Below are 121,896 nucleotides of genomic sequence, written 5' to 3'. Positions count from 1 at the left end.
GAATGGCTATATTTTTTTTTAAGCAGGTTCTTCCTTGTTGATCAACCGTTCAGAGATGAATAGTTTGAGCGTATCGATGCCGAATAAATTATTTCCACCATCTGACCTTGGCCACTTCAGGAGGTTATGGTCAGCGCAATTAAAAAACTATATCTCAAAAAAAAAAAAAAAAAGGAAAGGAAAGAAAGCTAGAGCATAGACATAAGGACAACACACATTTCATATTCACATAAAGTCTTTATTTATTTTTTTTAAGAATTATGTACAGGTTTATATTAAAATCCCAATACTAGAACACACAGAATGCCTTCCCAACAGGAGCCCATGTGAATAAGCTTACAAATGCAGGCCCATTACCCATTATTCTCTTAGCATGCGCTTCAAAACAGTGGACCAACAAGGTACGGGAAGAATTATAAAGGTCTTTAATACAGATTGAGTACAACGCCTTGCTCTCAGGCAATATCCTGATATTAACCCAGTTCAGTTCTGTTCATTACCCCAAAACCCTGTTTACACCAGGAAATCATTGTGGAGTCACTTTTGCTAAAACAATGATCAAATGAATAGTAGTGTATCTTATTTAAATGCTCTCATTGCTTTAATTAATTATCCGATCAAAAATCTCCAAGATTGTGGAATTAGTTTTAGGTTAGAATATTTGCACATTGAGGCCATCACCTTTTGTTTCTTCCAGTAAAATGCAGAAGACCAAAAACACCCGTCTTTCCGTCGGAAAAAAATGTAAATCAAAATTAATAGATTCAAATATTTGCCACAGGTTACACAACCCCGAAGTTACGCAACCCTTAGGACAGGCTTTATACACAAAAACATCAACATATAAGACCAAAATAGTCTGACAGTCTGAACCATTCGAGATCTTGAGATGTTCAATCAATAACACCCGATTCCACATTACAGAAAATGTTGAAAAGGACAAAAAAAAAAAAAATACAAATAAAAATAAAAAAAATAGATCAGGTCATTTAAAAATGAACGAGTAAAGACAAATGTATTTTGTTATAACATTTATATAAAATATAAATGATCTATTATATAGAATATAAATGTTATATTATACAGACTATCTGCAAATTAAGAGTCTTGTAGCTGACGCTCTTTGTATTACAGTTTGTGCAAGAGAGAGATACATGGTAGTAACTGGCAGAGCTCTAAAGGCTACAAAAGCTAGTGGAAAAGAGCATACTGCAACATGTTATTCATCCATTTATGTACAAAGTTGGAGGTAGAACTAATTGTTCTAAGTGCATCTACTATATTTCAAACACCATAATCAAAATCGACACCAAACCCTCAGGGTTTGCTATTAGATGTTAAGGAGCAACACTGAAAGACAGATCTGAAGCGGGAAACTCTTGACAACCACGTAAAGTAGTAAGGATACTTTTTTTTTGCCCTAGTTCTACTCGTGTGCAAAGGTTAGTGGGAAATTTAAATCTAATAAAGATCATTTAAGAATAACACAGAGCATGATATTAAATATTCCTGTTTAAATAATATACTGTGCTGTTATTCATTTGATATCTACTGTACAGCAAAAACTTATGAAGAATATGTGCTAGCTGTGACGGGGTTATGACACGAGGAAGCCTGTATCAATACATATATTCTCCTCAACATCAATACACTAGCATTGATGATGATGCCACAGTGTTAAAATGTTCTTTGCTATCTAAGATCAAAAAACACTGACAGAAAAAAAATTAAGAAATTATATCTTTAGAGGTAAAATGGCTTGTCTCTGGGGCAGTACTTATATAGGGTACCTTTTATGTACCTTACCCCCCAATAGATGTGTATTAGTACCTTATAGTACTAATATGTATATTTACGGTACTACTATGAACCTTTTAGGGGTAAACATGGTGTCCATCCCAGTGACAAGCTGTTTTACACCTAAAGGTACAATCTTAAATTACACAAAAATATTCCTACAAACTTATAGTTTAACTTGGGAACTGCGTTATAAAAATAACAGTGATTTAATCCTACAAAAGTAAAACTCTTGAAACAATACATGGATTTTAAAGACAAGAAAAGGTCAACAGCAAACTCAACAACACCATACCATACTGTAAGAACAAGCAGCCAATTCTCCACCTCTTCAACACAAATAACAATCCACATACTGAACGACCAAATGTGGGGGGTGTTTCTACTTGGCAAGTTGTACTTTTTCTTTCAGGTTTGTTATTAATAGCATAGTGACGTTTAGCCAGGCTTGACTCCTGCTTCCTCACTTCAAGGAAGATGCAAGAAACCCCGAAATGTGGCAGAAAATCCACCAAAACTAAAAGATCAAGTGTTACTGCGAATATCTGCAAGGCACTCATTTACAACTCTATCCGCTAATGTGAAGACACCCTGTTTTAGCAGCTCTCTGCGAGATTGAACATTTCTAGAACTTGTTTCCTCGACCGGACCGTGTGCATCTGCCCAACAACGAATTCATGGAACTAGTCAGTTAATATAATAAAACATTAAATACAGGAGTTAGGTAATAAATACATTTTATTTTATATAAATATGTGGGCCCTTATTTCCAAATTGTCTGGGAAACGTAGGAAAGATTGAATGTACAATAATGACAACACCTGTTTACATTCATAGAACAAGCTGCCCTATTAAAATAATGGCATGTTTAATTTGATAAACTGTAACATTGATACACTGGCAGCATCTATAGTGATGCGTTCTTTGATATGACTCGGCATGTGACCGTTAGCTTTGAACAGGGTGAGATTGCACGGTTTATACAAGGAGGACCCCTCAGAAGCGCCCCGACACATGATCGATGCAGGTAGTTCCTGGTCCCTTTTTCATTTGATAGGTATGTTTTAACAGAGCTAATTACTTGCTAAATCTGTGTTTAATATAAAATGTGATTTTAAGTCCCAACACCTCCCAAGTAATACAGAAAAACACGTGGGTTATAAGCGAGATCAGTAGTGAGTGGCAATGTTACCACCTGCCGCATTATTTGTTTACATTTGTTTAATACCCCAGCGCAGTAAAACCTGTCATGATCTTATCTAATATTTGATCGATTTTAAACTTGAAGTGTTTTTGCCTCTATGTACAACTATACAGACCGAGGCGATGCCACACTGTGCGTTCTCGATGAAGGGGAGAGTAGTCACCCGCGCTGTCCTCTCTCTCTCTCTCTCCTTCCTACAGTCTGTCCATACAGGTGGCTGTTCTGCTTCACTTGCGATCGTCGATGGTTTTAATGAATTCCACGGCAGCAGTGAACTGCATCCACCAGTAGCACTCCTCCCCGCTCAGTCTGCTGGCGTAGAAATTATTGATGTACTGAATGGTGGACAGAAGGCAGGGAGGGTTTGCCTGGAGGGAGGGAGAGAACGAGCGAGAGGGGGGAATTAATGTATGAGTTAACATCTGACCACCCACATTGTGCATGCTTACACATTCAAGCACATTTACAAGTAGAAAATCTGGTGTGGGTGTGTGCATAACTAATACAAATAGGTATGGGGTGAAAAAAAAAAAGGACACTGCACAAAATACCAAAACTTACATCAAGCAAACAAAAGAACTCTAACATTAGGATCTGTGCGTTAACTGTTTTCACCTTGAAGCAAACTAGCGATCAAAAGTTTGTAACTTTTTTTTTTTTTTAAGAAATAAATATCAGCAAGAATTATAAAATTGCTCAAGAGAGACAGTAAAGAGATATAATTTGTTTTTACATTTTTACTGTATGCTGTATTGATCAAATAAATGCAGCCTGGAGAACATAAAAAAAAACAAAAAAAAAAACTTTGGAGCAACCCCAAAACATTTGAGCAGTAAAGTATATAAAACTAGCCTTAAAGGATTAGTTCACTTCCAGAATAAAAATATCCTGATAATTTACTCTCGACATGTCATGTTCATGTCTGTCTTTCTTTAGTGTGTGTGTGTGTGTGTGTACTTCCAATGCAAAGACATTAAGGTTTTTGAGGAAAACATTCCAGGATTTTCTTTTTCTTGTGAAACTCTTATGAAACTGCGAGTTGCTTACATCTTTAAGCAGTTTAATAAATTCATTATGTGTTATGGATGTACTGTAGTTGTGATTACAGAACAAACTGAATTTATTTAATAAACGTATAAAGAGATATTTTTATTAAATACCAAAGAATATTTGATTACTTATAAGACAACAGAGCTTATGGGCCTTAGTGCCAGCCAACTATCAGAAATGATCATTGTACTGTACAGAATGCACAACACGCTTAACACAATTATGAACATTAACACTCTAAGGTTGTCTCTTAACTCACTTTAATCAGGACAAAGACGAGCACTGGGACAAAGTCATCAGCCCCGGGTACAGCGTCCTCATTGGCCAGGCTGAGCAGGTTCATAATTGTGGAGCACATGCGCAGGATACACTGTACTTTATCTCTTGGGGTCTTATAGGCGTTGATGGTCCTGATCTCAGCCTGTGCTGAGGGCCAAGGTGCCTCCTTCAAATAGACCTGCACAGATTCACACACACACACACACACACACAAAGATCTATAACTGCTATTTTTCCATCTCTGTTTCTTGCTATATTTTGAGACATTGTGCAAATGGTTACCTCTGGGATCTGCAGGGCTTTGTGATTGGCCGTCACCACTTTGGACAGACGCTGAATGTGCTCCAGGAATAGCCTTGAATAAAGGAGACATATCATTAACATACTATTTTCTTGTGCAAATAAACAAAAGCACAGCCATTTGAAATAGGAATGGGTGAGATCTTATTTGCAATATAACTGGTAAAAATTCTCCCCATGATAAAAATTAGTCTTCTCATGATAAAGCCTATTTCTTGAAATATTTCTGAGTGTGACCATGTGGAGAGGCATGGTAGAAAGCAGATGTGAAACTGATGAGGAGTTTCTCGCTAAACGAGGAGCTGCCTCAACAATCTGGGACTGGTTTAGTCAAGGTTGAACAGTGCAACAACAAAATTATTTATTACTGTGCAATGAATAAATGTACTACAGTAGCAAGTGTACGACACAGTTTTGCATGTTTCTGCGCCTGTTTAAAAACCTTTTGTCCAAAAGAGATTTATTGACCTACGTCAAATTCACTTCATAACATTGAGTCGAGTGTTTGAAACGTGGTTTCATATCACAGAATGAGGCAGAAATCGTAATATTTTATAGTATTCTATACAGTGATAAAGAATAAGTTGATTAGCACTGCATTATGAATATACTTTATTCTTATAAAAATACCCAAGATGGCTTGAAAAATAAAGATAATCCATATATTGTTTTCATGTCTGGTCAGTTAAAGTGATTCTGTCTTCTTTTTAATCAGCTATAGCGATAGCTGGATGTCATTTTTTATAGCTTGATGTCTTTGTTCCTGGAACACTGTAAGGTCTAATAACGTGATGCATGAGTTTCTGCACTGGGTGTAAAAAATAATACTTGTCTCTAAACAAACAAAAGTTTTTTTGAATATGAATATTAATTATTATCATTGATAATGTATTAATTGTAGGACTGCTCCGATCACGATTGGCCGATCGTTATGCGCATCTCATCAGTAAAGCCGGTCCTCTAATCAGCGGTAAATTCCATCAGGTGCGTGATTTCACACAGAGCAGCTGTTAACAGAGAAGATGTGCAAATAAACGCTGAAAATGAACATGGATTTGCTCGGCTTCTGAGTTAACAATGGCTCCATGTAGTAAGAGCTGCTCTATGTGAAATTGCGCACCTGATGGAATTTACCGCTGATTAGAGAACCGGCTTTACTGACGAGATGCGCATAACAATAACGATCGTGATCGGCGCACCCCTAGTTAATTGCAATAAATACAAGAAAATATTTTGATATAGTTTTAAGTCCATATTTAACCAGTGTAATGCAACAAAGACAGAAACCATTTGACTGACAAAATGTCAGACAGTCTAGTATAGAGGAGGTTGATTAATGCATCACATCTGGTTTAGACCCAATGTGAAAATGAACAGGAGTAAGGAAGAAGGTTTTATGAGTTTCCTTACTGATCTCTGTGGATATCCCCATCCTGATTGGGGTAGAATGCCAGTTTGAAGATGCGGTTCATGACGCTGCGTTCGATGGCCATCTGGGCATCCTGGAGCTGCTCTTCACTGGCGTACTGCCAGATGGCATCATGGGCCATGGCTCCATACAGGTAACGCAGGAAATCCTCCACGGCTGCTGTCTTATCATCAGATGCTGTGCAGCCCTGAAATGCTGCAGAACCACAGAGAGAGACTTAAAGGGTTAGTTCACCCAAAAATCTAAATTATGTCATTAATGACTCACCCTCATGTCGTTCCAAACCCGTAAGACCTCCGCTCATCTTCGGAACACAGTTTAAGATATTTTAGATTTAAACGAGTCAGTCTTTTTTTCGTTATCTGGCTCGGCTCGGTGTTCATCTTCAGTTCTCCCTTCACAGCAGTTCAGTCAGTGAACTGTTTGAGTAAATTAATTACTCCGGGATATTGGTTTGTTTTACTCAGAGAGAGTGTCAGCCACGGTAAAAAAGCTTAAGTAATATGTGGATTAATGCTTATTGGAGACGCGAGCCATTTCAAACAATTCAGTTCAATTTGGTGAACTTGTTCAAGAAGATCTGGTTACATCAAATGATTAATTCGTGAACCGGATATCATTACACTGCAGTGTTTTGAACTCGCTCACAACAGACACGGAAGAGAAGACAAAGCTGAATAAAGTCATAGTTTTTGCTATTTTTGGACCAAAATGTATCTTCGATGCTTCAAAAACTTCTAACTGACCCTGTGATGTCACATGGACTACTTTGATGATGCTTTTATTACCTTTCTGGACATGGACAGTATACCAAACACAGCTTCAATGGAGGGACTGAGAGCTCTCGGACTAAATCTAAAATATCTTGAACGGTGTTCTGAAGATAAACGGTCTCATGGGTTTGGAACGACATGAGGGTGAGTCATTAATGACATAATTTTAAATTTTGATTAACTAACTCTTTAAATGCAGGGATTTCATGGCATCATTTCATACAAGCACTCAAATTTAGTTTAATTAAATATACGCATGGTAATGTTATTTTGCACTAACAAAATACGTAATATTTTTGAACAGCTACAGCTAGTGTTTCTTTCATCAACAAAAATTATGACTAAATATCATCATCAACAAACCTTTATTATGTGATGAAAACAAGACAAGCAACGTAAATGCTGGTCATGTGATGAGTACTATAATTAAAATGCAATATTGTTGACGAATAAAAACAAGACTAAATGTAGAGTTATTTAGCAACGATTGCTAAATTGATCAAACGTGACAGTAAATCCATGTATAAAGTTAAAAAGATTTCTATTTCAGGTAAAACCTGTTAATTTGAACTTTTTTATTCATCATACAGACCTTTGATGAAGTCAAGCATCTTTGACTCCATGTGTTCCAGGAGCAGTCGGACACAGACGGTGGTAAAGTAGCGGTTGGCCACTTCTTTATCTCTTAACACTCTCTGCAGGAGTCTCTCCAGATGAGCCTGAGATGTCTGCAGGCCTTGCCTGCACCGCGTCAGATAGGCAATGTATGGAGCCCGTTTCCTAGTGCACAAAACCATCACAGCGCTCACGATGGAGTCATACCCAAAAATATGTCAGCACAATCTTTTAATAAATGGTGATTCATTGTTGTGTGTGAGAGAAGTGAATAAAAGAGAGAACCAATGTGACTAAGTTTGTCAGATATGAAGAGAGAGAGAGGAATAAGAGACTAATGTGTGTACCTGTAGTCCTCTGCCATGGCAGTGAGCAGTTTTCTGCAGGTGCGGGGGTCGAGGTGGCTGACGCAGCGCGTAGTCTCCTGGATCTGAGCCATCTGGTTCTTATCCTGCAGGTTAATGGCCTCCGCCAGCTGCACCTTCAGAAAGCACACGATCTCGTTGTCTGAGGAGAGAGAGGAGACAGGGGCCAGACCATAAATGCACAGCGTTTTGAACCTCAAAACCTATGGAACAACTACTTTCACCCCATGAGTACATATCTATGAAAACTTTAGTTCAGATGAAAGGTTCCCTTTAAACAGGACTAGTATAATAATAGGAATAATAATAAGAACAACAATAATAATTTATAAAATAATAATAGGAATAAATAATATTAGTGTTAATAATAATCATTACAATATTAAAATAGTATTCATTTATTATTGTCTTCATTATTATTATTATTATTATAAACTAAAAGAAACAACTTTGTAATAAGTAAAGCATAAGTCAAGAACAGATAATAGGAAATAACATGGATAATAAGTAACCATCGGGATCTGCATGGTCTGGGAGACCATTACGTGTTGTTGCTGGTGGAATGATGGGAAATACAACAGAATCTGCAGAGCACAGCGCCAGGCGTAGCTTTTTCTTAATATCACTGCAGAGATACAACAGACAGATTATGCACACATAAGGTCAAAATTCACTCATCATTCTGATTCTGTTAAATGTTCTTTGCCATTTGCTTCCTGAGATTTAGACTTTCAGAATGTACTGATTTTACTTTCAAGAGAAAAAAAGTTTGAGTTAGAGTTTGTTTGTCTAAGAGACCTGAAGGAGAATGTCTTGTCTTGAGGGGGTGCTGTCTGACTGGCAGAGTCTGGAAGGTCATCTGCAGAGATGTTCTGCAGAGCTTCATCTTTAGGGGAATCGTGCTCACTGTCTACCTCTCTACAAGGCTCTGTAAAAACAGTTACAAAACAGCAGATGACTATCAGTTTCATTAATCAATTTTGTCTAACGGATAAAAGTAGAAGCAACATAAGCAGTATTGGGAAAACAAAAAAAAAAAATGTAATCAAGCTACTCTTTATGTAGCTATAGGAAACTATTTCCTCACCCCATTGCTATTCTAAGCACAAGATGCTAACAAAAGCTATTATACACAAGTATTTAATAAATAAATAAAGATAATGATAAAAAAATTAATTGGACAATGAGGGGACACTATCTGAGAGGATAAGCTACAGTGTCTGTATCAGTCTAATATAAATTGTAAGAAGCATCAATACTTTTAATTATTTTCTCCACAATACTGAAGAAAGAGAGTGTGTACCAATTTCGTGTGTTTCTATGTCATAGTATGAATATTACAAACCTTGTCCAACATAAGTTCCAGCAAGTGCCCCATCACTGTGAGTGGGTCGTCTCTCCATGATGTACTTGTACTTGTCCATTATTGCCTCCGCTGACTGGGTCTTAGAGGTCTGCCTGAGCGCTGAAGGCTCATCTGGTATACCTGAGATGCACACACACATGATCAGCTTGGACGATGGCTGCAGTGAGTGTATGATAAGTGTTAAATGGAATCAGACCTTGTGGTACCCTCTCCACTCCTTGCTCGTCTTTTTCCGGCTTGTCCCGCTTTCGGAGCCCAGAGATCGGCACTGCAAAAAAATTAAAGATGCAGTTATTCTCACAAAAATTGCACAAAGCTGCAGCCGTGTTCCTACAAGAGGGCAAACCTCAAGACACGGACCCTCTCCAGTCCACTGCACCAAATGGACGAACAATCTTTGAATTTATTTGCTCCACACAGCCACTACAAAATATTCAGAAATGGGGAACTAAAACAAGAAGCATGTCACTACTAAGTGCAAACACACAGATGTGGGACTCTGTGCTGCAGAATGCCATATGTATGGGCAAAAAAAAAAAGGATGAGATTGTCTTTATATGACAAGTCTATGAAAATTGAGGTTCTGAAACCAAAATTTCAATAGTCAACTTCAATAGTTATATTATTTATTTTAGTTTTGACTTGACACCAACATTCTGTAGTTTTTGTATCCCTACAGCAAATTATACATCTTTTTCAAGTGGATCCTTTTATAGAGTTCAACCACTACAAAATAAATAATGAAAATCCAAGATGGCTGCATGAATGAAAAGATGACGCTTGACTGTGCTTCATCACAGCTCTAGCCGTCACACAGTGGCGAAGAGAAGTCTACAGGGACTAGCAAATATTCGGGCTGCTAGTGTACAGCACTGAACTGAGTGGGAGAGAGCTTGAAGAGTGGGTTACCTGGGAGTTCACCCTCTGCAGTCCAATAGAACACTGTGTGAGGAACACAGACAGCAACAGACAGGGTTGGGCTTCACACACAAACTTTCCGCCCAAGCCATGCTAAATGCTAATTGCTAGTTTGGCTGTCCAAATTAATACTTTTAGTCTGCAAGGATGCATTAAATTGATCATAAGTGACATTAAAAACATTTATAATGTTACAATAGAATTAATAAATGCTGCTCGATTTAACATTCATCAAAGTGAAAAATGTACACTTTATACACCAAACATGTAAACGTACATGGTAATTCCATACAAAACATCTTTACTGTAAAGTGATCAAACATTTCAAAGAAAAGAATAGTCAATAGAAAACCTTTGATTTTTAAAATGAATAATATTTGTCTTCTTAAACTTCTCACCTTTAGGAATGGCAGGAACAAAGCGCTTCTTCCACCAGGGTCTGTTCCTGTCAGACTTCTCATCATCACTATCCTTTCTGTCCTCAGACTGCACACATACAAAAACATGATTATTTAAAGTAGTTGTTCACTCAAAATTTTACATTGTCAATTACCTGACCTCAAGTAACTCAAACCCTGAATGAAGAAAAATTAAGTAAAATTTTAATTTAAATTTATGTAAGAAAGAAAGAAAAAGTGTAAATTGATCAAAAGTAACAGTAAAGAATGTATACGGTTACAAAATATGTCTAATTTAAAAATATGCTGTTCTTTTAATCTTCAAATTCATTTAAAAAATACAATCATGGTTTTCACAAAAATATTAAGTAGCACAAATGTTTTCAATATTGATAATAATACAAAATAATTCTTGAGTAGAAAATAAGCATATTAGAATGCTTTCTGAAGGACATTGTGGCACTGCAGACTGGAGTAATGATGCTGAAAATTCAGCTTTGCCATCATAGTAATATAATTTTAAAATTTAATAAAATAGAAACCAGTTATTTAAAATTGTAATATTGATGCAGTAGAGCAAGTATACATGAATAATACAGATTAGACTAAACTGATAATCCATCTTTCTCACATCTCCTTTGAGTGAATCCTTGCTGGGAGAGGAAGTGGGTCCTGTGGAATAAGCTCCAGCCGGGTCTCTCTCCTCCATCATGGTCCTGCGGTTCAGTCCGGGGTCACTGGTGGGTCTGCGGCCAGCAGACACCACATCTGTGCTGCGGCTCCTGACCAGCCTTTCAGGGAAAGAGTGCCTCTGTTTGGGATGCTCCAGGTCACTCTGCACCAGGTGGGGGGCGAAGAGGGGTGGACGAGGCTCCTGGTAGCCTGTTATGCTGGCCTCTGGAATGGGCGGGTCAGGGGGAGGGTGAGGGGGCCGGGGATAGTGCACCTTGGGTCGCACGATGGTGCCAGTGGATGAACCTGCAAAGACATTTGACCCAAATTTAGAGGGTCTTTGCTTTTGGATTTAAATCATGTCACTGGCTAAACTCTGTACCTGTGAGAAAACTGTTTTTGCAAATTGATATTTGCAGCATAACCTCCAGTTTTTGACAAACAAAACTAGAGCCAGGGTCGTGACATGACTTCTGTTTAACTGGCATTCATAAAAAAGGTTGCATGCGCACTGTCAACAGGAGTGTGTGTGTGTGTGTGCGCGAGAGAGCTTGAGAGCGCTGTCAGAGTCAGACAGACCTCAGGTGAAAGTAGGCCACCTATTCCAAGGGTACAGCATCTCTGCTGTGTGCGTTCTAATGCCAGCCCTGTGCCACCAGCTCAGTTGGGACAGGCCACTGAGCCAAAACGCCTGCAGTGAGGTCTAGCAACCTGTCATCCCCTCACCTTGCCCCACAAACACGTATTTCTCTCACAATATCTCTCCAACACACATTTATGCAATTTTCTATTGTAGATTTGTAGGCTTAAACAACCACAAATCCAATTTAGCCTTTAAACACCAACATAATAAAACCCTATATTCAACAAGAATGGGTCATAACAGAAAATAAATCTGGCAAGCGATTGCTTTATTTCACAGCGCACACACTGTTTAGTGGGCTTTTGTCATTAGGCATATTAATGGCACTTCTTTCTAGCTCTTACATGTGTAAGTACTGCATTCTACAGCAGTGCATGCTGGGAAGTGACATTACCTTCTCCAGAAGAGAGGGGATCGAACATGGCCAGCAGTGAATCTGTTTGAGAGGGTGCGCAGGATAGACTGTGAGCTCCTAGAGAGGTGGAAGAATGGAGGGGTGCATAAAGGGATAAAGTAAATGAGTGACAAAGGACATGTTCGTCCCACACCAGAAATCCTAAGAAACATATTCAACAACTGTAGAGGATAAAAATTAACAATGAAGGAAAAAAAAAAACATTATGTCTGAAGATAAAACGTTTGATGTAATCCTTTATAGTTTACAGAGTCTAACAAAACTCACAACAAATTTTTATTTAAACTTGAACCAAGATGCACCAAGTTATTATGTTGATATGTTTTGCTGGCTCTTTTCATCTTTAAACAACATATGTCAGCATTATGCTGTCTGCTACCCCTTTCCCATAAACTTGTGTACAACATTATTAGACACCCAATGTAAAAAATACAGAAGAGCCAGTTATTATATAAAATGTTATGGCCTTTGGTCAATAACATTAGCCATTTTTTGTTTTTGAAAGAAGTCTCTAATGCTCATAAAGGATGCATTTATTTGTTCAAAATATAGTACAGTAATATTAGAAATATATATATATATATATCAATATAAAATGTTCCCTAAGTTTTTATATACTTTTGATCGATTTAATGCATCCTTCCTGAATAAAAGTATTAACATCTTTCAAAAACCTACAGACCCCAAACTTTTTAAAGGTAGGTGTAAATATATTCAAAGTCTATATATATATATATAATAATGGTACTGATATATACTGACACATTGTAAATGTAGTCTGTATCAAATTTCACTGAAGTGGAATCATTTCCCAGCAAGGGAACCATGCTAACCAATTTGATGTCTGGACAGCCACAGTGAGGCTCTACTCTACTTATATGCTTACATCTTAAGGAGTAAAACTTTGTTAGTGCATCTCTGAGAATGAAGCAGTGTGTGTGTGTGTGTGTGTGTGTGTGTGTGTGCCCATTCAGTCACTTGATTATGTGTTAGTACCGTGAGCAGAGTCCTCTCCATCTGGGCTGGTCACGGAGTCTTTGCCTCCAAAATCTGAGCTGCACTCTGAGCGTAGGTCTTCGATCTTATTGGGGATGTCCTCTGATGTGGCACTGATGCCTGCACAAACAATATGTAACAAATCAGCAAAGCCTCCAATTATAAAGCACAGAAATAAATATATTGTGTATAGAGCTGTGAAGTAGTTTGGTTTGTCAAAGAGGAAACTTTGGCATGACGTACTACCTCTGATACAAAGGAAGAAATGAAAGAAACAAAAAAAATAAATAAAATAAAACACTTTGTTTTGCTGCCTTAGCAAAACAAGCGTACGGTTGACTGTGCATATGTCTCTCAGAGATCCAGAATAGTTCAGAGAATAAGCAAAAGTCTAGCGTGTAAGTGATGGAGTGGTTACACCTCATTTCAAGCTCTTCATGGAAGCGAGGAAACCATGCCAATGCTCCCTTGATCACACAAAGAGGGCAGGAGGATCCCCAGGGAGGTCAGAGTAGGTGAACGAGAGATGGAAACGCCAAGATTGAATGGTGAAGGAATGAAAAGGCGATGCATCTGCAAAAGTCCTCAGGTAAGACTCCCCACAAGTAGTCTTTTGGGAGTTTGCCGTTGTCTTACATGGCTATTCGTCTTCATCAGCATGTCAGGGAAGAAGAGTCGCTGAGTAAAGAACTCAGCGAGGCAGAGAATATGCATGTCACATTTGAATGTTAATGTTAAAACCTTTGGATTGTCGAATTCTGCAAGGTCATGTTTGCTCAATTGTGCAATTCCAGATTGACAGCGGTTGCTCATTTGAATGCATTTAGACGATTAGGCTTTTGTGTATGTGTACCTGAAACAACACTGAGTCCCGGGGTGCTGGGTCGGGAGCTGACCTCTCTGACCTCGGTGTCATCTGAAGTGCTACCCACACCTGAGCAGCTCTCCAGCTCCTGCAGTCGCTCTTCCTGCTTCAGGTCTGCAGCTTCTGCAACACAGATTCATTAACTGTAGAAAACAGTGTATCCACACACACATAAACACACCCAGGACATTGCCATAGAGGACTCTCATTTACATGCTCAATTGTACTAATGCAAGGTCTCAATTGTCTTTAAAGTCCACTTTTCCACTGCCTAGAACTGAAACAAACCCCAGCAAAGGAAAAAACAATCACTTATTCTCTCTTTCTAGTGTTTGGGATGCAAAACGGGCAGGGAGACAAGACCACACACAGACTGCCGTATGCCTGCTACTTGCACAGTCTGGTTTTACATTCTTTCTGATTCACAATTGCATGATTCAAAACATAATCAGCCCTGCTAATAGGAATATCATTAGAGTTGTCACAACCACCAAATTTCAGTAATGGACACCAATCTCATTTAACCTGTTAGCCAGCACCAGAACGCAGGCGTCCTGAATGCCCCTAAACTCACACGTGTCAGTGTTTACGAACAGATTAAATGAAACGGGACAAATTTTATCTTAAACTATATATCATTATAAATATCTAAGCCTCAATAGATCGCTGTTTTTCAATGGAAAGCTTATAAAGACTGTATTTGCTACATTTGTGTAAGCAGTAGGGATATGCCGGTATCAAACAGTTTATCAAACTGTTGCGGTTACCGTATTTTTCGGACTATAAGTCGCACTTTTTTCAAAGTTTGGCTGGTCCTGCGACTTATAGTCAGGTCCGACTTATTTATCAAAATTTTTTTGACATGAAGCTAGGGGTGTGCCGGTTTCAGAATTGGTGATGACGGTTATGACGTGAGTCAAATGTGACGGTTAAACGTCGGGGGGGGGGGGGGGGGGGGGGGGGTTGGCGGATAGCGTGTTTCATTTGGTTTCATATTGTCTCGCCACCATGCTAGTGGATCTGCCGTAGAGTCAATTGGTTGATCTTGGAGATAGCGGGTTAACTCCGTTTCAGCGCGCGCTCTGATCGGTAAAGGGGCAGAGATTTCAGACCTCCGTTTATTAAGGATATCTGTCACAAAACTCATCATCCGCGCCAAAGTTTTTTGAGCAAATTTCAAAGCCGCACCCGCCCGCCATCCGCTGATTGTTTTGCCGTCTATGCTTTGCTGATGCGAGCCGCAAAAAAAAAAAAAAAAAAGCCATTGTCTGTTCTGGAAAGGATGCAGCAAAAATATTTAATGCTAGAGTATGAGGCATAGGCCTACGCTGAGTTTCATTTACGATGAGATGTGCTCTAGTTCACAGTGCAGTGCAAGTGAACGCGGCGCGCTGGTGCTTCCATGTCACGGTTATCATTGTCTGCTATATTTGCTTTTTATTTATTAAAATACATGCAATTGGTTGATGAAACATCTATTAAAATTAAGATAAAATTTGTTCAAAACGAAATTCGTTTTTAAGAAAGGTTTTCTACAAAGCAAAATTTAATGAAGTGGTAAATATCATGTCTGACGATTTACAAAACTTCATTAAGTGGTAAAAACCATGTCTCCCGATATATTGCACATCTGATGATCCTATCTAAAAAATGAAAATAATTTTTGATAAAAAATGTTTGTAAAAAATATTTTAGTGACACGTTTTGGCGGTTATAAAGTTCTAATGACGGTGTTCAACTATAACCGCCGGTCTCACGGTTATATACTAACCGTCACACCCCTACATGAAGCGAGAGAAATGAAACAAGAGAAAACATTACCATCTACAGCTCACTCAGGACGGGTCTATGCTAAAACGGCAGTGTCCATCAACAGTCGTGGGAGGGGCCAGTACAAAGTGATGTCACTTTGCCAATAATCTGTGAACGGCTTGCTCTGAGAAAGTGATTATGATTCATGGGGATTTAAAAACAAGTGCTGGGTGGATTTTTATCTATTTTTATTTGTATCTATTTTTGTCCCATTTGATTTATTCACAAAGTTTGTAACAGAGTTACAGAGTTGTTACAAAGTTAGTTTGCAAAATCTGTTACAAAAATTGCTAAAAATAAAAATAAAAAAATTACGAGATATAATATATATCCTATGTATGGCGTGAAGTATGGTGGGGCAGTGGAGCATGTAAGTGACAACTGCGCCACACACCGGTCTTAAGTCCCACGGAGGAACTCCAGAAGTATCAGGTACTGTTCCAGTATCAAATCATTGAAGGTGCTTTTTAAATTAGTAAGGGTGCTATACACACACTGAACCATTCTTGAACGGGTTCAACTCTCACCTGAGTCACTTGGCAGAACCTCCACACTCCACGCCTCACTCGTTGTCTCCGAGATGGTTGAACCGTACGGGTCCAGAAGCACTGGCAGACACAGCATGCTGCCCAATGCGTTCTCTGCAGCAGCCCCTGAGGAGAACACACATTAGAAAGACATGCGTATGAGGCGTCAGTGATCTAAAGCAGTAGGTAGGCAGACTGCAACAGGAATGGCCAAAAGTTACTTGCAGCCTCCCTCCTCACACAAAGACCAAGAAACACGTACACAGTATCAACAGGGTTATGATTTTGAGATATGGATCAAGCCGAGCATCACTCATAACCTCATTATTCTCTCAACCAGCACCCCACACAACACCTCCTCTCTCTGCAACACTCTCAACAGGAACTAACGCCTAACAAGGCAGAAGAATGGAGATGGAGAGCAGGAAAGGGAGGGGGAGAATAAACAGCTAGCATGGCCGGGCGGAAACAGAGATCATGAGCACTCTGTATGAAGCTCTCCACAGGTCACGTCTTCCCACATACACACACATATGACGTGTACAAGGGCAGGTTTGGTGGGCCTGCAGGAGACCTTTCCCCGCTGGCCCTGTTTACAGTGAGTGAGGCAGGGGCTCTGGGCCGCTCGTCTTTAAGGTGCATGATTAAATGAGTGGCACTCGCAGTAGTGAAACAATTAGAATTTCTGCCTCATTATCATGGTAATCTTATCAGTGGGATAATGAGGTATTAATGGATATTTAATGTGTATCTCATAACCCAATCCCTCGGAGAAAACACATAAGGAAATCGCTGTAAATTCACTTAATGATGGAAAAGTCCCCCAACGCCATATTCCGAGGAATGAAAAATGAAGGATGCAAATGAGAAGGAACCAAGGTCAATAAGACTGAAGGGACTGTGAGAATGTCAGAGAGAGGCAGGCGAGAGAGAGAGAGAGAGAGAGAGAGAGAGAGAGAACATGGAAGACAGGGTGAAAAGAAGGGGTGGAGGGAGCCAGACTGATTGAAATACATGGAGAAGGATGGAATGTGAAGGGATGAAATGAGAAGCAGTTTTACGTTGTTCTGCACACTACTCTGTTCCTGTAGAGAAATTTTACACACACTGGATTCTTTTTAGTCAATAAGCCTAACCCTATAGTTTTGTCTCTATTCAAGAAAGCATGACTTGAAGACAATTGATTTAGTCAAGACTGAATTTTGGAAACTGGTTTCAGATTTTGTCTAAATGAGCATTATTGCAATTATACAATAGTAATCTAATTTGAAAGTTTAAAACAATTTATAGAAAATGGTTCCATTTTACCACAATAATAGCAATCATATACAGTTTAAAGTTTATCACTATTCAGTATTTGTAAATGGTATGTACATACATGTATGTATGTATGTATATATATATATATATATATATATATATATATATATATATATATATATATATATATATATATATATATATATATATATATATATATATATATATAGGTAATTAACAGGTAATAACTCGTTAATATTATGTAAATGTAACAATTTAAACAAAATGGCTAAAATGACAAATAATGTGTATATAAAAATATAATTATAGAATAGAATACCATTAACAGAATCCAGAGAAGTGCAACTTTTCAGCAAACCACAGGATGGCAGTAATGGATTAGCTAGCCACTATGCCAAAAGGAACATTTTTTCAGGGTGTAATTTGTTAAACTTATCAAATGTGTAATTTGCTCTTAAATCCAAAACAAAATGTTTGGAATCCAAGATCAAAATCAACTCAAACTAAAACTTACATTTCAATTGCAAAGAGAGAAAAACTTCAGTTTATGGCTATATGAACTTTATAAGAACTATAGGAAACTATCGCACTGTAAAGTACATCACTGTTACCTGCTATCTCCTGAAGTCGGTCCTCATCCATGTTGGGATCAAAGTCACTGCCCAGGACGTCAGTGCTCCAAGTCTCACTGACCGTCTCTGAAATGTCTCTGTCTTCTGTTAGTCCCATCATGTCCCGAATCTCGAACTTACGAAGCTTATCGTCCAAATTATCCTGTGTAGTGGCTACGTAAAGAACAAATCAAAGTAAGCTACACCACTTTAACAGAACATTTCTACAAGAAATCATATTTCATTTGTTGCTGGAGTCACCTTGTTCATGTTCCAGTAGCTGCAAGGCCTCTGCACCATTGCTACCAGACGGTCCTGGTCCTCCTTCTGACACAGACTCTACCTCCAAGTCCAAAGAAGAAACTGAATTGGAGCGGTTAGACGGCCCTGCAGACAGACCGCATTTATTAATATTAACTAATGTACTACTACTGTTCTTAGTTACGTTGTTGATGTGTTTAGCCAACAGAACAACTTACTGGAAGAACAGTCAACAAAACAAAACAGTTTCTATCCATGTCTGGGTGGGTTGTGTAAAAAAAAAAAAAAAAAAAAAAAAAAAAAAAAAAATTATATATATATATATATATATATATATATATATATATATATATATATATATATATATATATATATATATATATATATATATATATATATATATATATATACAATATAATAATAATAATAATAAAATATATAAAACATTTTGATAAAAAAAAATTGAGAATAAGAGAAATAAACTACCAATCTTTTACATCTCAATTCATTAAAAAGGTAATGGCAAATGGAAAATACAGGTCAGGTGGATATGAAACAGTTTATGTACAACGGAGTCATCTGCTGGTTGTCTGGTGAAACACACCCTCAGAAATGCCCTCCAGGTTGTCACTGCAAAGTGAGAAGCGCAGCGTTTTGTCAGGTTTGCCGTGCAGTTTGGTGTCATCAACAGGGGCGTCTCCTTGTCCACCATCTCCAAGATGCAGAGTCAGAACCTAAACACAAGTTAGTTACAGTAGGAAAAACATGAATTTGATCCCCTGCTGATTTTGTAAGTTTGAAGGGTCTGTCATTTTAATGCTATGTATGTTTTAACTTTTAATATTTTAAGAGACAAAATAGCAACCAAAAAAATCCAGAAAAAAAAACATTATATAAAGGTTAGAAATTGATTTGCATTTCAGTTAGTGAAATAAGTATTTGATCCCCTACCAACCAGCAAGAACTCTGGCTCCCACAGACTGGTTATGACACCAGACACCATTAAAATAAACCATAAAAATTTCTTTGTTAGTGGGTAAACTTACAAACTCAGCAGAGGATCAAATGAGTATTTCCCCACTGTAACTACTACAATTGTACCTTAACTGCATGACAAATTGACTAAAGATTCTGACCTCATTTTCAGACATCATCCCAGGTACGGTCTGCAGTGAGGTTCCCAGCGAGATGACTAGCACTTCTTCAGGTGTGACCTCCTGCAGAGACTCCAGAGAGCTGGCTTCAATCTCACCCTCCTGGGCCATGTTAGTTCGGCTTCGGCTGCGAGAGCCTGCTGGGTGAGGAAGAGTGGGAATGGAGACAAACTATTAGGGTTTGAGGAACAGCAAGGCTGCTAAGTGTGTTAGCAAAAGCCTGCATGAGCGGGACTAGCATTCACAAATGCTCAAAAACATATTTAAATGGAAACAATAGCATGAGAGTGAACACATTTTTAAAGGCAATATATATTTTACAGATAACACTTTAAAACAATGAACACATTTTGTTCCAGACTGCTTATGGACAAATTGGACTGCCACTTTTTATGACTGATGATACCTTTTTTGCAAGATTTGAATGTCTAATGTATTCTAATGCAGAAAACAGCTAGCGTGGAATATGGTGAAAAAGGTGCAGGCAAATCTTCCAAATTTATGACACTCAAATGTCTTGCTTGTCTGAGCAACTTCAACTACGTTTACATCCCCAGGGGCAAGAAATTCAGCCCAGATGTGCTACAGCGAGAAGCAAAATACAAAGCAGGGACACACACGGCAGACACAGCAAGCGCTGACAAAGCATGGGTGAAGCAGTGAGAGGCTGGACGGGGTATTTGTACATGTCGGTCACGGCAGTCTGTCAGGGTTACCCACCAAATGGGGTCACTAAGGGTATATGAGCGGACAGGGCAGTGGCAGAGGGCTCCCAACACGTTATGGCTGCCAACTGTTGTCCTGATGTTCATTGGCAGCAAGGCAAGAAAAAAGGTGGAAGAGACAGAAGGGGGAAGTCAGAGAGTTGGTGGATAAGATAAACCATGTGTAAAAGATCAGTAAATGAGTGTAAGAACAGACTTAGTTAATTCATAGAAGACCACAACTAGTGTTCATGTCTGGGTGAGTTGTAAAGAAGAGATATTAGCTCTGTTCTAGCAACCTTATGACTCTCTTTCCTTAAGCCTCCCGTGCTCATTACTGATTTCAATGTTATTTTGAACACATTAAATAGATATAATGGGTAAAATCATAAATTTAAAAAAAAATCATTCATAATACTGAATTACTTTGACGCAACCTTTTTAATACTAAATTAAATATTTATTTTGTTATATTATTTTAAAAATCGCCATTTCATAGACCTAGTTTTAAGATTGCAGTCTCTGTGAAAGATAAATGGAATGCCAGCTTAGATTGTTTTGGTGAATTCTAAAAACAAATATTATCATCATTATTATTATCATCCTCCTCCTATCTAATAATAACAAACAGTTGTAGTATTATCTTGTATATCTTATATACAAATAAGTATATAAGTACAAATAATAGTGGCAGTTTATTTATTTATGTTTTAATGCCATATCAGCAACCATGGCTATATTAATGGCAACATCAACAGTAACAGTAACATTTCAATACATTATTTTGCTTAGTAGTAGTAGTAGTATCTTATAACAATAATAATAGTAACAATAATAAATAATTGTCATCCATTCTTGAATAAAATATTATTATTATTACTACAATATCATCTATTTAAAAATCCCAAGTGTTCATCCTCAACCACACAATTATATGAACAGCCAGTAACTAACAACACAGATTTAAGTTTCACATCCGTAGAGCACAAAACGTACTTTCAATTTGAACATTACTGAAAGAAATGAAACTTGCAGTTCAATAAGTGAGTCAGATGTTGATCCAATGCCCTTCTTGACTGACTCATTGGGTTCATTCAGTGAATTCAATTTAATTATTTTTGAACAATTTCAAAGAACCAGAATAAAGAGTCAATTATTATTGTATCGGATTACACTGGACTGCACTTTCTGTAATCAGAGGGTTAGACTCGGCAGAATCGGCAGCAATCAACATGCAGTAAAGTTAATGTAGAAGGAATACCAATAGGGAGTCTGTTCTTCTTGTTGGCGGGTGTGGTAACTGGGGAGAGCTGGGGCGTGTTAGAGGGTGTGAGCTCCAGACTGTTGCTCTTTGTCGTGCGGGACTGAGGTACATGGGCTATTAGGGTTTCCAGAGCCAGGTGGTCTTCTTCTCTGAGCTGATCTCCTGCAGTGACACTACGCACAAAGTCCACCTGAAAAAAGAAATGAGGTTAAAGACATGTTTGTTTGGCACAAACACACTATCAAACAATCACTCCAAGTTGATATCCTGTAATAAATAAGGTTTGCAAAGATTGTACTATAAGCTTTCTTTATGTGTTCAGATAATTTCTTAACTCATTCTTAATCAAAGGTAATTAAAGCAGCTGGGCTCATTATTCAGCTATCATCATTAGTGAATTTGAAACCGTGAGTCTAATGCAATAACAACATAGAAGTCAGCTAATTGGCTCAGTAAATGACAGTGAGCTGATGAACATCTTGCTGCACATGCAGAGAAGAAAAAACAGAGAAACAGAGGTTTATTGGCTCTTGGCAGTGTTGGACAGAAAGAGTTAAAGCATTAGGACTGTAAAGGTATGCAGTATGACTGTTACTGCTATATTAGTGGGACGGGTTTAGGCATGTTCTGTTGAGGTTTGTAAGAGGGTGAGGTAGACAAGTCATTTTTCATTGATCTGAATCTTCGGTAAAAGCTGAGTTGCAAACTATAAACATATTCATAAAGACTTCACATTTCAGGAAGGAAAAGGATGTGAAACTGCAAAGAAATTTTTGTGATTTCACTGTGACCACGTAAACAGCCCAAACATTTGTACTTTTGATGACGTAATCATAAAAATCTGACGTAGTTTGATTTCCTTCCACACATCTCTTTCTTCACTGCATTACATACCAGAGCTAAAAGCTGATTATGAGTCATGTAAACCACCGTCCGTGTGAGGCCCTCTAGTAAATTCATTGACGACATAGGTGGAGTCTCGACAGCTCTTCCACCAATGACAACGTCCAAAAACGCAGAAACACACATCTAAAAAGACAGAAAAGCTGCAATGAGTTAATCCACAAAAAGAGTGTTGGAACATGTTATTGAACCATTTAACATTCCCTGGTCATGATTGCAATAGCATACTACTACCGTAAATACTATTTCTGTAATATGCACAATGTACTTATTAATATTCTGTATGTGTAGAATACCCAGATGACATTTCCTAAAATATTATTTAACTTTTAAAATAATGGAGTATGTGCAACAACAATTACATTTTGTGGTAAATTTGTATTGAGAATCGTAAAATTTCACTAAATTGAGATTTAGGAAACTGGCCAGTGTGCAATACGCCAATAGCCTATGTTTGTCATCATATGGCAACAAGATGAGGAAAACAAAATAGATGAGAAAGACGATCAGAAACAAAAGAGCCATTTAATTCTGGGTTTGTCTCTTACCTTATCAAACTTGGATAAACTGCTTTTACGTCGAGGATCTCCATCATCTGCATCAGACATTGCTAACTGCTGCAACAACTGCCCCACCTAAAACATCAAATTAGGTTTTATTTTTTAGATTATATTAATATTACACACAGACATAAACCACACTAAATATTTGTGTCAGAAAAAGTGTTGTATTGAATTATGACTGGATGTGTTTCTATAGTGTCGCCTGTGCGAGCCATATGAAAAAGCAAACAATCACAGTACAAATTATGAACAAATTATTATTATAATTAAGTGTTTTTATTGAATTAACATTTGACTCACTGAACTGCAAGTCATAACTTTCATCCATGTTTGATCCCAAAAACAATAAAAAAAATTAATAAATATAAATTTAAATATAAATATAAACCATATTATGGTTTGAAAGTATGTTATGGAAGTGGTTTTGGAACGTAAAAATTTAAATGAAAAAATTGCTTACTGGTTATTTATGCAAAAATTGTAGGCTTAGCTCAAGTTACAAAAAAATATTGTTTTGAACAATGTTTTTTAATGGTAAATATAAAAAAATACAAAATAAAATAATAATAATTATATTTTTTATATATATATATATATATATATATATATATATATATATATATATATACATACTCTCAGCATTTTAAATCTAGCCGACCTCCTTACAGTTGTCTGTAATATAATGGTAATGATTCAAACACTATTCTTCTCTACCTGCATGAGGTTGAAACGTGCCACCTCATTGATAGGTGCATCGGAGATGATCCCATACTGTTCAGGGTTAACGATGGCTGGACAGATGAAGCATGTGAGCAGCAAGTCGGTGCACATCGTCCTCACCTCCCCGACCTCTAACCTCTCCACACGTGCCAGCGTCTTATACATCTGAGAAACAATCCAGCGAAGGCTTTGTGGGAAGCAATAGGTGTTCTGTTTTAGGTAGTTGATAAAGGTATTGACCAGGGCCACCAGTTTGGCTTCGTTGGCCTCCACCGCTGCCTGAACTTTTCTCCGGTACTCATCTGTGCCTTTTTCCCCGAACAGGCGCTCCTGCTGGGCCGGGGTAAAGCGGTCTATCAGTTTGGCTGGATCCGTCTCTAGATGGTCCTCGTCCTCCACCAGCAACTGCATGATGGGCTCGTGGAGGGTTGCAGTGAGGAAAAGCTTAGCTGAATACAGGCCCTCTGAGAAGAGTTTGAAGAGGATGCTGAAGGCACACGTGCCTCGCCGTAACAGACGACGAGGGTTGTCACTTTCCTTTAGCTCAAATTCCACCAAATAACGTAGCACCTGGACAGAGTAGGACAGTACAAAAGAAAAGAGTTATAAGTTGTATAAATATATAATCATTAACATATCAAATAAAAAATAAATATTCATATATATTTAGTTATTAATTTGTAAATTTTATTTTATTATTATAATTATTACTATTATTATATAAAATATATTTAAAAAGTCTAATTAATAAAATATATATTAAATAAATACTATAATAATAATACAAAAAATATATACTATAATACATGTATATCCTATGTACCTGCAGCAGGTAGCATTCATCTTCTTGCATGATGCAGTTGCCATAGAGTGAGGTGAAGACTGTGTGTATGACCCCCTGTGTGTGTTCATGACTGAGCCTCTCTCCTGCCACCAGACAGGATGCCACCAATCGCGGGTTCTCCCTCAAGCGGCCCAGGAACTCCCCATAGATGCTCTCCTGAAAGCCAAGTGTCTTATAACCATCCACAAACTGTGTGTCCTCCAGAAACTTGGCATGCTGACAGCATTCTGCAGGAGAGGCCTCCGCACTGGAAAGGAAAGAGACGCATTTAGAGAAATGGACTTTAGAAAATCATGTAAATAAAACTCCTCACGCTGGAGATACAATGGAAATTCCTGATTTATGTGTGCACTTGGATGGGTTAGATGCAGAGCACAAATTCCAAGTATGGGACACCATAATTGGCCACACATCACATCCTTTCCTTTTTTTTTCAGAAAGAATGTGCAATTGTAATTCAGATAAAGAAATATCTCAATACTATTTGCTGGCTGGTTACTCCAACTAGTCAATACAAGTTTATAAAATCCACACTGAATATCAAAGTGACTGTCCTGTATGAACTTGAACATTGTTTCAAGAAGTTCCTAGCATCATGGACTACCAGAGGTTTAAGAATTTTTGTGCAATGAGCAATTTTTTACAACAAATAATAATAAATAAATAAAAAACAGAACTAGAACCAAACCATGTAAAAATCATTTAAATCAGTTTTTCTCCATCAGGTGAGGGCCTCAGGGCAACAAGAGGGCCTCAGCAAAATTATAAGGGGGCCTCAAGTTGATTTATAAGAAGTCTAAATAATACTTTTAAAAATCTTTACTCAGTAAATCCCGAATGACAGAAAAATTCATAAATTCATTGGTTAAAAAGAGTGGGAACCATGAAAACATCCAGCTCCTAAAACTTCTAAAAATTCTGACTAATAATTTACAGAAACTAGAAATGTATATGAAAAGTGTTCTGAACTATGGGGGGGGGGGGGGGTTAAAGGTTGGAAACCACTGCCATATTCCGCAATAGCTTAACCAGAAGTCTTAATTTACTCAGACTCGTGATGTTCCAAACCCATAAGACTTAATTTCTTTCATTCAACACCAAAATAGAACTTCCTCTCTCCTCCATATACTGAAAGTGAACAGGATTCCAGGATGTTATATGGGGAAAAAGTGAACATTCTTCAACATTTATTTTTCATGAACCACAGAGAAGGAAACTCATGACGGTTTGGAACAACATGAAGGTGAGTAAATGACGACAAAAACCTGGTGAGGATGAGGCGGTCGAGGTTGATCCGTTGCTGTTTGGCGATCCAGGCTGCGCGACAGAGCCTTTCTGCTGTCTTTAGGACCTCGTTGTTGAGCCGCTGGATCAGTTGTTTCTCTGATGCCACGTACAACCGTTCCTGCTTCAGGTGGTGGGCCAGAGTGTGAATGTCTGGCTTCACCATCGTTCAGATGAGCCACGGTGCTGAAGATGGACAAAAGAACAAGATAAATTAGTGGCACTGCAGGAGAATTTACAACAGCATTATGTCAGCAGAGTATGATGTAAATACTGCTATAAATTCAATACAAGAGAATATGAGCAACAAGAGCTGCATGGTATGATGTTTATGCCATGTTATTAATAGTTGACAATAGTTAATAAGTTTATTATATTGTGATCAATTTTAAAATAATTTAAATTGCATATTTATCAGAGACAATGAATATTGATCAAAATTAGGGGTGGGCGATATGGAAAAAATATCATATGCTGTCTGAGCATTACAGCCAAACTAATTTCCCTATAATAAAGACAAAGTCTTTCAAGGTAAAAAAGAAAAAAAAAAACAAAGATAAAAATCTTTCTTCTTATTTTTTAATAACAAAGATAAAAGAATGACAAAGAATCACATTACAACTACACATAATATAGAATTCAAACAGTGCTTTACTTTTATTTTCAGGTACAATAAAATCAAACAGTTGCTGGTCCACAGTGACAGTATTTTTTGCTACCATCAAATTCAATGTGGACCAGTAACTGTTTGGTTACCCACATTCTTGAAAATATCTTCTTCTGTGTTCAGCACAAGAAAGAAATTAATACAGGTTTGAGACAATGTGACTTTAAGGTGATATATCCCTTGACAATAATGACAGTAGGCTGCATGTTTAATAGGCCTGCACGCATCTAATACACATGCACGTATAAGTTTTTCTCCCAACTGTTTACTTTCATTTTAGACATAACCAGCTGAGTCTACATGTGAATCTTGTGTGTTTTGACAGTATTAGAGCAAAAGATAACTTCAATAATCAGGCGCTGTTTGACAGGTTTTAGCGTGCATGCTTCAGATGTATGCGGCTCTCAGAAAAAAAAAAAAAAAAAAAAAAAAAAATTCGTCATATCGCAGATCGCTAATCAAAACACAACTGACTTCAGTTGGAGCAGACACCATAATTAATTAGAGATTTTTATTTTATTGTATTTTTTTTAAAGGCTGTGAGTGATGGAAGTACAGTTAAAATTAAAATTAAGCTGACTAGAATAAATCTGCTAGATATTTTGGACTGACCACGAAAACTGAGTTTTCAAAAACAGTCCTTTCAATATGTGGTAGTGTATACTGTGTAAGTCATGTCAAGTCTAATTTTTCCAAACTGTGTTTAAGAGTCTGAGGGTTTCTTGTAAACTAAAACTCTGTATAAAGATCCATGTTAAAATGCATGTCAAATGCCTTTAAAAATATTATGACAGGCAGACTCTGTACATTTTCATTCAAGTCAAATAAAACTATTTTGGCTAAGGTTCTCTCGGCTGATTTTCCCTGCTGTCTCAGTTGTTCACAATTTAACAGGTTGTGTTCCTTCTGAAGTGTAGTATGTCTTTTTATAATAGGGATTCAGTAGTATACCCTCATTGTAACAGCTAGACAGCACATCTTACACATACTGTAGGATAAAAGCAAATGAGGCCTTTCTATGAAAGTAAAATCACTACATATAGAGTCAATAAACAGAGCTGCTGAATAGCTCAACTCCAACTGTGTGAGACAAAATCATGCCTAAACAGGAAGACTGCTCTATTTCCTCTGAGATGTGAGATAACAGACCAATTTTAATACAGGGAACACGGACACGGACATTCAAAATAATACAATTATATGTATTTTATAATGTCCAAAGGGCATGCTGAAGTAAAGCATTTTTTTTAAATTACTTCAACCTTTTACAGAGAGACAGGCAACTACGCAATGTAGCATTTAACCTCATGAAACAGCCTTAAAAAGAAGCAAGTCATGAAATGCATCATTGCTGCTTATTTATTCTATGTGCAAAATGTATGTCATTTACAAAATGACTAAATTTATTCTATTGGTAAACACAGGCAGCACTGATTATTATACAGGATTTATACAGCAGTAATCCATTGCTTAATCATGCACTAATGTAATGACAATGACAATGCAAAGACCACAGTAAATCTTTTAGACAGTATACTTCTTCAACAGTCGAGCAACAGTGGGAAATGAAAAGAGATGTAGCATGCCATTTGCTCTTGTCAACAATGTATTTTAAGACTGTACACAGATCAAACTACATTTTCAACAGCAAATATAAACTCCACAATACATTAGTGAGATATAATGTACATAAACATGCATACATACATAAACCCAAAATTTAAACCGAATATATGAATAGATGGCATAAACTTCAGAGTGTGAAGAACCAAAACTGATCAGCTTGGTTGAGAATCACTGTGCATATTGCAGCTGTAACTCATTTACAAAGCCTGGAATACCCTGACCTGACAGACACTTTCTGTTTTATGAATGGCCCAAAAAATTATTTGCAAATCGCATTAGTCGCCTTTGCTTTCTCACATAAAGGAGGCATATAGTCAAACAGAAAACACACACCCATTTACTCTCACTCTCACACACACTAGTATCAATGTTCACACGCAAACATTCAGACTAGAGGAAATGCAAAAAAAATATTTCTTGGACTGTTCCTCAGGCACCAAGAGGTCTTTCTAAAGCATGGGTTACGCAGGAGAATGTGGGACGTAGAGCAGCCCAGAGATGCCCTTGATGGAGCCCGGACCACTGAGCATCCGTACAGCAGCCCACAAACATACAGCAGAATATCAGTATATCCGCTGAGGCTTCTTGTACCACTCAATCCTGAATTGGCTCAATCTCTTGTCATCCTGCCAAATAAAGCACATCACTGTGCTCACTCTTAGTGCTTGGTTTTTTGCGGCTGAATGCAGTAGTATTTGAAGTTTTAGATTTGGGGGCAGAGGAAAAAGATACCTACTAACTTACTTTCTTCTTCTTTTCTGAGAAGTTTAAGGTAGTTGTAATGGCTTTCAAGCTTTGTCTTTCAATAAGCTTATAAATACTGCAGGGATGAGCTAGGTCACACGGAGTAAACATTAAATAAGCTTAAAAACAAAAAACAATGAAACAAATCAAATAAATACTAGGCCTACTTTTCTACTTACCTAAACGTTGCTTGGCCATCTGTTATCATATTAAAGGGGGGGGTGAAATGCTCGTTTTCACTCAATATCCTGTTAATCTTGAGTACCTATAGAGTAGTATTGCATCCTTCATAACTCCAAAAAGTATTTAGTTTTATTATATTCATAAGAGAAAGATATTCTGTACCGATTTTTCCCGGAAAAACACGACCGGCTGGAGGCGTGACGTGTGGGCGGAGCTAAAGAATCACGAGCGCCAGTAGGCTTTTGCGATGAGAGCGTTTGGAAGTTGTGACATTACCGTGAGGACAAAACCAACCAAAACAAACCATGGCTAACAGTCAGATTCAGCGTATATTTATGATCCAGAATCAGATCCAGAGGCTGAAATTGAACAAGAGCAGCATCAGCAATCAGTCTCTATGTTGTATGTACTGAAACTGTATATATTTGCTTAGCGGTTTTGGAAAATGACTAAGTTCCACTTTGTCGTCTTTTTTTTTTTTTTTTTAAGCTGTACATGTGGAAAGTGCAGTTTGATGACAACATCGCATGTTGTTTACTTGATGTGCTTACGCGCCGATAGCCAAGTTAACAACACAGATATATTTGAAGCAGTTTTACTCATGCAGTTTGATGGCAACATCGCATGTTGTTTACTTGATGTGCTTACGCGCCGATAGCTAAGTTAATAACACAGAGATATTTGAAGCAGTTTTACTCACCGCCTGCGGTTCCAACACACAATCGTGACCCTTTTTCGTTGGGACTGCATTAACCTTAAGAAATAAATGATGTGAAAATCCGGCGTCAAACTGGACCTTGTTTGTAAAACAAGCATCTTCGAAATGCAGGGAACAAACACAAACACTTGCACAACTCCGTTGATGCTCTGTAAAAATAAACTCCATCCACTGGTCCCTTAATGCTGTTTCTCTTTTGGTAATCTGTGCAGGGTTGTCTTGCCCTGGCAACCAAAAACACACTCCTTTTGTGACATTTCGCGACGCTCTCGCTCTGATCAGTGAAGTCTGTTGTGCTCTCAGTGCTCTGCTATACGGGAGCGCGCGCTCTTCCGGCAGACGTGCCCTCAGGACCCATATAAGGAAATTCCGCTCCATCTAACGTCACACAGAGCCATACTCGAAAAAAACTTTCTGAAACTTGTGACAAACTGGAAGTAGTATTTTTGGAACAGAAATACTCCTTCAAACGTACAACTTAATTTTTGAAACTTTGTCCATGTTTAGCATGGGAATCCAACTCTTTAACAGTGTAAAAAACTCAGTATGCATGAAATAGCATTTCACCCCCCCTTTAATGTACACAAACATTCAAAGTTAGGGGCTAGTAATATATTTTTTTCTTACAAATATATTTACAGATATTTAGACAAGTTACAAAAGTAACTTCTATTGTAAATTAATGTTGTTGTTTACAATATTCAGGGTAATCTGGGTAATTCAGCCACAGTACAAACAGGTCCATAATAGGACCATAAAGAAATAAAATGGGACATTTTTAAATAACATCCTGCTTTCCTTCCAATGTCAAATTTCTGGGATGGGAAGTTCAAGGAGCTGAGATCATTTTCTAGACACAGATGTCAGATTTTGCTGATCAAAAAAATCAACAGAACATCAATGGATCTATATATAAAAAAAAAAAATCTTATACAAAAAAAAAAAAAAGGCTAAGTTATTAATCAGCAGAATTGTTTCTACTCAACATCTCAGGGATGGTAAAAGCCACACTGAAAGCCAATATCAGCAGCAATAAATACACAAGCAACTAAAACCGTAAGATCAGTCTACTTCCACTTTTTTCCAGATTTGGACTGCAGTTGATGCTGTTTTTAGCAACAATGACAGCAAAGAACACTTTCCTAAAGCATTGGGAACAGGAGGAAGGTCCTTTTTTCAGTTCCTTTATTCTGAAGAGCTGCGTTTGGATTAGTTCTGACAGCATTTGAGCAGGTAGAGCAGACTCATTATGAGAGGGAGAGGAGAGAGTGATGGATATGTGCTTACTCCTTAGTGTATTCTTATGCAAGAGAACAAAATCTCTTTTATTAAGTGTCTTCAAGAATATAGTCTAGGGCTATGTGCAGATATAATTTTTAGGAGGCCAAGCACAACTATCAATACTTTCTTTTTTTGGTACATGCTGATATGAAAAGTACAGTACAATGCTGTTACAGTTACTGTTTCCTTGTTATTCGTTTCCCATAAGCTACCCTATTTTCTTCTTATTGAAATGATTGAACTCCCTTTCATTTGAATAATGAGCATGTCTGCATTAAGCAAGCTGACAGCACTCAAGTGCACACAGATTTCTGATTACAAAACAGTGTGCATTAATACTGCATTAGACCTATCTAACAGCATCAACCTTTCTCAACTTGTTAAACTCAAAACTGTCTATATTATTACTATTTATAATAACTGTTTTTTTTTTTCTATTTTAATATATTTTAAAATGTAATTAATTCTTATGATGGCAAAGCTGAATTTTCTGCATTATTTCAGTGTAACGTGATCCTTCAGAAATCATTTTAATATGCTGATTTGCTGCTCATTTATTATTGTAAGTGTTGAAAACAGTTGTGCTGTGAACATGAAATTAAAATCGCTATTCTTTTATGCAACATTGCAGTGATTCATATAAATACTTTAAGAGGATTTGTGTAAACCGTGATACATTTTTAAAGATTTTTGATGAATAGAAAAAAGTTAAAAGAACATTCCTTTTAAATATAAATATTTTGTAACATCAACATCATGAAAGCCTTTCCAGGCACGTTTGACAGTTATTGTGTCCTTGCTGAAAAAAAAAAAAAATGTAAAGCATGAAAATGTAAAACAAAAATGTAAAACAAAAATGTCAAACTTTTGAGGAAACCTGAGCTCCTGAAATATTAGCATTACAAAGAGTATACAGTTGTATTTACAAAGTTGTAAATTCTGTTACGACCAAAAAAAAAAAAAAACCGCTTGGTTAAGGAACATTTTCATCAGTAATTATATTGACAAGATTACCACTGGTAGAGAAAGCAATTTCGTTTTAAGACAGACTGACCGGAAACACTCGGTGTGAGTTGCGTGTAACTTTCAGGTTAGGTGCCTTAACAAGGATCCGTTTTTCATTTCTTCTTCCTCTTTGTATCTGGTTGAGGCAGAGCTCTCAGTGCCCTTAAAACACGCTCAGAGCTGGAGCTGTGTGGGATATGAATCACAGCTCGAATGCAACATCAGGCACTTTCACATGTTTACAATGCACCGGACCTGACCACTCATGAGAAAAAACTACCCACACACTCCATTTAGCAGTGAATGTCATCTAACTTTGTAATGGACAACATTGTGGATGTGCTAGTAACTGAGCAGAAGAGAAATCCTGAGTGGAAATATCAATGTTTCCTGGCCATTACGAACACAAAGAGACAACATCTGACGAATGAGGGCAGCTAATGTAACTAGCTGGGGATGTGATGATGAGTGGGATGCTTTCTCTGTGGCCAGGCATCCCAACCACATTTCCATTTACAAATACATAAATGTGCATGCAAAGAGATGAAACTTGGCCATACTGAAAGCCCTTTCAGTTTGTTCAGATCTGCATTCCACTGGCATCTGACTGACCACTGAAAATCCCATAACCAACACTAAGTCTTTCTGAGAAATCTATTTCATTACACCAGCCAGGCTCACAGGAGGGTGTGGGAGTACTGCACGGAAATGTCTCCAAACCAGGATGCTTTCTGCTCTCTTTAGACAATGTGAAACTGTATCTCTGTGGTTTACAGAAATAGTTCACCAAACAAGTTTGAGGACCTCTGCAAGAATCCTGAGATAAAATAACAACCACAGGACAGCTTAGCATCAGTCATCTTTGAAATTTCACAACAGTGTCACTGAACATATTGGCTCTAAGAAACACCTTTATGCCAATATATGGAGGCAATATGAAACCTCAGATAAATTGACTGCTGATGGAATAGCATAACTGCCAAAAACTAAGTGACCAAAAAATAAATACGACAAACATTCCTCTCACCTAAGACTATTATAGTGAGTTCCAGAACTAAATGTACAGTACTAAAGTACTGGGGTGATTTTGCGCGAGCAATTTCCCAGTACGATTGAAAGGGTTGCATTTGCACCGAAAAGTGTGTACTAGGGAGTGACGCAACCTGGTCACCAGCAATGTCATTTGTGAGCGAGCGTGATTTCACCAAGTACAACATTTCAATCAACCAATCAGAATTGAGAAAATATCTGTTTATTCTTACTATCAGGTTAAGGTGTTTCACCCTTGTCAATCAGCTATCATTTTCCACTGATTTTAGGAAACAATTATGTAGGGTTATGTTTAGGGGTAGGGATTGGGTTAAGTCTATATTTTTGGACAATAATGTTGATCCAGGATCATGTCTTACTAGGGTTGCTCCGATCACGATCGGCCGATCGTTATGCGCATCTCGTCAGTGAAGCCGGTTCTCTAATCAGCGGTTAATTCCCTCAGGTGTGTGATTTCACATAGAGCAGCTGTTACTACACAGAGCCGCAAATCCACTTCATTTTCTGTGTAGTAACAGCTGCTCTATGTGAAATCACGCACCTGATGGAATTAACCGCTGATTAGATAACCGGCTTTACTGACGAGATGCGCATTAACGATCGGCCGTTCGTGATCGGAGCACCCCTATGTCTTACTTGGCAAAATCAAGGCGACCATTGTTTGTGCACGGCATTCAACAACGTTAACAAAGAACAACGTTAACAACAGGAAGATGGAGGACGCATTGATCGGAGCTGTGTTTTTTGTGTGTCTTGAGGGTTTCACAATAATGGACATGGAATGTCGACGTATACCTAGAGCGACTGAAAGAAAGGAAAGAAGGAATCTCCAATGACAACAGGCAGTGCAAAAATTTGTGCACTACAGTGTCCGCCAATTCATCGCTGTTCATCATATTTGCGAAATAAGTTGATCAATGTCTACTTATGTCATGGATCGTACCAGTTGTGATGGTTAGACCCTGCTCCGTAGTAGGAGCTAATTTGGTCTTTGAAAAAGGCACTCCGGTACTAAAATTGCACCCAGTTCTGGCGGTGCAAAAAAAAACAACAAAAGAGGGTAGTCCCACAATCAATTCTGGTACAAATGAAAAGGTTCCGGCGGTGTGAAAGGCCCTTATGTTTCAATATTTTTTAAAGTTGGCACACAAAAATGCTATATAAATTTCAGGTTTTTAAATTACCATCAAGGCAATAGACAGGAATAGTTATTTCTATATTATCTATCAAAACAGAGATACAAATAACATGACCACAACTGTTATCACCAAATATAAAAGATTTAAATTAATTAACCAATATCAGATATTTAGTTGGCTAGATATTTAACTGTGGGTTATTGCTTCCAATAATTCAAGACTAGTTCAATTTAGTATTAATTTAAACTGATTGCAATAACTTACAGAACCCATTTACCTTTTGAGAAGTTTTTAACTAATGCCTGCGTGTGTGTTCAATCATGAAAAAGGCACAGTTTTAAAAAGTGAAAATTCTGTCATTTATTAAGCCCAACGTCGTTCCAAACCTGTATGACTTTCTTTCATTTTTTTTGTATGAGTTTTTTTCCCCCTTCTATGGAATTCAATATCCATCAAAACTCATGTTTGGTTACCACCATTCTTCAAAATTTCCACAGAAAGCATAGTCATAAAGTCATAAATGATGATATAAAAACACTTGAAAGCCATGGTTCATCCAATGTTCATCCTATATATATATTAGATTCGATTCACAATTAAATTGTATTTGATTCTGCATTCTTTAAATGCATTCACGGGATTATTTAAATGTTTTTACTAAATTCTTTAAATGCTTAGTCAGGGGGCAAATTACAGTAGCATTTATGGTTCGAGAACCATAGGTTAGAAAAAAAACCTTTTGTCCATTGTTAAATGCTAGTTTAATGATGCGACATGGCATACGTAAAAATGTATGTAAGCCAAGTTTTTAAAAAAGAGCTTAAAGAGTATTATGTATGAGCTAACATTTTGTCACACCAGGGGCGTAGCCATAATTTCAGAAGTGACAGAAATGTCAAATACAATCATTTAACTGTATGTATATAGCCTATATAATAATTATTATAATAATAATTATTATTATTTTTTTTTTTCAAGGAATTATCTTCTTTTTTAATTACTTTTAATAAGCTGTAATAAATCAAATACACTGCTATACAATAATCAACCATTTGTAATCTATATTTTTTTCCTAATGGCAATTTTATGATTTTTAGCAGTTTTATATACTAGGCTACATTTAATTAGCAATTATTAAAATTTTCTCCACAGAATAAGGTAGAAAATATACTTTTATAATTTCTGTACTGTAATAAATGTCAATTAGCACTGCATCATTCATAAATTGTTGTGTTTTTTTTTTTTAGTTTCATCAGTTCATTCTGCTTTTATTCAGTTTAGCTGCAGATATAGCCTGGCACGTCTATGAGAGCGAGATTGCTTCTCTTTCAGTGTGAAAACGTCTTCATCTCTATTTAACTTTTCCTCTCTAATCAGCAAATGATTCTGAGAGAAAATGCGCCAGATGTCTGTTTGCTAATGAAACAAACGCTACTTTCATGCATCTGATTATCAGATAAAGCTTGCGCTCTTATTTCAAGGTCGTTGTTAATGCTGTGGTTAATTTTAAAAGTTTCCTTTGTATATTCGGTTCATCCGCATTGTTTAAAAACATTTCTCATTCAATGGATCTGTGCGAATGATTTAGACTTACATTCCTGCTCCGTCCATTCAATAAATACAGCTGTCAACGGCTCGGGTAACTCCGTCGGTAAGATGCAGAGAGCCATTGACAAACTACAGAATAGTAAAACTACTTCACGTTAGCATTACTGGCCACGAGTCCAGATCACATAGATCGTATAGATCACACGTCAGCTGCGTCAGAGACGAACGGAGCGCGAGCGCAATCCTGTGACAGTCTCAGGCGGTAAACAGTGGAGCGCGTGAAGGACAGATAAGAGGCACGATTCACGAACACTCGTCAAGGTCTCCATTAATTTGTGCGTGTAGTAATTTAATGTGTATACATTTTGAAAGCATTGAATCGCTATAGAAATTGCGATTCATTAGATTCTTAGCATTTTTAATCGTTTACGGTCCAAGATCGGCGATTCACGATTCAAAAATCATGTTTCAAGATCGATGCATATGAATCGACAGGGTTTGTAATCGATGCATCGAGAAAACGAGTGAATCGTTACACCCCTAATATATAGCTTTGACATGAGCTTTTCCTTCGGACAAGTAAATCAATCATTCACTTGTCCAAGTACAAAGTTACTTGTTTTTTTTTGGCTCAAATATAATTTATTCTGAAGCAGTCTCATCATTGCTCAATGAAGGACAATATTTTCCTAAACTGATTAAATGTACATGTCTCCATTTATTTTGAATTCTTACTTGATTTATAAATCAAGTTAGAATAATATGGCACTATATGGTTGTTACTATTCAAATGAAATCAGTATCAACAAACTCCATCTGTCCAAATGCATAAATAATGTTATTAGATTAATGTTTTACTTTTTTGACATACAAATATGAAATGTTGGAAAAATGCAATGATACTTTTAAATATGAAATTATACCACCAGTAGGTGGTGGCAAGTCACCGTTTTAATGAGTGGATCATTGATTCAACCGATTCGTTCAAACGGCTGATTCATTCAATAAATAAAGCAAGTAACCATTTTTATAAATGGCTCACTGAATCATTGACTCGTTCAAAAATGAATCATTTAGTAACGAAAGACTGTTGTGTGTTGCTCGGAGATGCGTGACTGTTCTGCCGTGGCTTTGCTTACAACTATTTTCTTTAGCGAAATAGAGGAAAAACAATCCACAATATGTCTAAAATGTAAAGTCAGTTAATATTAGTAGTTTAGTTAACTAAAGCTGTATAAAATCAATATCACATTTGCAATCGATCTGAAAGTCGGGAAAACATCACTCCCGATTATATAGAATACACAATTATATAGAATATTATATTTTTTCTACCGCAGTAGGCTATTGCTCAGGTTTGTTTCTTTTTGTGTGCTGTTGAGCTTATAGTGTTGATTTCTCAGTGAGTCAGACACACTGCACAAGCCTCAACTGATGCGACCTTAATACTGTCAATACATTATCCGTTATTAGTCACCGTTTACACTGAAAGTAATAAAATTAGAATCGTTCATGCCAAAGTTTCGGTGTTGCCCTAGTTATTGTTTGTTATTAAAATTTTGATCACAAATTCTCATTCACTTGTCCCTTCACAAAATCCACTTGTCGAGCCCTGATTATTATTTACTGGTTATCAGCTATACCGTGAAAATAATTCTTGCAGTATCTGCATTTGTAAGAATTTTCAAATATTTAAAATTATCAGAAATAAAATTAATCCATTCTGGAACCACTGCCCTAAATAAAACATAAACTACCGCAGAATCTCAGAAGAGGATAAAGCACATTCTAGTATGTTTACATGCACAAAATGTTCAAGAATTTCCCATTTACTTAGTTTTACTAAATACCAACAGCAGAGTGCCAAGAAAAATATGCCAAGGGCCACTCTGACATTACTATACGTGTCAGCACACTCTCTCTAGTGCACATTATCGCACACACATAATATCAGGAGATTCACACTTCCTAACTCCTGACCCAGCTGGAAACACATCCTGCTTGATCTCAGCATCACCTCACAGCAGATCCCGGCAACAGTTTGTACACTGCCACAGTCGTATGACACAAAACCGAAGTCTGTTAAAAATACAGAACATCCATTAAAGCTGAAATGGTTTGTGGGTACATGGCACTCCATCAAATCCAGGACATTTGGCTGAGGTAGAAGCAAATTGGCATTATGAAACTTCCTTACTAAGCTTTCACTATACTAGAAAAGAAAAAAAGGTGTAGAGACATGAGCAGAGCACCAATAAATAGTTACTGAATCAATTAAACTCCAGTATACTACTGAAAGAGCATTACTGACCTAATGTCACAGCTTTGGCATTTGTTGAGGAGATGCCATGGGAGGAGCTTCATGCCCTCATTATGAGGCTACATGAGAACAACCGAACAGTTGGGGGATGAACTGGATCAGAAAAGCAGTCCATCCTGTGCCAGCCACACAGCTGAGTGATTAGAAAACACGAGCGCTCTAGGACTTGGCAGACTTCTCAGAGAAACAAGACAGGCTTTTCTGAGACTATGTGTGTTTGAGCAAGAAAGCTCGTATGGATCGCAGCTTCCCAAATTACCCGAAGCCCATTTAAATGCATTTTGTATATGCTCTTATTTATGTCCAATCACAGCATTCCAATGCTTATTTAGTCTAACACCAATTTTTTTATAAAAAAAAAAAAAAAACTTTCTGTGCTTAACATGGTGACAAGCAAAGCTTAATGCTTTGGCTTATTTTGGGATAATTTTTATAGGTGGTCAAAGTCACAAAGTAACAGAAGTAGCTACAATTTATTTCTAATGTAATGCGAGGTACATCTAATTGAAACAGATTATCAAATATATATATATTAATAATAATAATAATAATAATAATAAAATAGGTCCAGGACTTGATTCAATCCATTAGTTGTTGATTGATTTTTACGATGAACTAAAAATTAATGCAACATTGCAGTGGACTGGAAGGGCAGGGTTTAATGGACTATATGAGTGGAGCTCTGCAAATTTGACCTGAGAAAGTTCAAGTTATGACATTTTAATTAAACATCACAGCATTCAAAAAAGAAAAGAAAAAAAAAAACATATGTACAGATTAATTGCTCACAATAAAATCTAGAACCAAAGACCAAATTTAATGCTAATGATCTTCAGTTGAATCACGTTGTCACTCCTGTTATCGAATTTCCTTTCCTTTGTATCTTTATTTTATTGTATGTTCTTAAATTATGAATGTTTTTATTTTATCATTTCATTTAATAATTTTAAAAACACACCAAATATGCATTGTATGGAAATGTGCAAACTAAACCTACCTTTAGGGATAGTTATGTCATATATTTCCAGACAAAATATTATTTTGGGAAATAAGTGACCAGTATGCAAACCCTTGAGTTTGGAGATCTGCAGCAAAAACACTTGTCAAATACTGTAACGTACGTACGCAAGGCTATGCACTTGACAGCTATCACAGAAAAGAACTTTTCGCGCTTATTTCTATCGTTGTGGGAAATATCTAATATCTCTCTAATTGTGAGTTCCAGAACAAAATTGGCTGCATAATCCGAGTGCAATTCACGTTGAAAGGAAATTATAGAATCCTCTATGGGCATTAACCTCTCAAATAACACACTGTATCTGGCTTTATCACACGAGCATGACTGTCAATGAGAAGTGCATGACAACAACAAAAGCTGCAAGAGTCGGTGTGTCAGCGGCCAACAGCGAATAATCATCGTGTTTTATAGCACAACAATAAATGAAATACCTCGCTTAGTAGTGTATTGAAATCTACAGTCATGTAACAATATGCCAAGAAAGCGAAATATGCTCCTAAAAGCTTAATTTGGCAAAAAACGTGATTAAAAACAAAAGGTGACAACATGACCGAGACAAGCAGGCCAACAATCAGCTAACGTTAACGCTCAGGTCGCTAAAGTGACACATTAAGCAGTCCGAGCCAGACTTACAAAAGACTTACCGACTAATTTGACGGCTGGATGTGAAGTACTGAATTCAGTCACGAGTGTTATGGGTGGGTTTTACAGTTAAGTTCTCGTTTCAGTACTCCAAATGTTCTAGCTGCGAATGAACGAGATAAAAAGCCCTCCGTCGTGAGATTTTCTCCTCCCTTTAGCAACAGCCACAGCACACAGCTGTCATCAAACGGGGACGCGCGCCGTGCGCATGCGCTGTTCAACCCTGCGCAGACCTCTTTTACTGCCAGTAACATAGCCTACTATTCTTTACCAGCAGATGTCACTACCAGCATATGTCATGATTGAACAATCTCTTTATGGAATGTTGTGGAGAATGCTTTGTGGAAAATCAAGTTGTATTTTCAGGTTTGGTTTGTCAATCTTTCAGATATGACTGCCTTTCTGATGATGTTACAATAATAATATTATATTTGCATCCTTGTACATGTGGCAAAAGATGCGTCAAGGAAAAGGAAAGTATTAGACCAATGCAATGCATACATATATATTTTTTAAAACCTATATGCATGCAATTAACACATTATAACTTCTAGTAGAACTGTAAACAATTGTATACAAATTAATTACAATAAAAATTAATGAAATGTAGCATTCTTCTTTTTACAGACAATATTATTGAATATATCATTATTTATATCCTATGCCATGTCAATAATGACATGCATAAATCAAATGTAAAAAATAATAATAATCTTAATTGACAAGTTTTTATAAAATCACCTTTTTGATTCAACCTCAAAAATCATAAACACAATAACCAAAATAAAAAATAACATATCACCAGTTACATTTGCAATCTTATTCCAAATTGCACCTGCATGTACATTTGATTAATACAGTTGGACAGAACAAATTAAAATGCATAGTATCCTGAAAGAGATATTTTTATTTAGCGAGATTTATTTTTATTAAATAACAAAAATCATTATTGTTAAACTATAGCACCTACCTAGGTCATAAACCTATAAATGGATTGAAAAATGTATTTGTAGTTCATTCTGTATATTTTGTCATTATACATATTATTCACCTTGGTGTGTCTTTTTTTTCTGAGAGTACTTTAGTAGGATTTTTCTTGGAGGTCTTCAACAGTTTAATGGACAAACAACACAAAATAGCAAAGAAGAGAACACTCCTGCTCCTCAGCTCTCTTTGCAGCTATTCATATTTAACAATCTTATCTTGCGATCTCTATTGTTGACTCTGAAAGTTGGTTCCTCCCCTGATGGCATTGTAAAGATCTTTTTCAATGAACAATAGTGTATGATTGGATGGCAGACCTCACTAGCATGTTGGCTTACCAATGTGAGTCCTGCTTTGTAAAGCCTTCTTGCCTTTCTGTGCAGAAAGTAGAGCAGGAGGCAACAGCGCAGGAGGATGTACAGTCGCCTCATCTCTCCTTCTCATCTGAGCACCTTTGCTGGTGGCGGTCTTAGCCCCCCAGCCGCCCAGTGGCTCTGAACTGGAGCGAGGCCCCAGCGACAGAGGTAGGGAAGTTTTAGAGGTGATAGTGGTCATTGTGCGGTTGAGTCTTCTAGATGTCCCCAGAGGAGGCATGCTGGGAGGTCTTTGCTTCTTGGTCTCCATGGATTCAACTGTGTTTTTTCTTGGAAGTTCAGAAGGAGTTGTGCTAGCCAGCGATTGAATTCTCAGTAAGTTAGTTAGACGGGTCTCCAGGCCACAGACCACCTGGTCTGTGTAGCTTTGCATCTCACCACGAAGCTGAGATAGCTCCTCACTCAAATCCTTCTTAAATGACTCCAAGTTCAACAATATCTCCTCCAACAAGGCTGCACATAACTTTTCTCCTCTTTTCTTACTATTTTCTCCTTTTTCTGTCATCTGCTCTTCTATCGTGTCTTTCCGGGCTACTATGTTCTCCTCAGATGAGATGATCTCAACTGTTGGTGCAGCTTCTTCTTGTTCTTTCTTGTTATTTTCTAGTTCCCTGGTGATTTGGTCCAGTATGCCCATGTGCTGACCATCCAATCCAGCCTGTGCCCTGATCTGACTCCTCACCAAAGAGAAGGCTGAATGGACTCTAGACTGCTTGTGTTTCTCTGTAACTGTCTCAGCGGTGTCATTCTTCTCCTCCATTTCTTCATGAACAGCATGTTCCTCGGCTTCAACCTGCTTGTTTATTTCCTCCTTCTCTTTGTCATCTCTGTTTCTCCTCTTTTGCAACCACTTCTCCAGGATGGCTGGGTTTTCCACTGTCTGCTCATTCATGGTGATCGGCTCTATTTGTTCCATTTTCTTCACTTTAGCTCCTCATGCTTGTTTTATAGTCTTTCTGTAGCTCGTCTCATGGTTTATTATCTCGTTGTTTCTTCATTCTCCTCTGATCTCTCCTATGACTTGTGTTGGGATCATGTCGAGCTAAGAGAAAGTGCTGACCAACAGCACTGTATTTCCCACAAGAACTGTTCTGTCCAATCAGCATTGGTTACAGCCTCACTCACTGTTCTCTGGGGAAACATACCTCATGTGCATTAACACCTTTTCCCTAAACACATATACTCATTAAAGTTTCAACTATTGCCAGTCTACTGCATGTGTGAGGTGAAATGCCTGCTCTCAGTAGACTTGGACTTCTGAGAACACATAGTACATCAGAGTTTTTCACTACAACAGACCGATTCAGAGTAACAGTATCTATCTATCTATCTATCTATCTATCTATCTATCTATCTATCTATCTATCTATCTATCTATCTATCTATCTATCTATCTATATTCCTGTGGCTTTTTTATATACAGTATAAGTTACATCACACCTGACATAACTGTCATGACTATCAACTGTGTTCTCAGCATCATCTAAAACACTGCTAATGAAGTCTCCAGTGATTTAAAAGCATTCTGCAAACTATTCAAAATGGGGCAGTGGGGCCACAAGAGTAGACCTGACATTTACTATTGGGATGCATTTTCTAGTTGGAAGGGGAGTGAAAGGGAAGAGTCACTGCAGTACTTTAGAATCATTTACAGTTACCATAGGTGAATATCACACAAATATCTATACATTTGCTAATTTTGAGGGAAAATGTTATAATAACTTAAGTCAATAAATCACTATTTAATTAATTTTTTGTTATGTATATAATTTCATATATAATTCTACATGTGTTATTTCATAGTTTTGATGCCTTCAGTATGAATCTACAATTTTCATAGTTATGAAAACAAAGAAAACTCTTTGAATGAGTCCAAACTTTTGGTATTTAAATAACATTTTCTCACACTTTCTCTCTGATTCTTCTTCTATCATTGTCATTTTCTTTGTCTCTTAACATGATTTTCTTTTGCAGGCCTAACGGTAAGCTGGACTTCATTGACCATGTGGTTGGAAATCAGCCAGATAATGAGATGGTGCCAATAGTGGTATAAAATATTTCTAAACACATTGTTGAACTTATTCCAAAATGTATAAATATTAACCGGCAGACAGAATCAGACCTCTCTGATGTCAGGGTTGTTAAGACTGAAAAGCATAAAATAAATCATGAAGGTATTCGCTTAGAACAGTGCAAGTCTTTGGGGGGAAACTCCCTATCCATCCCACCAGTCAGAATACACAGAGAGCCCCTCCCCAGTGATCAGCAGTGTGTCTCCATGGTGAGGAAGAGAATAGATGGAGAATAGATGGAGACGGCAAATGGGATGGTTGAATTTCAGTCTGTGGTAGTGGACGATTATTACGCAAGATAATCCCATCGTAATTATTACTCAGTGAAATGATTTTCAAAGGCTCTGAGACACCATCTGGAGACAGTTGGAGACAGCAGGAACAGGAAAGGGAGGTAAAGAGGGTGGTGAGGGGCGGGAATAGCAGAATTATCTAAACTAGACCCCCATCACATCATGTCCAGCTCTATTTTTTATAGCCTGCGTTTACAAAATTTAAGCATAAGCTCTTGTTACTTTTATACATTTTTCCTAAAACAAGACATCCCACAAATATCTGAAAGAGTTAGAGAAAATACAGTGTTTTTCACAAAAGACATTAAAGGTGCCATATGCAAAAATTGAGATAAAAATATCCATAACATGACCTACACGCATTAAAAGAATGAGAAGAAATAAGGGCGATGATGTCATTAAAAAATGTCAAGTGATAGTGCTGCAGAGATATCCACCTTAATTAGCATTAGCATTACTGTTCGATAAACGTGCTAATGTTAGCGATGGCTAACCATTAGAGTTGTAACGATACGCGTATTCGTATTGAACCGTTCGGTACGACGCTTTCGGTTCGGTACGCGGTACGCATTATGCATACCGAACGGTTCGTTGGACTAATTAATTATATTTGAAAAAAAAAAAGAGAAATATAATGATATGCGTTCAACAAGGTAGCCCAATAACCCAAACGACGTAACAGGCAACGCCCCTGACACTCCCGAAGAAGAAAAAAACACCAACTTATGTTTATGTTATGTTATGACTCAGTCAGGCGCTCGCTCACTCAGTACGCGCTGAAGGCTCGTTGCAAAATGGCCAATGCGTTTAACAGACTAGAAAAAGAAGATGACTCTCAAACATATTGTTTGAGATGCATGATTCCATCTATGAGCTGCTCGATCAGAGTGACATGAGAGCCCCTCCTTAGAACATTATTTGTAAATCCATGTTATGGTAAGTGTGCACGTGAAGTCTTTGCACACTTTCTGAAATCCACACTGTGGTAAGTTTGCACACTACACTAGTGCTCTGCATTCTTTCTAAAATCCTATATAGTGAGGGCTTCGCGCGGTTGCTTCATTGCTTTAAAAAAAAAAAAACACCAGCGTGAATACTTGAAACATGTCAACTCATTTACGCCGACATCACCTTATTGTGTCAGTATCTGGGAAAAGACGAAAAAAAGGAGAAACATGCACGCAACAAACTATGCCTGCAGCATTTAGACACCAGTATTATAGCTTACAGGGAATCCAAAGTGCACCCAAACACCAGACCTGTTGGTTATTTTAGGATCTTATATTTCTGGTCTGTTAAATGCATTAGACATTTTGCAATGAGCCTTCAGCGCGTGCTGAGTGAGCGAGCGCCTTAGGGGCCGTTCACATATCGCTCCTAAAAACGCGTGGAAAACGCTAAGCGCGTCTTTCTCCTCCTTTCCAAAGCGCTCGGGCAGAAGCGCTCATGAGGCGTCTGTCTTTGCTAAGCAACAATGACGTGCTCTCTCCATGAGACGCGGAAATTTCAGCGAAGGATAAATGGATTTGCAGCTCTAAAAATCGCTTGCAGTAGCTCTGCTACTAAATTTATTTCAAAATTGCAATCCATATACAACTATAATCAGCTGTTCCTTCATCTTGGCTGAGTTTTCAACGTTGTTATGGGAAAGGATGAAGCTGATTGGTTAGTTCTTGTCACATGACCCGCGGTGCGCTTGCGGCATTCTGAAAAGTTGAGATGTTTTTGCATTTTGCTGTATCTAAAACGTACCGAACCGAACCGAACCGTGACATCAGTGTATCGTATCGAACCGAACCGTGAATTTTGTGAACCGTTACACCCCTACTAACCATAGCTGCGTTTGTTAGTTAACTAGCTATAACTTAACGTTACCCATTTTATTATATCATAACTAACCTGCTCCGTCTAGTCTGTTGGTCTCCGTGTCCTCTTTGCTTCGTGGTTTTTCGGTGCGTGAAAAAATGTATGTGTGGCGTGAAAGCGTGTGAAAAGAGTCAATTGCGTGTGTCTCACGGTGAATGCTTGAGAGTTGGCAGCTCTGGTTACGTTGGTTGGTGCTAGCTTGGTCAACATCAGCTGTCTGATGTTGACAGAATGCTGTCTGTCAAATTAATTTAATTCAAATAATGTGTATATACAACTCAAAATGTAATATGAACAAAACGAATAGGAACATATTGACTGGTAAAGGTTCCACAGATTTTGGTCTGTAGATGACAAGCAGTTGCAGACTGAATACAGCACGCTGCAATCCATAGTGGTGGCCGACTATGAAGAAACTGTGAAAATGCAGATTAATAAACCAGTTAGGGAAGTCCTAGATCCTAGATCCAGGCATGTTATACACAACATCTAATGTACTTAAATGTTTCTATCCAATGCATGCATCTATCTATTCATCCAAATAACGTTTCACTTTTAGGAATATGTGGAGTACTATGGTAGCACATGGGTTCAACACATTGCACTGAACACCTCTGACATCATTACAGCAGTGAGTAAACCAGACTTAAGAGGTCTTATGACTTTGACAGAGAAAGTAAAAGTGGTAGTGTGCAAAGTTTTAGGTTGTTCTATGTGAATGCTTAAAAAGTTTACTTTGCATTTTAAACAGATGTCAAGAATATGCTTTCAGACTCTGTAACCTAAAGGAACGTGGTATAGAGTTCATGACAATGCCTGACACTTACTACCAGCAGCTCAGGGAGTAGCTGAAGTCTTCCAGAGTCCAAATTGTTGAGGACATCAGCATGTTGGAGGTAAGACTATATTTCCAGTTAAAGTAATTAAAGTTTAACTGTAATTAAAGGTTTTTTTTAACAGCTATTAGAAGGAGGAGGAATGCAGAGTCTGCATTTTGAATTTGAACTTTGAAAAAAATGCAGCAAAGAGTTATTGGCCAGCTAATAGTCCATATGAATGCTAATTTATGTCACAGGTCAGAGGCAGAATGTGAAAATAGTTTGGCACTGTCTTAGACAGGAACTTAAAATCTTGGTGGATTATGATGACAATGGCTACTCGCTCCAGGTCTTCACCAAACCTGTACAGGACAGAACCATGTTTCTGGAGGTCATCCAGAGACACAACCATCAAGCAATAATCTAGCAATATTTTATTAATGGTTTCTGAGCAAGCATTCATCGTATTCAAAGTATTATTTAATTTGGTTCAAAATTAAGGCTTCAGAAATATCTCGTACATTCTTCCTATGTAGAGAAAACATAAATAACAATGCATCCCTCTGTTGTTTCAAGGTTTTGGTGCCGGAAATTTTAAATCTCTGTTTCAGGTAATTGAAGCAGACCAGAACGGCAGAGGAAACCTCATCATACTTGCACCCAACGGCAACTCTCACTTGGCTATTTCTGTTCATAGTAAATGCATGGTGCACATATATTGAAATATGCAAAGTAATGTTTTATTTTGTCATATTTTGGTTTGGCTTTCAAGCATGTGCCATTATATTTTGTACCTAAATGTTTCTACAGACACTTCTGACCTTGTGGACCTTTAGAAAAGAAACTTTCTCATGAACATTTACAGCAGTTCCATTTCCATTATATATCAAATGATATGATCTTCCTGAGGTTTATATCATTGCTAACATTTTATGTATCCTTTACATTTTGATTGAAATGTGGTGGTATGCTTGTCTTGTTATTACACGAGAGAAACGCTAAAGGTTTAATAGACGCATTCAGAGAATTTTTTTTTTTTTTTTGTTAAAATTATTATAATTGTAAGGAATGCAACTATTCACCGCCAAGTGTTATACTAAATAACATATTAAGAGTAAAGCTCCATAGTATGCAAAAAAAAAAAAAAAACTTTATTTGACAAAAATACATATACTTATTTATTATCATTTATATTACACAATAAAACTCATGAAAGCATATTAAACTTTAATGAAAAAAATCTAATAATTAACATGATGAAAATCACATTTAAGCAGTGAACTTTAAATATGCCCTGATGTTTTTGCTCTGGACATTTTCCAACTCTACACGTGCAGAACTTAAAATCAGAGATTCTGGAAATGACTGCTCATTTATCTTCATGTTGAATTATCATTTACCCCTGTGAAAAAATGACAAATGTCTGACGGTCAAGAATATGTTACACCCTTGTGAATGTATTTAAAACCCTTATTCTTAACATAAATAAAAAAATAGGTTGATGTTGACTGAAACTTGTTTACTGCTAATGCTTCAAGTGTGTAAAATGAGTCCTTCTCTAATTGAGGGTTCCTCTGCAGTTCTCAGCAGTACACAGGCAGGGGATCTTCTCATCCTCAATAGGGAATTTGTAATCATAAGTGATCTCTTCATTTACACCAATAAGTTGCCTAGAGAAGATGACTATTTTCTTTTGAGCTTCCACAGTAATGATTTTGGCATAGCAGTTTGGCTATGGAAGGAAAAACACATAAAAACCAGTAGACATAGAATGTTAAAATGGAAATGAATGATAAACACTAAACAACAAAAGGTAACAATTATTTGGTATATTGAAAATTTATTGTGATTAATTACTTAACTTAAATAAACTTAAATAAATCTGGTCTTACCTTACAACTGTGATTGATGAATCTCGAAAGTTTCCACACTTGGTTGCATCAATGATAGTGTCCTGGTCGACCCGGAACAAATAACTGCTTCCAATGCCCTCATTTTCAGCTACAAGCAGAATTTGGGATATAATAAAAATATACAGGAACTTGTGAATTTGCAAGACATTTAAAGCCTGAAAAAAAAAGCCTTTTAACTCAGAAATAAGTGCTGAAATATCTAACTATGTGTTTTAAGTTTTTTAATCTCACCTGCCGAATGCTCTGGCCTACATATTCAATTATCATTTCATCTGCAACAGTGGGTTCCTCTGCAAACAGCCCCCAGTCATGAATACGACTCCTGCCAAAACGCAGCTTCTTCTTATGGAACTGTAAAGAAGGAAAATATTTACACTACTTTAATTAATTAACTAACAAAATAGCACTGTTGTGGAAGATTTGGGTGTTTCTGGTGATTCTAGCATTTGCTATGCAGTTGTTGCGACAGCCAGTCTTACCTTGGTTGAATTTGAGGAGGTTGCTGTCACAGCTGAAAGAGGACAACAGGCGACGCTGTTGAGCTCAGAGTTCTGATCCTGATCTGGATGAAGGTGGAATCTGAGCTGGCATACTCCTCCCTTGCATAGATCAGCATATATATATATTCATTCTCAGAATACAAATTAAGATATTTTTGATGAAAACCGAGAGGTTTCTGAAATGTTTATAGAGGGTCAGAAACCTCTCGGTTTTCATCAAAAATATCTTCATTTGTGTTCTGAAGATGAACGAAAGTCTTACGGGTTTGGAACGACATGAGGGTGAGTAATTAATGACAGAATTTTTATTTTTGGGTGGACTATCTCTTTAAGTTATTTTTCATCTCTAAAAAACAACAAAAATATAGATACAGATAAAGTTGCATGTCTCGTCTATACAGTGACCTCTAGTGGATATCTATGAATGTTTTATTTTCATTTGAGAAACATGGGGGTTGATTTTTGCTTTATGTGAAAACCGAAAATCAACGAACTTACCGAATAATTCATGGTCCATATCACTTTCTACTGAATCTGGCGCACACAGGGTCACTGGGGTGTCCAGATATTTTTCCCAGTGTGTGAAAGATGAGTCTACAAGGGTCAAACCTGGGCATGGGGGAAGGAAGACAAGGTGGTCTATACATCAATATGGCAGATGAACACCCAGCGGAAGGGTAAGGTGGGCATTGTGTCATGAAATTAAAGGGAGGAGGGAGGAAGGGAGGTGAGAATGAGGTTTGCTCTTGTGTTATTCTAGTAGGAATGGGAAGACGTACTTGGCTACCTTGCCAGTTGGGTGGTCTACAGACTTTCTGGATCTTTGGAGGAGGGAAGAATGAACAAGAAGAACTAGGTAGAGTGTATCCATGTAACAATGGAGCATTAGGTGGAGGAGGATCCATTTTTGAGGGTAAAGGAGATGGAATGGAGGGGTAGAGAGCAGATGGTGGAATGAGGATTGGAAAAAAAGAAATAGCTCCCGTTGCTGCATATCACTGGTATACTACACGGCCGATCTGAAGTATCTTCACCTATATTTGGGTTGACCCTAGGCTCCCTGGCTGATTTAAGTTCATGGTCATCTTTTGCCACATCATAGAGCTGAATAAGACTCACATCCTAAATGCCAGATAAACTATCTCTTGGATGAGAGCCATTATTGCACGCAATAGATGATGTTTGGTCATGGTTTAGGACAACATCTGTGGAACAAGAAGGAGAGGGGCTGGGAACTTTGGGAGAAGGTTGAGGATGATAGTCTGGATCATGCTCTTCGGTGTCTGAACTGTCTTGGTTCACAAGGGTGCAGAACTGGATTTCAAGCACTAAGAAGCATCTGGATATGAAGGTCCAGGCTGTTAGGCTTTGATTCTGGAACAGGAGATTCAGGAGAAGGACACTGCACTATGGGCTCTGAAAGATCTTTTGTAGTTTCATAAGAAGGACACGATTTTGGGGTATATGAGTGAGAAAATTGAGCTTGTGCTGAACATTGATTTTAGTTCACCTCTTGAGTTGTCTTACTAGGTACTGTGCTACTGAAAGTATTTTCTGATTTATTTGCATTTGCATTTATCTGCATATCAGGATGAATGTGAGGAACACTGACTGAGGCCCTTGACTAAGCCAGTAAAGTTTTGGCGTTTGAAATTATCTGAAAGTGATGGTGTGGTTGGATCTTCCTGACATTTATTAAAAGGCAGTTGACTGGCCACAGGTCCAAAGCGGTAATGACCTCCCCGATATACAGGTCTATGGATATATTTGTGCTGTGGCCTATGTTTGTATGGGTTTTGGTACCTGATCTCAAGAGGTCTGACCCAGTGTCTTCCACAAACATGATTGTTAAGGTGAGAATTGCATCCTGGAGTTTTTTGCCTATTTGAGAAGCTGCCATTTTGAGAGGGACCTCCACCTAGCATCCAAAAGTTTTTCACAGCACCTTGAATGATGCTATGTGGACAAGGATTAGGAATATGGCTCCTTGGTATAAAGGAGAAAAAAGCAAGTAGCTAGTAAAGTAACACATTACTTTTTAATTTACAAAAGAATATATGGGTTACTTTTTCAAATACTGTAAGTAACACAAGTTACTTTTGTCCCTAATAATGCTTTTTTTTGAAGGCTGCTTGAGTCATATTTCCAGGCTGAAGCTGTGAGGTGTCTGGGATGGACTGTTGAATAAAAGGAACACAGGAGGCAGTATTTATCAAAGTAGACTCATTTGGGGTCCTCTCACACTGAGACGGTGTGCCTGGTCTACTGTAGGTTAGAGAAGGGGTGCAAGGGGTATCTTGGTATTGAGGGGTCTGCCAGAAGCTACTAGGTGTATCCTGGTGCATGCTGGAGTAGGTAGTATCCGTGGATAATGGAGTAAAACAATCCAGTGAAGGGGAGCCATTACATATTGAGGATGATGATGATGATCATGTGTATGACAGCTTCTTCAGTGGATCATACTCCTGAAAGATTGAAAGAGACTTGCAAGTTTACTTAAAAAATTAATAAATAAAAAAGTCTTATGTTATGTTATAGAGTTCCAAGCATGAAGATATCACATATAATAATATATTATGTATGATAACAATGTAATATAATGTAAAGTCATCCCCCACCTAGTTAAGGGAGATGGATTTAAGCGATTTCATATTTAAGCGATTAAACTATTTTACATCACTAAAGGAAATTAGAAATAAAAGTTTTTAATGACCAATACTGAGAAATAGAAAGGGGGTGAAAAGACAAGCAATGCCTATGGTCTTGTACTCACAGTTAAAGAAACAGAGAAAGAGGATGGTGACTGGGGTCCCCAGGCTTCTTCTCCAACAGGGAGAGTAAAAGGTGTATATAAACCACTAATAATCATCTGGAAGTATCGGTTCCTCTTCAAACCTAAAACCAGTCAACCATGATCATGAAAAGTCATGTAATCATGCATTCAAATGCAAATACATTGAATTTGGCAATTGCAACAGATTGCATGGACATGTTTATAAAAAATATTTTATTTAGAAGATACTGATATAATAGAAATATCAGCGGTATTATAGAAAAACTGAGAACTTAGAGTATAGAAAGGTATTTACCTTTTTGGTCACATGGATGTTGTTTCCCATCACAGAAGTGTTGTGCAGATTTCTTCCTGCATTATTTGCTGCATTTACAGATTCAAAAACAACCTTTGCAATTCCTAATGTTTCTTATTCTTTGGATTGTATAAGACTTTTAGATCTTGAACCTCCCCAAAATGTTTACATTTCAGACAGGAATCCATCTCTTATGTTGTCATTGATCCTAGCAAATGTCAACTCCTTTGGAACTCCAACATAATTCTCATCAACCTAAAAAAAAATACAAAAAAAATAAAGCTTTATCCGAGTTTTATTGACATATGGTATTATTTGTGTTGTTCTGTTTTGAATGTGAAAAATCCACAGGAAATTGTAATTGCTCAGACAGCATACATTAATATCATGTTGATACTTTGAGAAATTACAATTAACTTGACATGTTTAGGAAACTTATTTGGAATCTCTGAGACCTCCGGAATAAACAACTTTTTTGAATGTCGGTTATATGTTTACTAATTTTGAAAACATGCCTTGGTACTAACCTTAAATTTGGGGAAAGGGAAATCTGCTTCACAGAATTTGGTCCAAAAATGTGCAAAAAATAATAATTACAACAAATTATTTTATTTGAAGACATGATGTTGCAGATGCCCTTTTATGGTTTAAGTGAAGTAGTCCCCACATCACATTGTCTGCCAATAGAATTGGAATGTTTGACAAGTTTCAGACACTGTAATGCCCAGGGTGTTCCCCATAGTGCCATCTTCTGATGCGGCATGGCATTCCCTACTCAGGGAACGTGGTTGCTTGTACAAACAAGATATTTGACAACAAACTCTGATAGCAGCAAAAAAAAAAAAAAAAAAAAAAGTCAGTAATCAACGTAATTAACAAGATAAGAGGTATACACAGCAGACTTACCTCTGTTCCTTGACAGTTTTCTAGCATCCCTCCATCACCCCATTTCCTCACTTCTAACTATTCCTCTCTCAACCAGGGAGTACTCTGCCCAGACAGTAAGCAGTGTCGGCCCAGATCTGGCCCGAATGGATTTCACGCAGGCCAGATGTTCACCAGATGTGAGACAACACTATATTGCCGTCTGGGTGGGTTTGGGCCAGATTCCGAGCTCGAAGCCCTCACCTCAGTCAGTGCGGCAAATATGCATAACCTTTACTCTATTTATTACATGTAGCCTAAGTGTGAACTTGTGAATCATAGGCATCAGAAAATTAAACCATAGTAATAACTGAATTGATTTTTGATGGTCTAACCTGTCAGCTCTTTCATCCCAGACAAAAAACATCATTAACCTTTTTTGTGATTTCATATATATTGTGATTTCATATTTACAAATATATTTATTTTCTTAAAGGTGTCATATGATGCAATTTTCATTTCTTTCGAGTTTAGAGTGTTACATTTCTTTCTCTTTAGAGTGTTACAAGCTCTATGTGCATAAAGAAATATTTGATTAATGTCACCCAAATGCTCATGCAAAGAAAGAAGTGGTGGTTTCAGTAACCGCAGTTAGTGTTAAAGCAGTCATGTCAGAGAGATGCTGTGTGTTTCTGAGAGAGGGGGTCACACAGCGGAGTCAGCTGTCTGTGGCGTGTGTACTGCAAACACATACAAGCTTTATCTGTCACACTGCTCTGTTCCCCTTTCGGGCTTGAAATTATGGTAAAACTAACCCACAATGCACTGGGGCAGCTGGCCAATCAGAGCAGACTGTGCTTGTCAGAAGGAGGAACTTTATAAAAAAAGATTGTGTTTAAGAGAGGCAGAGTATAGAGGACACACAATAATGTACAGTACTTGAAAAATCACGTGTTTTATTTAACATTAAAACATGTTATCATATTCTGTTACACCAAATACACAAAATAACGATCTTTAAAAAAGCATAATATGACCCCTTTAATAACTAAATATGATTTGTATAAGAAAAGATATGTACAGAGATCTGGAATTTATTCTGTTGAACTGACTGTTCTGTCTATCAGTCTTAATAACAACTCACTGTCAAATGCAATTTACATACAATTGTATAAAGTAGCCTACTGTAATTTACAGTATGCCAAATAAATAAAAAATAACATTGTCCTCATATCATTGATAAATCAAGGTTTTACAAATATTTATAATGTAACAAATATTTATATGTATAATGACTATGAAAATTTTAATTTATTAACTATAAATCAATTTATAGTTAATAAACTAAATTCAATCAATAAAACTTGCAGCTGAACAGTGTTGTTGTTTTTTTTGTTTTGTTTTTTTGGTAATCCTTTTGTCCTTGAAGATCTTATGGAGGGTGTCCGTCTTTCATATGCTGATGCACAGTGAATTACACAATGTTAATCTACTGCTCTTCAGCGTTTCTGATTGTCTGCAGAGGTTCAGAGCATTGACTTCCAGCTGATATGATGAGTGCTAGTAAATGAAAGATTATGAAAATGAGATAATGAGCGTTTTAGTTGAGAAAACATTAGACTTCTAATGCAATATTGCTTTAAAAAAAAAAAAAAAGGACTGTATGTGAGTGTTTACACATTAACCTGTGTGTTTTCTTTTATAGTAGACCAGTCCTCCAGCTGCCATAATCACCCCCAACACCACCCCTGCAGCACCAGTTATGAGCTTATTCCTGTCAGACTCTGACAGCGATGAATCTGCAAAGTAAAATAAAATTGTGCAAAAATATTCCATGGTTTGTTATGCAATGCACTAAATTCTTCCACTAAGTCTAGAAGATGCCATGAGATAAAATTGCCATTTATAAACAACAGAACTTTCAGTACCAATAAGTAGTAATAATATGCTGGCCTGAACAAGATCCTCTGTGGTTGGATAAATTGTTTAGGCTATGCAACATACAAAATTTCTGTTTTAATCTTCTGAAACTAATAAGCAATATCTGCTGAAACTAATATCTTCTGTAGGAAGCTAAGTTTGTTTCCAGAGTATTTGGCTATTGTCACAGTAAAATAAAACAAATAAGGGAATAAGTATATAGTATAAACTATAGTTTGATTTCTGTGATCATATTTTGCAGTATCAGCTCTGTTCTTACCCAAGTCATAGATCATGGGTTTATGGGAGCTGGCGTGCTCCACCACACAGGAGACTTTCTCTCCAGGTTTAGGGTAGTATTCCAAGTGGGAGTGGACCTGGTAGTACCAGTCTCCATCAGCCAGCTCCTCAGTAGACGTCACATCAGTTGTCACCTCTTTATCATCTCTTAACCACGTCAGTTTGATGGGTTTAGGGTAGAAGTCATAGGCACTGCAGATCAGCATGGCTGGTTTGTTACCACTGGCTTGTCTTACTGATCGGATTGTGACTTCTGGTTTTACTGTTGACATGATGAGGATCATTTTTGTGTTGATTCATGCGTGTCCACATTGATTCATGCTTGTTTCAAAAAGTATTTCATGCATCTTACCTGTTTTTTCTACCTCAGGGAGGTATAGCTGCCCAAATCGCTTGCAGTCGGCAATAGCTTTTTCAGCCTCCATGTGTAGCCACTCAGGTTTTTTATTAAAGTCATCTGCCCATTTCATTGCATATTCAGTGTAAGCAACAACTTTATTCTCAGTACTGTTGAATCTCAGCAGTTCTTTTTTGTCATAATTGATTGAGTAGATAAACTCAACATTTTGTAGAGAACCAAGTTCACGGCAGAGAACCCGGATGAATCCATAATGTCCATGAACTAAGAAAAAAGCCAACAAACCATTCGAAAGTTCTATAATCATATATCTATTGATACATTATATTTAAGTAGAGATATTTCTACTTACAATTTCAAATTATTTTTAGTATAGCCTAATGATTTTTATAATAAATTTTTATTATACAGATATTTTTATTGAATTATGAACAGTAGAACTATTTCATTATTATTAAAAACATACAATTTCTTACCTGTTTCAAACATAATGGGCAACAACAAGGCCAGGCGTATCACACGATCATACTGCATTGTGCATTCAGTGTTGTTTTACTGGCATAGAGATGGAATGAGCTTGACTGCATTTACAGTAAATGCCAGTCCAGTTTGCTATCTCAATTCATCAAACTGGAAAATCAAGCTTCTGACAGACCCACAAAACAGCATGTGATTAAGTAACGTAGACTGGATCATTTTTCACAAGAGCTCAACTGAAAAAAAAAAAAAAAAGCGGAAATGAAAGTTCAGTGGGGATTTGCTGGCAAATAGACATTGTTTATAAAGTCATTGTTCATTTATTTGACTCCAGTAGTTTTGTCATTTGGCTTTCTCCCACTGAGGACACACATGACATTTCATGACACTTTCCCACGCCAAAAGGTTCCAAGTTTCTAAAATGTGGAATGTTTCTGTTGTTGCCCCAATAGTTTATACCATTTGTTAATTTGTTTCCTTTCCTTTTTTTTTTTTTTTTTTTTTTTTTTGCTTATAGGGTAAAATGTTTTTTATTATTTTTATTTTTGTATTTGTTTTTAGAAAAATTACATTAGATGCGTTATCAACATTTTTATTCTTGAAAGGGGGGGTGAAATGCTATTTCATGCATACTGAGTTTTTTACACTGTTAAAGAGTTGGATTCCCATGCTAAACATGGACAAAGTTTCAAAAATTAAGTTGTACATTTGAAGGAGTATTTCTGTTCCAAAAATACTCCTTCCAGTTTGTCACAAGTTTCGGAACGTTTTTTTCGAGTATGGCTCTGTGTGACGTTAGATGGAGCGGAATTTCCTTATATGGGTGCTAAGGGCGCGTCTGCCGGAAGAGCGCGCGCTCCCGTATAGCAGAGCAGAGAGAGGCTGTGCACAGACAATCACTGATCAGAGCGAGAGCGTCGCGAAATGTCACAAAAGGAGTGTGTTTTTGGTTGCCAGGGCAAGACAACCCTGCACACATTACCAAAAGAGAAACAGCATTAAGGGACCAGTGGATGGAGTTTATTTTTACAGAGCATCAACGGAGTTGTGCAAGTGTTTGTGTTTGTTCCCTGCATTTCGAAGATGCTTGTTTTACAAACAAGGCCCAGGTTGACGCTGGATTTGCACATCGTTTATTTCTTAAGGATAATGCAATCCCAACGAAAAAGGGTCACGATCGTGTGTTGGAACCGCATGCGGTGAGTAAAACTGCTTCAAATATCTCTGTGTAGTTAACTTAGCAATCATCGCGTAAGCACATCAAGTAAACAACATGCGATGTTGTTATCAAACTGCACGAGTAAAACTGCTTCAAATATCTCTGTGTTGTTAACTTAGCTATCAGTGTGTAAGCAGATCAAGTAAACAACATGCGATGTTGTTATCAAACTGCACTTTCCACATGTACAGCTTAAAAAATAAAAATAAAAAAAAAAGACGACAAAGTGGAACTTAGTCATTTTCCAAAACCGCTAAGCAAATATATACAGTTTCAGTACATACCACATAGAGAAGCCTTTGCTGATGCTGCTCTTGTTAAATTTCAGCCTCTGGATCTGTGTCACAGCTTCCAGACGCGCTCAACACAAAAGCCTACTGGCGCTCGTGATTCTTTAGCTCCGCCCACACGCCACGCCTCTAGGCGCTCGTGTTTTTCCGGGAAAAATCGGTACAGACTATCTTTCTCTTATGAATATAATAAAACTAAAGACTTTTTGGAGTTATGAAGGATGCAGTACTACTCTATAGGTACTCAAGATTAACAGGATATTGAGTGAAAACGAGCATTTCACCCCCCCTTTTGAAGTACATTCTGTTGATAAAAATGGACTCTCTGTAGTAGGCCTACCTGAAGAAAACATCAATGTATCAGAGTAGAATAATATTTTTCTTTAATATACTATTTGATAACAGTAAAATATGTCACATGTTATTGCATTTATATCGATTCATTTAGGTGAATATGCTCTGCATATGATATTATCTAATTATCTTAACCGGTTTAGGTTTTCTTTACCTCTAAAGGGGTCTGGCCCATCATGACAGGGCTAGTGAGCCAGCACTCTCATGCTCCTTTCAGGAGTTGAGTACAGAAGATGATACCTCGCTCCTGCCCCACAGCGTTTTCTCAGCCTGGGTAGTAAGGTTGGGTAGAAGGCAGTCCCAATGAACCCCAAAGTATCTACTTCTAACAAATTTGCATTGGTGTACTTTTATTATTTAGAAAGTGATCAAATAATCTGGGACCAATATTTTATATGTAGATTGTTTTTTTTTTTTTTCTCAAGAGGTTTTAGCTCTCATCACCAATGCTGCTGCGTGAATCTGACGTATCACAACAGTACAGAGACCGGACGCCTGTTTCATAAAAGTTGCAAAGAAAAGTGAGGATTCAATCCCAAACATAGTTGAAATAATCCATTAATGACAATTTCAGTTCATGCAATCTCAGTAATTTGTGAACGTTTATTCTTAAGAAGCCCTCAATGTTGATCGTGGATCAAATCGATCCACCATGGAAATAGCGAATAAATTAGTGCTGTTTAATACATTTGAGACGTTGCATTTTCCTCAGTGCCTAACTGACATGTCTATCTAAAAATGTTAGAAAGTCATGAAATATATCCAATGTCATTTAAATATATATTTTTTTAAATTTCACTTTTATTTGAGAAAAATAAAATAATATTTTATTTATTTTATAGTAGGCTATAATCTAATGTCACAACTCCCTATCCATAGTTCCATAACTCTAAATATTAAACTTATATTTTCAATCAGGTAGTGCTGAAACATGTACTACAAAATAAGTGGAGTATCTAATGCATCTACTATATATTCAAGTCACCACATTAAATGTAATAGTATAATACAGTATTACATAATGTCTTGTGAAGACTTACAGCTATTGTACATTATTTCAGGTGTAACACGTCACCTGCTGTGTATTACAATATAGTCCTGAAAACATAACTAAATTAACACTAAAATGTATTTGTTTGTAGCTTTTAGCACATATGCAGCTTCACATGAGAACTAAAACAAAAGAATCTACTATTGTCAGTGTTATCGTATCAGTTTCCTTTGGCAATAAAAAAGACTCCAGTGACGAGACCCAAGAGCCCAAGAGCCAGACCAACTCCACAGAATACGGATGGACCATTGCTGGGCTCCGTTATCTCTACATCTGCACACAAAGACAAGGATATTTGTGAAATCCATCATGTGTTTTAAAGGGGATTCAATGTGAAAAATGAATACAAACCCACCCCATGTTCTGGTTTGAGGTTGTTGAAGGGCTTTGTGCTCCACAGAACAGCTGTAAATGTCTCCTTCCTCTGGAATGAAACTCAGTCGAGAAAATACATTCAATGTCCCGTCTTTGTTGGGGTAATAAATGCTGAGAGTTGATTCGTCTGTCACATTCACATTGTTCTTGGTCCATGAGACTCTGACAGGTGGAGGGAAGAATCCAGTCACATGACAGATCAGGGTGTTCTTGACATTCAACTGTGGATCACTTTTGGGATAAACTGAGTTCCAGGGGGGTTCTGGATAAGACAGAAACCACCAATCATAATAAGACATTTCAAACATTTCAATAAAACATTATTTATGTTTCTATCTCTTACCAATTGGTTCAGAAGAATTGATGTACACATCTTTAAGCATATCAATGATGGTTCTACAAATAGATGTAGCTTTTTTAGCATCCTCATACAGTGATGGAAACTCAATCTGGGCAACAAAGTCAGGTAATGTAAAGATTTCTCTCTGTTCTTTGAAGTCAGTGTGAGCCACCTGTTCATCATCAGTTTGGACGATGAAATCTTTTTGATCTGAGTCACCACATGCTTCAATCAGCCCATATTCATGGTAACCTAAAACACAGGTTTAAAAGTTAGATTAAAGGTTAAGGTTAGGTCAGTGGTCAAACTGTAAAAAAAATTCAGGGGGGATAGTGTGGAGCTAACACTACACATTGATTACTACATTTTTCAAATTTTTAAACACATTATTGTTTGCGACTAGGCTGGTTTAGGCCCATCACGAATAAATTAATATGACAATAAAACCGCCAGTCGGTGGCATCAAGTCACTGTTTTACTAAACGATTAATTGAATCATTTAAAACAAACGATTCATTCAAAACGGTTGATTCAATTAGAAATGAAGCAATCTTTATGAATGGACCGTTGAATTGAGATGGTCCTCACTGCAGAACACAAGATCCAGAGGATGTGGCTGGATCCAGATCCAACTCCTCCCACCTTACATATACCTAAACCTACCCGTCTCCACCCTCTGATCCCTAAACTATACCAATCTACACCCCCTAGATGTGAATTCAACCACGCCTACTGGATCTTGTGTCCTGCAGTGAGGGGCTACTGATTGAATCACTTCAGTATTTTCTGTCCGTCCCTTTACTTGTAAATCATCATTTGCAGTGAATTGTAACATTTTATTTTAATGATAGTTTTACAAAATAGGCTACACAACATAATTAACCTAAAGCGAATGGTAAGGGGGATGGTGGTTTTACAGTGGAAGATGTTTCTTGTCATTTATTTTTCAACAAGGGGATGCCATCCCCACTCAGCTTGAGCCCTGGCATTGTGAATGTCTGATGTTTAGCAAATGTTTTAGATATACAATCACTCAAAGACAATAATCCCTTTAGCCACATTTGTATGATCATGTCGGGTTAACACAGTATATGCTGCGTCATGCTGTGTATGGAGTTTACCTTATGTTAATATAATATCTGACAGTTTTTTTGTGATGACTGTTTTAATCATTTATTGATACTTTGTGAGGTAGGTAGTTTGCTGTGAATATGTAGCAATATATTGTATTCATTTTGTATTCCTACTTTATCCTACAGACCAAAACACAATTTGATAAGCCAACATAATTTGACATAGCAGTGACAGTTAACGTAACTTGTCAGATACTACAAGCTGATGTGTCATAACTCCCAAATGATGGTGTATAGATATCACTGACTGCCTGACAAGTGCTATTAAAGAGAAGTTTGAAGAGGATTTACATCTCGCTGGCCCGATTCTCTAACCGGAATGATTGCATATTTGTCCACCAGTAGAACTGTAAATTAACAAGGCTGACAGTTCAAGATTGTTGTTCCCCAACAATGAATATTATTAATTTAATCATTATTTCAAGATAATTCAGGATATGTAAATTTATATACTTTAATAGTTATTGATGGATTCATTATTTGGGAATTATAAACTTACCAACGCTTTGTCACATGAATGCAAGTGAAACACAATTATATAAGAAATAATAATAATTATATATATATATAGGCTTACTTATGTTACAACTAGAACTGTTTTTAGGACCGACATATTATATTGTTAAGATCAAGGTTTTTAAAACAATCATTTGGCTCGAAACAAAAAAGACAAGGTGTTACTTTTTACATTTAAGTTGGTTACAAGATTTGTTGAGCAAGGAATATATATGATAAAACAGTTTTATGGTTGAAGCCAACTTACTTTGGGTGTTACTGTAAAGCACGCAGACACCGATGAGTGTAACTCTTAAGAATCCTTCCATTTCTGTAAATCAGTGAACAGCATTGGCTATTGAACAGCATGTTTTCATTAGAGATGGCACAGGGTTTTTTTCTTCACTTAAATCCTCCAATAGGTTGTGTTGTTGTTCTGTGACATAATAGTCTCTATGGAAAGTATGATCTGAGTGGAAGACAAGTGCTACATGCATTTAAGGAAGTACTTAGAATGTCTTTATCCTATTTGTAAGGTCCCTTTATGACCACTAGATGGTAGGTCTCCTGCTGGATAGTAACATCTTTTTATTTTTTTATTTTTCTATTGCTCAATAACATAAGAACATTGTCAAGGAATTACAAAAAGATACATATGATAAAACAAAACTAGGATTATGCAGTAAATAAATAATAATAATAAAAAAAATACAAAATAAAAAAGGATGACAAGACAAAGAGAAGCAAGAATACATGTAATACCACAATTGATACAATAACATAAAAACATTAATATACAGGAAAGCTTTTAAATACATGTGTTTTCTTTAAACATTTCTTCATAATATTTTATAAATCTTAGGGATTTTTTGTTGTTTATATAACTAAGAGATTTAAGAAGTGGTATTAATTCATTTTTAAAATGGGGATAGGATGGAATATTATTAGCAAACTTTTGTTTATGAATAAAGAATTGGCCATATAAAAGAAAGAAATTAACAATATACTCTAGGGGTCTATTTTTATCATTACTATAATAAAATATAATGTCTTTTAAACTGAAAGAATAAGTAAAATTGGCAGAATCAAAAATATACTGTATGAGCCGAGATCGGACCAAAATTGCTTGGATATAGGGCAATCATAAAACAAATTTTATCTACTCATTTGTATTTTTTATTCTTTTATTATGTGTTTTATGTTCTGTCGCTGTCATTCTGTTGTACTGCGGAGCTTCTGTCACGAAAACAAATTCCTTGTATGTGTAAACATACCTGGCAATAAAGCTCATTCTGATTCTTCTGATTCTGAATGTGAAAATGTTTGTTCTGATTGCTTACAAAAAGCACATGAACTGTCAATGTCCAGATATTTAGAAATGTTAAAGTTTACAGGATATATTTTATGTAAGTTTACGTATTTTATGTTTTTTAGCTTTACTGGAAATACAGCATTTTCCAGGTAAAAGCCAGGCCCTTTTCCAGTCTATATCTTCTACAAAAGATCCCCAATAGCAATTTCCTCTTGGCGAAATCTTTTTCTTGAATTGAAAGATTTGGCGTACATGTCTTTTGGCACATTTTCTGTCAAAAAAATCAATTCCATCCAAGAACACAGCAGATTGTATTGTAATCGTTCTCCTTGGATTATATAGGGCATGGCTTTTAAAAAGATTAATTTACCCAGGTGAGATTACCGACAGTAAAATCATGAACTAGAGTGGTGGGACTATGACGTCACTTTGCAGGCAAATCCTAGAAAGGTTTATTTTTTTATTTTTTTTGAGTTTGGACCCCTAAAATAAGGCCCGTGGTAAACGCAAGCTCAAAATAGCCTGATTTTACGTTTAATTCTACAACATTAATGTTGTTGTTGTTTTTTGTTGGTGTTGTTTTTACTGTTACGTTTCTTGAAAAAGATATTTGCTAACAAGTTGTTAAATGGGACTACAGGCGTTGTAGGAGATGTTAAACGTCATCACGCTGAACAGTGGATAAATTTTTTAGTATTTTCCGATTTTAGTGTAATTAGTACAATTAATTGTAGAATAACCAGTCAATAGTTTCCCACATTTTATAATGTTTTTTTTTTTTTTTTTTTTTTGCTTTGACCCGAAATTTACACACAAGTCTGTTTTTTTTAAGTCGCCATGAAAAAAAAAAAATTTAATAACAAATAATTTGCAGTTCCAATTTAAGTTATAGTCTTTTTTTTCTCTCTTTTTTTTCTTTTTAGTTGTGTGTATGAGTGTGTGTGTGTGTGTGTGTGTGTGTGTGTTAAATAAATGTTATTAATATAATTTTTTTATTGTAAAGTGCACTAAATGCACTGAAAAAAAATATTTTGTTGGAAATAAGCATATATATATATATATATATATACACACATACACAGACTTGGAACAGAATTGGAAATCTTCAAATTATTGTTGTTTTGTTTAGGGTTGGGGTTAGGTATGACTCTTCTATTCAACCCATTTGGAGATATAGTCCCTCCCAGTTGGATCTGGCTCCAGCAAGTAGGTTAAGAAAGTGTGAATATATTTGTGTTTGGTTTGTTTGTTGACCACAAGATGGCTATAACCATAAGCAACATAAAATATAACGGATTGTCCCTCATTGCATTTAACCACATTTAAATCATTGCATTAAAATCATTTGTAATAATAAAAACATTACGATTACAGATTCATGATGTGTTACCAAAAGTATGGCTGAATGACATCTGTGTGTTAAAGCAAAGAGCAAACATAATTATTATTTACTATAATGTGTGCATAATCTGTTTTTTGATGCCAGCTGGATTCCAGAGATAGAGTGTTTTCTTCTTTTTCTTCTTCTGAAAGAAATATGGCTTTTGCCCAAGTTCTGGACAAGTTTGTGACAAGGGGATGATTGCCAGAGATAAATGGTTAAACTATGTGTATAGCTTCTCAAAAATGCAATCTTTCAAAACAAATACACAGAATAAACACAATTATTTTGCCATATCAGTCACAGTTCCGATTGCCAACAATGAACAAATGCTAAGTGCATGCTTTTTCTTATGAGTCGAAATCATTTGTTTTCTGACTGATTTTCTTTATTTTTACCATAGATGAGGATCTGGAAAAATCTGACTTTAGGTCCTCTGCTCTGTCTATAGTTACCAGTGTGCAGATGTTGATGTGTGTGGCTGTTCTCATAAATGCACTTATTACATGGAGGAAGACATGCTGCTGGTAAATGTTCTGTGCAAAGTTTTCATTTTTAATATATTTAGAGAAAAGGAATAAAGCAGGCCTTAGCAAAACTTCCACGGTGAAGTAAATGATTATGCAGTTCATTGGGGTTGTGAGATGCTTTCCGTGTCTGTGACACATGTCACATTTGTAATCCTAATTCTTAATTGTAAATCACTAAATTCTTGAATATTTTGCCAAACCAAATTTCATTTTGATTAATTCACTTAAATTTTAAATGAACTTAAATTAATTTTAAAGTATATTTCTGTTGCTTCACCAGTCAAACACTTAAATATCAGATAAACAGATCTTTTGTGCCATTCTACATAACATTTACCAGAAGCTCGTCTCTTCATCCATTTATTGAGTGCAGTTATGATGAGAACAGCCACACACATGAACAACAGCACACTGAAAACTACAGACAGACTGAAAGATCCTCGGTCATATTCATCCACATCTGAAATGGGGTTTAAGTGATAAAAAAAAAAAAAAAAATCAGTAAGCTATAGTCAGATAAAGTTAATTTGGTTTTTCCTAATATGAATTTCATTTCCAAAGAGGCATTTTACTTATTTGTTAGTTTTTCTTTACCAAATGTAATGTCCAATTAGTTGTCCAGATTGAGGTGCTCCATTGTGCAGTTGTATTTATGTCCTTCACGTACTGTAGCTCTTCTTCACTGATCATTAAACTCTTCCTCATCTAGTAAGTTCTGTCTCCGTTGGGCAGAATCTCTCCTCCTGTGATCTGAGCATCATCCACAGGCTGACCATCTCTGAACAGGGTCAGGTTAATGTGACGGGGGTAAAAACCAGTGGCCAGACAGCTGATCTGAAGCCTGTGAGAATCTGTGAGCCTCTTCCTCATGAGTCAGACTCATGAGGAACAGTTGATAAACTGCTGGCTTCACTGCATCAGTCATTCATTTATCAAAATCATGTTTCATACAGTATTCAGAGGCACATTCTATGTCAGCACAACTGTCTGTCATATTTTTTGATCATGCATTTTTCCTAATTTTACTAGTTAATTAGGTTAATCCTCTCACCTTTTCTCATCACATTGTTCTTTTCTATATTCAAGTACCTCCGCAAGGTCTTAATGCAAATAGGATGATAAAACTTTTGATGCATGTGTAGCAGAAATGAGTCAAATCAGACAAATCAAAGAGTCTATCAGAGCTGTGTGCATTGAAACATGAGCTGAATTCCTCAGGAAGTCATAAATCAGTTCTAGTGCCACAGGAACCAAGCAAGATAACCAACCAACCAACTTGTTCACACAACAGCTTTCAACATTAACACCAATAGAACAATTATTAACAATTTTAATTCGAAGAAGAGATTGTCAAATTTATTGTTCGTGATTGAAATGCAACGCTGGACATCACATGTAAACCCAGGAGATCAAGTTAAATACTTGCATTGACTTCCCCCCCAGCCAGTGAAACCAGACTGAAATTCCTAAGGGGGAAGGGCTTTAAACCTTTGTCTTCACAGAAAAGTCCCTTTGCCAGAGAATGGCAAAGAAACTGCTTTTTATACATTATATATGGACCAGAATGAACTCAAAAAAGACTTATGAATGAATCATTCCATTGCTTAACTCCATATTCATTTACGTGTAACCCACACATTTGACTATCATGTATAATCACTTATTGTGTATGTCTTTTGATAACTATAGGATACCTAGTCATGTCTAGTATTCAAATAATCGCATTTTCTTGCTTGATATTGTCCTGACAATCATTTATTTGTAAAATATATCATAATCATGTTATAGGAATCATGTCCAAAATTAGACCCTGTGAGGCAAGAACCACATGCTTGGTAAGATAAACAAATGATTTATGATACCCACCCCAAGAACATATCTGATTGGTCAAGGCAACATTTGAGGGGTGGCCAACAGGAAGTTTTAAATACTTTGGACCCCATGAAATTTTGCTTTTTAGTTCTAGTCTAGCTGCTGCTATTAGCCATGTCGGCTTTTAGTTCTAGCATTGCTCGTGCTATCAGTCATGCCTGCTCTTAGCTTTTAGCTTGTAGCTTTGCTACCTAGCTTTAGCTTGTAGCATCTAGCCATGTGGTTAGTCATCATGGTTCTTCGAGCGCGGTTCCAGCGTGCCTGCCTGCTGCTACTTATGCCACAATGAGAAGGAACACAACCTAGTCTCGTCAAACTTTATTTCTTTTCTTTTCCGTTTGAGAGTTTCGTGTTCTGAGTTAAGTTTTGTAACGTCGACCTCGTCTGCGCGTTTGAACTCCAACCAGCCACACAACTCCAGCTTCAGCCAACGCCCAAGCACGGGCTCCCCAAGACGTCACTTCAGCCAACTGAACTTCCAGCCAATCAGCGACACCAGGAAACCCCTTTCAACTGGAGTCCCTTTCACAGCAAACGAAGGCAACGTATTCCCAGATATTTGTTGTGCTGGTGTATCTAATATAATTTTAACCCCATTGAGGAACTCAATGCGAGCGCTAATTACGTGATTGATGGTTGTTCATGTCTATGCAATTTAACGTATTGCTGTTAACTTGGGATTCCATATTTCCATTCTCTTAAACTCATCTTTCCCTAACTTTCGACCTTCCTGCAACTTGTGTGAATGTGTGTGTGCGTGCGTTTATGTGTTAGATTAGTTTATATGTCTTAGATTTATCTAATAAAGCCTTATTCGTATTGAAAAGAGAAGTATCTTGTGTTTTGTGCTTACAAGTTAATGTCTTAAACTGCCGATCTTGTTACTGTGCTAATTGATAGTGTTTTCACTATAGTTTGGATATTAGTATCCAGCGCAGATTTGATGTTAAACGGCTCGTTCACTGAACCGCAGGCGCGTCTCCGTGAACAGCCGTGAAACAGTGATTCTGTTCAAATTCCCTTTAAAATCTTAAATGATTCCCTTTGAGCTAAATTGACCTGTTTCCCTTACACATGAACTTTGAATGAAGCCATTTTCTTTCATTTGTCAATAAGGTTTAAAATTGTTAACTTAGTGACAACCACAACAAACAAACACTGTAAAAAAAATAATAATAATAATAATAATAATTACATTAGAACCTGCTTTTCTAATCACAATGTATTTAATCGTTTTCTCATCCAGAGATTGAGGTCGCCGTGATTTTGCCAAGTAAGACGTTCCTGGAACAACATGAATGTCCAAAAATATAGAATTAACCCAATCCCTACCCTTTAACCTAACCCTATCCATAATTTATTCCAAAAATCTGTGGGAAATGATAGCTGATTAATAAGGGTGTAGATTAGAATCACTTAACCCTTATCATGCCTAAAACAGATATTTCCTGAAAAGTTAAATCTCTATTCTGATTGGTTGATTGGAATGTTGCTCCACGAGCATGTTGTAATTGGTGAAATCACGCTCACCAGACTGATATGACGCAAGTTAACTACTTAACCACCAGAGGTCACTGTCACCTGCATTTTGATGGTGTCTCTACTCATTTAGAATGAATTCTATATTCGCTGAAAGGTTAAAATCAGGATTAGAATCTATTGTTGATGAGGTGCAGTAGGGTTTTATAAAAGGAAGACATATTTACAATAATATTAGACTTGTATTAGATCTTTTAGATTATAATGAAATTATCAATAAAAATGGTTTTATTATTATTATTTTATTTTTTTTGATTTTATAAGACCTTATCGAACATAACTTTATTTTTTTGGTTTTGAGGACAAATTTCAAAAAGTAATCAGAACCCTAACAAGATTATTAGCTCTGTAAAATTGCCATATGGACCTTTCATAGATTTGAATCAAAAGGGGGATTCGACAGGGTTGTTCTTTACTTGTTTTGTTGGTTGCACAAATTATGGCCATTCATATTAAAAAAGATACTTTTCGTGGTATCAAAATAGAAGAAAAATAAATTAAATGCACACAATTATCAGATGACACTACCCTTTCCTTAATAGACTATACTGAAGTTGAAAACGCAATTAAATGCCTGCAATTATTTTCATATGTATCTGGTCTTTCCCTGAACATTAATAAATGTGAGCTTATGGCTCTATAGGTTCCTGTAACTTTCCACCAATATGCAATATTCCAGAAGTTGTGAAATATCTGGGTATTAAGATATCTAAAAATAAGGAAGTCAGGAATGAGTTAAACTTTACACCTATTATTCAATCATTTGAAAAGAAACAGAATTCTTCAAGTTTTAGATATAACCCCCTCATTAATTAAAATGATAGATACCAAACTTTTTTAATTTATTTGGAAGAACAAATCACACTATATTAAAAAAGAAAATATTTGCACATCAAAAATTGATGGAGGATTGAATGTTTTAGATTTAAAGACATCTAACACAAAATTTAAACTAAAATGGTTCCAACATTATTTAAAAAATAAGAAAGTAAATGGTATACAGTAACTTTATATTTCAAAAAGTAGGTAGTATTGAGTTCATATTGAAATGTGATTATGATATTAATAAAATAGCCATTACACTTGCAAATTTCCACAAACAAGCATTTATTTCATGGACTCATGTATAGTCATAATGCCAAATAAATATTTTTTGAAGATTGGTTTGAAAAGGGAATTATTTGGGTTAAACAGCTGATCAAAAAAGATGGGTTTTTATAAAATTATACTGAATTTGTTCACATTCATAACTTTTTAGTCGATCCTATTCAATACTGTTTTGTTTTACAGGCAATTCCCAAGGAAATTTTGAGGCTATTAGAAGGAAGTAATAATTATTCTTTACAAACAATTGAAGAATTTACTTATTGTATTATGTTGCGGGGCAAGGATTTCACAAGTTTTGGATGTGATAATATATATATTTTTTATGCTCCCTTCTTCAATCTAAAAGTATACTTGCTGTTATCACTCTCTGGAATTCTCTATTAAAAAAATATCTTGATCAGAGAAAAATTTGGATGACAACTCATATATACTGCATCACAAATAAAGTGAAAGAAGTTACAAAAATTTTTATTGGGTTTACCCACTTGTGGTACAGCGTTTCAAAGTGAATATGGAAGATATTTGTGTTTTTTTGTCAAATTTCCCCTGACACTATTATTATTATTATGGTAATCATTTATTTAAGGAGTGTCCCGAGAACCAAATGTTTTGGAAATAACTCAGTATTTACTAACAAAGAAAGACTATGCCTGTTAACCTTGAAGAACATGATGAAATGCTAAAATGTTTTTAATTTGATGGAGATAGAAGTGTTCTGTTTATATTTGATTTAATTATTATAATTGCCCGTTACTTTATTCATAAAGTCAAATGAAATGAAAAAAGCCACATTTTGAAGAATTTAAAATAGATATTAAGTAAATTTAGAGACAATATCCAAAAGCAAAAATTTGAAAGCAATAAAAAAAACTATACAGTTGTTTAATAGATACAAATTCATGTAAAGTGCCTTTCTCTCTCTCTCTCTCTCTCTCTCTCTCTCTCTCTCTCTTTGTACTACCCCTGACATGTATGGTTATATGTACTCTTGTTTGTAAACTATACTCTGTTATTTTTAATATTCAATAAAATAAAGAAAATAATAATAAAAAAATAAATAAAAACTCATTAAGACTGAAGTCTGTTTCTATCACAGTGAGCTGGATTTGGGGCTGTTAGTTACACACATAGGTCTATATATGAAGAAAACTGTATTTACAAATATGTAAAAAAAAAAAAAATGTATTACACTGTATTACACTAGTAGTATAGTAATCTAGTATAGATATATATATTGTGATAGTGACTATTTTGTTGAATCTGTTTATTTTGAAACCTGACTTGTGCATACTGTGAATAATAGTTTGTCTTGAAGTAGTGTATATCAGTGTATCCACACCAAAAGATGGAACAACATCACATAAACAACATTAATCAATAAAGTTTTATAACAACCATTTGCAAAGCAGGGACGACAACTACTGAAAGTTGAGTAGTAATAACATCTTTACTTGATCTAAATCTAAGTTTATGAAAGGGTCTAGTTTATACATTGAAACCTGAAGTCACGGTATTTTTGATATATTTTGCAATGCAAATTTATATGTCATGTGTACATGACAACAGAACTAACAAGTACTAGTGTATCAATACAATTATATAATTTTTTTTTCCCTTTGGCAATAAAAACTGCTCCAGTGGCCAAAGCCAGCAGCCCAAAAACTTTTGCATACAGTACACTATAAAAAATATCTACTTGGTTCTACTTAAAATCACAAGTTAAGCAGCTGCCTTCTGTGAGTCAACATTACTATACAATTATTGTTGCTATGCCGGTTCAAAATAAAGTGAACTAAAGTGAGCATTCTGTTAACTTATCCCCATAAGTGGGTTCAAATTAGTAATTTCAATTAAGTAATGTCTTTGAATTAGGGTATCAAGTTAAGATGATCTAAAAGAATGTCTTGTTTTAATTTAATTATAAAAACAGACAAATTTGAGTACAAACTTTTTTTTTTTTTTTTTATTAAAACCAATGTTAAGCCAATACAAGCTGTACATGAACACTTCAATCATTTCAACCTTGCAATCAATACTTTTTTTGGTACCAAACTTCAGTTGGGTACAGGTCACATAATGAGGCTAAGATAAATAGAAGGGTTGTGCACAATCATGAGGAAGACTGCTGATCTGACAGTTGTCCAGCAGACAATCATTGACACCCTTCACAAGGAGGGTAAGCCCCAAACATTCATTGCCAAAGAAACGTGTTCATGCCAACATGACTCGTCCTGTCTGAAAAAAAAAATGAGGCACCCCCGACTGAAGTTTGATTGCTTGCTGGTGTGTAAACTTGTTCGTCTCGATTCCTGGCTTCATCGGTAGTTGTGATCCATTGAAGTAACTTATGAACCTAAAATAAAACAGTTAAAATTTCAAAACACATTTTTTAAATGTCTGATTAAATGACATATATAAGTTATCATAACTTTTTCATCAGATCATTTTTTACAGTCTACAATAAATGGAGATATGATGGTTATTTGATATTAAGACAGAACTTATAGGAAGTTATAGGCTACAAAGCATTTGTAAGTTCAACAAAATAAATTCCTGAAATCTGTCATGCAAACAGAATTCATTTCACATTGTTTTCTCTCTCTAAAAGAAGAAGAAGAAGCAGCACAATGGTGCAGTTAGACCATATGACTGATATGATTGTGTTTTGATTATTCATTCCTCTGGTATGTTCTTTTGAAGTTGAAGTAGCTTAAAGGGTAAAAAACATACAAAGTTTCACCTAATCTCATGTTAATCTTGAGTACCTACAGAGTAGTAGTACATCCTTCATATCTCCAAAAACTCTTTAGTTTTATCAAACAGAGTTCATATTTGACTGAATTAATGCATGTAGGTTCAATGTATGATTTACAGTAAATTCTTTACATCATTTATTGAAACAGGAGGACCACGATGTGTATTTGATCTACAGCAGGTTTTGCAATGCAAATGATATGTCAGTGTATCATCGTGGGTGGGATTATCATATGCAGGCATGCTGTGTTTCTGTACACAGGCATATTTATTCACAAAAAGCAAAATGAAGTACAATCGTGTAGTACATCTCGCAATGTTTTTTTCCGCTTTGTTTGAAAAAGGTAAGAGAAGTTTTATATGTCCAAAATACCTGTGTGTTGAAGTGGATTAATCTAAAAAACAAAATGCTTACAAATTCAAATCTTGAATAGCAATTTCATCCCTTTCAGTACTTTTCTCAGCATCTAGTGTGAAAGATCACACTTCTAATTAACAGTTTGTTTTTATTCAGATTTGAAAAATAAAAAATGTTTGTCTCTTTTTTTTTCTGTTTCAGCACATGGATATTTTGGATATGTTCAAACTCTGTGTCGAGTAAGCTCCATAGAAAAAACTGAGTTTATCTACTCAGTCACCTACAACAAGATTGAATATGTTAGATATAACAGTACTGAGGATAAGGCTGTTGGTTATACTGCATTTGGAGAGAAATGGGCTGAAGAATACAATAAAAACAAGATTTTACTAGCACAGGCAGAATTTGGCATTAAAAACTGCAAAGAAGCTGCACAGATCATTGTCCCTTATGCAGGGATGACAGGTGGAAAATTAATGTATTTCTTGTGTAATTCTTAATATCGAAGTCTTGTGATATTATTATTCTTTTCAGACCCAATTTGGCTTGATATGAATAAAAATCATGTCTAACTCTTTCTTTCACTTGTATAGTTAAACCAGAAGTCATTATCCGGTCAGCCAGGGAAGCTAAAGGGGAGGAGAAAGCTGTTCTGGTGTGCAGTGCCTATGACTTCTATCCCAAACCCATCAAACTGACGTGGTTAAGAGATGATACAGAGGTGACGGCTGATGTGACGTCTACTGAGGAGCTGGCTGATGGAGACTGGTACTATCAGATCCACTCCCACCTGGAATACTTCCCTACACCTGGAGAGAAAGTCTCCTGTGTGGTGGAGCACGCCAGCTCCAACAGACCCATGATCTATGACTGGGGTGAGATCAGTTATGATGAATTTAATGTCACAGTGTCTGGGTTGTTGTTCCCCTGGGTTCCACTAGATGTCCTCCTTCTCACGGTGTCTGTCCCAGATCACTTCCTGTTTCCTTATATGGTCACCTTCCTCCTTGTTAAGTTAATTAATTGTTTCCCCACCTGTCTCCTGTCTCCTCATTATCCTTCTGTATAAATACCCAGTCTGTCTTAGTCTGTGTTACGGAGTCCTTGTCTAATGTCTTTTGATATTTCATGTCCGTCAACTCTTGTCTTACCTTACCTTACCTTACCTTGCCTTGCCTTGCCTTGCCTTGCCTTGCCTTGCCTTGCCTTGTCTTCGTGTCTTGTTTTTATGTGGATTGATGTTTTGGTTTCGACCCCTGCCTGGACTGTTTACCCCTCTGGATTATCCCTTAAATAAATCTGATTTACCTGCAATTGGTTCTCTCTCGTCGTTTCCTGCAACGCGTAACGTGACAGAAGGACTCCGTCACAACAGAGAACCAGCGGTATGTCTACTCATGCCTCATCCCCAGCCACCGAGCGGGACAGAGGCGGTTTTGAGGGAACTCGCCTGGTGGTTTTCCGGGGGACCAGGGGAGGTCGCCGAGGAGGAAGTGGTCGAGAGGAGACTCGTCATCGCTCTCAACCATGGCCTCCCTTTGACCCGGGGCTCGTGTGGGATGGATCAGAGCCACCCTCTCACCATGGCGAACGGAGAGGTGAGAGGAAGCACACACCCTCCATGGTAGCGCCACAACCCAAGATGGCCGCCAGCCCAGCTCCACAGCACCAAGTGGTCGCTAGCCCAGTACCACAACACAACATGGCCGCTGACTCATTCTTGGATTATTTCGCTACACTATCAAGGATCCTAGAGGTTCCCAAGACGGTTCATGTCATGGCTGCTGAGCCAGCGCATCAGCACAAGATGGCCGCCAGCCCAGCGCCACAGCACAAGATGGCCGCCAGCCCAGCGCCACAGCACAAGATGGCCGCCAGCCCAGTGCCACAGCACAAGATGGCCGACTCAACGCCTGAGTCGCCAGTCCAGGTGCCACCGACTCACCGTCATAGAGGACGGAAGACGAGGAGACGGGCACCTACCATTCCGCAAGGCCTGGAGAATGTTCCCGAGCGGACCGCTGTCGTCCCCGAGGACTTTCCCGAGCGGGCCGCTTCCGTCCAGGAGAATATTCACGCTGTCGTCTCCGAGCCCGATGCCGAGGCAGTGCCCGATGCCGAGGCGGTGCTCGATCCTGTTCTGGAGGCCGAGGCGGTGCCCGAGGCTGTTCCCATTGCAGTTACCGAGGCGGTGCCAGAGGCTGTTCCGGAGGTCGAGGCGGTGCCCGATGCCGATGCCGAGGTGGCACCCGATGCCGAGGCAGCGCCCGATGCTGAGTCGGTGCTTGATGCTGTTCCGGATGCCGAGGCGGTGCCCAAGGCTGTGCCCGATGCTGAGGCGGTGCCCGATGCCGAGGCGGTGCTCAACGCTGTTCCAGAGGTCGAGGCAGTGCCCGATGCCGAGGCAGCGCCCGATGCCGAGTCAGTGCTCGATGCTGTTCCGGAGACCGAGGAGGTGCCCGATGCCGAGGCGGTGCCCGATGCCGAGGCGGTGCCCGATGCCGAGGCGGTGCCCGAGACTGATCCGGAGGCCGAGGCTGTGCCTGATGCCGAGGCTGCTCCCGAGGCGGTGCCCGATGCTGTTCCCGAGGCGGTGCCCGATGCTGTTCCCGAGGCGGTGCCCGATGCTGTTCCCGAGGCCGAGGCTGTTCCCGAGGAGGTGCTCGCTGCTGTTCGAGAGGCCGAGGCGGTGCCCGATGCAGTTCCCGAGGCGGTGCCCGATGCAGTTCCCGAGGCGGTGCCCGATGCTGTTCCCGAGGCCGAGGCTGTTCCCCAGGAGGTGCTCGCTGCTGTTCGAGAGGCCGAGGCGGTGCCCGATGCAGTTCCCGAGGCGGTGCCTGATGCACTTCCCGATGTGGTGCTCGATGCTGTTCTGAAGGCTGAGGCGGTGACCAATGTGGTTCCGGAAGCCGAGGCAGTGCCCGAGGCGGTTCCAGAGACTTTGGCTGTGACCACGAGGACGTGGTGGTCGTCCGCTCCGCCCTGGGGGACTCTGGCGGTGACCACGAGGATGTGGTGGTCGTCCGCTCCGCCCTGGAGGGCTCTGACTTTGACCACAAGGCTGTGGTGGTCGTCCGCTCCGCCCTGGAGGGCTCTGACTTTGACCACAAGGCTGTGGTGGTCTTCCGCTCCGCCCTGGAGGGCTCTGACTTTGACCACAAGGCTGTGGTGGTCTTCCGCTCCGCCATGGAGGGTTTTGACTTTGACCACAAGGCCGTGGTGGTCTTCCGCTCCGCCCTGGAGGGCTCTGGCCTTGACCACACGGCTGTGGTGGTCATCTGCTCCGCCCTGGTGGATGCCTCAACATGTCCTTCATGGACTTATGTTTTGTGTTTTTTGAGTTCTGTTATGTTTCTGTCTGTTCCCCTCAGTTAGTCTGGCCTCCGTCCCTCCCCCTGTACCTCCTCCGGTCCCCCTCCCTCCTGGTCTCCCTGTTTTATGTTTACATTTCTGGTGTTTGTTCCCCATGTGTTCCTTTTCCGGCCCTCCGTCCCTCCCCCTGAGCCTCCACCTGTCCGCCTCCCTCCTGGTCTCTGTGTTGTGTCTTGTCTTGGAGCGTCTGGGAGCCGCTCCGTAGAGGGGGGGTACTGTCACAGTGTCTGGGTTGTTGTTCCCCTGGGTTCCACTAGATGTCCTCCTTCTCACGGTGTCTGTCCCAGATCACTTCCTGTTTCCTTATATGGTCACCTTCCTCCTTGTTAAGTTAATTAATTGTTTCCCCACCTGTCTCCTGTCTCCTCATTATCCTTCTGTATAAATACCCAGTCTGTCTTAGTCTGTGTTACGGAGTCCTTGTCTAATGTCTTTTGATATTTCATGTCCGTCAACTCTTGTCTTACCTTGCCTTGCCTTGCCTTGTCTTCGTGTCTTGTTTTTATGTGGATTGATGTTTTGGTTTCGACCCCTGCCTGGACTGTTTACCCCTCTGGATTATCCCTTAAATAAATCTGATTTACCTGCAATTGGTTCTCTCTCGTCGTTTCCTGCAACGCGTAACGTGACATTTAAGGTGTTAACCATCAGTTTATTGCTTCACTGGACATATTTAAGATTTTTCGTTCATTGTACAGATCCTCCTCTGTCAGAGTCTGAAAGGCCTAAGATCATTCTTGGGGCTGTGGGGCTGCTGATGGGGGTTTTTATGGCAGCTGGAGGACAGATCTACTATAAAAGAAAACAAACAGGTTGGTATTCATAGCACAGAATGAAGACAGCCTTTGGTTGTGTAATAAAATCTCTGTAGATGTTGGAAATGTTGTTTTGTTTCTCTCTACAGGCTTTTACAGACTTCCAGCCTGCTTAATTCCACTTCAGACACCGAACGACACTGAACAGCAGTAGGTGTAACATCTGAGTGTGCAACATCCCTTCATGGGAACCATGTGTAACAATAATCAGACATCAGGTCCCTATATGTCTCATTGCCTGTTTGTCCAAATCTGATTTAATATGTCTCTTCAGTTTGTCTATTTAAGAATAAAAGCTATTCTATGCTCTATATAGTCACAGTTACATTTCTTATGGTTTTTGGGCTTCTGTATTACAATTTTCATTTCAAGTGTTGTTTTTTTCTCCTTAATAGTATGGAGCCCTTAAACGTTTGCATACATGCAACAAAAACTTTAGTGCAAGCATCCATAAAGAACTTCAATGAGAAACGTTTGGTTGCAAAAATAAAAACAAAAAATGGCTTTTTAAAATTATTTTTTAAAAGTATTTCCCTCTTAAAATCTGTAAAAAATATATATATATATATATATATATATATATATATATATATATTAGGGGTGTAACGATACTCGTATTCGTATTGAACCGTTCGGTACGAGGCTTTCGGTTCGGTACGCGGTACGCATTATGTACCGAACGGTTCGTTGGACTAATTAATTATATTTGGAAAATAAAGAAAAAAATTGTGAAATATAATGATATGCGTTCAACAAGGTAGCCCAATAACCCAAACGATGTAACAGGCAACGCCCCTGACACCCCCGAACAAGAAAAAAAAAACACCAGCTTATATGTTTATGTTAGGCTACTCAGGTCAGGCGTTCGCTCACTCAGTACGCGCTGAAGGCTCGTTGCAAAATGGCCAATGCGTTTAACAGACCACAAATAGAAGATCCTCCAATAACCAACAGGTCTGGTGTTTGGGTGCACTTTACCAATCGATCGGGGCATCCAAACAAGCACGGTAATCAAAATGAACTAGTACTGTAGCCTACTGTGTCGGAATATCCTGAGCAGTACGATTCAATTAACAGGCCTGCACGTTATAGAAGAACTGTTATAAATAGAACGTATGCACGGGCAGTTTTGAAAACTCCACCTACTTTGCTCTTGGCATAGTGCAGCGCAAATCGCGTTGTATCTGAAGGGCAACGCTGAGCCCAGGATCCAGCGCCGCGCGTATCGCGTCCTGTGTGAAAGACCCTTTAGTCATTTTGCAACGAGCCTTCAGCGTGTGCTGAGTGAGCGAGCGCCTATAGTGGAAAACGCATGTTTTAAGAACATTCTTAATGTAATTTAGCCCCGTTACTATATTCCTTCACGAGCCCATTTCAGCCAGACCGTAATTCCTGCTTTGTTCCAAAAAACATAAGCCCTATAGAGAACCAATTGAGTAAAAACACACTCAATATAAAGAGTTATAGAGTTCCATATGAAAAGTTACATCTTTGTATTTGTTCATAACTACTACAACAATATAACATTTTCAATTTTTTTTAATAAGGAGCTGTTTTTGTTTTATACAGTATGCTGCTAAGAAAACACCATAGAAGATGGGTAAAGAATAGATCATTGTTCAATGTAAAAAAAAAAAAAAACAGGGATTCCCTTTACTGTGGATCATAACTGAAGCCAACACAAACATAGTGCTGTATTATATGCTAGTAGTAATCCAATATAAATATATTAACTCTTCGTTTTGTATATGTGTGAAAGTGAAAGTGACCCATACTCAGAATTTGTGCTCTGCCTTTAACCCATCCAAAGTGCACACACACACTGTGAACACACACCCAGAGCAGTGGGCAGCCATTTATGCTGCGGCGCCCAGGGAGCAGTTGCGGGTTCGATGCCTTGCTCAAGGGCACCTAAGTCGTGGTATTGAAGGTGGAGAGAGAACTGTCTGGAATAGACGTGGAATGTCCCAGAAGACACATGAGAACATGTGTCTTCTGGGAGGCCACGACAGGCCATGTGTCTTCTGGGAGCAAATTAATAACATTAATGAATAAAATAAAATAAAATAACAACTGCTTAAACTATATAACATCTTTTTATTTATTTATTTTTTTACTTCATTTAAATTTCCAGTTTATTATGCAGGTCTGGCCTGGAAGATTATGCATTGAAACATGTGGAACATTCAGTATTTTAACAGATATTACAATGAAAATGTACATGGCATAAGTATGACAAAAGAACTAATAAGTGTTTCTGTTAGTGTGTAAAATTATATCCATTTGTTTCCTTTGGCAATAAAAAAGACCCCAGTGATGAAACACAGCAGACCAAAAGCCAGACCAGCTCCACAGAACACTGATGGACCAATACTGGGCTCTGTTATCTCTACATCTGCACACAAAGACATGGATATTTGTGAATCAAGTGTTTTTAAAAGGAACTGTCAATACTGTCAATATGAAACCCACCCCATGTTCTGGTTTGAGGTTGTTGAAGGGCTTTGTGCTCCACAGAACAGCTGTAAATGTCTCCTTCCTCCGGAATGAAACTCAATCGAGAAAATACATGAAAGTTTTTATCTTTGTTGGGGTAATATCTGCTGAGAGTTGATTCATCTGTCACATTCACATTGTTCTTGGTCCATGAGACTCTGACAGGTGGAGGGAAGAATCCAGATACCAGACAAATAAGGGTGTTTTTGACATTTAATTTGACATCGTTCCTGGAGTAAACTGAGGTCCAGGGGGGGTCTGAAAAATGTTATCACTGCATGTTTGTTTTTCAATAACCGTCTTTATACTTCTCTGCATTTGTGATGTATACCAAAAATAATTACAATTTATTTTAAAACATTCTTATTAAAATGACATAATTAAAAGTTTAATCAAATGTGTTTTACATTATTACTGTGTGGAGTAAAAAAAAAATGTCTTACCAATAGATTCAGCTTCATGAACAGAGAGCATCTTAGAAGAAGCATCTTTGCACAAAGGTGTTAATCCAACATCAGTGGGGTTAATATATTCCGTGACTAGTGATTCAATACCAGGAATACTATATGCAATATCAGGTACTAAGATAATTAGTTTCTCCTCTTCTAAGTCCATGTATGCAGCCAATTCAGTATCATAAGTGAAGAGAATTTCATTACTTCCAGGTGATCCAGTGCAAAATTCAGTCAGGCCAAATTCAATATAACCTAAATATTCCAGACAGTGTAGAAGATTTGTCACATTTCATCTAAAAGTTTTTAATTAACAAATTATTTCATTTAAATGAATATTTAAATTAAATCTATATGATCATTTCTGCAATGCACAGTGAAAAAAATAAAATTCTTTCAGTCTTATACTAAACAGAATAAACCAACAACTCATGTTTTAACATGAAAGTATTACAATATCATGGAATCTCCATGAACAGGAAGATTATCAATGCTATTCACACTACACATATCAAAAACATTTCAGAAACAGAAACATTTATAGAAACATTAAAACATTAAACATTATATTAAACCATTATTAATTTAAAATTGCAGAAAATGATTTACTTACTTTGGCCCTCAGTCAATAGTAAATAGGCAATGAAAAACATTATTCCACAAAATGTTTCAGCCATGTTTGTTCACAGGAGTGAGTTCAACCATAGAGTGGCTGGATGCTTTCACCTACACACTTTATTATTCAGTGTGGTACTGTGGTCAGTCATGAACTGGATATTCTGGTTTGACATGAATGGCAGATTGTACCATCACCCATGATCTATAACTGGAGTAAGAACTGAATTTAAAGTGTTAATGATCGGTTTATTGCTTCACTGGGTATTTTAAAGATAATTTTCTATCCCAGTCTGTAAGGTCTAAGACCATTCTTGGGTCTTTGTGGCAGCTGGAGGACTGATAAATGTACACAATATATGTAGTCCTAGGTGAGCTTGTGCATTGCTTTTCAGGTAGCTTTGCAGGCAGGTTTCTTGTAGTTTCTTTAATATTGATTAAGAGTTTGAAAATGTTGTAGTTTTAGTGTTGTCTACAGGCTTTACAGACTTCCAGTCTGTTACTTCCACTGCAACCAATAAACAAGACTAAACAGCAGGTCTTAAAGCAACACCATGAGTGTGCATTGATCTGCACTTCGAATTCGAATCTTTTCAACATACTACGATTTGGGACGTACTAATTCTAGTTTCGCATAAAATTTAGGACGATAGTATGCGAATTGGGACTCAGCACATGTAACTTTTGCTCACGGTCCCCCCACGTGGTTGATAAGCGTAATTATCTGTTACAAGTGTCGTAAATACTTTCGCTGTACACATAGACAGTAAAAGAAAAGCTTTACAAAGGTCAAGGTTAGATGACATACAGCAAAAGCTACTGGGCATGCACACATCAATATAGCGTAATTTTTTCACACACTTTTCCCCTCGCAATTTATTTTACTCACGAGTCTGAGTTTTCATCAAAGTTTTAAGACTGGTGTTTCAGCTGTTAACCACCAGAGGTCACTGTCACCTATATTTTGACTGTGCCTTACCCATTATGGCATTCATTGTTTTATGACTGCGTTTTCCAAGAGCATCGCAAGCATAAGTAGATTTAACTATTTCCACTAATGCTCTCTACAGTCTAATTTCTGATCCAATCCTGCTTAAAGCTATAGGTTCTCATTCCATTTTAGTGCTTTTTCCTCATTATTCCTCATTTAGTCACATGTTATGACAATAAACGTTTGTCATATTATTTTATCTTGAAACAAGACTGACGATTTACAGTCAAGAGTGTGACTTGCAGTGGTATCTATCAATTTAATTACTTGTGCATTACCTGTGGTTTATTGTGATGTTTTTATCAGCTGTTTGAACTCTTATTATGACAGCACCCATTCACTGCAGAGGATCCACTGGAGAGCAAATGATATAAATGCTATATTTATCCAAATCTGATAACAAATTAATCTTGGATGACCTGACAGTGAGTACATTTTCATTTTGGGGTAGGGTAATATACAGATAAAATTGAGGATAATATACAGATTAAATTGTTAAACCTTTTGGTGTTCATATATATGTCCTCTTATTTCTGTATCATGGTGTACTGGGATATTGCATAATTGTAGTTACCTGATTAAAATAATGCATTCTTTGGTGCTCATTCTTAGGAGTCAGTATTTGAGTCATGTGATGTGATGCTCATTTGTGTTGTGATGCATCTGTTTTTGAACATGAGTATGGAGTAAAGCATGCTTGATGGCATTTGTTGTTTGTCTGCCTCTTTAATCCACAACTTGTATGTTTTATATATGTTTTCCTTTTCTGTATGTAAAACCATGGGTCATTATCCAGTCAGACAGGGAAACAGAAAAATTAATGAGAAAAAGCTGATCTGATGTGCAGTCTGGTGTGACTTCTACCGCAAACACATCGAACTGACGTGGTTGAGAGATGATAAAGAGGTCACAGCTGATGTGACGTCCACTTGGGAGTTGGCTGATGGAGACTGGTACTACCAGATCCACTCCCACCTGGAATACTTCCCTAAACCTGGAGAGAAATCTCATGTGTGGTGGAGCATGAACCCATGATCTATCATTGGGGTAAGAACAGTTGTGATAGAATGAAAGTGTTAAGAATAAATTATGATTCAAATCTCGTTTGAAATGGGCAGAATGTCTTTTGTTTTATAGATCTTTTTCTGGAGGACTTTAAAAGGAATAAACTTATTACTGGGGTCGAAGGATTGATGTTGGGGGTGGTTTGATCTTCTACAAAAATATTACACAGTTTAGTGTTATATACTGTGATAAAGAAACATTATCCTTTTCTATCAGTAACACAGATTGAGATGTATGTGGCTGGTTTAGTTACTGGTGAATTAGTGGTCACTGTTTCACAGCTTTGTTAATGCACTACCTTTCAAAAGTTTGGAGTGTCTGATTTTTTTCTATTTTTGAAAGAAGTCTCTTATGCTCATGAAGGCTGTGTTTATTTGATAAAAAAAAAATCAATAAAAAATGTAATATTGCGAAATACTTTTACAATTTAAAATAACTGTTTTAAAATGTCATTTATTCCTGTGACGCCAATAGGGATTTCGCCTAGGGCATCAAAATGGCTAGAAACTGCCCTCCATCAGATGGTTTTGATGTCAAGTTGATAGCAGACAAATCTAGGCTAAGTGAGGCTTTAAAAAAAATTATGACATATGCTTATCATAAGTTTGACTTTCTCTCCTTCCGTCCATCAAAAGTTTTCTCCCAGCGCCCTGGGACTGGTGGCGTTGGCCTTTGATTTTAATACTGAGAGCATAATTTATGTAAGATGTTTGAATAGCTTTTTGAGTGCGGCTAGATTAAAGGGAGTTCCATGTAATGGAACAAAAAAAAGCATCTGCAGATTTTATTTAAATATATTTCAAACCTCCAATGAATTGGATAGAGTTGACAAAGGCAGAGAGGGAGGAAGAGTTTTGGAAAACACGATTAATTCATTGTGTGCGTGTGTTTGTGTGCTTTCTGTGCCTGTTTGCTTTGTTTCTGAAACACTTTAACTCACTGATATTGCACTTTCATCTGTTTCTCCATCCTTAAATGATGTTACTCCTTTTTTAGTTAGCATGAGAGGACTGTGTATTATGTGATATGTGTATGTGTTGTACTCCACATCATTACAACCATTCAAGAATGCCTTTTTTCTGTCTTTGTTCTATGTGGCAGATACGTTTAGTTTTCACTGATTTATTGATGCATAAGCCAGATTGTTAGCATTCAATATTTGTCAGGGAATCTGCAAGTTGCACAACTTTTTTGTTATCCTTGTACTGATTCAACAAGATGTGTTTGCTCTCTCTCTATACAGGGGTTTAAAACATAGTGTGAAACAAATATTTCTTCATTTGCCTGTGTTTAATACTTTAAAGATAAATATTGGCAATCTGTCCCTTATAATTCAGCTTTGCGTTTGTTCAGTTGTCTCTTGCAATAGTAAAACAATTGTAACTGAATAGGACGGATCTTCTTTCCATCAGTAGTCTTGCAAGACTCAACATGTGGTGTAAAAAAGCAGACCCCTGCCCTTTGTGCATGGATGTGTGGGTCTTTATGTACACCACAGCATACTTATTATGAAAGTAATGTAGGCTACGTCAAAGAAATACAATTTCGTGTGATCTAAATGTTGTGATTTCATACACTGAAGATGAAAATGCACTATACTCTACATTTATATTAAATGCAATGAATTTCCTAATTCATACATTTCATTAAAAACATTTAATTTTAAGAAATGTAGCCACAAATATACTGTGACATTATTTCAGTAATATATCTGCAAATACTGTTTTTAAAATACTTGAAAAAAAAATGTTAAGTCCACTACAAAAGCACAATGAAATTAAGCACAATTCTTTTTCACAGGTAGACGTCAATGATAGGATCTAGGAGACTTGTCTTCACTTTTGTAAATATGTGTCTGTGGTCATGAGAGAAGTTTGAATATTGTCTTGTCTGATTTGTTAACTAATTCTTTTGAGTGTGATGTTGTCAGTGATTTGTGGATCCAGTTCACAAAACCAGTCTGAATGATTTGTGCATTAATCATTTCAGTTCTTAAGTTCAACTTACTCAATGATTTGGTCGCAGTGGTTAACATTTTACTGGGGAGGATTAGCAGTGGGTAATGACTTAAATTTCAACCAAAAATTCATCATATGGCTAAAACTAAAAATCATATGGCTTCAGAAGACTTTATATACAGCCAAGTGGACCACTTTAATGGTTTTTGTGTGTGTGTGTTCTTTTTGAAGCTAGAAAGCTTAAATCCCCTTCATTGTAATAGCGTGGAAAAGAATGACATCACATTATTCAAAATTTCTCATTTTGAGTTAGAAGAAAGAAAGTCATGGAGGTTTGAAACTTCATTTTTACAACAAAATTTAAGTTTATGGTCTGACATTTTCTTTAACTTGAAATGTGCTGCTCTTCAAAGTTGTTTTAATAATAATAATAATAATAATATACATATAAAGATACATGCACACAGAATGGAGCAGGTGGAGGGCTAATCTAATTTCAATCAGGACCACTTCCGTCAAGTACATTTAATTACAATTATAACTGCATACAGTTAGTGTTGGCGGTATGGTTATGTTCTGGGCAACAGTCCGCACGCCTGTCCATGCAGCCATGCTTGGACAGAGCGGGGAGAGCAGCAAGACAAACCCCCCTGGGGTACAGAACAGAAGCATTATAAGCATATATAATTACAATTCACAATTACAGGAGTTGTAAACAAAATGTCATAGAGACTGCTTCCAATGAAGACACTGTAAAGAAAGAACAAGTTAATTCAGATTACAGGTTCAGTTGGTGGAGTTGGGGTTGGAGGAGGGAGTTAATTGCAAGCAGCAATGCGATGGAAGAGACACTGAATAATGGGAATTTAAATAGACCACAGGTGATAGGTGTCAAGACTGGATTGGTACACGTCAGGAACAGCTGACTGTCAGCTGATGCAAGCATGACTAACATGACCTGACTGAACTAACACGATGCTCGATATTTACATTACCTTAACATTTAGATTTAGTCATTTAGCAGATGCTTTTATCCAAAGCAACTTACAAATGATGACAATAAAATCAGACAATACTAACAAAACAGCAACAATATATATTAAATAATATATAATTATAATATATATTTTAATATATAAGTCTTGGTTAGCCTAACGTAGTACACGTGTATATATATATATATATATATATATATATATATATATATATATATACACACACACACACACACACACACACACACACACACAGAGAGAGAGAGACAAAGAAAAACAAGTAGATAGAATAGAAAGAATAGAAAGCTATTATTTTCTTAAGATAAATAAATAAAGTAGAATTAGAAACAGATGTGTTTTAGTCATTTCTTGAATATGGCTAAGACTCTGAGCTGTTCGGATTGAGTTGGGCAGGTCATTCCATCAGGATGGAAAAGTTAATGAAGTCTGTGAAAGTAAAATAACTCTGAAGTACTGTATATGAATGGACCAAATGGGTGCATAGCCAGTGGTGGTTTTGTAGGCAAACATTAATGCATTGAATTTAATGCGAGCAGCTACTGGTAGCCAGTGCAAATTAATGGTGTGATATGTTCTTTTCGGCTCATTAAAGATTGATTTTGCAGCTGCATATTGGATTAATTGTAGATAGAAGTGATATCTACATAGAAGTTTGATAGAAGTGGCTGGAAGACCTGCCAAGAGAGCATTGCAATAGTCTAGTCTGAATAGAACAAGAGCTTGAACAAGGAGTTGTGTTGCATGTTCTGAAAGAAAGGGCCTGATTTTCCTAATGCTGTATAAAGCAAATCTGCAGGACCGAGCAGTTTTAGCAGTGCGGTTTAAGAAATTCAGCTTTTCATCTTTTACAACTCCAAGGTTTCTAACTGTTATGGTTGAAGAGTCTAACTGGATGGTGAAATTTTAATAAAATGGGTTTGTTGAAACCAGGTTGTCTTAGCCAGGTTGAGTTGAAGGTGATAGTTCGTCATCCAACAAGAAATGGCTGTTAGAGATGCTGCGATACAAGCAGCGATCATCAGGATTGAATGAGAAATAGAGTTGAGTGTCATCAGCATAGCAGTGATATGAAAAGCCATGTTTCTGAATGACAGAACCTATGGTATGCAGACAGAGAAGAGAAATGGTCCAAGAATTGAGCCCTGAGGCACCCCAGTAGCTAGATGTTGTGACTTGGACACCTCTCCAAGACACCTTGAAGGGCCTTTCTGAGAGGTAATACTCTAACCACTAGTGTGTGGTTCCTGAGATGCAATTTTCCAATAGGGTTGACAGGAAAATCTGGTGGCTCACTGTATCAAAAGCAACAGACAGATCCAGTGAAATAAGTCAGTCGCTCTTGTCAGTCTTAGGGCTCCAATAACTGAAAGCAAAGCATTCTCTGTCGAATGTCAATTTCTGAAGCCAGATGTATCCTATTCATTGAGCTGCTATACCTCTAAGTGTGAAGTATCCAACTGTGGGGACCGAATGAAAGAGACACTATGAAGAGCAAAAGGGGGGTGACAGAGAGAGAAATGTTGAGAAAGTTGGAACGAGGTGGCGTGCAGAAAGGATGAGTTGAAGGGAAAGTAAAAGACTGAATGGCTGATAAAGGGAGAAAGAGTTACACTGAGCGTTTGCATGTGCCCATATGAACGCGTATGATGGAGAAAAAGAGCAAGTGCTGAGAGAGGTATGCTATGATGGTATTGTTTTTGTGACAAAGATCAGTAGCTGGCTGAATGTGCTTTATTTGCAGTGGGGCTGCTCTCCCAGGCTAATAAAATGTGAAGCTCCTGCTGCCTGCAGTGGCATGCTGTGCACAGCGGGAGGCAGGGCTTTTTTGTGTTCCCCTGCCCAAATTATGGAACCGTCAGTACCCTTCCTGGATCCCATCAATAGAACCATGCTTTGTGACTGATGAGAGACCAACTTCAAGGCTATCCAGAAAACAGAGAAAGGGAAAATGAGAGAGAGAATGAGAGAGAAAAAAAACTTGACCTGCCTTTTCCCAAATATAGTGTATATGCTTTGTCGGTCTGACATAGAAGGTTGTTTTTAGGATCGCCTAAGCCTTTGTGAAGACTGAGGTGCTCAGTAGAGCAACAAACCATTCTATCATTTCACTTTCTAAACCATGTGGGAGGGAATGCACTGCCATCATCACTGTTGTTGATTTGTCTTGATCTGAATGGTGACATACCCTCAGGGTGAAGTCTGAGACATTAGACGCACTGTTGCTGTGTTAGCGTTAGCATGTATTCGATATGAAACATGAAAGGGATTTTCCAGCATGTTATTAGACTCAGGGTTTTATCGTTTTGATGGGGAATATTATTCACAATTGGATACTTGAAAATGTATTGGAAATTGGAAATTTGATGAAAAAGTCATGATAAAATTAGCATTATTAGCACTTTTGGTGTATATATATATATATATATATATATATATATATATATATATATACATATAGATAGATAGATAGATAGATAGATAGATAGATAGATAGATAGATAGATAGACAGACAGACAGACAGACAGACAGACAGATAGATAGATAGATAGATAAAGGCCATATACTAATGTGCACACATTTGTTCTAACATGTACCTCTAAAGTACCAATATGCACCCTTTAGATGCAAATATGTTGGTGTACCTTTTGTAAAAAATTTGTTTTTTTTTCTGAAAGAGTATCGTAATTCAAAATGCCAAACTATGGTATTATCTACTATATATTATCTCTATTATTAATTTAACATTTAGAAATGTATGCAAGTTTGTATTCTTTTTGTATTGAGTCAAGAGATCCATCTGTAATGTTTTGATCATCCTTAGTTCAAATTGTTTTATATATAAATTGGTATAGAGGTCAGAGTTCACCTAACTTAAACTTTTGTTAATTTCCACTCGCTCACATTCACTGTAATTAGGAGTCCTGTGAGCTTATAGTTCAGATAATTGGTACAGTAGAAATCAATAAAATAGCGAGTTTAACCTTTTGGTGACAGTACAGAGAAAAAAATCTGTCTGTTCTTCTGGATCCCTTACCCCCCAAAAAATCTGTAGAGCAGGAGAAACATCACAGTGAATTATTAAACATAAAGTAAAAAAAAAAAAAAAAGCAAGTAAATTTCATCTGTCCTCTCACTATATAACCATGAAAAGAAGAAAAAGTGAAACTTTTTCTTTATCCCTTCAGTTTGGAGTGGGAACTTCAAGCCATTTTTGTGGCTGTTCAAACGGTTGGGAACACGGAGCGTTTGCTGGATTCTTGTGTGCGCATTCAAAAGCCGCCTCCCTCAGAAGTGCCACCTAGCAGCGTGCTAGCGCGGGAACAGCGTGCAGCGCAAGGATTCAGATATGCTAATTGATCAGCGGGGTAGCTCTGAGCATCGCTGCAGCCTGCTTTAAATAGACAGCTGCTTCCCTCTGTATTTCTCTGTATTTTCTACTTCGTCTTCTCCTCTTCAGGAATCTCCTCCTCCTCTCTCACACTCGCCCCTTTCCTTACTTTCTCTCATTTTCAGTTTAACATTGGAGCAAACAGCAGTAAATTAACAAGAAGTGGTAATGAATTGACTTTTGGGCAAAGCGAATAGGAAGAGAACTAAAGGAGAAGGACAATAAAAATGCAGAGGCTGTTTGTCTGAGAGTGAGAAAGTGCCTCCGCCGGCTCTTTATGGCAGCTACAGCCACATTTGTGCTAAGTCCTGCGCAATTCTTTTTTTCTCCTTGTGTGGGGCTCATGCTGAGCAGGAACCTGAGCTGATTGGGTTTCATTCACATATCTCTGAGTCGGCAGTAAATTCGGTGAGGGGCCCCCTCGACCCCTCATCTCCAGCTGGCTGAGCGCGATTGTTGAGGAGCTGAGGAGTCACGTTGGGGTCATTCACTATGGTACTACTAAGCTAACTCGCCTCAGTCCTTTCTCTGTCTCTTTCTTCCTCTTCACTTTCCTTGCTCCCCTGCTGCAGGTTACTAGGGCCTGGTATTTGCGCTCCGTGGCCGGGCTGTAATGACAGCAGCGGTGCCCCCGGTGGCTCTCAGCTAGCATTTCTCTTTGTGCTGCTTGTGGTTATTGGAAGATAAGAGAGCAAGAAAGGGTGATGGCATACAAACACACGCAAAATTTCACATTCACACATACTCCGTATTGGACCAAATTATATAGGAAGGGAAACATGCAGATTGGTATCATTTAGTTAGGCTATTAAACCCATGAAAACACTACGTTTGCATGCTTCAACCATTTAACTCTCCTTCTATTATTTGTAATAAAATATTAATTATATTTTGACAGAAATAACAAAGAATACATATCATCTGGCAGTTTTCATTTTGATATCAACTCTTAAAATATTTCAATACAACACAGAAAAACAGAAAAAAGTGATGCAGTAAGGCCTCTGAGGCAGAGCATGCTTCAAGTAAACGTAAAAGTACACTATTTTTAAACTCCGCTAAAATGTAGAACATAATTACTGTAATGTGAGTATTTAAAATGCATTACTTCACACCCCTTTTGATCAGTAATGCAATTGTGATGTCATATATTTTTAGAATGACCTCTACATTGTATAATTAACCACTTTCCATGGCAACTGATCAGGGTTATTGTTGTTAACTAAAGCTAAAACCATAAATAAAACATTTAAATAAAAACATTTCCGCTAATTGAAAACTTTTAAGGCAACATTTATCACGTCCATTTAGTTTAACTTGATACACTAAAATTAAATAGAAGTACCACTTAAATAAAAATAATAATAATAATAATAATAATAATAATAATATAACATGATATAGACATATTAAAAAAAAACTTAACTTAACTAAAGCTAAAATTCAAATGAAAATGAAAATTCACTAGCTGTAATAGATAATTAATAGATAATCGTAATGATAATAAAATAGCACTGCAACTGAATTCCTACATATTTAACATTTTGTATTATCTCACTGTCATATCATTCTTATAATTTCAAATCAATATTTCATGTTCATTTATTTATTTATTGGTAGGTTTTAAACCACTCATAGAGGTCTTGTTTCATCCTGAATGGTTTTTATTTTGGGGTAATAACCAACTGAATCCCTTTTATTGGTTTCCATGTAACTATTTGACGAGTTTATAATGCCATTTTAATTGACAGACTGCTCCATTCTCTTCAGGGGATCTCTACCCTAAAGGCAAATACAGTGTATACATTCCCTTTGGGAAAAAGGCTGAGTGTTTATGGTCTTCAGAAGGACAGATGCTCGTTCAAAAAAGCCCAATCGACACAGACATTATATCACACCTCCTCTAAATACAGCAGCTCTTAAAAAGGACCAAACAGCAGCCATAAAACCCCTGATGACAACACTAATAAAACTTTCAGAGACATGAAAGAGCCGGCCAGAGCTGGCAGTGAACGGCTGGCCAAACCTTCCTTCCTGCTTCTGTGTCTACTGAGGAAAGAGAGCAAAAGAGACTGTACAAACACTTACTAGATATCAAAGTATTCGGATAACATTTATGAATGTCAGTGAACTACTAGAAAAGAAAAAAAAGCAATTAAATATAAACACACTCTGCAAGCAGACTTTTCACAAAAATAAGTTTCACATGAAAACAATAGACTGTTTGAACTGAAGGCATAGAAGGGAACTGATGCGTACAGTACATTCACTAAAAGCATCTTGAGACCAGCTGGGAAAATGGCAAACATTTAGTTATTTTGTAGAAAAGCTCCAGAAGCATTTGTTTCCCATTTTTAGTGAAACATAATTGTCAATATACTTTTTGTAGCCACTGTTGATCACATATTAAAACAGATGAATAATTGTCTGAACAGTTGTATCAAACGGCTACACAATGATTCAAAGCAATCCTACATAATTCCACTTTATCTGTTTTACAGTTTTGTGCAAACAAAAGAGACATCTTTTGCAGCATCTCTGTTGTCCATGGCATAACTTCCTCCCACTTTGTGAAGAATAAGAATACAAAGAACATAACAGATGCCTTGTTGGTCTCCACAGTGACTTTCCCCTAGTGAGTCTTTAACAAGGCTCCAGATATTTAAAAAAAGAGTTAAAAAGAGTGCAGTTTTTCTTGACTAGGGCCAAGTCTTTTTGTGTGCATGGCAAAGAGCCACAGAAGCTGTGCTTTGTTCCATAAGAGCGGGACAAAATTGTGTGTGTGTGTGTGTGTGTGTGTGTGTGTGACATATCAGGACACAACTCTGTATAATGACATGGGTATGACACAGTTATTACAAGGAGAGGGTGACTTATGAGGACATAACCCATGTCACCATTTTTCAAAACACTTATAAAAGATACAGATTTCGGTTTTTTTTTTTTTTTTGAGAAAGTAAAAATGCACAAAGTTTCCTGTGCGGGTTTGGGTTAGGTGTAGGGTTGGTGTAGGGCCGGTTTAGGGCCATAGAATATACAGTTTGTACAGTATAAAAACCATTACGCCTATGGGATGTCAAACATATGTGTCTGTGTGTGTGTGTGTGTGTGTGTGTGTGAATGTGTGTGTGTGTGGTCCATGCTTTCTCAGAAAACAGTTGCATTCCTGATAAACAGCAGCATTAAAAAACTTTCTTGCCTTTGTTGTAGAAAAAAGGAAAAAATGAATATCTTATCTTTAAACTAAACAGAATTTCATTCACTTTGAGTTTTAATCCTCTAATGTGAGTCGTTCGGGACAGTTAGAAAAAGCCTCAAAACACACCATAATTACAATATGCAAAAGATTTTCCCACTAGGAGCTAAACATGCCACTAATTAGATGTGAAATTCAATCAAATATCTTATCATTATAATATTCTTTTGATAAGGAGACACTAAACAATGAAATTAATCCCATGGTGGTTTTAAAAGGTTTACTGGCAAATTCTTCAGTTGTTTTCCTTTCTTGAGATGATTTTAAATTCAGGCCAAATTGGTTCTCTAAGGAAAGCATTTAGTTTTCTACTGACTCAAGAGGTATAGGACAATTATCTGCTGTATTAAAAGAAACTTAAACAGACACTTTTGGGCTTCTTTTTGTGTCTCTAAAGTATTTTTCTTTCATGCAAAGAGTGAAACATACAAAAAAAAAAAAAAACTCACAGCAAAGGGCTCTAAACAGCTCAATTAGCTTGAAGTGCCTCAGTGGCCTTCAGCATTGAAGCTTCTGAATGTATTTGTGTTTGTGTGTGTGATATTGTTAATGACGACACTTAGGAGATCAGAGGAAGAATAGATGTATGGGAAACACAAAGTTAAAGGTGATAATGGAAACTGCTTGGCGCTCAACCATTTAAAGATGTGTCACTGCTTCAAAGAAACAGCTGTGTGGAAAGGACAGACATTTTTGTCCTTCTAGCTTGATTACATGCAAAAGACTAATCTGAGGTGTTTAATGTGAGTGATTTTAATACATTTTACTTATAGATATATAATGCAGCACCAAAACATATTTGGACTACTCAAACACACTTAAAAATGTATGCACAGCACAGGCACATTCTGAAGCAAATAATTTCCAAAAAAAGTACTTTTTAATTGATAAAGATTTAAGTAAGTTTAAAGAAATTATTAATTATTAAGCATTAGATATACTATTCAAAATGTTGAGGAAAAATTCTGTTTGTTTGTGAAAGGTTTAATTGCTAATTACATGAAAATGTATTATTATTATTCTTTTTTTTTTTTTTACAAAAAGGCATTTTAAATGATGGAGGTTTAAAACAATAATAAATTATAAAACATAAGATGTGATGTTCAGAATGATAACATTTCTGTTACTTTTTTTGAGACCTTGCTCATAATATATGTGATGAACAAAACTTGCGATAATTACTATTTCTAAAACATCTGTGTGTGGTTTTGCTGGTTAGCATGGCACTGTTAGCCCCTATTCTTTGATAATGTAACTTCAATATTTGGACACAAAGCTAACAGGTTCATTCTGAAATGAAACTAAATCCAAAGTTCACAAATTCAATTAATATGTTCATTGGCAGGCATTACTGGTCTGACATAAGTCACCTGCATATCACTGCAGGATTTCCTGTACTTGTTTTCAGCATCAACTCTTGTCACATTCTGCGTGTTATAACAAACATACAGCATGAATCTGCACAACCTGCATGTACTCAGATTCACTGGAAAAAAATAAATATCATATGCAACCTGTCCTAACCGCATCCATCAGAGCGGATATTGAATCAACACTTTAAGAATTTTGAGTTTAATGTCAGTGCATCATTATTTTGATAGCCTTTAAGATGATCTTGCTATATTCAGAAACCAAAATTCAAACTTTGTTTGTGTTTCGCCTCATTTGATAGATTTCTACAAGGTTTATGAAATGCCTGCTCAATATTATGCATCATTCTTCTCATATTTCACTCTCAAAAGTTTATGGTGGGTCTCAAAAGTGATAACTGTATATCAGGTTGGTCCTGGCATTTAAAAAAGTGTATCTTACCCTTAAAGGTAACATTTTAATATAGGGACCAATTTGTATAATTAACTCGTTGCTTATTTTCATGCATTTAACTAGCATATTGGCTATTTATTAGTACTCATTAAGCACATATTCTGCATGACCATATTTTACATCACTTATCCTACCCAATACATAAAGTTAACAACTACCTCACTAAGCAGTAACTAAGCCAAAAGCTGTAGTTGACAGTTAATTAATAGTGAGAATAGCACATTAAAATAAAGGGTGACCCACTTAAATGTTTAATAATGGTTAAGTTAGTTCTGAGAAAGAAATTAATAAAAAAAAATCAGCATTAACTTTAACAGAGGTTACTGAAAGGTTTGATGTTTTGTTTTATAATTAGATGACAGTCATACATTTTAAAAACGTGGCAGTAAAAAGGGGCCCAAATACATGTTAAGGCCACTGTATTTGTATAAAGATGTGTTTTTAAAGATGCCCTCACTTCAGACTAATAGTTTGAATGCTAAGCTGATAAAAATGAATGCTGTAAACTAGGGACCAATAGTTGTTTGACTTGATAAGAAAGTCTTCTCTTTTATTGCCTCACTTCGTCTGGACTACTGTCTGGTGAGCACTTGCTGTTTGAACAGTCTTGGAGAAGCTGTAAAAAGTATAATTCCTCTCACTGGTGCGAGCAAATGTGACTTCATTAAAGAGCTTGAACCCTGACCAAACAGGGCCGGTGTGAAAGAAAGCGACACAAAGGTTGTTGTCCCTCACCTTGGCACACACATGTGTCATCTAGTTCCCTGCTGTGTAGGATCACTATACTTCTCTCCATTCAGCCGTATTTGATGTGGCACTCACCTGTCACGCTCTCCGGACAGATGAGAAGAGAATCTCTCCTCATGAAGGCCCGCCAATCAAAGCACCTGACACTGAGCTCAAAGAGGGTTTGACGGAGGGTCTGTTGACACCCCTCAGTCGGCGCCCCTCTTCTTTTAAGCCCCACTTCTACCTAACATCTGCAGCAAGATGAAACAGAATCATAATTGGGTGCAATCACACAAGAGGCAAAGCCACAGTGCTTATTTTAAAGACGAGCTTACATTACAACATGTGCCTGGCTCTCGTTATCCTTAAGAAAATTTGGTATAAAAGAGTAACCTTATAGAATTTTTTTTCATTGAGTATTATGGTGGTTGAAAGGGAATGAAATTTGAAAGGTTTAAACTAAATGCATGCCATTCTGAGACACACACATACACGCACGACATGCAAATATTTAAAGGGGGGGGTGAAATGCTATTTCATGCATACTGAGTTTTTTATACTGTTAAAGAGTTGGATTCCCATGCTAAACATGGACAAAGTTTCAAAAATTAAGTTGTACGTTTGTCACAAGTTTCTGAAAAAAATTTTCGAGTATGGGTCTGTGTGACGTTAGATGGAGCGGAATTTCCTTAGATGGGTTCTAAGGGCACTTCTCCCGGAAGAGCACACGCTCCAGTAGAGCAGAGCAGAGACATTCACTGATCAGAGCAAGAGACCGAAATGTCACAAAAGAAGTGTGTTTTTGGTTGCCAGGGCAAGACAACCCTGCAGAGATTACCAAAAAAAAAAAAAGGGACCAGTGGATGGAGTTTATTTTTACAGAGCATCAACGGAGTTGTGTAAATGTTTTTGTTTGTTCCCTGCATTTCGAAGATTCTTGTTTTACAAACAAGGCCCAGTTTGACAACGGATTTGCATATCGTTTATTTCTTAAGGATAATGCAGTCCCAACGAAAAAGGGTCACAATCGTGTGTTGGAACCGCAGGCGGTGAGTAAAACTGCTTCAAATATCTCTGTGTTATTAACTTAGCTATCGGCGCGTAAGCACATCAAGTAAACAACATGCGATGTTGTCATCAAACTGCACTTTCCACATGTACAGCTTAAAAAAAAAAAAAAGAGACGACATAAAGAGGAACTTAGTCATTTTCCAAAACCGCTAAGCAAATATATACAGTTTCAATACATACTACTTAGAGACATCCTGCTGTAGTCGTTGCTGCTGTTGCTCTTGTTCAGTTTCAGCCTCAGGATCTGATTCTGGATCATAAATATACGGCTGAATCTGTCTGTAAGCCATGGTTTGTTTTGGATGATGTTTTTTTCTCACGGTAATGTCACAGTTTCCACATGCTCTCAATGCAAAAGCCTACTGGCGCTCGTCATTCTTTAGCTCCGCCCACATGTCACGCCTGCAGTCGCTCGGGTTTTTCCGGGAAAAAACGGTACAGACTATCTCTCTCTTATAAATATAATAAAACTAAAGACTTTTTGGAGTTATGAAGGATGCAGTACTACTCTATAGGTACTCAAGATTAACAGATTAACAGATATTGAGTGAAAACGAGCATTTCACCCCCCTTTAAACTAATAACAAACATACTTACAGTAAATAATTCAGAATGGCAGATTGATGTAGCAAAGTCAGAATTACCTCCCCCTAGGTTCACGAAACGTTGCTATTCTGTTGTAAGTAATCTTAAAGATTCCTAAATGCATCTACTTTCAGAAGGCCAAATAAAGTGCTTTTGCTTTGCCTAGAAACACACAGCATCTCCCTGACATGGCTGCTTCAGCACTAACTGCGGTTACTGAAACCACGACTTCTTTCTTTGCATGAACATTTGGGTGGCATTACGCAATATTTCCACATAGTGACGTAGACATGTGGGGAGTGATTGAATGAGCCGTTTTAGGGGGGCATGGCAGTCTTAACTTTGAAAAAGAATAACTTTTTGGATTTGAGACTTTAGTCTTTGCAACTATACAGATCTTCTTTATGCACCAAGAGCTTGTAACACTCCAAAGAGAAAGGAGAAATTAAAATCGCATCTTATGACCCCTTTAAAATAGAAAATATTTATTTTAAATTGTTGTACTTTTTCACAATATTTATTTTTGATCGCATAAATGCAGCCATATATAGTTAGACTGAAACTGAACTTTTAAAGTGGATGTAGAAACATTGTGTGTCTCTCTGCAGAGTATGCATATAAAGACAATATATAAAAGACACTCAAAGAACAGCAGATAAACACATAGTCTCTATTTTATCTCTCTCTCTTCATTCTTATTTTATTGCATTTATATATATCGATTGCACCTACCTACCCTTTCATTCACGTCAGTGGCTTCACTAGAAAGCTCACACACTTCAATGTGACACTCAAAGGGCCCCTACAAAAGGTGTTTTTGTGTAAGGCAGAAGAATGTTCCCTCTAATCAGTTTCTCAGCGAGAGGAGAAGATGTGAGAGAAAAAGAGGGCAAAACAAATAGGATTCAAACAGCGGAGTGTGTGTTTTCTCTGCAATGTTTAATCAAATACTTTTGATAGCAGCATTTTCCAAAAGATCAGTGTGTCTCAAAGAGACTGCATTTGAAAGATGTACCTGACCCTGTTTTCTGACGTATGTCAGCGTGTGATGCGCTGACGTTTGAGCACAAACAGAGAGGAAGAGGGGTGTTGTCTGACTCTGTTCTCACTTCAAACTATATAATATCATTTTTTTGTATATATCAGTCTGTAGAATATTTTGGGACCGCCTGCTTTTGACTGCCTTAGAGCAGGATTCAGTCCTGACAGCTGACTTTAGTATGTAAAGAATAAACATTGCAGGGTTAATGAGGACTAGTTCTGTTCTATGACATTTATATATAGCCAGAGGGCATTTTTATAGCTCAGAGAAAGTTCTAAGTTTAATTTAGGTTGGTCTATCAAGTTCTCTTAAAAAAATAAATTATAGAATAAACCATCAGGGTTAACTCTATAAAAGAAGCCGTTTTATATGCATCAGCTTCAATGACAAAAGTATATAGGGAGAACTGAATGTCATACATCGCAAGCTGCATGCAACTTGAATGAGCAACTGCTTAAAGAATGAGCGAGAAAGGAATGTTTCATGTAACACCAACCACATGTTTAATGATACATTGGAACACTTTCATCATGTTGGCTTCACAGGTGAACCAATATTCATGGCTTGTAGATGTCATATTTAATTTTAATGTAAATGAAAAATGAGGCTTCAATGAATATTACAGGCTCTCGGATGGAATCTGTCTTATTTTAAGCTCCTAGATCAAGTATTATTTTCACAGTTCATTTTCACTGGTATGTGTATGTGCTTATTTATGTATGTAATAGTATATTGATCTTATACGTGTACATTAAAACAGACAATTAAATGTCATCAATCCTTTGTTTTTGAATACATTTAATTCGAAATATTTGAGTTTCTTTTATACTGATTTGCAGATAATGACAAAGCTCAGTTGACAATGTTGAGATATGAGTCTCAATGTTGAGTCTTTTTTTTCTCAGGAGACTCCATTCACTCTCCATTTAATCTTGTCCAGCAGCAGCAATTGGAACCTTAAATATATCTGATCTTATTATTTTATATGGGTACTAACCAAATTGGGGATGTCTTTGATTCGGAAATTGTTTGAATATATCGGCCCCTTTGTTGTCATGATTTCAGGGCCTTTTCTTTCTTAGGGGAATGGAAAAAAGGCCACATGCTTTTCCTAATGTGCGTGTCTGTGTGTGTGCGAGTGGCAGGCGAGCTGAGGCTGTTTCGGTATAAGAGCTGGAGGAATCTGCATGGGTACAGTAATCTTTGCGTGCAGGAGAGTGTCAGAAGGGGGTCGGATAGGCAAAGATGAGTGCTCACAGCTATGAAACCATATCTGGGACAGATTAAAAGGCATTTTCCTCTGTTCCTTTCAGCTTGTCCAGGTGTTAAGTCCTTGACACGTTCCTCTGTGTGTAAGGTTTCTTAGCATGTGTGTCTGTGCTGTCTTTGAGACTTGAGGTAAACACTTTTCCTGTAAACAAAGCCTTTGAACTGTAATTTAGTTACAGTGCAGATGTTAGTTTTCTGGATGAACGATGAAAAAGAAAACTAAATAGTTGTCTAAAACACATTGTGATTTGTTTGTAACACAATTAAAGAAGAACATATTGTGTAGTAGTCAAATCAGTAAAAAAAACAACAACAGGTGATTAATTAGTGCCGCATACTTTTGAAATTATACATATGAAATGATCTACTCCATATTTTCAGGTACAAATTACAGACAGGAAAGTATAGGTAGTTTTGAAGTCTTTCTTTCTGTGACAGCTGGAATAGCAGAAATGCTGACTGTTTCGGCTTTTCCTCATAGCTGTGCAGGTAATGCTCTCAAACATCTACACCAACATCTGTCTCCCAGTTCTTGGTGTGATCCACAGTTGAGAAATTACAAATGTTTGTTACAATATAAAGCTTGAGTCATATTGTGCTGCTCTTACATCCTTTTAGAAGCTTGAAAGCTCCAATCCCATTCATTGTAATTGCACAGAAAAGAGCAGCCAGTAAGGAAATTCAAAATATCCTTTTATGTTGCACTGAATGAGCATGATATGTCTTTTATAATAAATTAATTTACATTTATGATTTTTTCTCTTAATTGCCTTTTGCCCAAATACCGTTCTTTATTTTTACTCTGTCATGACTCTCTTTTCTTATTTCCATCTTTCTGTCATTTTTTCACACCACCCATGATGACTCCCATGCTCATCTCATTTATTTTTTGTTCCATTCTCTTCCTCTCGTGGTGTGTGTGAAATTGTTTAATTTCTGTGAGAGGCTCAGGCAAACAGAGTTCCAGGGAAAATGTGCGTGTTCCCTTCCTCCTGTCCTGCCTAATCCAAACAACTTCAGAGGAAGAGACACTCCACATGTGGCTGCATGAAAGGAAACGCCGAACCTCGGGTGAAAATATCACGTCCCCCCCATCTTATCCCACATAGTTTCTCTGGAAAAAATATCTCTTTGAGTAAAAAAAAAAAACTGCTAAAGACCATGCCTCCTCATAGAGCTGTAGTCAAGTCCGGCTTTGTCGAGTCCAAGTCAAGTCCAAGTCCAGGACTAGTCGAGACCGAGTCAAGACCGAGTCCAAAGAGGTTCGAGTCCAAGTCAAGTCCAAGTCCAAAAGTTTCGAGTCCAAGTCCAAGACCGAGTCCAAATGAAAGAAAAAAGGGTCCTCTTCAAGACCACATACTTAACTTCTGATAATGTTTGTGATGCGAGAGAAAGCATATCTCCTATTCTAAGAAAATCATTTTACATTATTATTTGTAATGATCAAAAAGCATGTGCAAAGTAACAACTCTGTAGGACAGGGGTCTCCAAACTACATCCTGGATGGCCAATGTCCTGAAAAGTTTAGCTCCAACTGGCCTTAAAACACCTTGAAGATTAGTGTGTCTAGTAAGAGCTTGATTAGGTTCAAGTGTGTATAATTAGGGTTAAAGCTAACAGGGGCGTTAAACAAGATCCTGGGCCCTATGCATAGGCAGTCCTGATGGGCCCCCATGCCCCCCACCCATGAAAATATCCAGGTAAAAAATATATATTTCAGATTCATACTTTTCAAGGGCCCTCTCTTCCTTTGGGGCCTTGCTAATGAGTACTGGTTTTACCCCCAGTCCGACCCTGGGAGCTAAACTTGGATAAACAAACAAAGTTTGGAACTGTAAGGTCAAATAATTTTTATGTACTTTATTTTTTGTTGACATTATATCTGTGGTAAAAAATGTATATGACTATGCCTAATTGGCACAGTGCACAGACACACGCAAAGCTCGGGATATGACAAATGCGCGCAGCAAGGCTAGAATGGATACGTTTGGCTCTACTGGACATGCGCACATAAATACAGCGAAATTTTTGTCATACTGTGCTAGTGCTTGCATAGACTACTCGGCGCTGTTGGAAACAATCGACTACTCCAGCATGCATTAACCATAATGCATACAAAGTGTTTGCAAGTGCGACGTGAATTTTAGAATTACAATATTGCGTGGAGCTGTTACTATATGACCTTATCTATGTTGCATGTAAAAATAAAATATGTAATGTAATAATTAGGGTTGTGCCTGAAGCCGAATACCTTATTCGGAATGGCACGAATAATGGCTTAAAAAACGAATGACGCTCAAGGAATAATTTTGCCTGAATACTCGGCTGAAGCTGACACAGTCTGGTGTTTGCTAGATAACAGGTGAGCCAGGGCATCAGCGCCAGAAGTGAATGAATGTAAACTTTATGAGTGAAAAGATCGCAAATCAAACACCGCATTGTTGTCGCCTCTCTGTTTATCTCTCAGAAATCAGAGCGTTGCAAGAGGAATTTTACCTATAATAATACATCATAGCTACACGTTATATTATTTGTATATATTTAAAAGGCATATATTGAAAGCTTAGGCTACCATGATACGAATGAATGGAATAAGCACAGCGCGCTCGCCAATCAAACAGCCGCGCTGCGCGTCTCAGTCTCTCAAAAACCAAACCAGTTCTCTCTCAAGAGTAGGCTAATAATCAGCTTCGATACGGATACATTGTCTACTTGTCCTACATGTTTGCACCTTTTGCTGGTTTGCGCGGCACACACACATTTATTTAGTGAAGTTCATTAACATTAAGACTCGCTCAAAGTGTTCTGCGTAATGAGAATGTGCGCATTGAATAGATTCAGTCGTGTTCAAATGATCACTAAACGTTTGTCATGACATCTCTCTGCTTGCATGATAAATATCATTTTAGAAATTAATAATTATTTCAGTTTAACACGACATACTTGTTCAGTGATAACTACGAAAAAATATATAAAAAGTCATAACAGTCTTGTCAAGTAACTGTACGATGTTGTATCCGAATGCAGATAGGAAAAATTTTGTGATTGTTACAGATACAAATACTGGCTGTTACATGAAAATGTAAATATGTAATGTCATATATAAAGTTTATATATAAAGGTCGCAGTAAGTGCACCACTGGTCATGCACATCCTTTCCCGGAACAATACTGAAAGCTAAGGCAAGATGGAGAAACAGATTATCATAGTTGTACAAGGATAGCCATTTTTTAAATGAATCTATTAGCAGAGCTACTGAAAGTGATTTTAAGTGCTGGAATTCCATTTATTCTTTGCTGAAACTTCTGCGTCATCATGGAGAGCGGGTCATGGTTGCCCAGCAACAGCAGACGCCACTGGAGCGCAAGCGCAGGCTACTGAGTGCTTTGGAAATAAGGAGAGCGGCGCGCCACACGTTTTCAGTCGTGACATCATTCAAATGTGGTTTTGTTTTGAAGGAGAAATTTTTTATTTTATTTTTTTGCTGGACTCGGTCGAGACCAACTAGAAGACTTGGCGAGTCCAATGGCACGAGTCCAAACAGCCTCTCCCTGTCCAAGAGGGAGGCCCTTGGCCAATTAGCGGCAATAAAGCCTGTGTTTACCTGTGAGATTACTGTCTTTGTAGAGAATTTTAAATAACCACTGATCAATTATCAGAAAAGAGCTGTCAATCAAAATGGGGGGGAGGGAGTGTGGACAGTTGCTGTAGTAAAATAATATAAATAAATATATATGACTGCAAAGATGCGGCAGCATGAAAAACAAAACTGTGAGCAGCATGATAACACTAGAATGCTCTAATTATAATAAATGGAGCTGTCACTCACTACAGATACAGAGTTTCAATATGAATCCTGTGGTTCAAGACATACACAAACAGACAATTTGGGTAAAATAGTATGCTTTATGTATATTACACTTTATAGATTAACATTTTCTCCATCCACCATCTTTATTTATTTTCTTCATTGCAACAAGGTTTTGCAACAGACCTTGTTGCAATGCATTATGAGATTGCAGTCTATTTGAAAACTACATATGATGCAGCCTGTGAATTTGGCTTAACTTAAGATGCCTTCTTTTTGGAAACTTTCACTTTGGGAGAACGGATAATCCTTTAAAATTCTGCCTACTGGGTAGGACTAGGCTTTAGAACAGAGCTCAGTCGCCATTCAGAATAGTTCATAATAGCTTTCTCAACTTTATTATGTGTCGTTTATTTTTATGAGTTTTATTATTGTGGTGTTCTCTCTCGGCTGAATGTTTAGGGGTTCTGTTGTGTTTTTTCAGTCATGTCAGCAATCTTCTGAAGGACTTTTTACTTAGGCACACTCTGAGGAGGAAGTCCCACGGATCACGGCAGAAGGGACAACACAAGAATGAAGGAGAGAATGAAGGAGGAAGAAATCAACGGGAAAAAAATCACTGCAGGCTCACTTAGTTTTATCTGCCTTTGAACAGGTCAGCTTTAATTTGACTTTGATCTCAATTTGCTGCCACATGAATTGGCTTCCATGTGCTATAATGAATGGAGAGGAAAGTTTTCTGGAGGATTTTCCTTTTCTCTATTTCATCATCTCTCTTTTCCCTCCCTCTGCCTCTCATACTCAGGCCCAAAAACCAATCCTCCAAAAGTACCCTTTCTATTTGTAATTTCCTCTGATGGATCAAGACGGCTCTAAATCATCAAATTAAGTCGACTAAATAGTCCTATTAGATATTTTAACCAAGCTATAACTCTCCTTGAAGCCAGTGATTAAATTTGTTTATGCATAAGTGCTTCAAGCCCGAGTTAAGTTTGAGTCCTCCACTGAAAGTTTCCCAGAATGCCTTTAGTAATAGTACAGAACGTCTTACTTAGGACATAAGAGAATAAATGAAAGCTGCTTAGTGCTCAAATCTTAGGGGAGAAGAACTTCTTTTTAATCTATATTTTCACTCACTCATGCTCTCTCTTTCATCAGACTTTAAAGGCAGTCGGTTCACAGGTCTGCAGGATGAAACAGTCACAAGCTTTGTTGAGATAGTCATAATTCATTGGTCTTTTCACAGCGCCCTGCATTCAGATTCTTCTACTGACCTGGACAATTAAACATTTTAGTTTGGGAATCGCTTTATTCCAAAGGTTATGACATGATGTTTAGGAATTAGCCTTCAGCTTTTGTTAGTCAAAACTCGCATAGTTGCTCTCACTTTCTCTCAGGAGCATGTACATTAATCTTTGCTGAGGCCCACTGCATACACCCAGTTGTAAATGCATAAGCGAGAGGTTTCATGGCTGAATAGGGTGAACAATGAGAGATAAAGTGTGGTGATGGCAGTAATAAAGAGACTGCTCTCAGATTCTCTCAATATACACACACAGGCGCCTCACTTCCTTTCTCAGGGAAGTAACAGGTTGACACAATGAACAGCTGGATGGATTCTCACTGACACCCCTACCCTTTAACACACACACACACACACACACACTGCTCTTGTCCTCTTGTCCTCTGCCTGAATTTTAGCTTCACACACTAGTTCATTCAGTGCCTATTGAGAAATAAAAACAAATGTATTTCATTATCAACTGTCCTTTGTAATGATGTTAAGGGCATTGTTCCCACACAATGGTCACCAAAACAGTTTGGTTACCAACATTTATATATTTGCGTTCCACAAAGAAAAGAAGATCACACCATTTTGGATCGACATTTGGTAAATTAATGTAGACTTTTTATTTATGTGTCTCCTTGCAACAAAATGTGTATAATGTATAATGCCCAGTTTTTCTCTGTAACCATTTACAAGGTCATTAGTGATGCCAAGTGTTTTAAAATCTGTTCAGATTTGTATAGTGTATTCTATCTTTTAACAAAACCCAAATACCTAAGCAATTACTTAGTAATAAATAATAATAAATAAATAAAAGCTCTTGTATGAACTACATAGCAACACCCTGGTATCCACCCAGTGAGTTTTGTATGAGCTTCAGAAAATATAAAAACCTAAAGTTGTTCATCCTCTTGTGTCAGGGGTTGATTGCAATGAAAAGGCCAGCATTGCAATATAGGGAGAAAGAAGATGATTCTAATCTAATTTGACTGGAGTGTGTGTGTGTGTGTGTGTGTGTGTGTGTGTGTTTGCTTAGTAAGACAGTACTGTGGGAATAACCCAAGAAGGCCTTCTGTGTGAATGGTTCCTCCTGAGCCAAAACCAGTGGGGTGTCCCCATATCCTCTTTTTTCCATCCCTCTCTCTGTCCATCACCCCTCCTCATTCTTAACCCCCAGGACTACTGATTCGAGACAGATTAAATGACAAAAGGGGCAAGAGCAAGACATAGTGTCCCTCCTGATTAGTGACTGACACTCAATTGCCCCAACAAGAACAGTCACTTCTTTATGTCAAATGTACTTTGCAGACTGAAATACTGTTCTGAAATCTAAATATTGAAGAAGTATTCATGTTCTCTGCTGATTTATTGCAGCATTACTTCACTTGAAGCAGTTTCAGTGTTGATGATTTGATGTCTTTGCATTTAAAGCTATGATTCTCACATACAGACTAACCCACATTTAAAGGTTTGATCTTTACACGTATAAGCACATTTGCAATTAAATGACATAGAGAATTCATTTTGCAAGCACTGGGGTTGTAAAAGATGTCATTTCAATTCTTGGCCTGTCTGTCTGGGGTTTGTGTGAACACTCAAAGTGACTAAGTTCAGTTAAAAGATGGCCATTTGAAAGCTGAATGAGGTCAGAGTGAAGAGTTGCTCTGAAGACGAGCTCTCAGAGTGGGCTTCTGACACTTCTATTACTAACATAACACATGAAGTCATCCGTGCTTACAACACACATCAGAGCTCTCCATCAACTCAAGCCCACAAATCAGCCCGACCGCAAGAACTGCAGTGTTTTGATGTTGTCTCTGAGGCATTTGTTTATTGATTATTTCTGATCCAGTTTTTAGGTTGTGGAAAAAAAGCTTGTAATATGGATATGCGTCATAAATTAAAATAAACTAAGCCAAATTAGTTCATGCCCAATTACTTTTTTATAGTGAATGTTATCAAATATAAATGTGTCATACATCACACACACAAAAAATCTGTTTACAATTCAGAATTTACTTCTTCTTTTTTTTCATGCAATTCTTTTCAGCTGTCATTGCTAATTCCCAGATACAACAATGGAAAATCTCTTCATGTTTGTGAAGTGAGCTTGGATGATTATGAGTCTGATATATAAAGGGACACATTAAGGTTCATTAATAAATTATATATTATTGAACCATTAAAACCATATGTGCATAAAACACAGCAGGCTTTGAAGTAGTGAAGCACTTTAATTATTAAACGAAGAGCTCACAAACTTTCCTCAAATCATCGGACCCTTTAGAGAAGTGAGGCGAGTTTTTAAACAGCCTTTTGCATTTTGAAAATGAGGAGGATCTATGCAATGAGGGGATTCGTTTCGCAGTCTGTGTTTCTGAATTTTTACTCATATAGACATGTCTGCACCGCTGTGTAACTTTCATCCTTTGCTGGTCTGTCAAGAATGAAGGAAATTTACATTCTCACGCAATCACAGCGAGATCTGACTTAAATGTAACACTTTTGGATGGAAACGAGAGGTGCAGAATATTAATAGCAGGGTGTTTTTTTTTAAGAGAAGTGCACTTAAATGCATGGAAAAGTATGCTTGACTGAATGCATAAGTAAAATTATATACAGTATATATAAATTGGTTCAAGAGTTTGTCTGCCAGTTCTGAAAACAATTGTGCTGCTTAATGGTTTTGTAAAAGCCACAATAATAGATTATAATAATAGATCAGTTGAACATGAACATTTTCTAATTTTGAAATATGAAAATTATATAAAAAAAATTGTAACATAAATGTCTTAACTGTCTCGTCCGAGCAATTTAATGCATCATTGCTGAACAAAAGTATTTTTAATTTAATTTAATTGTATTATTTTATTTATTATTATTTTATTTGAAAAATGGTGCCAATAAAGTATTTATATTTTGAAATACTTTATTTAAAATATGTGTCCTAAAGTGAGAATCAAATCCTCTTTGTTCAAATGCACTGGATAACACAAGTATACAGGCTGATTCCAAGTTCAGTATCATTTGAGAGGAGAACAGGGTCCTGTTAAGTAGATTAAGATTATATCCTCCTGTATCTGTAACTGACATGGCCTTCAGGGCCTAAATCCACCAGCAACTCTTCAAACCACACACATACTGCAAAACAAAAATAAGCTGTACGAATTCAAGCTGATACTCGCTTTTTTTCCCCAATGCACTGTTTGAAGTGTGCAAAGATTCACTTTGACTTCTGCAGCTGACGACTGTAGGAGGATCAGTGAGGAAAAAAGGCGTTTTGTTGAGGAGGATGAGGTAGTTGAGGACGACCTTCGTGTCCACCTTGTCTCAGATGTATTCCTCTCCTGTTATACCACATTCTCAGCATGTAAAATATCACAAAAAATGTTTTGACTCTTAAAAAAAAAAAATAATAAGATTTCCATTCATTTAAACGTATCAAAATTCCCACTAGAGCCCATGGAGCTTTCTTTCTCGAAAACCTCGTTTCTTTCATCCATGGTTAAATATGTAAATAAAATGTCTAAAGTCATTCTTCAAAGGGGAACAAAAGAAAATATAGCTGCAAGCAGCGATGGCGGGCTCAAGCCGTCAGTGCAACACCACCCCGGTGGCATCGGGAAAACTGTGCCCAGCGGGCATAAGCATTTACAGTAACCCTCTGGCAATCAAATTTTAAGGGATATGGCAGTTAAAGGGTTAATCCCACCCGTCTAGACTTTGAAATCACATACACAGAACAATATATATAACTTTAGTAACACTTTATTTTAATATATATAAAAAATTTATAAGTTGTGCATCGTAGCTGACACCTAAATGAACACATTACAATTGGTTTATGACTGCAAGTCTTTCTCCTCAAATGCTATTGAGCTTCAAATTTGCTTTTGAGCCCATGTGAAAAAGTAGCATAATTTACATATGACTTACAGTTTGTTTTAATAAATATCAAACATTCAATTTAATGGTGCATTATAGCTGTCACCTAGATGAACAATTACAGTTGTTTTTATGACTGTAAGTCATTCTCTTCAAATGCTACTGACGTTAGAAAAGTGTATAACAATATCACATGTAACTTTAGAGACGGTCCCTAAATTTGAGACTCTCGAATAACCAATGTCAAGCCAACTTTATGCCTGTTTTTGTTTTGTTTTTTACTTTATTTTTCTTTTCTCTGTGCCGGATTGCTGATGTCTTTTACCCGGGCATAGATGTCCATCCATCAATTACGAACATTCATCCGCAAATGTCCGAGCGGTCGCGAGCGCGGATGGGAGAATGGTGCATGTTTTATTTTTTTTTGAGCTACTGGGATGGTGGCCCCTCTGGGAGTAGGTGCCCTACGAAGACTGCTTATTCTGCATATAGGGAGCGGAAGATATCTGGAAGATACATTCCTCAAACCGTCGTACAAGAGGAGGTGATGCTAGTACTTCAAGAATCTCTCAAAACCTATCTGTTCATAAAGCCTATATATAAAGTCTTAATATAGTATTCCACAATATGTTGTGCTATTCTGATATTATTGTGTTTTTTTTATTGACATTGTTATTTGCTGTTATTTTTTGTTTTAATATTGTTACTGTTGTTACTTGTTGTACGGTGACCTTGAGTGGTTTGAAAGGCGCCTTAAATAAAATGCATTATTATTATTATTATTATTATTATTATTATTAGCTGTACACTTGATTAAAAAAAAAATATATAAACTTATGCAATTGTATATATATATATATATATATATATATATATATATAGTGTACAGTTTTCTTTTATTGCATCTTGAAATAAATGTTTCTGAGTTCTGTGTTTGTTTATTTTTTTTATTTTTTTTTATTTTTATTTTTTTTTTAGGAAGATTACAGCCTTTAATCTCCTCAAAATAAATGTGCATATAAACCATGAACAATTTAATTATAGCTGTATTTATAAAATGCTTACTAATGACTATTAATTTTGGGAGTAGGCTATCAACAGTTGATGTTGAGGCCTAAGATATTTCTTAAGCTGTAATGATGAAAAAACAACAACAACACCAAATTGCTTTTTTGTCTGCTGGTGATTAAAGAGATGATTAAGTCTCCCTCTCCCTCTCTCTCTCTCTCTCTCTCTGACACCAAGCCCATCCCCTCTCCCACACATTCACACAAACTCAGCACACACACTTAACACACAAACACACACACACACACACACACACACACACACACACACACACATTACCCAGAGGGACAGAGTGACATCAGATGTATGGTAGTTTTTTAATTTTCTATCATCCATATAGTGTTGTATAGTCATGAAACTATGCATATTTCCTCAGCATGACTTGTCTTCTATGTGTACATTTTTTTGAAGTGTTTAGAAGCTGCACTTTAAAAAAATAAAAAGACATTTACTGGTTACTTTTTTACTGTTATTTCAATAAATCACCACGACAAAACCATTCAAGCTATCCAAAATTCATTCGCACCTGTTCTGTAAGATAAATTCTTAAAACAGTGGTAAAAGAGGATGTGGGGCTGAACCTTCAAGTGTCACTCAAAACTTATCTGTCCATAAAGCCTATAAAGAATTATTTCTTAATATACAGTTCACAATACTTCAGCTTGTTATTCTAATTAAGTGAGGGTCATTTTATCAGTAAATACATAAAATTCATATTATTTCTATAAATGATTTAAATCATACTCGTTTCTACAATAATTATTTAAAAGTAATCATATAGCTCCATCTGGTGGCCATTATTGGTACTAAGAATTGCAAGCTTGATTTATAAGTTATGATAGTTTTAATTTTATGCTGGCTCTTGAAAATGATAAAGCTATGAAACTTACTGTGCTTCCTTCAAATGATGACTTCTACATATATAAAAAATTATGAAGAGTTGAAATGAAAAATTTTAAAGATATCGTAAAATAACTATTGTATTTTTTTATGTTACTTTAATAAATCGCTATGGCCACACCATTTAAGGTATCCTAAACCCATTCGCAATTTAACATCTTCAGTATATTAGCATCATGTTGAAAAAGTTTGGTGTGAACTACTTATGTCTTCTCGGAGGAGTATGAATTCATTTTTACATGCTGATTTTATCATAAATCCACAATAAAATTTCTGAGTTCTGTATCAATATGTGTTGTTGTTTGTTTATTTTTATTTTTTTTTATTTTTCATAGGAAGATAACTGAAAAGATTACTCTCCTTTTTAATAAATGTGCTTATAAACCAAGAACAAGCTATTTATAGCTGTATTTATAAACTGCTTACTACTGACTATTAATATTGGGACAAGGCTTTATAAAGCATAAACTGACTATTTACTAATGAGTGCAGTTATTATAAAGTGTTACCAATGCATTTACTAATGTTAACAAATTAGACATTATTTTACAGTGTTATTAAATCCTTTAATGACTTATAAGCATTTGTGAAAGAAGCTTAGTCTTGATCTGTGAACTGAACAGTTTTACTGTTACATCCATGAGATTTAAAAAATGTAGATACATGTCATGTCACAGGATGGAATAGGTCAGTATCAAATGAGTTGAAATTATTATTTGCAGCACAAATAAGTATTTTTAGAATTTTGTTTTTAATTCCTGAAACTGTCAGAAAAGGATAAGGCCTAAGAGATTTCTTAAGCTGTAATGAAAACAGCAATGTTAGCAACAGCAACAAAAAATAACAATTTAAAATACATTTTTTTTCTGGTGATTAAAGAGATGATTAAGTCTCTCTCTCTCTCTCTCTCTCATTGTGTCTGCCACTCAGCTCATGCCCATCCCCCACTCACACACACACTCTCACACACACACATGCACTCAGTCAGCACACATGCATTGCTCAAACAGAGGGACAGAGTGAGTTGAGATGTCTGACAGTTTTTTTTATTTTCTTTTAATCATACAGTGTTGTAAGGTCATGAAACTATGCATATGTCCTCAGAATGATTTGATCTCTGTATGATTTTTTTTTTAAGTGTTTGGAAGCTGCAATTAAAAAATACAAGACAATTAATGATTCCCTTTTTACTGTCATTTCAAAAAATCACCACGACAAAACGGTTCAAGCTAACCAAAATCCGTTCGCAATTTAAGTTCCTCAATGTTTTTTCAACATGTAGACAAAGTTTGGTGAGTATAGTGAACATTTCCTCTGAGGAGAATGCATTAAATCAGAGCTCAATTTAACTATTCAAATCAAAATAGCCGACTTCCTGTTGGTCGTAGCTGATGACTGTGAATTAGAAAGTTGTCCGTCTTGATAAGAACAATTTATGTACCAAGTTTGGTGTCTGTAGCTAAAACTAAACCCCCCACTTTTGACAAAAGGTGGCGCTATAGCATGCCTCCTTCACGCCCTTTTAAAAGCTTTTCCCATTGTCTAGCTATCACTAATACTGATATGTGTTTTTAGTTTCATGTAAATCTGAGGTTGGTGTCTGCCTCAAACTCATCATAACAGAACATTCAAGTTTGACACGTTGCCATGGCAACGCCATATCAGATATCAATATCCCCACAACAGATTTACATCGGCCGTGTTTTGTCATTATTCTGATGAAGTTTTAAGTAAATCGAGTAAAAATAAGATGCTGAATTCAAAACATTTTGAAAATGACTCACTTCCTGCTGCCAGTTGGTGGCGCTATAACGTTGACTCTTAATAGTCACATATATACGATCGGTATCATACAACGAACAAACCAATGAAGTTTGATCAAATTCAGGAAATGTATGTGGATGTTATTAGACATTTCCTGTTTCTCATTTCTCGCCATAATTTCCACGCCTCGCTACGGGCAAACCGTTCAAGATATCAAAAATCCCCTCGCAATTTTTCGTCCCCAATGTCTTGAGATCATGTTCACCGAGTTTCGTGGCGAACGGGATGAAAACCTCAGAGGAGTATTTCAAATTCCAGAGCATGCTTTTTTTAAACAGCCCTGAATAGCTGACTTCCTGTTGGGCGGAGCCTATGACATAAAGTGTGAAAGTTGTTCGGCTCAATGAGATCTATAAGTGTACCGAGTTTCATATAAATACATGCAAGTCTGTGTGAGCTATGGTTCAAGATCTCTGAAGGTGTTCCAGGGGGCGCTGTAGAGTCCCTGTGCCACGCCCGGGTCCCAGCCTGTGCGGCGTCCTGATGGCCGCAGATTCCAATGTGTGTGCCAATTTTCAAGAGTTTTTGAGCATGTTAAGGCCCCTAAAATCCCCCGGAAGGTTAAATAAAAAATAAAAAAAATAATAAGAAATATAGCTGCAAGCAGCGATGTCGGGCTCAAGCCATCAATGCAACGCTACCCCGGTGGCATCAGGAAAACTGTGCCCAGCGGGCATAAGCATTTACAGTAACCCTCTGACAATACAATTTTAAGGGATGCGGCAGTTAAAGGGTTAATCCGACCAATCTAGACTTTGAAATCACATACACAGAACAATATATATAACTTTAGTAACACATTATTTTTATATTTATAAAAAATTTATAAGGTGTGCATTATAGCCATCACCTATATGAACACATTACAATTGTTTTGTGACTGCAAGTCTTTCTTCTCAAATGCTATTGAGCTTCAAATTTGCATTTGAGCCCATGTGAAATAGTAGCATAATTTACATATGACTTACAGTTTGTTGTAATAAATATCAAACATTCAAATTAATTGTGCATTATAGCTGTCACCTAGATGAACAATTACAGTTGTTTTTGTAAGTCATTCTCTTCAAATGCTACTGACGTTAGAAAAGTGTATAACAATATCACATGTAACTTTAGAGACCGTCCCTAAATTTGAGACTCTCGAATGTCCAATGTCAAGACAGCTTTATGCCTGTTTTTTTTTTCTTTCTTTAGTTTTCTTTTCTCTGTGCCGGATTGCTGATGTCCTATACCCAGGCATAGATGTCCATCCATCAATTACGAACATTCAGCCGCAAACATGTGGTGTGATCTGTCACGAGCGCGGATGGGAGAATGGCGCATGTTTTTTTTCTTTTTTTTCTTTTTTTTTTTGAGCAACTGGGATGGTGCCCCTTCTGGGATTTGGTGCCCTGCGAATACTGCATACTCTGCATATAGGGAGCGGCGGTACTATCTGGAAGATATATTCCTCAAACCATCGTACAAGAAGTGGTGATGCTAGTCCTTCAAGAATCGCTCAAAAGCTATTTAAGTGTACAGTTTCCTTTTATTGCATCTTGAAATAAATATTTCTGAATTCTGAATCAAACTGGGTTGTGTTTATTTATTTATTTATTTTATGAGACAACTGAGACTTTAATCTCCTTTGTAATATATGTGCTTTTAAACCAAGAACAATTTATTTATAGATGTATTACTGCTTTATAATGACTATTATTAAGCGAAAAGGCTTTATAATCATGAACTATTTACTAATGCTTAGCTAATGAGTGCCATTATTATAAAGTGTTACCAATGCATTTACTAATGTTAACAAATTAGACATTATTTTACAGTGTTACCAAATCCTTAAATAATTTATTAGTGTTTTGTAATGATTTTAATAACCTATAAGCATTTGTGAAATAGTTTTGCTTGCATTGCAGCTTTATCTGTCAGTTTAAGAGTTTTACTGTTACATCCATGAGATTAATAAATGTCATGTCACGTCACAGTTTGTCATAGGTCAGTATCAAATGAGTTTTAAATTATTATTTGCAGCATAAATAAGGATTCTTAGGATGTTTTTAAATCCCTAAAACTGCCAGAAAAGGATAAGGCCTAAGAGATTTCTTAACCTGTAATGAAAGGAAAAAAACGCCACCATTAGCAACAACAAAAACAATAACAATTTAAAATACAGATATTTTTTTCCTGATTATTAAAGGGATGATAAGGTCTCTCTCTCTCTCTCTCTCTCTCTGCCAGACAGCCCCTCCCTACAGTCCACACACACTGTCAGTCACCAAAAATTCACAGTCACCAACCCCCTCACACTCCCCCTCCCTCTCCCCCTCCCTTTCCTCACACAGACAGAGTGGCCAGAGTGAGATCATGTCAGTTGAGAAGTCTGACAGTTTTCACATTTTCTTTTACCCATACAGTGTTGTAAAGTCGTGAAACTATGCATATTTCCTCAGAATTATTTGATATCTGTATGAAAAAATGCTTTGAAGTGTTTGGAAGCTGCAATTTAAAAATACAAGACAATTAATGTTTCCCTTTTTTACTGTCATTTCAAAAAATCACCACGACAAAACCGTTCAAGCTAACCAAAATCTGTTCGCAATTTAAGTTCCTCGATGTTTTTTCTTCATGTAGACAAAGTTTGGTGTGTATAGTGTACTTCCCCTGTGAGGAGTATTCATTAATTCACAACTGTAAAATCTCAAAAAATACACATTAAAATCAAAATAGCCGACTTCCTGTTGGTCGTAGCTGATAACTGTGAATTAGAAAGTTGTCCGTCTTGATAAGAACAATTTATGTACCAAGTTTGGTGTCTGTAGCTAAAACTAACCCCCCCACTTTTGACAAAAGGTGGCGCTATAGAGTGCCTCATTCACGCCCTTTTAAAAGCTTTTGCCATTGTCTAGCTATCACTAATACTGATATGTGTTTTGAGTTTCATGTAAATCTGAGGTTGTTATCTGCCTCAAAATCACCATAACAGAATATTCAAGTTTGACACGTTGCCATGGCAACACTATATCAGATATCAATATCCCCACAACAGATTTTCATCGGCCGTGTTTTGTCATTATTCTGATGAAGTTTTAAGCAAATCGAGTAAAAATAAGATGCTGAATTCAAAGCATTTGGAAAATGACACACTTCCTGCTGCCAGTTGGTGGCGCTATAACGTTGACTCTTAATAGTCACATATATACAATCGGTATCATACAACGAACAAACCCATGAAGTTTGATCAAATTCAGGAAATGTATGTGGATGTTATTAGACATTTCCTATTTCTCATTTCTCGCCATAAGTTCCACGCCTCGCCACGGGCAAACCGTTCGAGATATCAAAAATCCCCTCGCAATTTTTCATCCTCAATGTCTTGAGATCATGTTCACCGAGTTTCGTGGCGAACGGGTTGAAAACCTCAGAGGAGTATTTCAAATTCCAGAGCATGCTTTTTTTAAACAGCCCTGAATAGCTGATTTCCTGTTGGGCGGAGCCTATGACATAAAGTGTGAAAGTTGTTCAGCTCAATGAGATCTATAAGTCTACTGAGTTTCATATAAATACATGCAAGTGTGTGTGAGCTATGGTTCAAGATTTCTGACTGTGTTCCAGGGGGCGCTGTAGAGCCCCTGTGCCACGCCCGGGTCCCAGCCTCTGCGGCGTCCTGATGGCCGCAGATTCCAATGTGTGTGCCAATTTTCAAGAGTTTTTGAGCATGTTAAGGCCCCCAAAAACCCCCGGAAGGTTTAATAAAAAATAAAAATAATAATAATAATAATAACAAGAATAATCCTTAGAAGAACAATAGGGCTCTTCGCCCCTTCGGGCTTGAGCCCTAAATATAGCTGCAAGCAGCGATGGCGGGCTCAAGCCACCAATGCCATCGCCACCCCGGTGGCATCAGGTAAACTGTGCCCAGCGGGCACATGCATTCACAATATCCCTCTGGCAGTGAGGTTTTAAAGGATATGGCAGTTAAAGGGTTAATCCGAATCATCTAGACTTTAAAATCACATTCACAGAACAATATATATATATGTATATAACTTTAGTAACACTTTACAATAAGATTCCATTTATAAACATTATGTTAACATGAACAATATTTATATAGCATTCATTCATGTCAGTTAATATTCCAAACTTAAACATTAAAACATTGTTTTATTGTGATTTTTTTCCAAGCATATTTTACCAATTCCAAACCATATCAATCTTAATAACTACCATTATTTTTTATTTAATCATTTATGAGTGCTATACAATAGTCCACGAAAGCTGGAAGAGAAAAACAGGTCAAGAAGAACTGACAAAAAGAATTGCAAAATAATTAGGAATTAATGTGAAGATTAATTTTTAGTCAATTCTGCAAGACAGACTTTCAGGAAAGGAGGTGGAATAAAAATGAGCTCCTAAATCTTAATCCTGGATTCTGGAAGATATATTCCTCAAACCATCGAACAAGAGGAGGTGGTGCTGGTCCTTCACGAGTCACTCTAATCTGTTTATTAAGCCTATATATAAAGCCTTAATATATAGTATTTCACAATACTTCATGGTATTCTAATTAAATCATTTTTTGGAATTTTAAGTCTCTCAGAGCCTGACACCGAGTAATTCTGGAGACTCCAGGAAAGTGGCAGTTCTGTAAAATGTTGGCGCTGGAGACTAAATGCTCCCTGATAGTTTCACACCTAATTCACTTAACACACACACACACACACACACATACACACACACACACACACACATTACCCACAGTGACAGTGGGACTGAGTGACATCAGATGTATGATAGTTTTTTAATTTTCTATCATCCATATAGTGTTGTATAGTCATGAAACTATTGTAATGAGACCAGTCATTCTGAGGAAATATGCCTCAGAATGACTTGTCTTCTATGTGTACATTTTTTTTGAAGTGTTTAGAAGCTGCACTTTAAAAAAATAAAAAGACATTTACTGGTTCCTTTTTTTACTATTATTTCAAAAAATCACCACGACAAAACCATTCAAGCTATCCAAAATTCATTCACACCTGTTCTGTAAGATTAATTCTTTAAACAGTGGTAAAAGAGGATGTGGTGCTGAACCTTTATGAGTCACTCAAAACGTATCTGTCCATAAAGCCTATAAAGAATTATTCTTAATATACAGTTCACAATACTTCAGCTTGTTATTCTAATTAAGTGAGGGTCATTTTATCAGTAAAATTCCTAAAATACATATTATTTTATTTCGAAAGATTTCTATAAATGATTTAAATCATACTCGTTTCTACAATAATTATTTAAAAGTAATCCTATAGCTCCCTCTGGTGGCCATTATAGGTACTAAGAATTGCAAGCTTGATTTATAAGTTATGATAGTTTTAATTTTATGCTGGCTCTTGAAAATGATAAAGCTATGAAACTTACTGTGCTTCCTTCAAATGAGGACTTCTACTTATATAAAAAAATTATGAAGAGTTAGAATGAAAAATTTTAAAGATATAGTAAAATAACTTTTGTTTTTTTTTTATGTTACTTTAATAAATCTCTATGGCAACACCATTTAAGCTATCCTAAACCCATTCACAATTTAACATCTCAGTATATTGGCATCATGTTGAAAAAGGAGTATGGAGTAGTATGAGGAGGAGTATGAATTCATTTACAGGCTGATTTTATCATAAATCCACAATAACATTTCTGAGTTCTGTATCAATCTGTGTTGTTGTTTGTTTATTTTTATCTTTTATTTTTCATAGGAAGATAACTGACCCTTTACTCTCCTTTTTAATAAATGTGCTTATAAACCAAGGACAAGCTATTTATAGCTGTATTTATGAACTGCTTACTCCTGACTATTAATATTGGGACAAGGCTTTATAAAGCATGAACTGACTATTTACTAATGAGTGCAGTTATTATAAAGTGTTATCAATGCATTTGCTAATGTTAACAAATTAGACATTATTTTACAGTGTTATCAAATCCTTAAATGACTCATAAGCATTTGTGAAAGTTCTGCTTGCATTACAGCTTAGTATTGATCTGTGAGCTGAACAGATTTACTGTTACATCCATGAGATTATGTAAATTACAATAAATATAATGTCACAGGATGTCATAGGTCAGTATCAAATGAGTTTGAAATTATTATTTGCAGCACAAATAAGTTTTTTTTTTAGGATTTTTAAAAATCCCTAAAACTGTCAGAAAAAGGATAAGGCCTAAGCTATTTCTATGTGAGTGGCTAAATTTATTTTTGTTTTTATAATTGTAATACACAAACTATGAAATTATACAAAATGTATAAAAAGGTAAATAAATAAGTACGCACACATTAAAAAAGCAGCCAAGTCGAATGAGTTTCCTTTTTTATATATATAGATTAAAATTGAAGACAGAAGCAAGTGGTAAATGTGGTCACTTTAATATTCAAATCCAGTACGTTCGTACAACGAAAGGCAGAAACCTGCAGCTCAAGAGATATGTTATTCTGCCAGTCGCACTTTCAAATAGTCTTGCACACTTAAACTGGTTACAAACACCTGCAGTTAGCTCTTGTTGTGTTATAATTGGTGTATTGTGTGCATCGGTGGCAATATTTTATTTAAAAAAGCTCTTAAACAAGAATAAATTCGTTTGTTTTCAGCTCGTAACACTACGCGCTGATCGGAGCGGTGATTTCAGATAGGCAGCCGCAAATATTTAATTTTTACACAAACAGTTCAAAAACATCTGAATTTAGCTCTTGGTGTGTTCTAATTGGTGAATTGTGTGATATCGCTGCAATATTTTATTTGTAAAAGCTATAAAACAAGAATAAACTCGTTTTTTCTGAGCTCGTCATTCCACACGCTCATGCTCAGAGCAGTGATTCATCTCTTGTGTTTCTCACGTATCACTGACCACACATCAATTATTAATGAGCCCTGACCTGGTAATAATCAGATATGTTGGTTTAGCTTGTCAGTGTGAATTAAATCTAAGTATTTATTTGTATTTTAACCAATTTAAAAGAGAAACTAAAACTCCGGTAATTGCACCTGTAGGGGCGCAATTTCTCTCAGACAATGGAAGTCTAAGCACATACACTCAAACAGAGGGACAGAAGTGAGATGAGATGTCTGACAGTTTTTTAATTTTCTGTTATCCATACAGTGTTGTAAAGTCATGAAACTATCCATATTTACTCAGAATGACTTTTTGTCTGTATGAAAAAAGGTTTTGAAGTGTTTGGAATTTAAAAATGCAGGAAAATTAATAATTCCATTTTTAATGTCATTTAAAAAAAATCACCACGACAAAACCGTTCAAGCTATCCAAAATCTATTGGCAATTTAAGTTGTTTAAAATGTTTTGGCATCATGTAGACAAAGTTTGGTGTGTATAGTGTTACTCTCCTCTGAGCAGTATGCATTAATTCACAGCTAAATGTAAAAAAAAAATCCACATTCAAATCAAAATAGCTGACTTCCTGTTGATCGTAGCTGATGACTGTGAATTAGAAAGTTGTCCGTCTTGATGAGAACAATTTTTGTACCGAGTTTGGTGTCTGTAGCTAAAACTAACCCCCCCACTTTTGACAAAAGGTGGCGCTATAGAGTGCCTCTTCCACGCCCTCTTATGAACTTTTGCCAGTGTTTAGTTATCATAAATACTGATATGTGTTCTGAGTTTGATGAAATTCTAAGCATGTTATATGCCTCAAAATCACCTGAGAAGTATTCCAGTTTAACATGTTGCCACGGCAACAATATTTTTAGATATCAATATCCCCCCAGCAGATTTATATAGGCTGTGTTTTAACATTATTCTGATGAAGTTTGAAGCAAATTGAGTAATAATAAGATGCTGAATTCAAAGCATTTTGAAAATTACACACTTCCTGCTGCCAGTTGGTGGCGCTATAACTTTGACTCCTAATAGTCACATATATGCGATCGACATCATACAAAGAATAATCTGATGAAGTTTGATTAAAATCAGGAAATGTATGTGGATGGTATTAGACACTTCCTGTTTCTCATTTCTCGCCATAATTTCAACACCTCGCCACGAGCAAACCGTTCGAGATATAAAAAATCCCCTGGCAATTTTTCATCCCCAATGTCTTGAGATCATGTTGACCGAGTTTGGTGGCAATCGGCAAAAAAACCTATGACAAGTATTTCAAATTCCAGAGCATGCGCTTTTTACATAACTCTAAATAGCTGACTTCCTGTTGGGCGGAGCCTATGACATGCAATACGAAAGTTGTTCGGCACGATGAGATCTATATGTGTACTGAGTTTCATATGCATATGTGTGATAATGTGTGAGCCATACATCAACATTTCTGACTGTGATCCAGGGGGCGCCGTAGAGCCCCTGTGCCACGCCCGGGTCCCAGCCTCTGCAGGCTCCTAAAGGCCACAGATTCCAAAGTGTGCGCAAATTTTCAAGAGTTTTTGAGTATGTTAAGGACCCCAAAAGCCCCCACAACTTTGACGAAAAATATGAATACTAAACCCTAAATAACCAACTTCCTGTTGGGCGGAGCCTATGACATGCAGTACGAAAGTTGTTTGGTTTGATGAGATCTACATGTGTACCGAGTTTCGTGTGTCTACGTGCAAGTATGTATGATATATGGCCCTCAGTATTCCAGGGGGCGCTGTAGAGCCCCTGTGTCACGCCCGTGTATCTGTCTCTGCCCAGCCCTAATGGCCGCAGGTTCCAAGGTGTGTGCCAATTTTCAAGAGTTTTCGAGCATGTTAAGGACCCCAAAAGCCCCCGTAACGTTGGAAAAAAATAATAATAATAATAAAAAATAATCCTAAGGAAAACAATAGGGCTCTCGCCCTCCAGGCTTGAGCCCTAAATATAGCTGCAAGCAGCGATGGCGGGCTCAAGCCACCAATGCCATCACCACCCCGGTGGCATCAGGTAAACTGTGCCCAGCGGGCACATGCATTCACAATATCCCTCTGGCAGTGAAGTTTTAAGGGATATGGCAGTTAAAGGGTTAATCCGAATCATCTAGACTTTAAAATCACATTCACAGAACTATATATATATATATATATATATATATATATATATATATATATATAACTTTAGTAACACTTTACAATAAGATTTCATTTATAAACATTATGTTAAAAACTAAACTTATAACTAAAGTTATATATTCAGGGGCGTTGCCTGTTACGTTGTTTGGGTTATTGGGCTACCTTGTTGAACGCATATCATTATATTTCTCTCTCTCTCTTTTTTTTTTTTTTTTCAAATATAATTAATTACTCCAACGAACCGTTCGGTATACATAATGCGTACCGCGTACCGAACCGAAAGCGTCGTACCGAACGGTTCAATACGAATACACGTATCGTTACACCCCTAATATATATATATATATATATATATATATATATATATATATATATATATATATATATATATATATATATAACTTTAGTAACACTTTACAATAAGATTTCATTTATAAACATTATGTTAACATGAATAATATTTATATAGAATTGATTCATGTCAGTTAATATTCCAAACTTAAACATTAAAACATTGTTTTATTGTGATTTTTTTCCAAGCACATTTTACCAATTCCAAACCATATCAATCTTAATAACTACCATTATTTTTTATTTAATCATTTATGAGTGCTATACAATAGTCCAGGAAAGCTGGAAGAGAAAAACTCCTTATATTCATGTGTGCAGAATCATTAGCCATGTTTTCTTTTACAGATGAAATGCGCTAAAAAAGAGTTTTAACTCAAACTGTTTTAACTCAAAGTCGAAAATTATGAAATACCCATGAGAAATATCAAACACAAATGCAATACAGAAATGGATAAATTAAGACTTGACCATTGTACAAAAATGCTGACAGGGTCATGAGGTCAGAAAAGAAGAAGAAAAAAACAGGTTAAGAAGAACTGACAAAAAGAATAGCAAAATAATTAGGAATTAATGTGAAGATTAATTTTTAGTCAATTCTGCAAGACAGACTTTCAGGAAAGGAGGTGGAATAAAAATGAGCTCCTAAATCTTAATTCCGGATTCAGGAAAATATATTCCTCAAACCATCGGACAAGAGAAGGTGGTGCTGGTCCTTCACGAGTCACTCTAATCTGTTCATAAAGCCTATATATAAAGTCTTAATATATAGTATTTCACAATACTTCATGGTATTCTAATTAAATCATTTTTTGGAATCTTAGATCTCTCAGAACCTGACACATTGTAATTCTGAGACTCCAGGAAAGTGGCAGTTCTGTAAAATGTTGGCACTGGAGACTAAATGCTCCCTGATAGTTTCACACCTAATTCACTTAACACACACACACACATTACCTACAGTGACAGAGGGACAGAGTGACATCAGATGTATGATAGTTTTTTAATTTTCTATCATCCATATAGTGTTGTATAGTCATGAAACTATTGTCATGGGACCAGTCATTCTGAGGAAATATGCCTCAGAATGACTGGTCTTCTATGTGTACATTTTTTTTGAAGTGTTTAGAAGCTGCACTTTAAAAAAATAAAAAGACATTTACTGGTTCCTTTTTTACTATTATTTCAAAAAATCACCACGACAAAACCATTCAAGCTATCCAAAATTCATTCACACCTGTTCTGTAAGATTAATTCTTTAAACAGTGGTAAAAGAGGATGTGATGCTGAACCTTCAAGAGTCACTCAAAACGTATCTGTCCATAAAGCCTATAAAGAATTATTCTTAATATACAGTTCACAATACTTCAGCTTGTTATTCTAATTAAGTGAGGGTCATTTTATCAGTAAAATTCCTAAAATACATATTATTTTATTTGAAAGATTTCTATAAATGATTTAAATCATACTAGTTTCTACAATAATTATTTAAAAGTAATCCTATAGCTCCCTCTGGTGGCCATTATAGGTACTAAGAATTGCAAGCTTGATTTATAAGTTATGATAGTTTTAATTTTATGCTGGCTCTTGAAAATGATAAAGCTATGAAACTTACTGTGCTTCCTTCAAATGAGGACTTCTACTTATATAAAAAATTATGAAGAGTTAGAATGAAAATTTGTAAAGATATAGTAAAATAACTATTGTATTTTTTTATGTTACTTTAATAAATCTCTATGGCAACACCATTTAAGGTATCCTAAACCCATTCACAATTTAACATCTCAGTATATTGGCATCATGTTGAAAAAGGAGTATGGAGTAGTATGAGGAGGAGTATGAATTCATTTACAGGCTGATTTTATTATAAATCCACAATAAAATTTCTGAGTTCTGTATCAATCTGTGT

The 121,896-nt window shown here is 37.0% G+C and overlaps 4 protein-coding genes and 3 pseudogenes across 11 annotated transcripts; 3 read left to right on the top strand and 4 right to left on the bottom strand.

The window, feature by feature from the left end:
- Positions 1-217: 217 nt before the first annotated feature.
- On the bottom strand, positions 218-40,166 carry LOC128018486 (GTPase-activating protein and VPS9 domain-containing protein 1). Of its 6 annotated transcripts, XM_052604017.1 has the most exons (29): positions 39,957-40,139; positions 25,995-26,199; positions 24,709-24,976; positions 23,880-24,455; positions 23,151-23,237; positions 22,594-22,728; positions 21,697-21,889; positions 20,452-20,532; positions 19,714-19,868; positions 19,182-19,311; positions 18,578-18,703; positions 18,317-18,490; positions 16,425-16,550; positions 14,074-14,208; positions 13,221-13,340; positions 12,204-12,281; positions 11,126-11,472; positions 10,495-10,582; positions 10,088-10,120; positions 9,375-9,446; positions 9,158-9,298; positions 8,611-8,740; positions 8,325-8,437; positions 7,795-7,954; positions 7,425-7,612; positions 6,041-6,254; positions 4,613-4,685; positions 4,311-4,508; positions 218-3,369 (listed from the first exon to the last, which is right to left on the bottom strand). In XM_052604017.1, exons 2-29 carry the CDS (start codon positions 26,177-26,179, stop codon positions 3,229-3,231), a joined length of 4,467 nt encoding a protein of 1,488 aa, XP_052459977.1. In that variant the 5' UTR covers positions 26,180-26,199; positions 39,957-40,139; the 3' UTR covers positions 218-3,228. The 6 variants fall into 6 exon arrangements, with proteins under 6 accessions (XP_052459977.1, XP_052459978.1, XP_052459979.1 ...); XM_052604018.1 differs by lacking the exon at positions 10,088-10,120; XM_052604019.1 differs by lacking the exon at positions 20,452-20,532 and having other exon boundaries at positions 19,714-19,871.
- A 2,687-nt stretch (positions 40,167-42,853) lies between these two features.
- Positions 42,854-47,083, top strand: LOC128018125 (4-hydroxyphenylpyruvate dioxygenase-like; annotated as a pseudogene).
- Positions 47,084-47,919: 836 nt separating this feature from the next.
- On the bottom strand, positions 47,920-52,796 carry LOC128018124 (histone-lysine N-methyltransferase SETD1B-A-like; annotated as a pseudogene).
- Positions 52,797-54,016: 1,220 nt separating this feature from the next.
- Positions 54,017-56,001, bottom strand: LOC128018484 (rano class II histocompatibility antigen, A beta chain). 2 transcript variants are annotated; one of them, XM_052604012.1, is made up of 5 exons: positions 55,782-55,999; positions 55,300-55,569; positions 54,928-55,209; positions 54,413-54,526; positions 54,017-54,287 (listed from the first exon to the last, which is right to left on the bottom strand). In XM_052604012.1, exons 1-5 carry the CDS (start codon positions 55,837-55,839, stop codon positions 54,217-54,219), a joined length of 795 nt encoding a protein of 264 aa, XP_052459972.1. In that variant the 5' UTR covers positions 55,840-55,999; the 3' UTR covers positions 54,017-54,216. The 2 variants fall into 2 exon arrangements, with proteins under 2 accessions (XP_052459972.1, XP_052459973.1); XM_052604013.1 differs by lacking the exon at positions 54,017-54,287 and having other exon boundaries at positions 54,408-54,526; positions 55,782-56,001.
- A 2,229-nt stretch (positions 56,002-58,230) lies between these two features.
- On the bottom strand, positions 58,231-61,438 carry LOC128018485 (H-2 class II histocompatibility antigen, A-U alpha chain). Of its 2 annotated transcripts, none has more exons than XM_052604015.1 (4): positions 61,308-61,438; positions 59,415-59,663; positions 59,048-59,333; positions 58,231-58,969 (listed from the first exon to the last, which is right to left on the bottom strand). In XM_052604015.1, the coding sequence occupies exons 1-4, from the start codon at positions 61,366-61,368 to the stop codon at positions 58,849-58,851; spliced, it is 717 nt and encodes a 238-aa protein (XP_052459975.1). In that variant the 5' UTR covers positions 61,369-61,438; the 3' UTR covers positions 58,231-58,848. The 2 variants fall into 2 exon arrangements, with proteins under 2 accessions (XP_052459975.1, XP_052459976.1); XM_052604016.1 differs by having other exon boundaries at positions 59,052-59,333.
- Positions 61,439-71,820: 10,382 nt separating this feature from the next.
- Positions 71,821-76,233, top strand: LOC128018483 (rano class II histocompatibility antigen, A beta chain-like). The gene is made up of 5 exons (XM_052604011.1): positions 71,821-71,878; positions 72,094-72,357; positions 72,486-72,767; positions 75,963-76,076; positions 76,169-76,233. Exons 1-5 carry the CDS (start codon positions 71,821-71,823, stop codon positions 76,231-76,233), a joined length of 783 nt encoding a protein of 260 aa, XP_052459971.1.
- A 5,180-nt stretch (positions 76,234-81,413) lies between these two features.
- LOC128018123 (SMH class II histocompatibility antigen, beta-1 chain-like) lies at positions 81,414-81,844 on the top strand (annotated as a pseudogene).
- The last annotated feature ends 40,052 nt before the right edge of the window (positions 81,845-121,896 follow it).

This window comes from Carassius gibelio, chromosome A8, assembly GCF_023724105.1.
Source record: "Carassius gibelio isolate Cgi1373 ecotype wild population from Czech Republic chromosome A8, carGib1.2-hapl.c, whole genome shotgun sequence".
NCBI classification, from domain to species: domain Eukaryota; kingdom Metazoa; phylum Chordata; class Actinopteri; order Cypriniformes; family Cyprinidae; genus Carassius; species Carassius gibelio.
Note: the sequence above shows the minus strand (reverse complement) of the source record. Positions and strands in the feature narration are given on the sequence as shown.

Excerpts from the sequence above, each read along its gene's own strand:
- LOC128018486 (XM_052604017.1), bottom strand. The coding sequence starts at position 26,179 with ATGGTGAAGCCAGACATTCACACTCTGGCCCACCACCTGAAGCAGGAA. Across the intron at positions 24,456-24,708 it reads ATGAATGCTACCTGCTGCAG|GTGCTACGTTATTTGGTGGA; the intron begins GTACATAGGATA and ends TACTCTGTCCAG. Across the intron at positions 18,491-18,577 it reads GCTACTGGAACATGAACAAG|CCACTACACAGGATAATTTG; the intron begins GTGACTCCAGCA and ends TTCTTTACGTAG.
- LOC128018484 (XM_052604012.1), bottom strand. The coding sequence starts at position 55,839 with ATGCAGTATGATCGTGTGATACGCCTGGCCTTGTTGTTGCCCATTATG. Across the intron at positions 55,570-55,781 it reads GCCCATTATGTTTGAAACAG|TTCATGGACATTATGGATTC; the intron begins GTAAGAAATTGT and ends CTTTTTTCTTAG. Across the intron at positions 54,288-54,412 it reads CTATAAAAGAAAACACACAG|CACTCATCATATCAGCTGGA; the intron begins GTTAATGTGTAA and ends TTCATTTACTAG.
- LOC128018485 (XM_052604015.1), bottom strand. The coding sequence starts at position 61,368 with ATGGAAGGATTCTTAAGAGTTACACTCATCGGTGTCTGCGTGCTTTAC. Across the intron at positions 59,334-59,414 it reads CAATTCTTCTGAACCAATTG|AACCCCCCTGGAACTCAGTT; the intron begins GTAAGAGATAGA and ends TGTCTTATCCAG. Across the intron at positions 58,970-59,047 it reads CAAACCAGAACATGGGGTGG|ATGTAGAGATAACGGAGCCC; the intron begins GTTTGTATTCAT and ends CTTTGTGTGCAG.
- LOC128018483 (XM_052604011.1), top strand. The coding sequence starts at position 71,821 with ATGAAGTACAATCGTGTAGTACATCTCGCAATGTTTTTTTCCGCTTTG. Across the intron at positions 71,879-72,093 it reads TTCCGCTTTGTTTGAAAAAG|CACATGGATATTTTGGATAT; the intron begins GTAAGAGAAGTT and ends TTTCTGTTTCAG. Across the intron at positions 72,768-75,962 it reads ACCCATGATCTATGACTGGG|ATCCTCCTCTGTCAGAGTCT; the intron begins GTGAGATCAGTT and ends TTCATTGTACAG.